The sequence below is a fragment of the Pimephales promelas genome, chromosome 3, assembly GCF_988280905.1.
Source record: "Pimephales promelas chromosome 3, fPimPro1.hap1.1, whole genome shotgun sequence".
In the NCBI taxonomy this organism is placed as follows: domain Eukaryota; kingdom Metazoa; phylum Chordata; class Actinopteri; order Cypriniformes; family Leuciscidae; genus Pimephales; species Pimephales promelas.
In genome coordinates this window covers 12,833,338-12,954,264 of record NC_142771.1, presented here as the reverse complement: position 1 = coordinate 12,954,264, position 120,927 = coordinate 12,833,338, and the positions used below count along the sequence as shown (strand labels likewise).

General features: G+C 38.1%; 6 protein-coding genes and 1 long non-coding RNA gene across 9 annotated transcripts; 2 read left to right on the top strand and 5 right to left on the bottom strand.

Annotated features, from left to right (window-relative positions):
* Positions 1–346: 346 nt before the first annotated feature.
* On the bottom strand, positions 347–5,772 carry gipc1 (GIPC PDZ domain containing family, member 1). The gene is made up of 7 exons (XM_039685648.2): positions 5,598–5,772; positions 4,014–4,463; positions 3,700–3,885; positions 2,028–2,208; positions 1,840–1,946; positions 934–1,015; positions 347–860 (listed from the first exon to the last, which is right to left on the bottom strand). The coding sequence occupies exons 2-7, from the start codon at positions 4,311–4,313 to the stop codon at positions 709–711; spliced, it is 1,008 nt and encodes a 335-aa protein (XP_039541582.1). The 5' UTR covers positions 4,314–4,463; positions 5,598–5,772; the 3' UTR covers positions 347–708.
* A 950-nt stretch (positions 5,773–6,722) lies between these two features.
* On the bottom strand, positions 6,723–14,454 carry dnajb1a (DnaJ heat shock protein family (Hsp40) member B1a). Its single transcript, XM_039685649.2, has 3 exons — positions 13,895–14,454; positions 10,166–10,731; positions 6,723–9,686 (listed from the first exon to the last, which is right to left on the bottom strand). The coding sequence occupies exons 1-3, from the start codon at positions 14,103–14,105 to the stop codon at positions 9,456–9,458; spliced, it is 1,008 nt and encodes a 335-aa protein (XP_039541583.1). The 5' UTR covers positions 14,106–14,454; the 3' UTR covers positions 6,723–9,455.
* Positions 14,455–16,540: 2,086 nt separating this feature from the next.
* tecra (trans-2,3-enoyl-CoA reductase a) lies at positions 16,541–64,371 on the top strand. The gene is made up of 11 exons (XM_039685647.2): positions 16,541–19,585; positions 20,322–20,373; positions 20,506–20,550; positions 21,079–21,182; positions 25,231–25,346; positions 25,571–25,676; positions 27,186–27,258; positions 27,339–27,382; positions 27,475–27,532; positions 27,638–27,726; positions 64,132–64,371. The coding sequence occupies exons 1-11, from the start codon at positions 19,418–19,420 to the stop codon at positions 64,303–64,305; spliced, it is 1,029 nt and encodes a 342-aa protein (XP_039541581.2). The 5' UTR covers positions 16,541–19,417; the 3' UTR covers positions 64,306–64,371.
* An 834-nt stretch (positions 64,372–65,205) lies between these two features.
* On the bottom strand, positions 65,206–76,302 carry samd1a (sterile alpha motif domain containing 1a). The gene is made up of 7 exons (XM_039688904.2): positions 75,818–76,302; positions 71,994–72,252; positions 70,703–70,812; positions 70,558–70,615; positions 68,477–68,552; positions 67,731–67,845; positions 65,206–65,787 (listed from the first exon to the last, which is right to left on the bottom strand). Exons 1-7 carry the CDS (start codon positions 76,157–76,159, stop codon positions 65,635–65,637), a joined length of 1,113 nt encoding a protein of 370 aa, XP_039544838.2. The 5' UTR covers positions 76,160–76,302; the 3' UTR covers positions 65,206–65,634.
* Positions 76,303–77,570: 1,268 nt separating this feature from the next.
* Positions 77,571–111,726, bottom strand: prkacaa (protein kinase, cAMP-dependent, catalytic, alpha, genome duplicate a). 3 transcript variants are annotated; one of them, XM_089128275.1, is made up of 10 exons: positions 110,792–111,726; positions 95,801–95,862; positions 94,994–95,122; positions 94,165–94,263; positions 93,355–93,437; positions 85,805–85,931; positions 85,568–85,663; positions 85,361–85,483; positions 83,539–83,703; positions 77,571–80,598 (listed from the first exon to the last, which is right to left on the bottom strand). In XM_089128275.1, the coding sequence occupies exons 1-10, from the start codon at positions 110,838–110,840 to the stop codon at positions 80,473–80,475; spliced, it is 1,059 nt and encodes a 352-aa protein (XP_088984401.1). In that variant the 5' UTR covers positions 110,841–111,726; the 3' UTR covers positions 77,571–80,472. The 3 variants fall into 3 exon arrangements, with proteins under 3 accessions (XP_088984401.1, XP_088984400.1, XP_088984399.1); XM_089128274.1 differs by lacking the exon at positions 110,792–111,726 and adding an exon at positions 101,650–101,788; XM_089128273.1 differs by lacking the exon at positions 110,792–111,726 and adding an exon at positions 97,649–98,088.
* LOC120491174 (uncharacterized) lies at positions 98,051–114,107 on the top strand. The gene is made up of 2 exons (XR_005625206.2): positions 98,051–98,700; positions 113,173–114,107. It is a non-coding gene; the product is annotated as an uncharacterized LOC120491174 (long non-coding RNA).
* Positions 112,714–120,397, bottom strand: asf1ba (anti-silencing function 1B histone chaperone a). The gene is made up of 5 exons (XM_039688818.2): positions 120,105–120,397; positions 119,901–120,016; positions 117,121–117,236; positions 115,372–115,548; positions 112,714–113,432 (listed from the first exon to the last, which is right to left on the bottom strand). Exons 2-5 carry the CDS (start codon positions 120,007–120,009, stop codon positions 113,241–113,243), a joined length of 594 nt encoding a protein of 197 aa, XP_039544752.1. The 5' UTR covers positions 120,010–120,016; positions 120,105–120,397; the 3' UTR covers positions 112,714–113,240.
* Between the last annotated feature and the right edge of the window lie 530 nt (positions 120,398–120,927).

The following is a 120,927-nucleotide window of genomic DNA, read 5'->3' as shown; positions in this document are numbered from 1 at the left end:
TGTGTTTGGCAATAGGTGGTAGCTGACCACATTACTAACATAAAACAAAACAAAAAAATCAAAGTTTTATTTCTTTCCCATTTCTCTTTTAAAATAAGAGCTAAGCCACAGAACTGGAAATGTAAAGCACTAGAGGTCATTTAGAAATAGTTCATTGCCACAACTTCTAAACCACTTGAAATCCTTAATATAAGAGAGGACAAGAGTACATAACAAGACAGCACATGCGTTAGGGAATCATTATAGTGTTGATAAGACAAATGGTCTGTAATACTGCCACGGGACAGGGCAGATCCACACAAGTGCAGACCAGCATTGCCTCGATCTCTGCACCGTGTGGTCTGTGACCCGTGCCATAGCGTGCAATTTATACAGCGTCGGGACACAGTGCAAGTGAAAGTCACAGTATGTAACAGAGAAACCTCTCAGGGATACGAGACATGGTCCCTGGAGCGAACACTTTGCAAATTCAATGAGTCTCTTTTGCTTGATATCCTACTAAATAAGACATTTCACGTAAGTGATTAGGCTCAGCCTGAATACAAGTTTAAATCTTTTAAAAATGCATTCAACATAGTGTCTTGATAACATCTGTTAGAGGCCTACATACAAGTGTTTCCAGCATCCCAGCGTATGCTCCCAAAAACAACAAAAATAAAATCCCATAGTGTTCCTAAAGCAGAATTGCCATTTTAGCCGTTTCTAGAATTACACGCGACCGACCTTAGCATCGCCTATGGCACCCCACACATCAAACACAAACTCATCTGGAAATGCGAAATCACCCAGAGTCTCGTCCAACGCTTCAGCGAACTCATCCGGGTTTTTCTTGTCCTTGCCGAGCTCAACCATCGTGGCAGCTGTGAATGAGTGTGGGAGTTAGAAAAACGCCACTTAAACAAAGAAAAACCGCTCAAAAACTGGAATACATACCAAGTTCACTGTCTCTAATACCCATGTAGCTCTCCAACAGATCATCCACTTTCTCAATAGCCTTTTCTTCAAATGCTGACGGCTGCAGAACAAATGAAAATATTACAGATTATCTTGCTTACCTAAATAAAATGACCATTTCAGTATCAATCCGCATCAAAATATCGACATTTTTGACAACACTATGGCATAACAGTAACACAGATGAAGTTCAGTTTGTACAAATTTTAAATAGTCTTGAAAACTACAAACCAATCTGTAATGTTTTGCATTAGTGGCTAATTTATTATACCTAGCATTTCCAGCTCGTTGCAAATTTTCTATTTGAAAAGAAAAATTTTGTCAAATAAAATTGTAATAATTTGATGACAAGAAATGTCTAATAAAAAAGTGAATCTAAAAATGCACCTCTATTTTTTTTTTTTCAATCTTTGACAAAATGTAATGCATAAATGTCAGTGTAAACTTCTCTACCTTGAATTTAAAATTTTGCATCTGTAGCCATTGTGCGTTGATTTAAGTACGTTTAGATATTAGTTTTGAAAAACAAGACCAAAATGCTTCAAGGCCTTAATTTCTGGTTTTAAAGATGTTTTTAAGACATCGTGTGGAAAAAGTCACCTAAATAAGTGCAAACTGTAAAATTGGAAGATTCAATCGAGGTCTTTCTCTTACTTAAATCAATCCAATTATAAATCAATCAATACAGCATTGATAAGTATATTATTGATTGACAACTATTGTTATGCCTTGCAATATATTAACGTGCGGGATATATATTGCGATGTGTATCGTATTGCAAGACGGCAAGAGACGCCTAGACCTTTCCAAGCACACAAATGCTACCTCATATTTGCTGACGGAGTTTAGTGACCCGTGAAACGGAGATAATTATAGGCATCTCACCAGTTCCTCTACGGTGGCCGGTCCTTTAGATCTCAGGCGCAGGGTTCCTCTGCCTGTTCCTACCTGTGCAGAGCCTGACCTGCTTCCCGACCGCTGACTGATCATGTCTAAAAACAATACAAAAGGTCAAAATAATCATATCAAATTGACTGTGGCCATCAATGTACAGTGTGTTCATAAACTCTTACCAAATGCTTTCATAGGCTCCACCATCTTCAGGACAAAGGTTTTCCCTTTGGGCAGTTCCTTCAGCATCTTGGCAACCTCATAATGGCGACAGCCGATGAGTATCTGTCCATTGATCGACTCGATCATGTCGCCCACGTTGATGACCTGGATCTGATGTATAATACTGCCTTCTCTTATTCTCTGCAAAGGAAACATGATCATCAGATGATTTCAGAAGGTTGGGTGGTATGATTGCTCAAGGTGAGGATAAGGTTATTATTATTAAGAGGTATTTGTTTGGTACAATGTGAAGTTTACTTGACACACTTTTTTGCACTGATGTAGCATCTAATTGATGTGCAATGAATCACAGGTGTGCTTCAACAGCTTCAAATCTGACTCATCCCATGAGAATAATAGACTTTAAGAATTATAACAATGAACATTACAAAAAACCCTGACGGCATCCGACTAGAGCCAAGCCAAACTCTAACCTAAGTCAAAATGTTTACATTAATTTTTCATCGGAATGGTACAAAACTTGGTAAAGGCTTTGGCACTTGCTATGTTAACACAAAAAAATCATGGACATGATTTGAACAGATTAAATGATCCTGAAAAAAATAGTGACCTCGTGTTCCTTGTGGTCAAAAAATGGCCGCATTGGAAATTAATGGGAAACGAATTTCATCTAGTGGAAACAAAATCTTACTGAAACATTTAATTTTTTTGACATATCAAGCTAAAATTTTGAACACGACTTAAGATTTATTGCTTTATTTTCTCACAGTTTTAGAGTAAAACACGTTTTTGAAAATAAATATTTAATAAAAAAAATTAAATGGTATTTTTGCACATTTTTCATAACAATAAACATAAAATTCTGTTCCTTTTTTTAAGTTCACTTTTTAAAACTTAACACTTCAGCAATAGTCTGCCAAGTGTCGTCTTTGAAAAGAGATCAAACTGAAGTCTGTCCACTAAAAGCATTCAAGATTTACCACAGTTTAAAGGGTTAGTTCACCCCGAAATGAAAATTCTGTCAGTAATTACTCATCCTCATGTTGTTCCAACCCTGTATGACTTTCGTTCATCTTCGGAACATGTCAACATTAATTAAGATATTTTTGATTTTGTGCACAAAAAAAAACAACAAAAAAAAAAACAAACAACTTTATTCAACTATTCATTTCCTTCTCTGTGGGTGCACACAAAGTATTCTCGTCGCTTGATAAACTTAAGATTGAGCCACTGTAGTCACTCGGACTATTTTAACGATGTCTAACTTTTCTGGGTTGGCCAGTTTCGATCCTTTAGGAAGCCTATGGAGGAGTGATCCAGCTCTCAGATTTCATCAAAAATATCTTAATTTGTGTTCCGAAGATGAGCGAAAGTCTTACTGGGTTGGAACAACATGAGGGTGAGTAATTATTGACAGTATTTTTATTTTGGGGTGAAAAAGTTGGAAATTTAATTTTCGGGTATATGCTCAAAGAGTGCATAAATGGATTATAAATACAACGTAAATATAATTTAGTACAATTTTTCAATCCAAATATAATACAAAAAAATATCAAAAAATGATTGAACTAAAATATAGTACATTAATTTAATTCAATTGAAAAACAAAACAAAAAAAACATTACAGTCATTTCTGACAGACACATGAAGAGCCCAGATAATTTCTCTCACCTTAATGAAAGCATAGCCAGCTCCATTATCTGTGATTGTAAGCCCCAGTGCATCCTCTCCTTTAAACACCTCCACTTCTTTCCTCTGACCCTTCACATGAGCGAATATAAAGTCCTCCAGCCCAATCTGGCCACCCAAAAGTTTGTCCATATCCACTTTGTGAGTATTCAGTGTGCAAAACATCACCTGAGAAAGGATGTAGGCATTTAGTCTAGGGATTGGCATTTCAAGCCAAAATCTTCAAAGAAAAAGATTTCATCTATGTTGATTATATGAAAAGTGAACAGCATAAAGCAAAGAGAAACGCCCCTCACCTCTGTTGGAAGAATCCCAAAGGCCTCTCCTATCTTGGCGTAAAGCTCACGCACATTGCTGAAGCCCTCAATGCGTCCCGTGGGGCTGCCGTGAGCCAGCTGGGTGTGGAAGATCAGGCGGGGTCGCAGGCCGGTGGGTGGAGGTGGTAAACCCTCATGGGCAGCTCCTTCACCCAGGCCGACCCTGCCACCATCCAGGCCATCCAACCCTGGGACGTTCAGTCCGGCCCGGATCGGCTCGGCCTCCTCGTTCTCCACCAGCGGAGACGCCTTCTTTCTGCGTCCCAATCCAAGTGGCATTGTGGGTGCTGCTGTCTTTGTTTATTGCACAGGCACAATGTTTTAACACAAAGGGGTCTGCGAACCACCTTTAATGCCGTTCTTTATGAGCCCGAATCAAAAGTAAAAAAAGTCTCATGAGTTCAACCCATTCAAAGGAAATCTCCAGACCTGTGATACAAAGAGAAACAAATGGAAATGGAGAAACAATATTGTAGTAGGGCTGCGCAATATATATCAAAACCATTGAAATATCACAAATGTACGTAGCGCAACAGCTTCCGAAAACTGAATGATTTTAATACGTCAAAAACGTGAAAAGTCGAAGTTTTATGTCACCGCATGACATAGCAAAAAAATAAATAAAAAATAGACTGGGCACGTGACTGATGCTCACATGAGTAACATGACTTGCTTTAAATTAAAAAGAGTTATTAAGCACAAATAGCTGTGGAAAACAACAAAATTTATCATATATTATTTTTTCTTAAATATTGTACAGCCATAATAGGTAGCAAATGTTATATACAAGCAAAGGAAAAAAAGGAAAAGGTTTTACTTATTATTTGAGGAATAAATTTCAATGTGGTTTATTTTTCTTCTTTCTTTTCATGCCTTTAATTTAGAATTCCTATATCAAGACTGATACACACAATACAATGCATACGTTCAAATCATACAGTACTGTTCACAAGTCTTATGAATGTTAGTATTTTATTTTGACTTATATTTTATATATAATTATAGATATAACGTTAATGTGTATAGCTTCTAAATTCCCTGATATTTCCTGGTATTTTCTATGACTGTGGGAACTCAAGGTTGCACCGGGACAATCACACACCAAGACACAATATTTTACGTCACATTTTGTTTTCATGTGCATTCATATTTCCAACAATTCAAGTAATGAAAAAGTCATAGATATGGGCGTTTCTGTGAGATTTAGGTCTTTTTTTCAAACAATAATCACAACTGAGGTGGAAAAAAAATACATTTAAAGCAAATGTAACATAGAAACGAAATTTTTATTAGGGATGAAATCATACTTCTATAAGTTACTAGACTGTTTTCATTCAACCAAAAGAAAGAATGGTTCTGCCTTATTTACTTGAACCGCTATCTGACTAACTCAAAGGATGAACTAAACTCAATTAATTAAACCGACCACTGAAAAAACACTTCATGCGTTTATGTTTCAGGATTAATGCAGTCTGACATGTTTCTATTCATAGTCTGAAGCTAAAGCAGCTAACAATAATGTGAGTTAGCATGTTAGCATCGTCTAGACATCACGACACTTACCAAACTAACTCTGACAGTGAAGCAACCATGAGCCGCTGGGACGTCGGACTTATAAAGTGTTCATTACAAAATCTGATTGTTGAGGAGGGTTACAGCGGGTGTTTAGGGAGTAACGTTATGTTCTGGTATGTGAGAGGAAGGCGGATATCATATCACTCATCAACAGAACCAGCAGTTCTTCCTCTGTGTCGAGACCGTTACAGCAACACAGCTCAAACACACGCGCGCTGCTGTCACCTACAGGCGGGATGTGGTCTGAACATTAATTTTCTGAAATAAGAACGTATAAGTTTTCTGCACAGATAAATTAATAATAATAAAAAAAGTGGGACTATTGTCCCCAAACTACATCATACAGATTGAGAAGTGGATAAAACTGCACATCAGGGTGTTATAGGCCTACTATTCATTTTTATGTTTAATGTTACCGTGAAATCAAACTGGGCCACCCTTATTTTGATGCAATATTTTAGTTATTATTATAAGCCTAAATAATTTATCCGTGCACATCATTATTTATTTTTAATTCTGTTTCAAGTAACCTATTCTACCTACACTATTAAAGTTTTAAACAAATTTTCAAGCTCTCTTGTATCTCTAACTATGAATTTTGAAGGAAATATATATATATATATATATGAAGAGTTCAGATGCAAAAGCCTCTAAATGCCATTTGAAATTTTCTTCTTTAATGATGATTTTTATCAAACTTGTATATTTAAGTTCAGTAATTTCACTTAAATAACAATTAATAGGTAATTATCATTGCCATTTAAGTGAAATCACTGAACTTAAATATACAAGCTTGATAAAAATCATCATTCTAGAAGAAAATTTCAAATGGCACTTAGAGGCTTTTGCATCTGAACTCTTCATATATATATATATATATATATATATATATATATGTGTGTGTATATAATGATGATTTTTGTGCGTTAGAATGGATGATAATAGTCATCGTCATTGGTGTAAACGAGTCTTTTAAATAATTTAGAGCAGCAATTTTTTAGAGCATAAAAAAATTATAATAAATATTCCAAAAATCTTAACATTTTTACTCGTATTCTTTCTAGAGCTAACAACAATACGTATACAGTCCAGTAACAGACGTATTACAAGACAGCACTTGCAAGACAGCCTTTAATTGCATGAAATAAAAACAATGATAAACGCACATGATAAAGGGTTGTCAGGCATGCCACTAAAAACAGCTACATAAAGTAGTTGTTTTTTAAACAGAAAAACATATATTCCTTAACTTTATCGTGAATTTTAAATTGCATGCTGATGATGCAGGAATCGTGTGCGAGGTAGCCTACTTTGAACTGTGCATATGTGCTCGCGTCTTGGCACAATACTTATTTCTTTAAAAAATGTACTTGTGGTAATGGCAGTTCTAAGATGCGATATCCAATTTGATCTATTAAACCACCATCTCATCACTGTACATAATCTCAAAAAGAATTTTAAAGCTACATTTGAAGAGTTCAGATACAAAAGCCTCTAAATGCCATTTGAAATTTTCTTCTAAAATGACCATTTTTATCAAGCTTGTATATTTAAGTTCAGTAATTTCACTTAAATGACAATTAATAGGTAATCTTCATTGCCATTTAAGTGAAATTACTGAACTTAAATATACAAGCTTGATAAAAATGACCATTCTAGAAGAAAATTTCAAATGGCACTTAGAGGCTTTTGCATCTGAACTCTTCATTTATAGCGAGCAACAGGTGGTTTCAATTGTAAATGTTTTATGGTGTTTTATAACTGTTAATTCACACAAATGAATACCGGTTAGCAAATAAAAATATAGAGAGCTAGAGGGTGTTATTTTTGCACCACTAGCTGCAATAATTACAATTTACCCATACTCAATTAAAATATTACCCATTCGTACATAATTATGGCTACATTCAGGCATTTTAAGCCTGAAAAAAAAAAAAACAGCAACAAAACAAATAGCTAGAGAAGGTATTGTTTCTAAGGAACAATTAAGTGCTCAAGTTCACAGTGGTGACATGAAGATCACAGTAACCCATCATGGGTCACTCCTAGCAGGAGAAGGTAAATGTTATCTGCAGTGTAAAGGTGCGGTCACAGCCACCCAAAAAATCCGAGGCATTCCAATATAAATCAACACAATTGGCTTTATGCACAGCTTCTCTACTTCCTGAATTTCAGCAAGCTCCTTGTTTCCTGTCTGCCATTATTGGCCAAGCTTGATTAATTCAGGTGTGCTTGACCTCAGTAGTCACGGCAACAATAATCAGACACACCTGAATTAATCAATTTTGCCCAATAATGGCAGACAGGAAACAAGGAGCTGGCTGAAGTTCAGGAAGTAGTGCAGCTGTGCATAAAGCCCATTGTGATTTCCCCACAGGTTCAACTTGGTCATGGAAATTCGCTGCCTTGAACAAGAGTGTAGCAAACGTCCTGGAGCCAAAACATTTATATCGCCCCCTGGTGGCTGGTAGTATAGGTCCTAAACCCCGCCATCTCCATGTAATCGAATGGGACATGAGCCAAACTAAAAAAAAAAAAATTTAAAAAAAAGTTTAGATAATGTTAGGAAGTTCTTAGGTAATGCCAATGTATGTTCAAGATGAAATGTCATTGACAGCTGTGCTTGCGATTGAGTCTTCACCTCACTATCACTACTATGCAGACACTGGCTCTAAATTATGTTATCAGTGCAAGATGTCAACTGTCTTTTCTGGGACATTTTGACAAGGTGTCCATCTTTATTTACGGTCTTTGGCATTGACCATACGTCACTATTGACAATGCAGCTTTCCGCCCACAAAAGTACACCTAAGTTTGGTAAATGTGACTACAGAGTCACATTAGTGAAATTTCACGTGAAAAATATTCATTGACCAAACATGAACATGAGCGAAATCTGCTTGGGGAACTTTTTTGCACAAATGCGAAACTCCCAATCGCACAGACTCTTATTGGAATGACTGGATTTTCAACCTTGAAATTTGTGCCAAGCGCTGGTAAACGTGACCGCACCTTAACATGCTCTAGAAGCACAATGCTTGAGAGCCAAATGTAAATGTAACGGGCCTACTAAATTCAAAACTCCCAGAAGCCCCATCATTGGAATTTTACTACCACAATCACACTATCACACACACACGTCTGGTTTCCTATCTTTGTGAGGACTCTCCATAGACGTAATGGTTTTTATACTGTACAAATTATATATTCTATCCCCTTACATTGCCCCTATCCCTAAACCTACCCATCACAGGAAACATCCTGCATTTTTACATTTAAAAAAAAAAAAAAAATCATTATGTATGATTTATAGGCGTGTTTACCCATGGGGACCTCAATTTAGGTTCCCACAGTGAGACGAGTGCCCATGAGTCTGTGTGCATTCAGGTTTAAGTCCCCACCGGAATAGACAAACATGTACACACACATAGTTTTAGAATTACTATTTGAGGTCCTTAAAAATATATAAAACCCTAATGTTCAGAGGTGATGTTTACTACTCAGAGTCTAAAACTGGAATACATTTTTAATAAAAGAAAATATAAACAAATTCAAGGGGAAAGAAACCAGTAAACAGGAGGATGAAGGAGCATTTACTCTTAGGTTACTGCAAATTGTGCGAAAATGACTAAATTGCTTCAGAAACGGTTCACTGTGTTTTGTAAAAGTGCATTGCGATACAAGGAGATATAAATAATACACTGGAACTCTATTGTGTTTCTCTGAACTTGACTTGTTTGTACATGTATCACTGATGCTTTCAGGTGCAATAATCTATATGAAATTAAAAGGTCCCGATCACAGGATCTGATCAGGGAGTCTCTCTCCACGCAGAGGTCGCAACGATCAAGCTGGTAGGATCTGAACCAGAGCTTCACGAGCACTCTGTCCCAACTTGTCTGGAAATTTTACTAAGAACTCGAGCACCATGTCTCCTTTCTTGTCAGGACATTTGGACAGAGGCAGTCCTTCTCCCACTATCCTCTTCTTCATACCAGGCTTGATGACATCACGTGACGTCACTGTGACAGTTCTGCCGTCCAAGGTGGGAGCGCTGATGGTGCAGCCGCATAGAGCCTGGAAAGAAAGAGAAATGAACATTAACCTAGATGAATAAATGCTGTCATAGCTCTTTCTTTATTCATGATGGCTAACGTATAAACTAATGTTAATAATTTGAACCTTATTTATCCCAAAGCTCCATAATGAATGAAAATAAAACCAAATCATCATGTTTCAGAGTGAAGCGCGGCACTGTGTGTGTTTATACGTGAGCAGCTCGCGATCTGGTATTTTCAGTGTCTCAGAGAGGCTCGATTCAAAGTAAATGCTACTCCACACACACACACACACACACACAAAAAAAAGTTTCAAAAAAAAAATTGCAAACAAATATCGCAACTAGACCCCTCCCCCCATCATTCTGCGTTTAAAAGTTTGGTTAATAAATCTCTCAACTGTACTCAAACACTTTTAATAAGCTTAACAGAAGTTCACTGGTGTATATTACAGGCTGTTAAGTAACTTTATCTGAGCAGCAGACACTAGACACTCACCTCTCGGAGGGATATCTTTGCAGGGTAGACGATGTCAGAGCCATCCCTCCGAAAAACAGGGTGAATCTTGTCCTTAACCACAAACACTATGTCGGCGGGAATGTTGGTTGGCGTCTCGTCTCCCTCTTTGGGAAAGGTTATCTTGGTCCCCTCCTTCCAGCCCCGTTTGATGTCCACGGTGAGGATCTTGTCTTCGGTGCGCGTGGTGCGCCCGTCCGGGTTCAGCCTCTTGCGAGAGATCTTCATCTTCTTGGTGCAACCAGAGAACACTTCTTCCAGGCTCACCTTGAGCTCGTGCACCACTGGCGGATCTTTCTTCTTTTCTCGGGCCCTGTGCGGACCGCCTGCCCGAGACTTGAAGGATCTGGGAAATCCGCCCATTCCTCCCATTCCGAAGGCTGCAAAGGGGTCGTCAATGTCCATGTCATCATCTACACCGCCAGCGGATGCAAAAAACTGATCGAACGGGCTACGGCCACCAAAGAACTCTGCAAACATGGCGTGAGGATCACCATGGAAAGTATAGCTGGGGCCGTTGGGGCCACTTCCGGCATGTCCTTTGAGCCCTGCGGGAAAAAAACAAAAGATGTTTGAGGAAAACGCCAAGTCAATATTGAGGGAAATATAAAAACAGCATACTGTGTATAGAAAGAGCAGAACCAGCTCACAGGAATGATCCAGTCACACTGTACAGTTTGAATTCTTAATCTGGAGATCAGAGCCGGTTTCATAAAGTCCCACGTCGATTCCACAATATAAGCTCCTGTGTTTGCAACATTCAGAGAAAACTCAAACCGTCACCAAAGGTCATCAGGTTTCACTCAGAGAAGCTAAAACTTAAGTGTATGCGCTAGCCTACTGAGGGTGCTCACTGAGTCCATCCATGCCGCACTTAAGGCCCCGATATACTTCCAGTGAAATCAAAGAACCAATGTGTGTGACGTCAGTTCAAACTAAATTTGGCCAAAACAAGCGCTGCACGATACAGGGGGATTTTTTTTTTACTCGAAGGGGGAGTTGTGAGTGTGTGTGAGCATATTTTAGACATTTATCTCACCTAAATGTTTGCTCACTCACTGTATGTGTGTTTTACAGTGAGGTAATGTTGTTGCTTAAGAGTTTACATAACATTAGGAAGCTTGATTTCAATCCTTGAATAGAATTTAAAAAGTAGCACAAATAAATCCAGTAGAATAAAGATTCAAATAAAATAAAGAGAGATGTTTTTGGGTAGGTGTAACAAGTATTCAGGTAAAGAAATACAACAGAAACTGAATAAAGCAATTAAAGCTACCGTCGGCAATTTTTTTTTTTATCATATTCAGTGAAATCGACGCTATAATCCGACAGAACAACATAAATAAAGTGGTTTTAGACAAAAACCCAAGCTTATAAAATATATAATATAATTATAATTATTATAATTGGCTTTATGCACAGCTTCACTACTTCCTGAATTTCAGCCAGCTCCTTGCTTGACCTCAGTAGTCATGGCAACAATAATCAGACACACCTGAATTAATCAATTTTGCCCAATAATGGCAGACAGGAAACAAGGAGCTGGCTGAAGTTCAGGAAGTAGTGCAGCTGTGCATAAAGCCCATAGGATCGGCATTTAGAAAGGTGGAGATTTACGTGATTTAATTGGGTCCAAGCTGGATCCAGGGCTTGCAACGTTTCTTCTAGACAGGTAATTGTACTTTATCAATGAATATTGTGCTTTATTTCTAAGTGTTACGTTAGTAATCTAAGTAGCCTATGTTTGCCCAAATGTGTTGGTATGGATAGCTTACATTAACACTTGTTGAGCATGTTCGTTAGCTTTGTTTGCACTGAAATCTGTGTGAACGTAACGTTAGGTGAATAAACATGTCCAGATGAAGAAATAAAGTTCGGCTTTTTGGAAGAATGTTGCTAGATGCTGATGAGACGGGCGCGTTCACATTCAAAAAAGCTGGTGCACACGCACTGACAAGCACGAACTCTGTGGGAGGGTATTCATTGTGGGGAGGGTCATGAGAGTTGTAAACATTTCAAATTTTGCCTAAGTCCACTCAATCTGCCAGACTTGCCGACTGCAGCTTTAAATGTAAAATAACACTGAATTGTCTTGTAGTCCTGTATAAAATAACTACATTAGCTATTAATCCTGAATCCTTACAATTCAAGCATTCTTTTGTTGTTTTATCAACATTAATGACAGACACATAATAGGCTGCTGTCACTTTAAGAGCTGGTGCACGGATCCATTATCCGACGTCAACCGACTGTGTTTACGCCAATAAACCGCAAAAAAGAACTCAGTTTTGCTATTCGCGGGCTGTTTGTGATGCGGCATGTACGTGTGCAGAGAAAACTAACTCTCAAAAAGTGCTGAATAGTTTAAAATCGTTTAAAGTCTAGCAGTGTTTCCCTTACCATTGTTTTGTGGGAGCGGCCCACACCCCCAAAACGCCAATCAAAAAATAACAATCATGAATAAAACGTTTAGACACATTAAAAATAATTTTGCACGAAACTTAAATTTATGTTCATGTTTTTCGTTTTTCTTTCCGTTTTCTGCGCTTGCTCTTCCAAATTTTGCAGTTCGAGTTTCTTGTAAATTAGGGCGGGCTTAAGCGTCACCATTGGTCCACTAGTTCTAGATTGACAGCTCCTCCTCTAGCCAATCAATCGAAGAGGGAAGTGCGGCTAATTTCTAGTGTTCTGGTGTTCACCTTGGTCAAACACCAATGAAAACGGGCAGTTTTTTGGAAATCTGCTTTATAGGTTATCCGTATTAAAGCACTTCATAAATAAATGAGACTTGATTTCAGAGCTAGTTGAAACATATTCACATCCTTTATGATGCTTTTACTAACTGCAGTGCACACATATTTATTTAAATATTGATTTAAACCCCAGTCCTAGAAAGTGAGTGTATGCAAAGTCATACAGTGTACTGTTTCTCCATGTTTTCAAACTTCTTTTCACCCTCGAGTGACAACAAAGAACTTCGGTGTGAGTATATCGGGCCTTTAGAGTACCAAAAAAAGCAGAAACAAAAGCAGTGTCTGTACTTCTTTATGTCAATTTAACTTAGATAAATAACTAAAAGCTGTACTATGGAACCATCACAGCACATGTTTTAAGGAATATCTATCAATCTATCTGTCAACTTGTCTGTGTGTCTGTCTATCTCTATTGATCATTTTTATATCTGTCTATCAATGTGTCTTTCTATCTGTCAATTTATCTATCTATTTATCCATCTATCTGTCAATTTGTCTGTTTATCTAATATCAATCATCTGTCTGTCTGTCTCTCCATCATCTATCTGTCAATTTGTCTGTTTATCTATTTATCAATCACCTGTCTGTCTGTCTCTCCATCATCTATCTGTATATCAATTTGTCTATCTGTCAATTTTTCTGTGTATCTGTCTACTTATCTGTCTGACAATTGTTCTATCAGTCTGTCAATTTGTCTTTCTATCTGTCCATTTATCTATCTATCCATCTTTCTACCTGTCAATTTGTCTATGTATCTATCTCTATATGTGTATATATCTGTCTATCCATCCATCTATTCATCCGTCCGTCCGTCTGCCTATCTATCTATCTATCTAGTAATAATTCAGTACAAAATATATCAAAGAAACACATAATTACTATCGTAACTGTTACTTTGTAAGGACTATCTGATTAATTACTACATATCAATATATAGTGGGACAATGACAGCTCTTACCATCCTCTCCATATCTGTCATAGATGTCTTTCTTCTTGGAATCGCTCAGGACATCATAAGCCTCGGCGATCTCTTTGAATTTATCTTCTGCTCCCGCTGCTTTGTTTTTGTCGGGATGAAATCTTAAAGCTTGTTTTCTGTAGGCTTTCTTGATCTCTTCATCAGAGGCGCCCTTCTCTATGCCCAGGACCCTGTAATAATCTTTACCCATCACAACACTGGACTAAAACTCCTCTAACATTCAACTACCTGTTTCCATATGAAGAAATCCTCCAAATGTTGAAAGATTTGACTAATTTTAAATGATCCTCCTCCTGTCCTATCGAACATGAAGAAGCGCGCGGATGGAGTTCATCAAACTGTCTGCAAGTTATTTATCCAAATCCTCATTTATAGCACACAGCCGCTGCCGCATCCCCGAAATATGTGCCCATTTTACCGAGACTGTCCTAACTTGAGTCGATATAAAACTTTAATATCACACGGTGTTCCCTGCTCACACACCGTATAGTGAAGTTGTCAACGTACCCGTCCGCAGAAAGTCCGAGAAAACGACTTGCTCGCTGGTGCTGCAGATGCAGATGTTGCGACTGAACGAGCGCCTCGTGTGGAGAGGAGTGTTCACTGCACTATTGTACTTTACACACGATACTGTAGTTATTGTTTTTAAACACAATAGCAAGTAAAAAAAAATGTTATGGAAAGCTGATTTGAGTTTTAATGATTTAATTTATTTTATATTAATTACATTTTCCCATTATGATCCCAATTAAAATTCTTGAAGAATTCATTCTTGATATCAGGTTACATTTCCACTAGTACAAACAGATTATTGATATGAACAATGTGGAAATGTCATTTTTTTATTTTTTATCAAGAACTGGATTTCTGTGAGTGATGATGTTATGATATGAAGATTAGGCTATTAGTGGAAATGTAATTCATGTTATCAAGAATATACTGAACTAGTGAAAGACGAACTTTTATAAAAAATCGTATCCTGCATGGGAGTGATTAAAAGTAATAATAAAAAAGCTTCCCATACAAAAAGAAGTAGGCCTACTTGGTACAATTACTACATTTCAAATAGCCTATTTTAAGTAGCCTATAGTATCAATGCACCAAAGCATAGTTGTAGGCTATAAGTGTACGATTTCCATACTACTTGGGAGTAAATTTGCCCACTTTTTAGTCTATATAAATATACTTTTAAATATAGGCTACTTTAAGTTTAACAGTATATAGCCTAAAACTTTGAATGCACAACTAGTTTGCAAATATAGGTTTTTCGGTTGTACAAGTATACTACAAGTGATAGCTAGGCTATTAGTCAAATATTTGTAGCACATTTTTTTAGTTTATGAAAGTAGCCTACACTTTATCTTTGAAGTATCTCAGTATAACTACTAGTTTAGTTTTATACTGCAAGTATGTAAGTTTTATTTAAGTGAACATAACATTATAGATGTTCAACATCAACAACATCAAACTTCATCTATTTATATAATATTTTTTAACTTTAGGCTACTTCTATGTTTCTATCTAGGCATTAATATTTATACTTGAAATAAGTGAAGCTTACTCTTAGTCGAATTGAAGTAAATTTCTAAGTACACTACCAGTGGACTACACAATAATCCACACACTCAGAATTAGGAACATATAATAAATGTCAAACAATATAATTGTATTAGATACTATGTGGAAAAAAGTATTTGAAATAATGTTGACATCTAGCGGTTAAAATGGGTACTGCAGTCCAAATGGGGTTGCCAGTTGAGTTAAGAAGTTACGCAACAGGAACGAGCGCAATGGACAATGACTTAACGTTACACACTGTAAGTTGATGAGTTGATCTATCCGTGTTTTGATATTCCTCTGCTCTAGTCTGGACATAGAGCTGTTTAGATAGATTCAGGGGATTGTTAGGTACAGCCTATTGTAGAGTATGCGATCTCTGACATGGTTTTATGGTTTCCATTGCCACAATTTTTCTGCCAACTGGCAACCAAGAGTGTCGAAACACTATTGGGTAAATTGCCAGTGGACGGTCACACACAGACCAAAACAAAAACAGACAACTGACACGGAAAGCACATTTCAAACGGCTGCAGCATTGTTTTTCAGAGAAACGAGAATGTGAGCATGTTTCCTAAATCTCTGCGAACAGATAATATTTTTATGCTTTAGTAAGCTACAGTAAAAAATAAGTACATACAAACAAGTAAACACAACTACAAACAAAGTATACTTAGAATACTTAATTACTTATAAGTAGCCTATGTCTCGAGTACAAGTATAGGCCAAATATACTTATGTACAAGTCAAGTATACTTTAAGTAGGCTCTATACTGTATTTCTGAAAAGTACAGTGCTTAAAGGGATACTCCACCATTTTTTTCATATTAATCTATGTTATTCCCTTAACAAAAACAAGTTTATACCTCTTTCGACTCAGTGCGTGTAGCACTTAGCTTAGCCTAGTTCATGCATTACATCCACGTTTTCCCTATTTAAATACAGTTACACGAGTAGTAACTCGACCAAATGGTGACACAAAATGAAATGTTGCGCTTTTCTAAGCATGTAAAGTGGATAATATATATATATACTGTATATATATATATATATATATATCACATGGATATTAGCTTTTGTACAACGAAAACACAGTACATACATATAGGCTACTACAGAAATAGTATATTGGTTTATTAGCATGCTATTCCAAACATAGCTGGAACTCAGACTTGCAATCCTTAAAAAAGGAGCAATTTAGCGAAGTTATCAAATAGTATAGGCTTGGCTTATACTAGAGAATGGCATTCCAAGGAATGTCAAAAAATATCAGGATATACTACTATGACTGATTTCACACCACTGAAGAGCTCGCACGGCATGACAGATGCCGCGTTAGACTAAACACTGAAATGAGGTGTCATGATAACATGTTGTTCTGAAACTTCGAAATGTGGAAACAGATCAAGAGTGGTGTACAATTTTTCTCATCTCATGTCTGACAAGTACACATAAAACTGCAAAGCAAAATGTTGTAGTCAGACGTAATCTGAGCTCTTGTTTGATTCCATGTGTGCGCGGTCAGCACACCATGATCATCCAAGCTGCAGTTAAAGTAGGCAAACAAATATAGGCTTTCTGGACACATGGCTAAACTTATCTGAGAGAGACATCATTTAATTTCATTTGAGCAGAGCATGTGTACAGTGCCTTGCAAATTGATTTCAGAGCTTTATAAAGAAATTATTACTAAAATTACTTTTCTTTGCATTTTAATTTTTGTGATTTCACATTTCACTGAATGCAACTCAAAATCAGAGGTTTAAAAACATTACACATTGTCGAATTTTTCAACTAATGCATGCGTAACAGAGTCTACAGGCGTGTTGTGTTTATTTACAATGTGAAGTCGCCAACTACTGGCCCAGGCCATGATTAATACAGCGTTTTTAGTTGTTTTCGTGGATCCGTGTGAATGGGGATCGTTTCGAACTTTCGACAATGTTGTTGTCTATGCGGAAAAAGCAAAGGAAGAAATTTCCCGTTTTAGGACATCGTTGTCATGTAAAAATACCCTTTTTTCCTCATTGAAATAAACTCTTTCATGTTTTGAATTTATATTCTGTGATTAAAAATTCAGAATATAAAACAAACTAAATATAATCTGCTGTTCTGTACCATATGGACATAAAAACAGTGTTATTAGAATAATAAAATAAATAATAATAAAATAAAACTGAAATAAAATAAAAGTTAAAGCTGCAGTCAGGCGCTTTTCCTCTTTGTCGCCATCTCTGTTCGAAATCTGCAATTGCAGTCATTCGCGGAATTATCAACTTTACGCGAGTTGTACTTCGGCATGGCACAGCGTGGATGAACACGATGTTTGAGGAGAATGTGCGGCTGTCAATCACCGCGCCGGTGTGGATACTGGGATTCAGAATCACAGATTATTATTTTTGAAGTATGACCAACAGAATAATTTTCATTGGAAAATGTCATCTGAACTAAGTAACATACACTTTTGTTCTGGTTCTGAAATTGCAGTAAATCGCACTGATTAAATCTAACAATCGCTTCTCATCACGCAAAACCGTGCAAATTATACTTTGTTCTCAAATTGTTAATGTTAACACCATCAGCATGGCGTGGCTACATGTAATGCCCTTCCGATATGCATCCTTGTTTTCGCATGGGTCTGGTTGCGGTTGCAGTCTCTTTTTTTTCTGTAGCCACTCCGAAGCATGAACGAAAATTTTTGCATTTTACATCGGGTGAGTCTCCAGTTACAGCGGGTGATTGTCTTTTTAACTTTTCTAGATCTGCCATCAAATTGATAAGTTTAATTATATCAATTGCTATGAAAAAAGGCTATAAATCTCCACCCCCAACATCCTCACACTCATAGCCTACTAGCCGAGACTCTTCTTTAGGTGTACAGATCTGACGTAATGACGCAAAGACACATTCTCGAATCTCCTGTGGAAATCCACCAGTACCACTGGAATTAAAAACATCATAACAAGCTTACTGTTTTGAACCGAGCTACGGCAAGCAGATAGCGTTGAACACTGGCTGGTTATGTATTTTTTCAAATATGTATTTTGGATCATTTTTAACCCAAAAAAAAGTAACGGACTGCAGCTTCAAAAAACTTTTATTTAATTTCAGCTATTTCCCATTTTAACTAATAAAAAAACCCCTACTAAAACCAAAAACAAAAATAAAAACCTTATTCAAAACATTAATATAAACCATAATAGTATCTCAATAATACTAAGATAACACTGTTCTGTACAATCCTGTATATTCCCCAAAGCCCGAGAACAGGTGATGGAAACTAACTAACTGCCCTTGTAAATATACCGGATAACTCAAGACACTTTGCCTCTCAGTATGTTTGTCTGATCAGCTTACGGCTGACACACACAAATGAGTTGTGTACGGCAGTGACTTGCCCAAACCTAAACTACTAGGGACCAGAGAAGTAGCTTATTTATTGAAGCCAAGTCCAATCTCTGGTGTGGCCATGGACAAACTCAAATAGATTCATTGCATGACACTGCTTGCAATGCAAATGTATTAATATCCCCAGCTGTAGAGATGCACACTAACCCAACCTAGTAGGCACTGTGTAGGTACGAGCCACGTCCTACTGAACTGGCCTGAGTCCCACAAGGTCACGGGGCTTCCTGCTGTCAAATTTAGCTTCATGAAAAGCCATGGATTATGTCTTGGGACTCTCATATTTCGTCTTCAGAGGAGTGGTTGTGATGGCCACCCCTCAGGTGTTAAGAGGTGGAAGATATTTCAATCACACTGCACTCGTTCTGTCGCTCCTCTCTGTCTGCACTGCATTCATTCAGCGGAGAGGAACTTGAGTTGGGTTTTGGATTTATTATGAAGAACTTGAGGACTTATGAGTGATATGTGGGATGTGACAGACCTTTGAACTACGCACTAAACACAGGATTCAGCGTGCAGAAAGTTTGAGGAGGTGTCATCATGGATACGTTAGCTTTAGAGGCAAAAGCAGGAAAGGCCGATGGCGCAGCAGCTCCTGCTCCCTCTAAACCCAGGCCAAAACCTCCTAAAAAAGCCAGACGAATTGTTTACTTTGAGGTGGAGATACTACATGTCAAAACCCGTGAAAAACTACTGCTCCTGGATAAGGTATGTGCTTTTTAGTGGGTTTTTTAAAAGCTTAGATACCATACAAAGGACAGACAGTTACTTGCAAACAGTGTCATGGCTGTTGTGTCGTTGTTGCATTTATTTAAAAATAGGATTGTGTTTAGATTGGGACTCTCCGGATGAACATAATACAGTCAGAGAAGTAAAGAAATCTTCTGCAATCATCAGCTGTTATTAATGACAGATCCCCACAGCCAACGATAATTAGAGCACAACTAATGCTCATGCTGTAACTTTGTAGTAATAAGGTGGTCACTATCGGTCAGATTTTGCATTAGTCATGTTGCTTTTGGAACATGATCATGTCCTCCGAGCTTCCAGAGATTCCTATGTGAGATCCATTGCTTAGACATGCATGTCGAGAATAGAGTAAACCTGATTTATGATATATATATATATATATATATGAAGAGTTCAGATGCAAAAGCCTCTAAGTGCCATTTGAAATTTTCTTCAAGAATGATCATTTTTATCAAGCTTTTATATTTAAGTTCAGTGATTTCACTTAAATGGCAATGATAATTACCTATTAATTGTTATTTAAGTGAAATTACTGAACTTAAATATACAAGTTTGATAAAAAATCATCATTAAAGAAGAAAATTTCAAATGGCATTTAGAGGCTTTTGCATCTGAACTCTTCATATGCTCGATAATTGAAAAACAGAATGTTATTATGTCCTATATATTAAGCAGCATGTCTTTCTTTCTGCAGGTAGAGCCAACAGCCACTATTTTGGACATTAAGTCTCTGTTCCACAAATCAAGTAAGTTGTGCTCAGTTCTAAAGAAGCTATGAAAATGCAAAGCCTTTTTTTAAATAGCTTTCTACTGATGAGTTGATGACATTGAAATAATGGTTTAGCAAAGTCTTACATGTCAGGTTTCAATTTCCACAGATCCACAATGGTATCCTGCCAGACAGTCTTTAAGCCTGGACCCAAGTGAGTACATCTGCTTTATAACGGTTCTTTAAAATGTATTTGGGCATTTTTCAAATTAGGCCAACAACTAAAATTAGCCTACAACTAAAATTGCTAGCAAATTATGGTTTCATTATATAACAATATCAAAACAAGTGGCATGCATCGTAACATTTATTATTTTATTTAAAAATATTTAAAAATATTTTAAATTCATTAGTGTTCAAAATGAACATAAAAAAGTAGTGTTTATAATGAAAATAAAAAGTGTAATAAAGTACAGTTAAATACATCTGATAAACATCATAAAATACGGACATAAAATAGATGTCTTTAAGACGTCTCGGAGTCTGTTTGTGTGCTATCAGAATACAGGATCATGTTCACAGTTAATGGGATGAACTACGTAAGTGTGAAGAGGACAACTGACTACATATAAGATGCTCCTTTCAGTTGTGTATCTTTGCAAAGTCCATATTTATTGATATGTTCAAATATAATTTAATTGTTGATCTCTTAAAGAAAGCAATGTGCTATATTGATTTTTAGAAGGAAAACCCTTAAGAGATGAGGATATCCTGCAGGAGCTCCCTGTGGGAACCACTGCAACTTTCTACTTTAAAGACCTGGGATCCCAGATGACCTGGGGAACTGTGAGTGTTCTGACGTACACACAAACATCAAAATACAATCATATACAGCATTGTTTCTCATTCTCAACCTGTGTGGACTCCAAGACAATATTCAAAGGCCCCAGAAAATATTTAGGTATTTCTGCTGTGATGACAATGGTGCTGTCAGGTTGAGTTAGGCAGATGAAGAGGGAGAGGTACATCCTAATAACAGCCATTTAAAGTTACAAAACAAATTAATCCAAAACAGGTATCACAGGAGTACAAAAACATAACAGCTTTGGCTCAACTCAAAGGCCCTGTCTACACGAGAATGCTCGTGGGTGAAAACGTAAAAATATTTTATCGGATGTGCCTTTCGTTTACACGGCGACGGCGTTTTTGAGGCTTAAAAACTGTAAAAATGCAAAAGTTTGCTTGACAGTGAAGGTTGTACACAGGCGCGTGGACTTGGTGTTGTTGTAGTATGCACTCCTAGCCGCCTGAAGTGCATACTACATTGAATTTCCCACACAAAACGCTCGTCTAAACGCAGAATAAAAAGTGATGACGCAACGCCACTTTTGCGTTTTCTCTTCAGAATCGTTTCCTTGTAAACATGGCCACAGACAATACAGGACAATTGACAGAACTAAACTCAGGGCTTTAAACAATAATCACAAACTCAACAAGAAACAGGTGTGCAACATAATTGGTATGCAACAATGCAGGCAAAAAATTAAGTCTGATGCTGTGTTCACATGCTATGGAAAGTAGGATATTTTCCACTTGTGAACTGGTATTTACCAGTGAGTTGCGTTCAAGTGCTTTTGTTGTCGTAATGTGGTAAAAAGATGGAGATCCAGACCTGTTATTTAGCTAAAACTATTTTAGATTGCTTACGTCATCTGCAACAGCAAGAAAATGATTTATCAAAACTCAAAAGGTAAATAATATGCTATATATTTCTTTCTAGATCATGAATAATATATATTTTTACCATTCACGACTCTTGCGGTGCTCTCCGCCATTTTGAAAAGTTCGTCCAACTCGCAACTCGTCCATCAAAATATTCTACGATTTGCCCAGTGGAAAACACCACATGAGGGGGTGTTCATGTGCATTTTCCACCTCGGCTTTTGGTATTTACCATAATTACCATAGCACATGAACGCAGCATGAGACCATGGGGAAGAAAGGAAACAGGAACAGAAAACAGGAAAACAAGGTGGACTAAAGGCGCTTTTCCACTGCATAGTACGGTACGGTTCAGTTCGGTACGTCTCACTTGTGGTGCTTTTCCACTGCATGGTACGGTACAGTACGGTTCGCTTCAGGTCGCTTTAAATGGTACCTGGTCTGTTGAGGTTCCAAGCGTACCGTACCGGTACTAAAATGTGACGTGAAACACTGCAGATCACTGATTGGTCAGACAGAATCGTCACTACTAGCGTCGTTGGATTTGCGACACGAGACACTTTTTTAGCAGTATTTTTGTTTTGCTGCCATCAGCCTCATTTTAAACACATTTTTAAGTCTAGCAGTTAAAAACAACCACATACCGAGAATCAGGAACACCATCCCCTCGATAGTCTCCATTGTTCCTGAGTTGTGGGTTTGAAAATGTGGCGCTTTTAAGATGATGTCATGGCAGTAGAGGCGCGCGCAAATAGCGATCAGTCCCACACACTTTGAAGGGGTACTACTGCAGTGGAAACGAAAAGCGATCCGAACTGTTCCGCGCCGAGTCGAAGCGTACTGAGCCGAACCGTACCGTACTATGCAGTGGAAAAGCGCCATAAAAGTCCATAAAACAGAACAAAGCTGAGGTGACTCCCACCTCCTGTAAGGCGCCCCTTGGCACCATAAACAGAAACTACACTGTAGTGGTTGGAGGGAGAGAAAAATAGAAAAAAAGGTCTTGAGAAGGGAGCGGGAGAAAGAGTCCAAGGGTGGAATTGGTAGAGGGAGGAGCTATGGAGAATATGGAGGGAGAAACCAGGGAGCGACCTATGACAGAGCCATGAGGACAAAGCCAGGGATCGACCCAGATCCAAGGAGAAATGCTCAGAAAGCAACTGATGGAATGAGAGCAAAAAAAACAAAAAACACTATACATTAAAAAGCTGAAGTAGCTGAAATACACTTAAAGCTGAAGTGCATGTGCGGTTGAATATCAACCAATAAGATTCAACCAATGTACGATGTCGTGTTTTCATTGGTCAGTCCTGAAGCCTTTTCTAATTGGTTGTTGCCATTTTGACAGCGTTTATGCCAAGAGCAAAGAGAAAGAAATCGAGAAATCGACGCACAGGACACAGTTTAAGCACATAGATGAGAGATTTGCGATTGCAATGAACACGTTTTAAGTGCAGCCATATTCTCTGAGTGAGCCCAGAGAAAATTACAAGAGCAGCGTGTATCTGAGAACAGTTCCCGCGCGAGCAGAGAGATTCGTGCTCGGCACATTATATTCCACGCGCGAGCTGAGAGATTCTATGTTCCAAAACTTAGAATCTGTGATTCCGAATGCCAGTATCCACCCCGATGTGGCGACTGACAGCGGTACATTTTCCTCAAAAACATTGGATTCATCCGCCGAGGTACATCTCGCGTAAAGTTTATAATTCCGCGAAAAAAAAAAAAAAAAAGCAGTGACAATATTAACCCTGTAAATCCTGGCATATGAAAATTACATGAAACAGTTTAATAAACCCTTAGTCAAAATATTACAAAAAAGTCTTGTTTTGTTGAGTGTCATATTTGACACATCAGGCTTCTTTGGCTCATGTAATATGTTATAGCTATGGGAGAATACGGAGCTCATACTCGAAGAGGAAAACAATTAAATTTTAATCGAAAATAGAAACTTTTAACCAAATTTCTATTTTCAATTTCGAACCAAAAACAAACGTTTATTTGAATGGTCCCTTTAACACATTCAGTTGATTATAAGTAACGTTGCACCTACATCTCTACTAACTCTCTCTAGAGTGTCAGTAGAGTAATAGTAGACTGGTAGGGTTAGGGATAGAATAAGTTGACATGTAGTTGCAAAGTTACTTATGGTCAGTCTGTTGGAGGAGCGTCGCAATAAAGAGTTAGCAGATATTAAGCAGACAGTCTACTGATACTCTAATGAGAGTTAGTTGAAAGTAAAGTGTTACCAAGTTCTTCTTTGCAACAAAATTATTCATTGTGTGAGGGACTGAATTTCTGAAAATCTTCAAGCAGCTTGAACATTCTGCTTAATGACTTATTTTGTGTACCACAGAGTCATAGAGGCTTTAAAACATGAGAGTGAGTAAATAATGACAACAGAAGAGGAACAATAATAATGTGCGTTCGCAGCTGTGCAATTAGCATTGCAATCAGAGTTCAGATTCAGTATTATGATCTTTGTCTAATCTTTAACCGGCATGTTAGAAGGCGAAAGGTTTGTTTCTCTCTGTCCAGCTCATGTAAAAGTCAGCTCAGTGGTTTAGTCCCCTGGTTCATTTTTCTCTCACCTCCCTAGTAATCCATCCTATTTCTTAGAACATGTAATCTCTCTGGCACCGTTTCCCTGCAGGTGTTGATCCTGTTCGCCTCCCGTTCACCTTCTAGCCTACTATTACCCCTGTCCTGACTCATACGGGGCAGGATTATGTCAGCACATGGGAGGGTCGATACTGTAATAGATCTAATGGGATCTATTTTATTGTAAACAACTTTTAAATGTAATTATATATACAACTTATTATAATTTACAGTAAAACACATACATTTACATTCCCAGAATTCTCTGCGATACGGTCTCGCTCACATGGTTTTTCATTGATTCTTAGTTTTGTTCTTATCTTGTATTTAATTTCAACAAGTACATGTTCCTGGATCCACATCTTTGTTGATTTTGAAACAATATATCATTCAGATTTAAGGGACAAGTTTAAAGTGTATGTCAAGCTTAGTCTTGGTTGTATTTATAAATATAAATATAAAAATATGGATTTATATATTGTAAAAATATAGTGGACAAAAACTAAATATCGTCTGAATATCATTTCACAGAATTAAAATAGGTGTCTGTTTTATGATTGTGTGTTTGCAGGTGTTCCTAATCGAGTGCATTGGACCACTTGTCATATACCTGCTGTTTTATTTTCGACTCCCTCTAATCTACGCTCCCAAGTATGATTTCACCGCCAGTAAGCATTTGGTTGTGCAGTAAGTATCATGAAGCCCACTGCCCTCAGATGTGATTTTACTGCTGGATTCAGGCCACGGACAGTGGGAACAGTATCTTCTAACAGCTGACCTACTGGTCAACCATACTGAACCACAAGTGTATTTTGGGAATTAGGTTAAGAAGCATTTGACTGATGTCTCTCAAGAATAAACTTTTATTTGATAACCTGATATTAAACCGAATTTCTGTCTGTTTTTCACAGTATAGCCTCTATGTGTCACTCCTTCCACTATGGGAAGCGAATCTTGGAGACGTTGTTCGTCCACCGCTTCTCCCATGGCACCATGCCGATGCGCAACATTTTCAAAGTGAGGATGCATCACAGTTGTGTGTGTATGTGTTTCAGTGTTATTTACATTTACACTCACCTAAAGGATTATTAGGAACACCATACTAATACTGTGTTTGACCCACTTTCGCCTTCAGAACTGCCTTAATTCGACGTGGCATTGATTCAACAAGGTGCTGAAAGCATTCTTTAGAAATATTGGCCCATATTGATAGGATAGCAACTTGAGTTGATGGAGATTTGTGGGATGCACATCTAGGGCACGAAGCTCCTGTTCCACCACATCCCAAAGATGCTCTATTGGGTTGAGATCTGGTGACTGTGTGGGCCATTTTAGTACAGTGAACTCATTGTCATGTTCAAGAAACCAATTTGAAATGATTCGAGCTTTGTGACAGTGCATTATCCTGCTGGAAGTAGCCATCAGAGGATGGGGACATGGTGGCCATAAAGGGATGGACATGGTCAGAAACAATGCTCCGGTAGGCCATGGCATTTAAACGATGCCCAATTGGCACTAAGGGGCCTAAAGTGTGCCAAGACAACATCCCCCACACCATTACACCACCACCACCAGCTGCACAGTGGCAACAAGGCATGATGGGTCCATGTTCTCATTCTGTTTACGACAAATTCTGACTCTACCATCTGAATGTCTCAACAGAAATCGAGACTCATCAGACCAGGCAACATTTTTCCCGTCTTCAATTGGCCAATTTTGGTGAGCTCTTGCAAATTGTAGCCTCTTTTTCCTATTTGTAGTGTAGATGAGTGGTACCCGGTGGGGTCTTCTGCTGTTGTAGCCCATCCGCCTCAAGGTTGTGCGTGTTGTGGCTTCACAAATGCTTTGCTGCATACCTCGGTTGTAACGAGTGGTTATTTCAGTCAAAGTTGCTCTTCTATCAGCTTGAATCAGTCGGCCCATTCTCCTCTGACCTCTAGCATCAACAAGGCATTTTCGCCCACAGGACTGCCGCATACTGGATGTTTTTCCCTTTTCACACCATTCTTTATAAACCCTAGAAATGGTTGTGCGTGAAAATCCCAGTAACTGAGCAGATTGTGAAATATTCAGACCGGCCCGTCTGGCATCAACAACCATGCCACGCTCAAAAATGCTTAAATCACCTTTCTTTCCCATTTTTGGATTGTGTTGACCAGGACCACACCCCTAAATGCATTGAAGCAACTGCCATGTGATTGGTTGAGTAGATAATTGCATTAATGAGAAATTGAACAGGTGTTAAGCAACTTTAAGCAGACATACACAGACCTTCACTTCAAGGAAAACAAACCAAGAATATTGATGACTCATCCTGCAGACCTGCACTTGTAGCTAAATCAAATGCAAATCATGCTGGTCAACCCCCCAACTACCTCTTTATTTAGAAAATGCACCAGCACAGGGAAGAAAAATGCACTCAACAAACAGTTTTCTGGGGTCTAAGGTACACATGGATTCCCGGCCCTCCAGGAGCAGAGTAAAATAAAAAAAGGAATCCCAGTAATTCGATTGTTTCTTCAACAGAACGGCTCCTATTACTGGTGCTCTGCTGCATGGATGGCTTACTACATCAATCACCCTCTCTACACGCCGCCATGTATGTAATACATCACTCAACTCTGCTCTTTGTCATTCAGATTATTACTGTACTCTGAACTGCTGTCTGTTTACATGCAGATTATGGGGAGAAGCAGGTGAAGGCAGCGCTGGGAATCTTTCTAGTAAGCACTTTCCACTGCACCTCCTCCTCCTGCAATGTGTCGTGTATCTGTCTTATCAGCGTTCTTCAGTTACTGATTTGTGCTTTTTGCAGTTTTGTCAACTGGGCAGCTTGTCGATTCACATGGCTCTTCGTAATCTCAAACTATCTGGTAAAAGCTACAGAATAAATCCCAAATCCCAAGTCAGCCACTATGGTTTTGTTAATATAATGCATTCAATTGTTTTTTTTTTTTTTTTTTTTTTTTTTTATAAAGGCACGAAGGTTAAGAAGATTCCTTATCCAACCAAGAATCCTTTTACGTGGATATTTGCACTTGTTTCATGCCCAAACTACACATATGAGGTGAGACCCATGAGTGACTGCGGTGTGAGTGAGTCCATGTATTAGCGAATGCCGGCAGTGATGATCTGTTTCTGTAGATCAACCTGTAAGTTAAGCATCTCCCTGGTTCCCTCGACAAAATCCCAATTTTTCCATTTGCTTTTGAAAATAAGTTTATGATCCTAACTTGTTTCAGTCATCATGATAATATTCACAACTGAACACAACTTTTATGAATTTTGAAGCCTAAATGCAGTCGCCAGAAGTAAAAAGAGAAACGTAGGCTTGAGTGCATTAGTGCCCGCCCACTTTTCCAGCTGTGTATTTTTCCCATTTTTTTCCCCCATTTGTTAAAGCATTGTGAGCCATGAACCACGACAATCAGCTATGAGGTGACACTACAAACTTTGATTTGACGCAAAAACGTATTTGAAAATCAGACTGTGTACTTAACGGCTTCCCATGAAGCATTGCAAATGACGTAATTAAATTGAAAATTATTAATACTCATTTAATTACAAATGTTGATTAAATGTATAAAAACAATATATTTTACATTTATTGCAAAATATGATGGCTGACGTCTTCAACAGAAGCAAATATCTTTGGTTAACAACCTTATTGCTCACAGTAAGCCTGTATTTAACGATTTACAAATTATTATCGTTAAAAATATATATTCGAGTTTTCACTTCCAGAAACTCACTGTTGCACTATAAACAAACTACACCATGGTCACATGACTTCAACATCACCATCCCTAAGCTTCGAAAACTCTTTCAGTCTTTATTTTAAAACGTTTTCCCTGAAAGTGTGAATTAGAGTAGTTTGCAATGTGTGATTATAAACACAATGAGGCTTGTAAAAGCACACTACACTGTAAAAAAATATATGATCACATATGAAAGTTGAAATAACATGAAATCACATATGAAAATTATGACAACATGTTTTTACTAGGGTCATGGGACTTAGACCTGAGTGCCAAAATGGAGGCTCTAGACCCTTCCACAGCTGAGATATTGAGATCCCACGTAGCATTTTGGCCATTATAAATATCTCAATATCTCAGCTCTGAAAAGGTCTAGAGCCTCCTTTTTTGCACTCAGGTCAAAGTTTAATGGCCCTCTATCAGAATCCAGAGTTTCAAGAAGATTGGAGAAACTTATTTTTTCACACAAAAAAAAAAAAAAATGAAAGGGGTACCACTGTCGTTTTTTTCGGGTCGAAATTTTGAGTTGCTCTGATCTTCTTGAAACTCTGAATTCTGATAGAGGGCCATGAGACTTTCACCTGAGTGCAAAAATGGAGGCTCTAGACCCTTCCAGAGCTGAAATATCAAAATTAAAAATTTCAACCCGAAAAAAAAACCGACAGTGTTACCCCTTTCGTTTTTTTTTTCGTTTTCGTGTGAAAAATTAAGTTTCTCCAATCTTCTCAAAACTCTGGATTCTGATAGAGGGCCACGAGACTTTCGCCTGAGTGCAAAAATGGAGGCTCTAGACCCTTCCAGAGCTGAGATATCAAAATTCAAAATTTCGACCCGAAAAAAAAACGACAGTGTTACCCCTTTCGTTTGTTTTTTCGGGCGAACATTAAGTTTCTCCAATCTTCTCAAAACTCTGGATTCTGATAGAGGGCAGTGAGACTTTCACCTGAGTGCAAAAATGGAGGCTCTAGACCCTTCCAGAGCTGAGATATCGAAATTAAAAATTTCGACCCGAAATAAAAACGACAGTGACATACCCCTTTCATTTTTTTTTGTTTTCGGGCGAAAAATTAAGTTTCTCCAATCTTCTCAAAACTCTGGATTATGATAGAGGGCTGTGAGACTTTGACCTGAGTGCAAAAATGGAGGCTCTAGACCCTTCCAGAGCTGAGATATCGAAATTCAAAATTTCGACCCGAAAAAAAAACGACAGTGTTACCCCTTTCGTTTTTTTTCATTTTTGGGCGAAAAATTGAGTTTCTCCAATCTTCTCAAAACTCTGGATTATGATAGAGGGCTGTGAGACTTAGACCTGAGTGCAAAAATGGATGATCTAGACCCTTCCAGAGCTGAGATATCAAAATTCAAAATTTCGACCCGAAAAAAAAAACGACAGTGTTACCCCTTTCGTTTTTTTTCATTTTTGGGCGAAAAATTAAGTTTCTCCAATCTTCTCAAAACTCTGGATTATTATAGAGGGCTGTGAGACTTAGACCTGAGTGCAAAAATGGATGATCTAGACCCTTCCAGAGCTGAGATATCAAAATTCAAAATTTCGACCCGAAAAAAAAACGACAGTGTTACCCCTTTCGTTTTTTTTTTTCATTTTTGGGCAAAAAATTAAGTTTCTCCAATCTTCTCAAAACTCTGGATTATGATAGAGGGCTGTGAGACTTAGACCTGAGTGCAAAAATGGAGGCTCTAGACCCTTCCAGAGCTGAGATATCGAAATTCAAAATTTCGACCCGAAAAAAAAACGACAGTGTTACCCCTTTCGTTTTTTTTCATTTTTGGGCGAAAAATTAAGTTTCTCCAATCTTCTCAAAACTCTGGATTATGATCGAGGGCTGTGAGACTTTGACCTGAGTGCAAAAATGGAGGCTCTAGACCCTTCCAGAGCTGAGATATCAAAATTCAAAATTTCCACCGGAAAAAAAAACGACAGTGTTACCCCTTTCGTTTTTTTCCGTTTTCGGACGAAAAATTAAGTTTCTCCAATCTTCTCAAAACTCTGGATTATGATAGAGGGCCACGAAACTTTGACCTGAGTGCAAAAATGGATGATCTAGACCCTTCCAGAGCTGAGATATCAAAATTCAAAATTTCGACCCAAAAAAAAAACGACAGTGTTACCCCTTTCGTTTTTTTTCATTTTTTGGCGAAAAATTAAGTTTCTCCAATCTTCTCAAAACTCTGGATTATTATAGAGGGCTGTGAGACTTAGACCTGAGTGCAAAAATGGATGATCTAGACCCTTCCAGAGTTGAGATATCAAAATTCAAAATTTCGACCCGAAAAAAAAACGACAGTGTTACCCCTTTCGTTTTTTTTTTTCATTTTTGGGCGAAAAATTAAGTTTCTCCAATCTTCTCAAAACTCTGGATTATGATAGAGGGCTGTGAGACTTAGACCTGAGTGCAAAAATGGATGATCTAGACCCTTCCAGAGCTGAGATATCAAAATTCAAAATTTCGACCCGAAAAAAAAAACGACAGTGTTACCCCTTTCGTTTTTTTTTTTCATTTTTGGGCGAAAAATTAAGTTTCTCCAATCTTCTCAAAACTCTGGATTATGATAGAGGGCTGTGAGACTTAGACCTGAGTGCAAAAATGAATGATCTAGACCCTTCCAGAGCTGAGATATCAAAATTCAAAATTTCGACCGGAAAAAAAAACGACAGTGTTACCCCTTTCGTTTTTTTCCATTTTCGGGCGAAAAATTAAGTTTCTCCAATCTTCTCAAAACTCTGGATTCTGAAAGAAGACCACGAGACTCTGACCTGAGTGCAAAAATGGAGGCTCTAGACCCTTCCAGAGCTGAGATATCGAAGTTCAAAATTTCCACCGGAAAAAAAAAACGACAGTGTTACCCCTTTTGTTTTTTTCCATTTTCGGGCGAAAAATTAAGTTTCTCCAATCTTCTCAAAACTCTGGATTATGATAGAGGGCCACGAAACTTTGACCTGAGTGCAAAAATGGATGATCTAGACCCTTCCAGAGCTGAGATATCGAAATTCAAAATTTCGACCCGAAAAAAAAACGACAGTGTTACCCCTTTCGTTTTTTTTTTCATTTTTGGGCGAAAAATTAAGTTTCTCCAATCTTCTCAAAACTCTGGATTATGATCGAGGGCTGTGAGACTTTGACCTGAGTGCAAAAATGGAGGCTCTAGACCCTTCCAGAGCTGAGATATCAAAATTCAAAATTTCCACCGGAAAAAAAAACGACAGTGTTACCCCTTTCGTTTTTTTCCATTTTCGGGCGAAAAATTAAGTTTCTCCAATCTTCTCAAAACTCTGGATTATGATAGAGGGCCACAAAACTTTGACCTGAGTGCAAAAATGGATGATCTAGACCCTTCCAGAGCTGAGATATCGAAATTCTAAATTTCGACCCGAAAAAAAAACGACAGTGTTACCCCTTTCGTTTTTTTTCATTTTTGGGCGAAAAATTACGTTTCTCCAATCTTCTCAAAACTCTGGATTATGATCGAGGGCTGTGAGACTTTGACCTGAGTGCAAAAATGGAGGCTCTAGACCCTTCCAGAGCTGAGATATCAAAATTCAAAATTTCCACCGGAAAAAAAAACGACAGTGTTACCCCTTTCGTTTTTTTCCATTTTCGGGCGAAAAATTAAGTTTCTCCAATCTTCTCAAAACTCTGGATTATGATAGAGGGCTGTGAGACTTAGACCTGAGTGCAAAAATGGATGATCTAGACCCTTCCAGAGCTGAGATATCAAAATTCAAAATTTCGACCGGAAAAAAAAACCACAGTGTTACCCCTTTCGTTTTTTTCCATTTTCGGGCGAAAAATTAAGTTTCTCCAATCTTCTCAAAACTCTGTATTCTGAAAGAAGACCACGAGATTTTGACCTGAGTGCAAAAATGGAGGCTCTAGACCCTTCCAGAGCTGAGATATCGAAATTCAAAATTTCGACCCGAAAAAAAAAACGACAGTGTTACCCCTTTCGTTTTTTTCCGTTTTCGGGCGAAAAATTAAGTTTCTCCAATCTTCTCAAAACTCTGGATTCTGATAGAGGGCCATGAGACTTTGACCTGAGTGCAAAAATGGAGGCTCTAGACCCTTCCAGAGCTGAGATATCGAAATTCAAAATTTCGACCCGAAAAAAACCCGACAGTGTTACCCCTTTCGTTTTTTTTCGTTTTCGGGCGAAAAATTAAGTTTCTCCAATCTTCTCAAAACTCTGGATTATGATAGAGGGCTGTGAGACTTTGACGTGAGTGCAAAAATGGAGGCTCTAGACCCTTCCAGAGCTGAGATATCGAAATTCAAAATTTCGACCCGAAAAAAAAAACGACAGTGTTACCCCTTTCGGTTATTTTTTCGGGTGAAAAATTAAGTTTCTCCAATCTTCTCAAAACTCTGGATTATGATAGAGGGCTGTGAGACTTTGACCTGAGTGCAAAAATGGAGGATCTAGACCCTTCCAGAGCTGAGATATCAAAATTCAAAAATTCGACTCGAAAAAAAACGACAGCGTTACCCATTTCGTTTTTTTCGTTTTCGGGCGAAAAATTAAGTTTCTCCAATCTTCTCAAAACTCTGCATTCTGATAGAGGGCCATGAGACTTTGACCTGAGTGCAAAAATGGAGGCTCTAGACCCTTCCAGAGCTGAGATATCGAAATTCAAAATTTCGACCCGAAAAAAACCCGACAGTGTTACCCCTTTCGTTTTTTTTCGTTTTCGGGCGAAAAATTAAGTTTCTCCAATCTTCTCAAAACTCTGGATTACGATAGAGGGCTGTGAGACTTTGACGTGAGTGCAAAAATGGAGGCTCTAGACCCTTCCAGAGCTAAGATATCGAAATTCAAAATTTAGACTCAAAAAAAAAAACGCGAGCGTTACCCCTTTCGTTTTTTTTTCGTTTTCGGGCGAAAAATTAAGTTTCTCCAATCTTCTCAAAACTCTGGATTCTGATAGAGGGCCATGAGACTCTGATCTGAGTGCAAAAATGGAGGCTCTAGGTCCTTCCAGAGCTGAGATATGAAAATTCAAAATTTCGACCCGAAAAAAAAACGACAGTGTTACCCCTTTCGTTTTTTTTTCATTTTCGGGCGAAAAATTAAGTTTCTCCAAATCTTCTCAAAACTCTGGATTCTGATAGAGGGCCACGAGACTTTGACCTGAGTGCAAAAATGGAGGCTCTAGACCCTTCTAGAGCTGAGATATCGAAATTCAAAATTTTGACCCGAAAAAAAAATGACAGTGTTACCCCTTTCGTTTTTTTTCGTTTTTCGAGCGAAAAATTAAGTTTCTCCAATCTTCTCAAAACTCTGGATTATGATAGAGGGCCACGAAACTTTGACCTGAGTGCAAAAATGGATGATCTAGACCCTTCCAGAGCTGAGATATCAAAATTCAAAATTTCGACCCGAAAAAATAAAAACGACAGTGTTACCCCTTTCGTTTTTTTTTTTTCATTTTTGGGCGAAAAAGTAAGTTTCTCCAATCTTCTCAAAACTCTGGATTATGATAGAGGGCTGTGAGACTTTGACCTGAGTGCAAAAATGGAGGCTCTAGACCCTTCCAGAGCTGAGATATAAAAATTCAAAATTTCGACCCGAAAAAAAAAACGACAGTGTTACCCCTTTCGTTTTTTTTTCATTTTTGGGCGAAAAATTAAGTTTCTCCAATCTTCTCAAAACTCTGGATTATGATAGAGGGCTGTGAGACTTAGACCTGAGTGCAAAAATGGATGATCTAGACCCTTTCAGAGCTGAGATATCAAAATTCAAAATTTCGACCCGAAAAAAAAAAACGACAGTGTTACCCCTTTCGTTTTTTTCCATTTTCAGGGCGAAAATTTAAGTTTCTCCAATCTTCTCAAAACTCTGGATTATGATAGAGGGCTGTGAGACTTAGACCTGAGTGCAAAAATGGATAATCTAGACCCTTCCAGAGCTGAGATATCAAAATTCAAAATTTCGACCCCAAAAAAAAAACGACAGTGTTACCCCTTTCGTTTTTTTCCATTTTCGGGGGAAAAATTAAGTTTCTCCAATCTTCTCAAAACTCTGGATTATGATCGAGGGCTGTGAGACTTTGACCTGAGTGCAAAAATGGAGGCTCTAGACCCTTCCAGAGCTGAGATATCAAAATTCAAAATTTCCACCGGAAAAAAAAACGACAGTGTTACCCCTTTCGTTTTTTTCCATTTTCGGGCGAAAAAGTAAGTTTCTTCAATCTTCTCAAAACTCTGGATTATGATTGAGGGCCACGAAACTTTGACCTGAGTGCAAAAATGGATGATCTAGACCCTTCCAGAGCTGAGATATCGAAATTCAAAATTTCGACCCGAAAAAAAAAACGACAGTGTTACCCCTTTCGTTTTTTTCCGTTTTCGGGCGAAAAAATTAAGTTTCTCCAATCTTCTCAAAACTCGGGATTATGATAGAGAGCCACGAAACTTTGACCTGAGTGCAAAAATGGAGGCTCTAGACCCTTCCAGAGCTGAGATATCAAAATTCAAAATTTCGACCTGAAAAAAAAAACGACAGTGTTACCCCTTTCGTTTTTTTTCATTTTTGGGCGAAAAATTAAGTTTCTCCAATCTTCTCAAAACTCTGGATTATTATAGAGGGCTGTGAGACTTAGACCTGAGTGCAAAAATGGATGATCTAGACCCTTCCAGAGCTGAGATATCAAAATTCAAAATTTCGACCGGAAAAAAAAAACGACAGTGTTACCCCTTTCGTTTTTTTTTCCATTTTCGGGCGAAAAATTAAGTTTCTCTAATCTTCTCAAAACTCTGGATTCTGAAAGAAGACCACGAGACTTTGACCTGAGTGCAAAAATGGAGGCTCTAGACCCTTCCAGAGCTGAGATATCAAAATTCAAAATTTCGACCTGAAAAAAAAACGACAGTGTTACCCCTTTCGTTTTTTTTTCATTTTTGGGCGAAAAATTAAGTTTCTCCAATCTTCTCAAAACTCTGGATTATTATAGAGGGCTGTGAGACTTAGACCTGAGTGCAAAAATGGATGATCTAGACCCTTCCAGAGCTGAGATATCAAAATTCAAAATTTCGACCGGAAAAAAAAACGACAGTGTTACCCCTTTCATTTTTTTTTTCATTTTCGGGCGAAAAATTAAGTTTCTCCAATCTTCTCAAAACTCTGGATTCTGAAAGAAGACCACGAGACTTTGACCTGAGTGCAAAAATGGAGGCTCTAGACCCTTCCAGAGCTGAGATATCGAAATTCAAAATTTCCACCGGAAAAAAAACGACAGTGTTACCCCTTTCGTTTTTTTCCATTTTCGGGCGAAAAATTAAGTTTCTCCAATCTTCTCAAAACTCTGGATTATGATAGAGGGCCACGAAACTTTGACCTGAGTGCAAAAATGGATGATCTAGACCCTTCCAGAGCTGAGATATCGAAATTCAAAATTTCGACCCGAAAAAAAAACGACAGTGTTACTTACCCCTTTCGTTTTTTTCCGTTTTCGGGCGAAAAATTAAGTTTCTCCAATCTTCTCAAAACTCTGGATTATGATAGAGGGCCACGAAACTTTGACCTGAGTGCAAAAATGGAGGCTCTAGACCCTTCCAGAGCTGAGATATCAAAATTCAAAATTTCGACCCGAAAAAAAAACGACGGTGTTACCCCTTTCGTTTTTTTTCATTTTTGGGCGAAAAATTAAGTTTCTCCAATCTTCTCAAAACTCTGGATTATGATAGAGGGCTGTGAGACTTAGACCTGAGTGCAAAAATGGATGATCTAGACCCTTCCAGAGCTGAGATATCAAAATTCAAAATTTCGACCGGAAAAAAAAAACGACAGTGTCACCCCTTTCGTTTTTTTCCATTTTCGGGCGAAAAATTAAGTTTCTCCAATCTTCTCAAAACTCTGGATTCTGAAAGAAGACCACGAGACTTTGACCTGAGTGCAAAAATGGAGGCTCTAGACCCTTCCAGAGCTGAGATATCAAAATTCAAAATTTCGACCCGAAAAAAAACGACAGTGTTACCCCTTTCGTTTTTTTCCATTTTCGGGCGAAAAATTAAGTTTCTCCAATCTTCTCAAAACTCTGGATTATGATAGAGGGCCACGAAACTTTGACCTGAGTGCAAAAATGGATGATCTAGACCCTTCCAGAGCTGAGATATCAAAATTCAAAATTTCGACCCGAAAAAAACGACAGTGTTACCCCTTTCGTTTTTTTTTTCATTTTTGGGCAAAAAATTAAGTTTCTCCAATCTTCTCAAAACTCTGGATTATTATAGAGGGCTGTGAGACTTAGACATGAGTGCAAAAATGGATGATCTAGACCCTTCCAGAGCTGAGATATCAAAATTCAAAATTTCGACCCGAAAAAAAAACGACAGTGTTACCCCTTTCGTTTTTTTTTTTTTCATTTTTGGGCGAAAAATTAAGTTTCTCCAATCTTCTCAAAACTCTGGATTATGATAGAGGGCTGTGAGACTTAGACCTGAGTGCAAAAATGGATGATCTAGACCCTTCCAGAGCTGAGATATCAAAATTCAAAATTTCGACCGGAAAAAAAAACGACAGTGTTACCCCTTTCGTTTTTTTTTCATTTTTGGGCAAAAAAATTAAGTTTCTCCAATCTTCTCAAAACTCTGGATTATGATAGAGGGCTGTGAGACTTAGACCTGAGTGCAAAAATGGATGATCTAGACCCTTCCAGAGCTGAGATATCAAAATTCTAAATTTCGACCGGAAAAAAAAACGACAGTGTTACCCCTTTCGTTTTTTTTCCATTTTCGGGCGAAAAATTAAGTTTCTCCAATCTTCTCAAAACTCTGGATTCTGAAAGAAGACCACGAGACTTTGACCTGAGTGCAAAAATGGAGGCTCTAGACCCTTCCAGAGCTGAGATATCGAAATTCAAAATTTCGACCCGAAAAAAAAACGACAGTGTTACCCCTTTCGGTTTTTTTCGTTTTCGGGCGAAAAATTAAGTTTCTCCAATCTTCTCAAAACTCTGGATTATGATAGAGGGCCACAAAACTTTGACCTGAGTGCAAAAATGGATGATCTAGACCCTTCCAGAGCTGAGATATCAAAATTCAAAATTTCGACCGGAAAAAAAAACGACAGTGTTACCCCTTTCGTTTTTTTCCATTTTCGGGCGAAAAATTAACTTTCTCCAATCTTCTCAAAACTCTGGATTCTGAAAGAAGACCACGAGACTTTGACCTGAGTGCAAAAATGGAGGCTCTAGACCCTTCCAGAGCTGAGATATCGAAATTCAAAATTTCCACCGGAAAAAAAAACGACAGTGTTACCCCTTTTGTTTTTTTCCATTTTCGGGCGAAAAATTAAGTTTCTCCAATCTTCTCAAAACTCTGGATTATGATAGAGGGCCACGAAACTTTGACCTGAGTGCAAAAATGGATGATCTAGACCCTTCCAGAGCTGAGATATCGAAATTAAAAATTTCGACCCGAAAAAAAAACGACAGTGTTACCCCTTTCGTTTTTTTTCATTTTTGGGCGAAAAATTAAGTTTCTCCAATCTTCTCAAAACTCTGGATTATGATCGAGGGCTGTGAGACTTTGACCTGAGTGCAAAAATGGAGGCTCTAGACCCTTCCAGAGCTGAGATATCAAAATTCAAAATTTCCACCGGAAAAAAAAACGACAGTGTTACCCCTTTCGTTTTTTTCCATTTTCGGGCGAAAAATTAAGTTTCTCCAATCTTCTCAAAACTCTGGATTATGATAGAGGGCCACGAAACTTTGACCTGAGTGCAAAAATGGATGATCTAGACCCTTCCAGAGCTGAGATATCGAAATTCTAAATTTCGACCCGAAAAAAAAACGACAGTGTTACCCCTTTCGTTTTTTTCCGTTTTCGGGCGAAAAATTAAGTTTCTCCAATCTTCTCAAAACTCTGGATTATGATAGAGGGCCACGAAACTTTGACCTGAGTGCAAAAATGGATGATCTAGACCCTTCCAGAGCTGAGATATCGAAATTCAAAATTTCGACCCGAAAAAAAAACGACAGTGTTACCCCTTTCGTTTTTTTTCATTTTTGGGCGAAAAATTACGTTTTTCCAATCTTCTCAAAACTCTGGATTATGATCGAGGGCTGTGAGACTTTGACCTGAGTGCAAAAATGGAGGCTCTAGACCCTTCCAGAGCTGAGATATCAAAATTCAAAATTTCCACCGGAAAAAAAAACGACAGTGTTACCCCTTTCGTTTTTTTCCATTTTCGGGCGAAAAATTAAGTTTCTCCAATCTTCTCAAAACTCTGGATTATCATAGAGGGCTGTGAGACTTAGACCTGAGTGCAAAAATGGATGATCTAGACCCTTCCAGAGCTGAGATATCAAAATTCAAAATTTCGACCCGAAAAAAAACCGACAGTGTTACCCCTTTCGTTTTTTTTTTCATTTTTGGGCGAAAAATTAAGTTTCTCCAATCTTCTCAAAACTCTGGATTATGATAGAGGGCTGAGAGACTTAGACCTGAGTGCAAAAATGGAGGCTCTAGACCCTTCCAGAGCTGAGATATCAAAATTCAAAATTTCGACCCGAAAAAAAAAACGACAGTGTTACCCCTTTCGTTTTTTTTTTCATTTTTGGGCGAAAAATTAAGTTTCTCCAATCTTCTCAAAACTCTGGATTCTGATAGAGGGCAATGAGACTTTCACCTGAGTGCAAAAATGGAGGCTCTAGACCCTTCCAGAGCTGAGATATCGAAATTCAAAATTTCGACCCGAAAAAAAAACGACAGTGTTACCCCTTTCGTTTTTTTCCATTTTCGGGCGAAAAATTAAGTTTCTCCAATCTTCTCAAAACTCTGGATTATGATAGAGGGCCACGAAACTTTGACCTGAGTGCAAAAATGGATGATCTAGACCCTTCCAGAGCTGAGATATCGAAATTCAAAATTTCGACCCGAAAAAAAAACGACAGTGTTACCCCTTTCGTTTTTTTCCGTTTTCGGGCGAAAAATTAAGTTTCTCCAATCTTCTCAAAACTCTGGATTATGATAGAGGGCCACGAAACTTTGACCTGAGTGCAAAAATGGATGATCTAGACCCTTCCAGAGCTGAGATATCAAAATTCAAAATTTCGACCCGAAAAAAAAACGACAGTGTTACCCCTTTCGTTTTTTTTTCATTTTTGGGCGAAAAATTAAGTTTCTCCAATCTTCTCAAAACTCTGGATTATTATAGAGGGCTGTGAGACTTAGACCTGAGTGCAAAAATGGATGATCTAGACCCTTCCAGAGCTGAGATATCAAAATTCAAAATTTCGACCCGAAAAAAAAACGACAGTGTTACCCCTTTCGTTTTTTTTTTCATTTTTGGGCGAAAAATTAAGTTTCTCCAATCTTCTCAAAACTCTGGATTATGATAGAGGGCTGTGAGACTTAGACCTGAGTGCAAAAATGGATGATCTAGACCCTTCCAGAGCTGAGATATCAAAATTCAAAATTTCGACCCGAAAAAAAAAAACGACAGTGTTACCACTTTCGTTTTTTTTTTCATTTTTGGGCGAAAAATTAAGTTTCTCCAATCTTCTCAAAACTCTGGATTATGATAGAGGGCTGTGAGACTTAGACCTGAGTGCAAAAATGGATGATCTAGACCCTTCCAGAGCTGAGATATCAAAATTCAAAATTTCGACCGGAAAAAAAAACGACAGTGTTACCCCTTTCGTTTTTTTCCATTTTCGGGCGAAAAATTAAGTTTCTCCAATCTTCTCAAAACTTTGGATTCTGAAAGAAGACCACGAGACTTTGACCTGAGTGCAAAAATGGAGGCTCTAGACCCTTCCAGAGCTGAGATATCGAAATTCAAAATTTCCACCGGAAAAAAAAACGACAGTGTTACCCCTTTCGTTTTTTTCCATTTTCGGGCGAAAAATTAAGTTTCTCCAATCTTCTCAAAACTCTGGATTATGATAGAGGGCCACGAAACTTTGACCTGAGTGCAAAAATGGATGATCTAGACCCTTCCAGAGCTGAGATATCGAAATTCAAAATTTCGACCCGAAAAAAAAACGACAGTGTTACCCCTTTCGTTTTTTTCCGTTTTCGGGCGAAAAATTAAGTTTCTCCAATCTTCTCAAAACTCTGGATTATGATAGAGGGCCACGAAACTTTGACCTGAGTGCAAAAATGGATGATCTAGACCCTTCCAGAGCTGAGATATCAAAATTCAAAATTTCGACCCGAAAAAAAAAACGACAGTGTTACCCCTTTCGTTTTTTTTTTTTCATTTTTGGGCGAAAAATTAAGTTTCTCCAATCTTCTCAAAACTCTGGATTATGATAGAGGGCTGTGAGACTTAGACCTGAGTGCAAAAATGAATGATCTAGACCCTTCCAGAGCTGAGATATCAAAATTCAAAATTTCGACCGGAAAAAAAAACGACAGTGTTACCCCTTTCGTTTTTTTCCATTTTCGGGCGAAAAATTAAGTTTCTCCAATCTTCTCAAAACTCTGGATTCTGAAAGAAGACCACGAGACTTTGACCTGAGTGCAAAAATGGAGGCTCTAGACCCTTCCAGAGCTGAGATATCGAAATTCAAAATTTCCACCGGAAAAAAAAAACGACAGTGTTACCCCTTTTGTTTTTTTCCATTTTCGGGCGAAAAATTAAGTTTCTCCAATCTTCTCAAAACTCTGGATTATGATAGAGGGCTGTGAGACTTAGACCTGAGTGCAAAAATGGATGATCTAGACCCTTCCAGAGCTGAGATATCGAAATTCAAAATTTCGACCCGAAAAAAAAACGACAGTGTTACCCCTTTCGTTTTTTTTTCATTTTTGGGCGAAAAATTACGTTTCTCCAATCTTCTCAAAACTCTGGATTATGATCGAGGGCTGTGAGACTTTGACCTGAGTGCAAAAATGGAGGCTCTAGACCCTTCCAGAGCTGAGATATCAAAATTCAAAATTTCCACCGGAAAAAAAAACGACAGTGTTACCCCTTTCGTTTTTTTCCATTTTCGGGCGAAAAATTAAGTTTCTCCAATCTTCTCAAAACTCTGGATTATTATAGAGGGCTGTGAGACTTAGATCTGAGTGCAAAAATGGATGATCTAGACCCTTCCAGAGCTGAGATATCAAAATTCAAAATTTCGACCCGAAAAAAAACCGACAGTGTTACCCCTTTCGTTTTTTTTTCATTTTTGGGCGAAAAATTAAGTTTCTCCAATCTTCTCAAAACTCTGGATTATGATAGAGGGCTGAGAGACTTAGACCTGAGTGCAAAAATGGAGGCTCTAGACCCTTCCAGAGCTGAGATATCAAAATTCAAAATTTCGACCCGAAAAAAAAACGACAGTGTTACCCCTTTCGTTTTTTTTTCATTTTTGGGCGAAAAATTAAGTTTCTCCAATCTTCTCAAAACTCTGGATTCTGATAGAGGGCAATGAGACTTTCACCTGAGTGCAAAAATGGAGGCTCTAGACCCTTCCAGAGCTGAGATATCGAAATTCAAAATTTCGACCCGAAAAAAAAACGACAGTGTTACCCCTTTCGTTTTTTTCCGTTTTCGGGCGAAAAATTAAGTTTCTCCAATCTTCTCAAAACTCTGGATTATGATAGAGGGCCACGAAACTTTGACCTGAGTGCAAAAATGGATGATCTAGACCCTTCCAGAGCTGAGATATCAAAATTCAAAATTTCGACCCGAAAAAAAAACGACAGTGTTACCCCTTTCGTTTTTTTTCATTTTTGGGCGAAAAATTAAGTTTCTCCAATCTTCTCAAAACTCTGGATTATTATAGAGGGCTGTGAGACTTAGACCTGAGTGCAAAAATGGATGATCTAGACCCTTCCAGAGCTGAGATATCAAAATTCAAAATTTCGACCCGAAAAAAAAACGACAGTGTTACCCCTTTCGTTTTTTTTTTCATTTTTGGGCGAAAAATTAAGTTTCTCCAATCTTCTCAAAACTCTGGATTATGATAGAGGGCTGTGAGACTTAGACCTGAGTGCAAAAATGGATGATCTAGACCCTTCCAGAGCTGAGATATCAAAATTCAAAATTTCGACCCGAAAAAAAAAACGACAGTGTTACCACTTTCGTTTTTTTTTTCATTTTTGGGCGAAAAATTAAGTTTCTCCAATCTTCTCAAAACTCTGGATTATGATAGAGGGCTGTGAGACTTAGACCTGAGTGCAAAAATGGAGGCTCTAGACCCTTCCAGAGCTGAGATATCAAAATTCAAAATTTCGACCCGAAAAAAAAACGACAGTGTTACCCCTTTCGTTTTTTTTTTCATTTTTGGGCGAAAAATTAAGTTTCTCCAATCTTCTCAAAACTCTGGATTCTGATAGAGGGCAATGAGACTTTCACCTGAGTGCAAAAATGGAGGCTCTAGACCCTTCCAGAGCTGAGATATCGAAATTCAAAATTTCGACCCGAAAAAAAAACGACAGTGTTACCCCTTTCGTTTTTTTCCATTTTTGGGCGAAAAATTAAGTTTCTCCAATCTTCTCAAAACTCTGGATTATGATAGAGGGCCACGAAACTTTGACCTGAGTGCAAAAATGGATGATCTAGACCCTTCCAGAGCTGAGATATCGAAATTCAAAATTTCGACCCGAAAAAAAAACGACAGTGTTACCCCTTTCGTTTTTTTCCGTTTTCGGGCGAAAAATTAAGTTTCTCCAATCTTCTCAAAACTCTGGATTATGATAGAGGGCCACGAAACTTTGACCTGAGTGCAAAAATGGATGATCTAGACCCTTCCAGAGCTGAGATATCAAAATTCAAAATTTCGACCCGAAAAAAAAACGACAGTGTTACCCCTTTCGTTTTTTTTTTTCATTTTTGGGCGAAAAATTAAGTTTCTCCAATCTTCTCAAAACTCTGGATTATGATAGAGGGCTGTGAGACTTAGACCTGAGTGCAAAAATGGATGATCTAGACCCTTCCAGAGCTGAGATATCAAAATTCAAAATTTCGACCCGAAAAAAAAACGACAGTGTTACCCCTTTCGTTTTTTTCCATTTTTGGGCGAAAAATTAAGTTTCTCCAATCTTCTCAAAACTCTGGATTATGATAGAGGGCCACGAAACTTTGACCTCAGTGCAAAAATGGATGATCTAGACCCTTCCAGAGCTGAGATATCGAAATTCAAAATTTCGACCCGAAAAAAAAACGACAGTGTTACCCCTTTCGTTTTTTTCCGTTTTCGGGCGAAAAATTAAGTTTCTCCAATCTTCTCAAAACTCTGGATTATGATAGAGGGCCACGAAACTTTGACCTGAGTGCAAAAATGGATGATCTAGACCCTTCCAGAGCTGAGATATCAAAATTCAAAATTTCGACCCGAAAAAAAAACGACAGTGTTACCCCTTTCGTTTTTTTTTTTCATTTTTGGGCGAAAAATTAAGTTTCTCCAATCTTCTCAAAACTCTGGATTATGATAGAGGGCTGTGAGACTTAGACCTGAGTGCAAAAATGGATGATCTAGACCCTTCCAGAGCTGAGATATCAAAATTCAAAATTTCGACCCGAAAAAAAAAAACGACAGTGTTACCACTTTCGTTTTTTTTTTCATTTTTGGGCGAAAAATTAAGTTTCTCCAATCTTCTCAAAACTCTGGATTATGATAGAGGGCTGTGAGACTTAGACCTGAGTGCAAAAATGGATGATCTAGACCCTTCCAGAGCTGAGATATCAAAATTCAAAATTTCGACCGGAAAAAAAAACGACAGTGTTACCCCTTTCGTTTTTTTCCATTTTCGGGCGAAAAATTAAGTTTCTCCAATCTTCTCAAAACTCTGGATTCTGAAAGAAGACCACGAGACTTTGACCTGAGTGCAAAAATGGAGGCTCTAGACCCTTCCAGAGCTGAGATATCGAAATTCAAAATTTCCACCAGAAAAAAAAACGACAGTGTTACCCCTTTCGTTTTTTTCCATTTTCGGGCGAAAAATTAAGTTTCTCCAATCTTCTCAAAACTCTGGATTATGATAGAGGGCCACGAAACTTTGACCTGAGTGCAAAAATGGATGATCTAGACCCTTCCAGAGCTGAGATATCGAAATTCAAAATTTCGACCCGAAAAAAAAACGACAGTGTTACCCCTTTCGTTTTTTTTCATTTTTGGGCGAAAAATTAAGTTTCTCCAATCTTCTCAAAACTCTGGATTATAATCGAGGGCTGTGAGACTTTGACCTGAGTGCAAAAATGGAGGCTCTAGACCCTTCCAGAGCTGAGATATCAAAATTCAAAATTTCCACCGGAAAAAAAAACGACAGTGTTACCCCTTTCGTTTTTTTCCATTTTCGGGCGAAAAATTAAGTTTCTCCAATCTTCTAAAAACTCTGGATTATGATAGAGGGCCACGAAACTTTGACCTGAGTGCAAAAATGGATGATCTAGACCCTTCCAGAGCTGAGATATCGAAATTCAAAATTTCGACCCGAAAAAAAACGACAGTGTTACCCCTTTCGTTTTTTTCTGTTTTCGGGCGAAAAATTAAGTTTCTCCAATCTTCTCAAAACTCTGGATTATGATAGAGGGCCACGAAACTTTGACCTGAGTGCAAAAATGGATGATCTAGACCCTTCCAGAGCTGAGATATCAAAATTCAAAATTTCGACCCGAAAAAAAAACGACAGTGTTACCCCTTTCGTTTTTTTTTCATTTTTGGGCGAAAAATTAAGTTTCTCCAATCTTCTCAAAACTCTGGATTATTATAGAGGGCTGTGAGACTTAGACCTGAGTGCAAAAATGGATGATCTAGACCCTTCCAGAGCTGAGATATCAAAATTCAAAATTTCGACCCGAAAAAAAAACGACAGTGTTACCCCTTTCGTTTTTTTTCATTTTTGGGCGAAAAATTAAGTTTCTCCAATCTTCTCAAAACTCTGGATTATTATAGAGGGCTGTGAGACTTAGACCTGAGTGCAAAAATGGATGATCTAGACCCTTCCAGAGCTGAGATATCAAAATTCAAAATTTCGACCCGAAAAAAAAAACGACAGTGTTACCCCTTTCGTTTTTTTTTTTTCATTTTTGGGCGAAAAATTAAGTTTCTCCAATCTTCTCAAAACTCTGGATTATGATAGAGGGCTGTGAGACTTAGACCTGAGTGCAAAAATGGATGATCTAGACCCTTCCAGAGCTGAGATATCAAAATTCAAAATTTCGACCCGAAAAAAAAACGACAGTGTTACCCCTTTCGTTTTTTTTTTTTTTGGGCGAAAAATTAAGTTTCTCCAATCTTCTCAAAACTCTGGATTATGATAGAGGGCTGTGAGACTTAGACCTGAGTGCAAAAATGGATGATCTAGACCCTTCCAGAGCTGAGATATCAAAATTCAAAATTTCGACCCGAAAAAAAAACGACAGTGTTACCCCTTTCGTTTTTTTTCATTTTTGGGCGAAAAATTAAGTTTCTCCAATCTTCTCAAAACTCTGGATTATTATAGAGGGCTGTGAGACTTAGACCTGAGTGCAAAAATGGATGATCTAGACCCTTCCAGAGCTGAGATATCAAAATTTCGACCCGAAAAAAAAACGACAGTGTTACCCCTTTCGTTTTTTTTTTCATTTTTGGGCGAAAAATTAAGTTTCTCCAATCTTCTCAAAACTCTGGATTATGATAGAGGGCTGTGAGACTTAGACCTGAGTGCAAAAATGGAGGCTCTAGACCCTTCCAGAGCTGAGATATCGAAATTCAAAATTTCGACCCGAAAAAAAAACGACAGTGTTACCCCTTTCGTTTTTTTTTTCATTTTTGGGCGAAAAATTAAGTTTCTCCAATCTTCTCAAAACTCTGGATTATGATCGAGGGCTGTGAGACTTTGACCTGAGTGCAAAAATGGATGATCTAGACCCTTCCAGAGCTGAGATATCAAAATTCAAAATTTCGACCCGAAAAAAAAACGACAGTGTTACCCCTTTCGTTTTTTTTCATTTTTTGGCGAAAAATTAAGTTTCTCCAATCTTCTCAAAACTCTGGATTATTATAGAGGGCTGTGAGACTTAGACCTGAGTGCAAAAATGGATGATCTAGACCCTTCCAGAGCTGAGATATCAAAATTCAAAATTTCGACCCGAAAAAAAAACGACAGTGTTACCCCTTTCGTTTTTTTTTTTTCATTTTTGGGCGAAAAATTAAGTTTCTCCAATCTTCTCAAAACTCTGGATTATGATAGAGGGCTGTGAGACTTAGACCTGAGTGCAAAAATGGATGATCTAGACCCTTCCAGAGCTGAGATATCAAAATTCAAAATTTCGACCGGAAAAAAAAACGACAGTGTTACCCCTTTCGTTTTTTTCCATTTTCGGGCGAAAAATTAAGTTTCTCCAATCTTCTCAAAACTTTGGATTCTGAAAGAAGACCACGAGACTTTGACCTGAGTGCAAAAATGGAGGCTCTAGACCCTTCCAGAGCTGAGATATCGAAATTCAAAATTTCCACCGGAAAAAAAAACGACAGTGTTACCCCTTTCGTTTTTTTCCATTTTCGGGCGAAAAATTAAGTTTCTCCAATCTTCTCAAAACTCTGGATTATGATAGAGGGCCACGAAACTTTGACCTGAGTGCAAAAATGGATGATCTAGACCCTTCCAGAGCTGAGATATCGAAATTCAAAATTTCGACCCGAAAAAAAAACGACAGTGTTACCCCTTTCGTTTTTTTCCGTTTTCGGGCGAAAAATTAAGTTTCTCCAATCTTCTCAAAACTCTGGATTATGATAGAGGGCCACGAAACTTTGACCTGAGTGCAAAAATGGATGATCTAGACCCTTCCAGAGCTGAGATATCAAAATTCAAAATTTCGACCCGAAAAAAAAAACGACAGTGTTACCCCTTTCGTTTTTTTTTTTTCATTTTTGGGCGAAAAATTAAGTTTCTCCAATCTTCTCAAAACTCTGGATTATGATAGAGGGCTGTGAGACTTAGACCTGAGTGCAAAAATGAATGATCTAGACCCTTCCAGAGCTGAGATATCAAAATTCAAAATTTCGACCGGAAAAAAAAACGACAGTGTTACCCCTTTCGTTTTTTTCCATTTTCGGGCGAAAAATTAAGTTTCTCCAATCTTCTCAAAACTCTGGATTCTGAAAGAAGACCACGAGACTTTGACCTGAGTGCAAAAATGGAGGCTCTAGACCCTTCCAGAGCTGAGATATCGAAATTCAAAATTTCCACCGGAAAAAAAAAACGACAGTGTTACCCCTTTTGTTTTTTTCCATTTTCGGGCGAAAAATTAAGTTTCTCCAATCTTCTCAAAACTCTGGATTATGATAGAGGGCTGTGAGACTTAGACCTGAGTGCAAAAATGGATGATCTAGACCCTTCCAGAGCTGAGATATCGAAATTCAAAATTTCGACCCGAAAAAAAAACGACAGTGTTACCCCTTTCGTTTTTTTTTCATTTTTGGGCGAAAAATTACGTTTCTCCAATCTTCTCAAAACTCTGGATTATGATCGAGGGCTGTGAGACTTTGACCTGAGTGCAAAAATGGAGGCTCTAGACCCTTCCAGAGCTGAGATATCAAAATTCAAAATTTCCACCGGAAAAAAAAACGACAGTGTTACCCCTTTCGTTTTTTTCCATTTTCGGGCGAAAAATTAAGTTTCTCCAATCTTCTCAAAACTCTGGATTATTATAGAGGGCTGTGAGACTTAGATCTGAGTGCAAAAATGGATGATCTAGACCCTTCCAGAGCTGAGATATCAAAATTCAAAATTTCGACCCGAAAAAAAACCGACAGTGTTACCCCTTTCGTTTTTTTTTCATTTTTGGGCGAAAAATTAAGTTTCTCCAATCTTCTCAAAACTCTGGATTATGATAGAGGGCTGAGAGACTTAGACCTGAGTGCAAAAATGGAGGCTCTAGACCCTTCCAGAGCTGAGATATCAAAATTCAAAATTTCGACCCGAAAAAAAAACGACAGTGTTACCCCTTTCGTTTTTTTTTCATTTTTGGGCGAAAAATTAAGTTTCTCCAATCTTCTCAAAACTCTGGATTCTGATAGAGGGCAATGAGACTTTCACCTGAGTGCAAAAATGGAGGCTCTAGACCCTTCCAGAGCTGAGATATCGAAATTCAAAATTTCGACCCGAAAAAAAAACGACAGTGTTACCCCTTTCGTTTTTTTCCATTTTCGGGCGAAAAATTAAGTTTCTCCAATCTTCTCAAAACTCTGGATTATGATAGAGGGCCACGAAACTTTGACCTGAGTGCAAAAATGGATGATCTAGACCCTTCCAGAGCTGAGATATCGAAATTCAAAATTTCGACCCGAAAAAAAAACGACAGTGTTACCCCTTTCGTTTTTTTCCGTTTTCGGGCGAAAAATTAAGTTTCTCCAATCTTCTCAAAACTCTGGATTATGATAGAGGGCCACGAAACTTTGACCTGAGTGCAAAAATGGATGATCTAGACCCTTCCAGAGCTGAGATATCAAAATTCAAAATTTCGACCCGAAAAAAAAACGACAGTGTTACCCCTTTCGTTTTTTTTTTCATTTTTGGGCGAAAAATTAAGTTTCTCCAATCTTCTCAAAACTCTGGATTATGATAGAGGGCTGTGAGACTTAGACCTGAGTGCAAAAATGGATGATCTAGACCCTTCCAGAGCTGAGATATCAAAATTCAAAATTTCGACCCGAAAAAAAAAAACGACAGTGTTACCACTTTCGTTTTTTTTCATTTTTGGGCGAAAAATTAAGTTTCTCCAATCTTCTCAAAACTCTGGATTATTATAGAGGGCTGTGAGACTTAGACCTGAGTGCAAAAATGGATGATCTAGACCCTTCCAGAGCTGAGATATCAAAATTCAAAATTTCGACCCGAAAAAAAAACGACAGTGTTACCCCTTTCGTTTTTTTTTTCATTTTTGGGCGAAAAATTAAGTTTCTCCAATCTTCTCAAAACTCTGGATTATGATAGAGGGCTGTGAGACTTAGACCTGAGTGCAAAAATGGATGATCTAGACCCTTCCAGAGCTGAGATATCAAAATTCAAAATTTCGACCCGAAAAAAAAAAACGACAGTGTTACCACTTTCGTTTTTTTTTCATTTTTGGGCGAAAAATTAAGTTTCTCCAATCTTCTCAAAACTCTGGATTATGATAGAGGGCTGTGAGACTTAGACCTGAGTGCAAAAATGGAGGCTCTAGACCCTTCCAGAGCTGAGATATCAAAATTCAAAATTTCGACCCGAAAAAAAAACGACAGTGTTACCCCTTTCGTTTTTTTTTTCATTTTTGGGCGAAAAATTAAGTTTCTCCAATCTTCTCAAAACTCTGGATTCTGATAGAGGGCAATGAGACTTTCACCTGAGTGCAAAAATGGAGGCTCTAGACCCTTCCAGAGCTGAGATATCGAAATTCAAAATTTCGACCCGAAAAAAAAACGACAGTGTTACCCCTTTCGTTTTTTTCCATTTTTGGGCGAAAAATTAAGTTTCTCCAATCTTCTCAAAACTCTGGATTATGATAGAGGGCCACGAAACTTTGACCTGAGTGCAAAAATGGATGATCTAGACCCTTCCAGAGCTGAGATATCGAAATTCAAAATTTCGACCCGAAAAAAAAACGACAGTGTTACCCCTTTCGTTTTTTTCCGTTTTCGGGCGAAAAATTAAGTTTCTCCAATCTTCTCAAAACTCTGGATTATGATAGAGGGCCACGAAACTTTGACCTGAGTGCAAAAATGGATGATCTAGACCCTTCCAGAGCTGAGATATCAAAATTCAAAATTTCGACCCGAAAAAAAAACGACAGTGTTACCCCTTTCGTTTTTTTTTTTCATTTTTGGGCGAAAAATTAAGTTTCTCCAATCTTCTCAAAACTCTGGATTATGATAGAGGGCTGTGAGACTTAGACCTGAGTGCAAAAATGGATGATCTAGACCCTTCCAGAGCTGAGATATCAAAATTCAAAATTTCGACCCGAAAAAAAAACGACAGTGTTACCCCTTTCGTTTTTTTCCATTTTTGGGCGAAAAATTAAGTTTCTCCAATCTTCTCAAAACTCTGGATTATGATAGAGGGCCACGAAACTTTGACCTCAGTGCAAAAATGGATGATCTAGACCCTTCCAGAGCTGAGATATCGAAATTCAAAATTTCGACCCGAAAAAAAAACGACAGTGTTACCCCTTTCGTTTTTTTCCGTTTTCGGGCGAAAAATTAAGTTTCTCCAATCTTCTCAAAACTCTGGATTATGATAGAGGGCCACGAAACTTTGACCTGAGTGCAAAAATGGATGATCTAGACCCTTCCAGAGCTGAGATATCAAAATTCAAAATTTCGACCCGAAAAAAAAACGACAGTGTTACCCCTTTCGTTTTTTTTTTTCATTTTTGGGCGAAAAATTAAGTTTCTCCAATCTTCTCAAAACTCTGGATTATGATAGAGGGCTGTGAGACTTAGACCTGAGTGCAAAAATGGATGATCTAGACCCTTCCAGAGCTGAGATATCAAAATTCAAAATTTCGACCCGAAAAAAAAAAACGACAGTGTTACCACTTTCGTTTTTTTTTTCATTTTTGGGCGAAAAATTAAGTTTCTCCAATCTTCTCAAAACTCTGGATTATGATAGAGGGCTGTGAGACTTAGACCTGAGTGCAAAAATGGATGATCTAGACCCTTCCAGAGCTGAGATATCAAAATTCAAAATTTCGACCGGAAAAAAAAACGACAGTGTTACCCCTTTCGTTTTTTTCCATTTTCGGGCGAAAAATTAAGTTTCTCCAATCTTCTCAAAACTCTGGATTCTGAAAGAAGACCACGAGACTTTGACCTGAGTGCAAAAATGGAGGCTCTAGACCCTTCCAGAGCTGAGATATCGAAATTCAAAATTTCCACCAGAAAAAAAAACGACAGTGTTACCCCTTTCGTTTTTTTCCATTTTCGGGCGAAAAATTAAGTTTCTCCAATCTTCTCAAAACTCTGGATTATGATAGAGGGCCACGAAACTTTGACCTGAGTGCAAAAATGGATGATCTAGACCCTTCCAGAGCTGAGATATCGAAATTCAAAATTTCGACCCGAAAAAAAAACGACAGTGTTACCCCTTTCGTTTTTTTTCATTTTTGGGCGAAAAATTAAGTTTCTCCAATCTTCTCAAAACTCTGGATTATAATCGAGGGCTGTGAGACTTTGACCTGAGTGCAAAAATGGAGGCTCTAGACCCTTCCAGAGCTGAGATATCAAAATTCAAAATTTCCACCGGAAAAAAAAACGACAGTGTTACCCCTTTCGTTTTTTTCCATTTTCGGGCGAAAAATTAAGTTTCTCCAATCTTCTAAAAACTCTGGATTATGATAGAGGGCCACGAAACTTTGACCTGAGTGCAAAAATGGATGATCTAGACCCTTCCAGAGCTGAGATATCGAAATTCAAAATTTCGACCCGAAAAAAAACGACAGTGTTACCCCTTTCGTTTTTTTCTGTTTTCGGGCGAAAAATTAAGTTTCTCCAATCTTCTCAAAACTCTGGATTATGATAGAGGGCCACGAAACTTTGACCTGAGTGCAAAAATGGATGATCTAGACCCTTCCAGAGCTGAGATATCAAAATTCAAAATTTCGACCCGAAAAAAAAACGACAGTGTTACCCCTTTCGTTTTTTTTTCATTTTTGGGCGAAAAATTAAGTTTCTCCAATCTTCTCAAAACTCTGGATTATTATAGAGGGCTGTGAGACTTAGACCTGAGTGCAAAAATGGATGATCTAGACCCTTCCAGAGCTGAGATATCAAAATTCAAAATTTCGACCCGAAAAAAAAACGACAGTGTTACCCCTTTCGTTTTTTTTCATTTTTGGGCGAAAAATTAAGTTTCTCCAATCTTCTCAAAACTCTGGATTATTATAGAGGGCTGTGAGACTTAGACCTGAGTGCAAAAATGGATGATCTAGACCCTTCCAGAGCTGAGATATCAAAATTCAAAATTTCGACCCGAAAAAAAAAACGACAGTGTTACCCCTTTCGTTTTTTTTTTTCATTTTTGGGCGAAAAATTAAGTTTCTCCAATCTTCTCAAAACTCTGGATTATGATAGAGGGCTGTGAGACTTAGACCTGAGTGCAAAAATGGATGATCTAGACCCTTCCAGAGCTGAGATATCAAAATTCAAAATTTCGACCCGAAAAAAAAACGACAGTGTTACCCCTTTCGTTTTTTTTTTTTTTGGGCGAAAAATTAAGTTTCTCCAATCTTCTCAAAACTCTGGATTATGATAGAGGGCTGTGAGACTTAGACCTGAGTGCAAAAATGGATGATCTAGACCCTTCCAGAGCTGAGATATCAAAATTCAAAATTTCGACCCGAAAAAAAAACGACAGTGTTACCCCTTTCGTTTTTTTTCATTTTTGGGCGAAAAATTAAGTTTCTCCAATCTTCTCAAAACTCTGGATTATTATAGAGGGCTGTGAGACTTAGACCTGAGTGCAAAAATGGATGATCTAGACCCTTCCAGAGCTGAGATATCAAAATTTCGACCCGAAAAAAAAACGACAGTGTTACCCCTTTCGTTTTTTTTTTCATTTTTGGGCGAAAAATTAAGTTTCTCCAATCTTCTCAAAACTCTGGATTATGATAGAGGGCTGTGAGACTTAGACCTGAGTGCAAAAATGGAGGCTCTAGACCCTTCCAGAGCTGAGATATCGAAATTCAAAATTTCGACCCGAAAAAAAAAACGACAGTGTTACCCCTTTCGTTTTTTTTTCATTTTTGGGCGAAAAATTAAGTTTCTCCAATCTTCTCAAAACTCTGGATTATGATCGAGGGCTGTGAGACTTTGACCTGAGTGCAAAAATGGATGATCTAGACCCTTCCAGAGCTGAGATATCAAAATTCAAAATTTCGACCCGAAAAAAAAACGACAGTGTTACCCCTTTCGTTTTTTTTTCATTTTTGGGCGAAAAATTAAGTTTCTCCAATCTTCTCAAAACTCTGGATTCTGATAGAGGGCAATGAGACTTTCACCTGAGTGCAAAAATGGAGGCTCTAGACCCTTCCAGAGCTGAGATATCGAAATTCAAAATTTCGACCCGAAAAAAAAACGACAGTGTTACCCCTTTCGTTTTTTTCCATTTTCGGGCGAAAAATTAAGTTTCTCCAATCTTCTCAAAACTCTGGATTATGATAGAGGGCCACGAAACTTTGACCTGAGTGCAAAAATGGATGATCTAGACCCTTCCAGAGCTGAGATATCGAAATTCAAAATTTCGACCCGAAAAAAAAACGACAGTGTTACCCCTTTCGTTTTTTTCCGTTTTCGGGCGAAAAATTAAGTTTCTCCAATCTTCTCAAAACTCTGGATTATGATAGAGGGCCACGAAACTTTGACCTGAGTGCAAAAATGGATGATCTAGACCCTTCCAGAGCTGAGATATCAAAATTCAAAATTTCGACCCGAAAAAAAAACGACAGTGTTACCCCTTTCGTTTTTTTTTTCATTTTTGGGCGAAAAATTAAGTTTCTCCAATCTTCTCAAAACTCTGGATTATGATAGAGGGCTGTGAGACTTAGACCTGAGTGCAAAAATGGATGATCTAGACCCTTCCAGAGCTGAGATATCAAAATTCAAAATTTCGACCCGAAAAAAAAAAACGACAGTGTTACCACTTTCGTTTTTTTTCATTTTTGGGCGAAAAATTAAGTTTCTCCAATCTTCTCAAAACTCTGGATTATTATAGAGGGCTGTGAGACTTAGACCTGAGTGCAAAAATGGATGATCTAGACCCTTCCAGAGCTGAGATATCAAAATTCAAAATTTCGACCCGAAAAAAAAACGACAGTGTTACCCCTTTCGTTTTTTTTTTCATTTTTGGGCGAAAAATTAAGTTTCTCCAATCTTCTCAAAACTCTGGATTATGATAGAGGGCTGTGAGACTTAGACCTGAGTGCAAAAATGGATGATCTAGACCCTTCCAGAGCTGAGATATCAAAATTCAAAATTTCGACCCGAAAAAAAAAAACGACAGTGTTACCACTTTCGTTTTTTTTTCATTTTTGGGCGAAAAATTAAGTTTCTCCAATCTTCTCAAAACTCTGGATTATGATAGAGGGCTGTGAGACTTAGACCTGAGTGCAAAAATGGAGGCTCTAGACCCTTCCAGAGCTGAGATATCAAAATTCAAAATTTCGACCCGAAAAAAAAACGACAGTGTTACCCCTTTCGTTTTTTTTTTCATTTTTGGGCGAAAAATTAAGTTTCTCCAATCTTCTCAAAACTCTGGATTCTGATAGAGGGCAATGAGACTTTCACCTGAGTGCAAAAATGGAGGCTCTAGACCCTTCCAGAGCTGAGATATCGAAATTCAAAATTTCGACCCGAAAAAAAAACGACAGTGTTACCCCTTTCGTTTTTTTCCATTTTTGGGCGAAAAATTAAGTTTCTCCAATCTTCTCAAAACTCTGGATTATGATAGAGGGCCACGAAACTTTGACCTGAGTGCAAAAATGGATGATCTAGACCCTTCCAGAGCTGAGATATCGAAATTCAAAATTTCGACCCGAAAAAAAAACGACAGTGTTACCCCTTTCGTTTTTTTCCGTTTTCGGGCGAAAAATTAAGTTTCTCCAATCTTCTCAAAACTCTGGATTATGATAGAGGGCCACGAAACTTTGACCTGAGTGCAAAAATGGATGATCTAGACCCTTCCAGAGCTGAGATATCAAAATTCAAAATTTCGACCCGAAAAAAAAACGACAGTGTTACCCCTTTCGTTTTTTTTTTTCATTTTTGGGCGAAAAATTAAGTTTCTCCAATCTTCTCAAAACTCTGGATTATGATAGAGGGCTGTGAGACTTAGACCTGAGTGCAAAAATGGATGATCTAGACCCTTCCAGAGCTGAGATATCAAAATTCAAAATTTCGACCCGAAAAAAAAACGACAGTGTTACCCCTTTCGTTTTTTTCCATTTTTGGGCGAAAAATTAAGTTTCTCCAATCTTCTCAAAACTCTGGATTATGATAGAGGGCCACGAAACTTTGACCTCAGTGCAAAAATGGATGATCTAGACCCTTCCAGAGCTGAGATATCGAAATTCAAAATTTCGACCCGAAAAAAAAACGACAGTGTTACCCCTTTCGTTTTTTTCCGTTTTCGGGCGAAAAATTAAGTTTCTCCAATCTTCTCAAAACTCTGGATTATGATAGAGGGCCACGAAACTTTGACCTGAGTGCAAAAATGGATGATCTAGACCCTTCCAGAGCTGAGATATCAAAATTCAAAATTTCGACCCGAAAAAAAAACGACAGTGTTACCCCTTTCGTTTTTTTTTTTCATTTTTGGGCGAAAAATTAAGTTTCTCCAATCTTCTCAAAACTCTGGATTATGATAGAGGGCTGTGAGACTTAGACCTGAGTGCAAAAATGGATGATCTAGACCCTTCCAGAGCTGAGATATCAAAATTCAAAATTTCGACCCGAAAAAAAAAAACGACAGTGTTACCACTTTCGTTTTTTTTTTCATTTTTGGGCGAAAAATTAAGTTTCTCCAATCTTCTCAAAACTCTGGATTATGATAGAGGGCTGTGAGACTTAGACCTGAGTGCAAAAATGGATGATCTAGACCCTTCCAGAGCTGAGATATCAAAATTCAAAATTTCGACCGGAAAAAAAAACGACAGTGTTACCCCTTTCGTTTTTTTCCATTTTCGGGCGAAAAATTAAGTTTCTCCAATCTTCTCAAAACTCTGGATTCTGAAAGAAGACCACGAGACTTTGACCTGAGTGCAAAAATGGAGGCTCTAGACCCTTCCAGAGCTGAGATATCGAAATTCAAAATTTCCACCAGAAAAAAAAACGACAGTGTTACCCCTTTCGTTTTTTTCCATTTTCGGGCGAAAAATTAAGTTTCTCCAATCTTCTCAAAACTCTGGATTATGATAGAGGGCCACGAAACTTTGACCTGAGTGCAAAAATGGATGATCTAGACCCTTCCAGAGCTGAGATATCGAAATTCAAAATTTCGACCCGAAAAAAAAACGACAGTGTTACCCCTTTCGTTTTTTTTCATTTTTGGGCGAAAAATTAAGTTTCTCCAATCTTCTCAAAACTCTGGATTATAATCGAGGGCTGTGAGACTTTGACCTGAGTGCAAAAATGGAGGCTCTAGACCCTTCCAGAGCTGAGATATCAAAATTCAAAATTTCCACCGGAAAAAAAAACGACAGTGTTACCCCTTTCGTTTTTTTCCATTTTCGGGCGAAAAATTAAGTTTCTCCAATCTTCTAAAAACTCTGGATTATGATAGAGGGCCACGAAACTTTGACCTGAGTGCAAAAATGGATGATCTAGACCCTTCCAGAGCTGAGATATCGAAATTCAAAATTTCGACCCGAAAAAAAACGACAGTGTTACCCCTTTCGTTTTTTTCTGTTTTCGGGCGAAAAATTAAGTTTCTCCAATCTTCTCAAAACTCTGGATTATGATAGAGGGCCACGAAACTTTGACCTGAGTGCAAAAATGGATGATCTAGACCCTTCCAGAGCTGAGATATCAAAATTCAAAATTTCGACCCGAAAAAAAAACGACAGTGTTACCCCTTTCGTTTTTTTTTCATTTTTGGGCGAAAAATTAAGTTTCTCCAATCTTCTCAAAACTCTGGATTATTATAGAGGGCTGTGAGACTTAGACCTGAGTGCAAAAATGGATGATCTAGACCCTTCCAGAGCTGAGATATCAAAATTCAAAATTTCGACCCGAAAAAAAAACGACAGTGTTACCCCTTTCGTTTTTTTTCATTTTTGGGCGAAAAATTAAGTTTCTCCAATCTTCTCAAAACTCTGGATTATTATAGAGGGCTGTGAGACTTAGACCTGAGTGCAAAAATGGATGATCTAGACCCTTCCAGAGCTGAGATATCAAAATTCAAAATTTCGACCCGAAAAAAAAAACGACAGTGTTACCCCTTTCGTTTTTTTTTTTCATTTTTGGGCGAAAAATTAAGTTTCTCCAATCTTCTCAAAACTCTGGATTATGATAGAGGGCTGTGAGACTTAGACCTGAGTGCAAAAATGGATGATCTAGACCCTTCCAGAGCTGAGATATCAAAATTCAAAATTTCGACCCGAAAAAAAAACGACAGTGTTACCCCTTTCGTTTTTTTTTTTTTTGGGCGAAAAATTAAGTTTCTCCAATCTTCTCAAAACTCTGGATTATGATAGAGGGCTGTGAGACTTAGACCTGAGTGCAAAAATGGATGATCTAGACCCTTCCAGAGCTGAGATATCAAAATTCAAAATTTCGACCCGAAAAAAAAACGACAGTGTTACCCCTTTCGTTTTTTTTCATTTTTGGGCGAAAAATTAAGTTTCTCCAATCTTCTCAAAACTCTGGATTATTATAGAGGGCTGTGAGACTTAGACCTGAGTGCAAAAATGGATGATCTAGACCCTTCCAGAGCTGAGATATCAAAATTTCGACCCGAAAAAAAAACGACAGTGTTACCCCTTTCGTTTTTTTTTTCATTTTTGGGCGAAAAATTAAGTTTCTCCAATCTTCTCAAAACTCTGGATTATGATAGAGGGCTGTGAGACTTAGACCTGAGTGCAAAAATGGAGGCTCTAGACCCTTCCAGAGCTGAGATATCGAAATTCAAAATTTCGACCCGAAAAAAAAAACGACAGTGTTACCCCTTTCGTTTTTTTTTCATTTTTGGGCGAAAAATTAAGTTTCTCCAATCTTCTCAAAACTCTGGATTATGATCGAGGGCTGTGAGACTTTGACCTGAGTGCAAAAATGGATGATCTAGACCCTTCCAGAGCTGAGATATCAAAATTCAAAATTTCGACCCGAAAAAAAAACGACAGTGTTACCCCTTTCGTTTTTTTTCATTTTTTGGCGAAAAATTAAGTTTCTCCAATCTTCTCAAAACTCTGGATTATTATAGAGGGCTGTGAGACTTAGACCTGAGTGCAAAAATGGATGATCTAGACCCTTCCAGAGCTGAGATATCAAAATTCAAAATTTCGACCCGAAAAAAAAACGACAGTGTTACCCCTTTCGTTTTTTTTTTTTCATTTTTGGGCGAAAAATTAAGTTTCTCCAATCTTCTCAAAACTCTGGATTATGATAGAGGGCTGTGAGACTTAGACCTGAGTGCAAAAATGGATGATCTAGACCCTTCCAGAGCTGAGATATCAAAATTCAAAATTTCGACCGGAAAAAAAAACGACAGTGTTACCCCTTTCGTTTTTTTCCATTTTCGGGCGAAAAATTAAGTTTCTCCAATCTTCTCAAAACTCTGGATTCTGAAAGAAGACCACGAGACTTTGACCTGAGTGCAAAAATGGAGGCTCTAGACCCTTCCAGAGCTGAGATATCGAAATTCAAAATTTCGACCCGAAAAAAAAACGACAGTGTTACCCCTTTCGTTTTTTTTCGTTTTCGGGCGAAAAATTAAGTTTCTCCAATCTTCTCAAAACTCTGGATTATGATAGAGGGCCACAAAACTTTGACCTGAGTGCAAAAATGGATGATCTAGACCCTTCCAGAGCTGAGATATCGAAATTCAAAATTTCGACCCGAAATAAAAAAAACGACAGTGTTACCCCTTTCGTTTTTTTTCGTTTTCGGGCGAAAAATTAAGTTTCTCCAATCTTCTCAAAACTCTGGATTATGATAGAGGGCTGTGAGACTTTGACCTGAGTGCAAAAATGGATGATCTAGACCCTTCCAGAGCTGAGATATCAAAATTCAAAATTTCGACCCGAAAAAAAAACGACAGTGTTACCCCTTTCGTTTTTTTTTTCATTTTTGGGCGAAAAATTAAGTTTCTCCAATCTTCTCAAAACTCTGGATTATGATCGAGGGCTGTGAGACTTTGACCTGAATGCAAAAATGGAGGCTCTAGACCCTTCCAGAGCTGAGATATCAAAATTCAAAATTTCCACCGGAAAAAAAAACGACAGTGTTACCCCTTTCGTTTTTTTTTTCATTTTTGGGCGAAAAATTAAGTTTCTCCAATCTTCTCAAAACTCTGGATTATGATCGAGGGCTGTGAGACTTTGACCTGAATGCAAAAATGGAGGCTCTAGACCCTTCCAGAGCTGAGATATCAAAATTAAAAATTTCCACCGGAAAAAAAAACGACAGTGTTACCCCTTTCGTTTTTTTCCATTTTCGGGCGAAAAATTAAGTTTCTCCAATCTTCTCAAAACTCTGGATTATGATAGAGGGCCACGAAACTTTGACCTGAGTGCAAAAATGGATGATCTAGACCCTTCCAGAGCTGAGATATCGAAATTCAAAATTTCGACCGGAAAAAAAAAACGACAGTGTTACCCCTTTCGTTTTTTTCCGTTTTCGGGCGAAAAATTAAGTTTCTCCAATCTTCTCAAAACTCTGGATTATGATAGAGGGCCACAAAACTTTGACCTGAGTGCAAAAATGGATGATCTAGACCCTTCCAGAGCTGAGATATCAAAATTCAAAATTTCGACCCGAAAAAAAAACGACAGTGTTACCCCTTTCGTTTTTTTTCATTTTTGGGCGAAAAATTAAGTTTCTCCAATCTTCTCAAAACTCTGGATTATTATAGAGGGCTGTGAGACTTAGACCTGAGTGCAAAAATGGATGATCTAGACCCTTCCAGAGCTGAGATATCAAAATTCAAAATTTCGACCCGAAAAAAAAACGACAGTGTTACCCCTTTCGTTTTTTTTCATTTTTGGGCGAAAAATTAAGTTTCTCCAATCTTCTCAAAACTCTGGATTATGATAGAGGGCCACGAAACTTTGACCTGAGTGCAAAAATGGAGGCTCTAGACCCTTCCAGAGCTGAGATATCAAAATTCAAAATTTCCACCGGAAAAAAAAACGACAGTGTTACCCCTTTCCTTTTTTCCGTTTTCGGGCGAAAAATTAAGTTTCTCCAATCTTCTAAAAACTCTGGATTATGATAGAGGGCCACGAAACTTTGACCTGAGTGCAAAAATGGATGATCTAGACCCTTCCAGAGCTGAGATATCGAAATTCAAAATTTCGACCCGAAAAAAAAACGACAGTGTTACCCCTTTCCTTTTTTCCGTTTTCGGGCGAAAAATTAAGTTTCTCCAATCTTCTCAAAACTCTGGATTATGATAGAGGGCCACGAAACTTTGACCTGAGTGCAAAAATGGATGATCTAGACCCTTCCAGAGCTGAGATATCGAAATTCAAAATTTCGACCCGAAAAAAAACGACAGTGTTACCCCTTTCGTTTTTTTCTGTTTTCGGGCGAAAAATTAAGTTTCTCCAATCTTCTCAAAACTCTGGATTATGATAGAGGGCCACGAAACTTTGACCTGAGTGCAAAAATGGATGATCTAGACCCTTCCAGAGCTGAGATATCAAAATTCAAAATTTCGACCCGAAAAAAAAACGACAGTGTTACCCCTTTCGTTTTTTTTTCATTTTTGGGCGAAAAATTAAGTTTCTCCAATCTTCTCAAAACTCTGGATTATTATAGAGGGCTGTGAGACTTAGACCTGAGTGCAAAAATGGATGATCTAGACCCTTCCAGAGCTGAGATATCAAAATTCAAAATTTCGACCCGAAAAAAAAACGACAGTGTTACCCCTTTCGTTTTTTTTCATTTTTGGGCGAAAAATTAAGTTTCTCCAATCTTCTCAAAACTCTGGATTATTATAGAGGGCTGTGAGACTTAGACCTGAGTGCAAAAATGGATGATCTAGACCCTTCCAGAGCTGAGATATCAAAATTAAAAATTTCGACCCGAAAAAAAAAACGACAGTGTTACCCCTTTCGTTTTTTTTTTTTCATTTTTGGGCGAAAAATTAAGTTTCTCCAATCTTCTCAAAACTCTGGATTATGATAGAGGGCTGTGAGACTTAGACCTGAGTGCAAAAATGGATGATCTAGACCCTTCCAGAGCTGAGATATCAAAATTCAAAATTTCGACCCGAAAAAAAAACGACAGTGTTACCCCTTTCGTTTTTTTTTTTTTTTGGGCGAAAAATTAAGTTTCTCCAATCTTCTCAAAACTCTGGATTATGATAGAGGGCTGTGAAACTTAGACCTGAGTGCAAAAATGGATGATCTAGACCCTTCCAGAGCTGAGATATCAAAATTCAAAATTTCGACCCGAAAAAAAAACGACAGTGTTACCCCTTTCGTTTTTTTTCATTTTTGGGCGAAAAATTAAGTTTCTCCAATCTTCTCAAAACTCTGGATTATTATAGAGGGCTGTGAGACTTAGACCTGAGTGCAAAAATGGATGATCTAGACCCTTCCAGAGCTGAGATATCAAAATTTCGACCCGAAAAAAAAACGACAGTGTTACCCCTTTCGTTTTTTTTTTCATTTTTGGGCGAAAAATTAACTTTCTCCAATCTTCTCAAAACTCTGGATTATGATAGAGGGCTGTGAGACTTAGACCTGAGTGCAAAAATGGAGGCTCTAGACCCTTCCAGAGCTGAGATATCGAAATTCAAAATTTCGACCCGAAAAAAAAACGACAGTGTTACCCCTTTCGTTTTTTTTCATTTTTGGGCGAAAAATTAAGTTTCTCCAATCTTCTCAAAACTCTGGATTATGATCGAGGGCTGTGAGACTTTGACCTGAGTGCAAAAATGGATGATCTAGACCCTTCCAGAGCTGAGATATCAAAATTCAAAATTTCGACCCGAAAAAAAAACGACAGTGTTACCCCTTTCGTTTTTTTTCATTTTTTGGCGAAAAATTAAGTTTCTCCAATCTTCTCAAAACTCTGGATTATTATAGAGGGCTGTGAGACTTAGACCTGAGTGCAAAAATGGATGATCTAGACCCTTCCAGAGCTGAGATATCAAAATTCAAAATTTCGACCCGAAAAAAAAACGACAGTGTTACCCCTTTCGTTTTTTTTTTTTCATTTTTGGGCGAAAAATTAAGTTTCTCCAATCTTCTCAAAACTCTGGATTATGATAGAGGGCTGTGAGACTTAGACCTGAGTGCAAAAATGGATGATCTAGACCCTTCCAGAGCTGAGATATCAAAATTCAAAATTTCGACCCGAAAAAAAAACGACAGTGTTACCCCTTTCGTTTTTTTTTTCCATTTTCGGGCGAAAAATTAAGTTTCTCCAATCTTCTCAAAACTCTGGATTCTGAAAGAAGACCACGAGACTTTGACCTGAGTGCAAAAATGGAGGCTCTAGACCCTTCCAGAGCTGAGATATCGAAATTCAAAATTTCGACCCGAAAAAAAAACGACAGTGTTACCCCTTTCGTTTTTTTTCGTTTTCGGGCAAAAAATTAAGTTTCTCCAATCTTCTCAAAACTCTGGATTCTGATAGAGGGCCACGAAACTTTGACTTGAGTGCAAAAATGGATGATCTAGACCCTTCCAGAGCTGAGATATCGAAATTCAAAATTTCGACCCGAAAAAAAAAAACGACAGTGTTACCCCTTTCGGTTTTTTTCGTTTTCGGGCGAAAAATTAAGTTTCTCCAATCTTCTCAAAACTCTGGATTATGATAGAGGGCCACGAAACTTTGACTTGAGTGCAAAAATGGATGATCTAGACCCTTCCAGAGCTGAGATATCAAAATTCAAAATTTCGACCCGAAAAAAAAACGACAGTGTTACCCCTTTCGTTTTTTTTTTCATTTTTGGGCGAAAAATTAAGTTTCTCCAATCTTCTCAAAACTCTGGATTCTGATAGAAGGCCACGAGACTTTGACCTGAGTGCAAAAATGGAGGCTCTAGACCCTTCCAGAGCTGAGATATCAAAATTCAAAATTTCGACCAAAAAAAAAAAAAAACGACAGTTACCCCTTTTGTTTTTTTCGGGTCGAAATTTTGAGTTGCTCTGATCTTCTTGAAACTCTGGATTCTGATAGAGGGTCGTGAGACTTAGACCTGAGTGCAAAAATGGAGGCTCTAGACCCTCCCAGAGCTAAGATATTGAGATATTTATAATGGCATAAATGCTAAGTGGGATCTCAATATCTCAGCTCTGGAAGGGTCTAGAGCCTCCATTTTTGCACTCAGGTCAAAGTCTCATGGCCCTCTATCAGAATCCAGAGTTTCAAGAAGATTGGAGAAACTTTTTTTTTTTAAATATTATTTATATATAAAATATTTATATTTATATATAATATAAATTATATTTAAATCTATATACAGTATATACATGAAAATATTTCATATATATATATATATATATATATATATAAAATAATTATACACAGTGCACCCACATATATTATGTAAACATAAACTTTTATTTTGGATGCGATTAATCGCGATTAATCCTTTGATAGCCCTAGTTTTTACTATGCTTTAACACATCAAAATAAGTTGGTTTGAATAAAAAAAGTCAGTTTAATGTAAATTTAAGTTAATTAAATTAAAAAGAAATATAAAGAAATGACTTAAATATCTAAGTGTAGCGAGTAGATGAATTTGTCATTCGCTTGACGTTTAATGGCCTCTGTAAAGACCTTATGCACTAGAAAAACAAGCACGCAGCCATCTTTAGATGGCAAGCCCAGAGCTGGACAAAAGGCGGGAAAACTGTGAAAAATCACCACAGACGTTATTTCATGCATCTCACCCAAAAAACAATTAAAAAAAAAACCCATTAATTTCAGATCGATCCAACCGGAAGTGCTAAAATACAACTCTTTTAGGTTTTGTCTGACAAAAATACATCATCCCTGCCACTCTCTAGAGTAGACCACCTTAACAAGAACCTGTTAATATGAACGGCTCTTTACACATAATGAAATGCTGACCTCTACTGGTCATATAGAGTTAATTACAGTCCCTGAAGGTGTGGTTTCTGTACTTCTGTAGCTGGGCTCCTGGATTGGATTCACACTGATGACCCAGTGTGTGCCCGTGTTGTTCTTCACTGTGGTGGGATTTATACAGATGACGATTTGGGCCAAAGGAAAGCATCGCAGCTACCTGAAGGAGTTCAAAGAGTATCCCACACTGCGCTCCCCAATCCTACCTTTCATCCTATAGCAGGAAAACACACCACTAAAAAAAAAACAAGATTTTCTTTTTCTTTCTTTCTTTCTTTACAAACATTTTGCTAGTTTATACATATACAGAAAGTCTTAATATATATTATTGTATGAAATAACTGCAGTAAGTAATGAGACACTGTAATGTTGTATTTATATCAGGTAAAGTTGCTCTATTTTAATAATCATAAATTAAAAAAAACATTTTACTTTTCATATACACGATTTGCAGAAAATTGTGCAAATGTGTAGGAACACAAACAATTAGCAGACAAAGTACTACAACCTAGAAATCCAAAGAGACTCTTTTTGTCTGTGGTGAGAAGCCATGATGTGAATTAAAGACTGCCTTTATCTTGAGGCAAATATAAGACTTCGATTCATTCTTCAGAAATGACTTCATTTGCATGTAGCAGAAATAATGTATTTCCAAGCAATACATCTGACGTGGCAACAATTTTATGCTATTGCTTTTTTTGATTGTGTGAATTTATGGTAATCTTTTATCAGATTGGCTTACTTTACCTGGGTTAATTTGATGAACATGTCAAGGGTATATTTCAAAGAAATGCATATTTAGCCTCTTTTTTAAGACCATTAAAGATCTTAAGGGGTGCTTAAAGGGGTACTCGACTCGGCGCATATACATCTATGAAGTCGGTGCAGTAATAATACATTCTGCCATACATTATAGTAATCCATTTCTTTTACACACTTATTAAAGAGCAATGTTTTATTTTGTGTCACCATTCTTTTACACCATTCGAGTTACACTACTCGTGTAACTGTATTTAAATAGGGAAACATAATAATAGGTGGTTGGAGACATAGCTAGTAACTCGCTCCATGTCTCTTCTTGGCAGGCGCGATGCACAACAGAAAAGATTAACGCCACAACTGCAATTTCAGATTCTGAAACTGGAATTTATTTCCTAACTTTGCATGTCCATTTAAAGACTGCAGTAAAACGTCGCTTAACATCGTACATTTAATGGGACAGGAACACAATGTTTATACAATATTGCTACTCTGTAAATTATATCTGACAATAAACACTGGTGAATGAAAAGCTCCACCATTGAAACAAATAACACTTCTACTAAGATGAATGGTCCCATCAGCCCTGTGAGGGACGAACAGACGGACGCCGACACAGGACAGAACAGAAGACAGGGCTGAATCATGCGGCATGTCCTCACCAGGAAGAAGAGAAGATCGGCTGAGGAGGATTGTGCAAATCAAGTCTTAAAGAGTTAAAGTTTCCCCTCATTTCATGGCCGGCTCTCTGAACCAGGAGCATTTCAGTCCGTTTGGCTGAAAACCAGCACTATGAGAAGAGGCGGCTGTCCTCCTGAAACTGGCTTCTCTGCAGTACCTTCACATGATTCTCATAGATTTTGAGAGCGGGGCCGAGTCTGATCGATAGACCAGTCAACACGTCACTGCGCTGCATCAGCAGTAAGGACTTCCCATCTATTTCCTGTCGGAAGATACAAAGGTTACTGGAGATCTGCGGCACCGATCCAAGACATTTAACACATTCTGAGACATTCTGAATATAAAAAGAGATGGTCTACAATAGCGTTCAAGGGTTGTTTTTTCTCTCGTTTTTGTTTTAAAGAAATCACTACTTTTATTCAGCAAGGACACATTAAAACAATCAAAAGTGAGAGTAAAGACTTTTTTTAAAACTTTATTCATCAAAAATTCTGAAAAAAATGAGCAGCATAACTGTTTTTCAATACTAATAATCATCAGAAATGTTTCTTGAGCATCAAATCATCATTTTAGAATGATTTCTGAAGGATCAAGACTGGAGTGATGATGATCACAGGAATAAATTACAATTTATATTATATTCAAGTAGAAACTAATTTTAAACTAATAATATTTCACAATATTACAGTTTTTACTGTATTTTTTATCAAATAAATGCAGCCTTGGTAAACCTAAGAGTGTAGTCTATTGCTTATACTGTAGCATGTTTTTCTTGGCTAATATCATCGTATGGTCATATGATTGTAATATCGATTGATAAAAGTATTAAACACATTTAAAGTCCCCGTGAAATCAAAATTGAACCTATTTACTTTGTTAGCGCATATTACTAGTCTTGTGGTGAACAATTAATCCGTGCAAGTAAAAATATATTAAAAAAATGTTTTACCTTGGTAATCTTTAATCAAAATCTGAAAAGTTACTTCCGGTCTGGAACGGTTTCTTTTTCTGATGACGTAGGTTTCACAGTTTGGGTGGGGAAACGCTTAACCACTCCCCTCAAACCGTTAGTTTACTATGAGCGAGAGATGGAGAGGAGGAGCGCTAGAGTAAAACCCTGCCCTCTGTTCAATATTCCGTTTCACTTGGAAATACGTCACAGCACTGGAGAAAAATCGTTTGCGACTTCCGGTTCACGGGGACTTTAACTCCTATTGATCCTACTACTTTCAAAAAGAAAGAAAAAAAATTGCAGTGAATCTTTTAGTCAAACTAGTTTTTGAACATCTATAAGTTGAATTTTAATGGCACTGTTTATTGGAGTGACAAACTTTGGTAAAAATAGTAAAATTATCTGAAAAAAAAAAAGTCAAATATTCATTGGGGTGGTCAAAAGTTTGTTACCAAGTCGATACTGAAGTTTTTAAAACGTAACAATATCTGCCGTACTGGTAGTATTGAGTATCGTGTCAGTCCGGTACCCGCGGACTTTCCATATTTGTGTGAACACACCGTGAAAAATGTCAAAGGTTTTTATTTTATTTACAATTCTTTTTACAGCGCTGAACATGGTAGCCAATCACAGACATATCTGTTGAGAAACTGAATGCAATGGCCAATCAGAGGTGTTTAAATTAGTCAGAATCCATTCCGTTGAGTGGTGAAGGAATGATGTCACAACCTGCGCTCAGTGCTTGTTCTGTAACCGTATGTAAATAAAATAGTTACCATACTTTGTGCTATGGTACCAAAATAACAATAATACAGATAAATACAGAAATTGGTACGGACTAGAGAATTTATCACAATGTGTACAAAAAGGATGTTTGACTTAAGGTTTTGTTTTGTAATAACTATTATTGTATTGCCAGTGTTGTTTTCCAATGATAACTCTGATTAAAGAAATAATGTAAAACAGTTTGTTTTTTTCACTCCTGCACCTTTTCATCATTTAAAATCTGGACAAAGCACTTAAAAAGGTAGTAAAATATTTTAGAGCTAGAAACTGGAAATAGCAATTTAAAAACATCCTAATAATTGTCTTTCCAAGGCCGTGGCAAGTCTAAAATCAGCATAAATAAATTTAAAAAAAAAACACAATTTTTCTGGCATTTATTTTTCTGGCACTTTTTTCTTTCTTTAGATTTTTGGGTTAACTATAACTAGCACATATTCTTGACCGGTTTGTTTGACTACAGCACTAACCTGTGTCCTGAAAGCCAGCGCCTGCTCAGGGAAACCCACGGACGTGAAGTAACGGGCCACATCGGCCACGCTCCAAAGCAGAGGGTCCTGCACAACTTCTTCCTTCACCGCTTCACTGAGAATGGACAAAAACAGCTTCAAACCTCAAAGTTCATGAGCAATGCAGACTAGGCTACTCCATATCACAACAATAATATATTAACCAATGGTGTGAGTTTGAGGTGGTACTACCTGACAAATGGCACGTCCTAAAATACGTTCTAAGAATGTTTTGATAAAGTTATAGAAACGTTATTTCTGAATGTTCACAGAACGTTCAAAACATCCAGTTTTTAAATGTTTTATTTGTGTTTATGTGAAGATTAGCAAAGAAGAGTAAGCGAACGTTCCATTTGATGATTTAATAAACATCATAGGACTGTTACTTTTTGAATTTTGAATGCTTTGAAACAAATAGAAATGCATTAAAAAAAAAGTAATGAAAAAAAAAATAATGTTCTGAGAGCATTATTAAAGACCAGGTAACTGGAAGAAGGTTTTTTGTCATAACTTTGAGAGAAGCTTTCCAGAATGTTAGCCAATGTTCTGCGAAGGTTCCCTGTTAGCTGGGATGATGACGTGTTTGAAATCATTTATTATTTGTCCAATTGTGCTTGATGCCACAGAAATGCCACTCTAGAACTTTAGGTCTTGATATTTCAGTGTTTATTGCCAAAGATACAAAGAAAATGTTAACTTTCACTCACTTTTCATTATTCATCTCTCCATTGTTAATCGTTTCTTCCTCTATCGTGCTCTTGGGCTCCTTATTGCACATTTCACCTGTGAAAGCACAATTTGAAAAAAATATATGTACAATGAGTTGATAGATTTGGTGCTGGTTCAGAAATGAATGGGGACTTGGGGCAAAAATGCCACTACAATGTCCCCCAAATTCAAGATGCACAAATAAACGAAACCTATCATGACTGTTGCGATTGAAGTGAAGTGTGAACATGATTGAATAGTGTTGATTTTGGTCATACATTTAGATTTCGCATTTAGATTTTTTTTTTTTTTTTGCAGCATTGAGCATTACAACCAATCACTCGCATTTCTGTTGAGCACATGAAAGCATTGGCCAATCAGTGACGTTTACATTAGTCACAGGTGAAAGAACAAACGCTCACTAACTCACTTTATTCCTAATTTGAATAAACGTTTGTTTTTCTAAAAAAAAAACAACCAATGTGAAGTCTTGATTTTCTAATGCAAAACTAATTCACAAACAGTTTTTGTTTTGTTTTGTCTGTGCAGACTACAGGAATATGACATGCTGTTTCCCCAAACACAAACTTTTTTTTGTATTCTATTAATTGACAATAATTATCATTATTACAATATCAAGAGTAATAAATTGACAGTAATCTTTGTAATAAAACTGCAACCATACTCTGTAATGTTATTTTTTTAATTTTATAATGTAGTATATTCTTAATGTAGGCTATTCATTATGCATTTATATTGTAAATACACACATGAGCAGCAATAAACAGTCTGAGTAAATAAACATAAATGCTATTTCATAAGCAGCTTCCATTCCAACTTTGAAATTATATGATAGTTTTCATTGATGTTTATTATTTTTAACAGTCTATTATTCTCATTAGTTGTAGAAATTGGTTAAATGTAAGTATTTGACATAAACAAGATACACATAAAAAACGACAACACAGATACATAAACATAAAAATTACCCTGACAAAGGTAAAAAAATAAAAAATAAAAAATAAAAAAGCCTCTGGAAATTACTTCCAGGGGCAAAAATTGGTCCTTAAAGGTGCAGTAAGTGATTTATGAGAAACACTGTTGATATTTGAAATTGCTTCATTGCTCCGCCCCCAAAATGCATGAACACGCAATGCAAGAGTGGATATTTATCATAGCTGAAGAGGAGCAAAATAATGCTTGGTATAATAATAATCTTGGTTCTGTGACTTTCCATGCATGTTACAGCACCGAGTGCCAGCAAACCAATGTTACTCAAGTATGTCTGTTTTCAGGCCTCAGCCTGATTCAGTCTCTCCAGCGCAGGAAAGAAACTCTGGTTATCTGATATTAACATGGAGCTCTTTCCTGATCATAACCCTACATTTTCCAGTGATATTCCTCTGAGCTTTTATCTTTTGTAATGTCTCTCAGCCATCTCTCTTTCTACAATCTTTCTTCAAATCTCTTTCTTGCTCACTCTCTCTCCCCCATCATAAGTGACACACCCCCTGCAACTGATTGGCTCACTCTCTCTCCTCCCCATCATGAGTGACACGCTCCTCCTGCTGATTGGCTCACTATCTTTCCTCCCCCATCATGAGTAGACACACCCCCTACTGCTCAATTGCTCACTCTCTCCTCCCCCATCATGATTGGACACGCCCTCTACTGCTGATTGGTTCACACTTCCTCCTCCCCCATCATGATTGGACACGCCCTCTACTGCTGATTGGTTCACACTTCCTCCTCCCCCATCATGAGTGGACACGCCCCCTTGCTGATTGGCTCACTATTCCTCCTCCCCATCATGCATGGACACGCCCCCTACTGCTGATTGACTATCTCTCCTTCTCATATTGAGTAGACACGCCTCCTACAGCTGATTTGCTCACTCTCTCCTCCCCATCATGAGTGGACACGCCCCCTCCTGCTGATTGGCAACAAGTGTGTTATGCTGCTTGGTCACATCCACTTTCAACAGTGTTTCTCAGAAATTGCTTACTGCACCTTTAATGGAAAACGTAATTTCTGACCCTGATACGTTATGGAAGTTAAGGAGAACAGGTACAATCCTCACCCTCCTCAGCATGATTAGAGACAGCGTGAGGCCCTCCGTCTGCCATCACCGCCTCGTCCTGAAGACAGACACGCACAATATGACACAGAGACGCAGAGGAACATGACAGATGTGCTGTGACTGGAAGCAGGACGGATGTGCTCACCGGCGTGACTGGATCAGGGGTGGCCACGCTCTCCTCCACCCTCGGCTCCTCCTCGGCTTTAAGAGCGGAGAGACAGATGGCCGCTGCCTCTTGCAAGGACTCCACGGACCCTGTGGGCCACAATGACAAATACCGTCAGCTGAAATCTCTTCATGTCGAACATTTACGCCGTCAAAATGTGTGATTGAATGTTTTTGTCTTTGGACTTTTACTTCAAATTTTCTTCAAAGTTTTAAAACAAAAGCTGCTGCTCTCTCTATGTTTTTCCGTCATCATAGATCGTGTTCATGTGTAAATAGCGCAAGCTTATTTCATCTATTAGTTCAAAAGATCTGAAAAAGCCCATAGATTAACTGACCCATAGGACAAAAGTCAGGACAAAAGTGGTTGAAAGTGGACAAAAGATACAGATTAAAACACCAGGTGTAAACGGGAATGTGTTTCTCTAGTCTACTTGTGATGCAATCGACCAAAAAGCATCATAATACCAGCTATAAACAGGGCCTCTGATTCTCAAACAATTCTATTAATGAAGTTTACCGACTAACATTCGGCTATACTAGTAGGATGCCAGCTTTAACTGAGGGTGCATGAAATGGAAGATCTTATATTTTCTGTTCCGATGTACTGTATATCCAAATGAAACGACTTCTCGAACAAGAAAAAATGTGGGGCGGGGCTTGGTTTTGTCCATAAGTAGTTGATTAGAGAGTTGATTATCTCATTTGAGTGACACGTCGCTCCGCCCTCACACCAGTAAACACATTATCAGAGAAGAGCAGAGATGGAGGGGAAGTTATTCTGATTAGATATTATAAGGAAAACCATAACGTTAAAGTCCCCATGAAATCAAAATGGACAATTTTATTTTTTATGTATGTTTTTATATCGCAGTTTATTGTAAATGATTCATCTGTGAACATCATTATTTTTCTAATTAATTTCCCTATAATATCTAATCAGAATAACTTCCGCTCCATCTCTTCTCTGATAATGTGTTTACAGGGGTGAGGGCGGAGCAACCTGTCAATCACATGAGATCCAACAATAGCAAACTACAACTATCTAATCAACTACTGATGGACAAAACCAAGCCCCGCCCCACATTTTGTCTTGTTTGAGAAGTCGTTCTCAACAGGAGAGAGAAGATCTTGCATTCCATGCAGACTTTATCATGTTAATTTGCAGTATGGTTTCAAAAGATTGATTCTGTATTTTAACTAATGCATGTAAATTAGCATCTCAGTTTAAATGCTGGTTAGTTTGGTGTTTTATCTTCAGTAGTACGTACCCGTGTCCTGTTGGGCTGCTGGTTGTATGTGCTCAGGCAGAGTGTAAGCGCTGTCGGCGTCCTGCCTCAGAGCATCATGGGTAGGAGAGTTCTTTGAGGAAGTGGGTGAAGGAACAGGAAGACTGGTGTTACTGCTGGTGACGGGACTCATGCTGATGCCCGAGTCAGCGGTGCTCTGAGCGCACATGGCGTCCAGACTGCTCTCATCGCCCTCCTCATCCATACTGCTGTCCATTCCTGCCGTCATCGACATCTCGTCCTAAAAAGATTGCAGGATTTTATTTTACTTGATCAGTCTGCCTACAATCCAGTGCAACATGAGGCTTCAACAGAACGCATCACGTGTGCCATCTGAAACTGTTTTTAACAGTTTTCATAACTTATATATAGATAAATACATAACATTTTTTCAAGATGAATCATATGAAGCAGCACAGCGGTTTTCAACACTGATAATAATAGCAATGTTTCTTAAGCATCAAATCAGCATATTTTTACAGGGGTTTTCAAGGTGCAGAGTAGGGTTGGGCGACATGACGATCGATAAGAGATTTTTCTATATAGTTTATCTGTATAAATACATCCATGCACTATTGGACTGCTTAAACACGATAGAGCAGCAAAGAAACATGGATGAATAAGAAGAAAGTGCGGGTCATGCTTGATGAGGAGTTATTAAAAGAACAATAAACCTTCACTGAGAACAGAATTTAGTACCGGCTTTCTGTGGTGCACATCTGAAGTGCATGAGTGCTGAATTATTGCGTTTGAAAGGGAAAAATACACACATTTATGTGTCAAAATGCCGGTCTTGGCGAATATTCATGTAAACACAGTCAGTTATGTCTAAAGGGAAAATAAACAGTTGGGCCAAATAGATTCTAAATAATTATCAATACATTGAATAAGTGCATAAGATCTTAAATTGACTGAAGTCTTATAGGCCGCATCTACTTTATATGGTTCAAGTGACCCAATTACTGATTTTTTTCCTCCCATGGGGCACAGATATGACCAGGGCTTGACATTAACACAGCGATATACACACACAAACCCATCTCTCCTCACTCACTCGCTTCATTTGCTCCAGATGAATATTGTTACTGTTACAGGGCTTGAATTTTGGCATGAGATTGTGTATAATTTTAGCCATTCCGGCAAATTTTCTGCTCACATCCAAAGGTGCGGCACATTAAGAAGCCTCTCAGTACTAAATAGTGTTCTTTTTTGCTCCTTATTGCGCTTAAACAGTCAAATATACAAAATAATGACAAAATGCCAGTCTTGGCCGGTCACATAAACACAGTCAGTTATATTTGAAGTGAACGTAAACAGTTGAGAAAGAATACACATTTGTAACAGTATAAAGGATCCATGGGTCAGGTCTTAAAGTGACATCAGCCTAATATACCTGCTGCCAAATTATGAGATAATATTAAAAAGAAAAAAATATGGCAGTTTTTCCCCCGTAGTATCGATGCCAAAATTGTGTCCAGTGAAAATGCTGAGTTGCTGGTAACTTAGGAAAACCACAAGCCACAGTTGCAGGTGAGCAAAAAAGTTAATGTCAAGCCCTGGATATGACCCACGAACGAGCAAGCCTGAAAAAGGCACATGGATTTCGATATTCTCCAATTGGTCATTCATGTGGAAATAAATCTTGCAAGAGGACAGATCAGATATCCTCCTGTCAAAATGAATTGTACGCCATTGAAAAACCGACAGTGCTGAACGAACTATGATCACATTACTGTTTTTTTTTTAATGGCGGCTAAACCCAACGTTTTGCTGACCTATAATGATGTTGTGGAAAGCAAATGCTTGCATTATTATCATTGTGTCTTTGTCCAATGCAAATCAAGCTATTTTTACTTCCTTTTTGGCATAAGCTCTTCCAGATCTGTACGTCTACCTGGGGTTGTTTCGCCAAGTTTATAGTGTAAATGCAGATCTCCAATATGGGTCACTTTTAAAAGATGTAATCTGGATGTCAAAATAATTCGATAAATCGAAATTGGGAATCAAGAGCTGCAGCGTAAATGCAGCCATATAGGCCTACCTGCTGCATAAAAAAAAATTCACTACTTTTCATCGAATATGTTTTATATCTTATGTATATGTAATTCATAGTGCAGTTCATACTATGCTGTTTCATTGGGGGGATTTGCCGTTTGCGTTGTTTTTGTTTCTTTCATTATTTTGTTTTTAATAATTGTGTAAAAAAAAATGTCTGAAACGCCTATAATTTAATGGCAGTCTCCCATTATGTCAACTTAACCCATATAATGTGCCAACATGTCTTGTTAAGGGTTCAGTGAACCGTCCTGGGCAATAACAGAGGAATGTTCAATAGCCCAGAAATATTTTCACTAAAAATCATAAGCAGCCAGGCAGGAGGAATAAAGAAAACATCTATTAGCATTCACTCAGTGGCTGAAAACAGGACTGCATGCAGCTTAGCAATACATTTAAACGAATATATTTCGATTATCGCACTTTGTGATTATGCTCAAAAACCGCCCCACTGCAAAACTGGATTACCGTCGAATCGAGCTTTAGTGTCTGGTGTCTGAAGGCCGCGCGCACTGTTTATTCAGACAGAAATTCCTCGTCGCCCGTCTTTTCCTACACTTTGAACCCCAGGTTTTGGCGATGATTGACGCTATGATATTACTACCAAAGCAGGAAGCATAGCGAAATAACTTAGTAATACAGTATGAGGCGAACATTAGAGAGTGAGATTTCTGAACGGAGGCGCCCTGCCTGAACTCGCGCGAGTCGCGGTTCTCCTCCGCGCGCCCTCAGAGTGAAATGGGGCGGGCTCATGAATATTAATTAGCGTAACCTTCTCCAACAGCATATCAGAACGAAGCGAGCGGGCTCATGAATATTAAGTTACGTAACGCTCTCTAGTCGCATAGAACGAACCGAAAGGGCTCATGAATATTAAGTGCGCGGGCGGTTCTTCAGCGGCTTGACAGAGAGAAGCGTGGCGAGTTTATGAATATTAATTGAAAACGCCACAGGCGAACTTCACGCAGCCTAGTTAATATTCATGAACCCGCCCCGCTTCGCTCTGAGGCGCGCTGCCTGTCTGAGAGAAGCGCGTCCCAAAGCAAGCCAATGTTAAACGTGGCTATAGCCGACATTTTCCTCCTTTAAAACACATCCAAAACTAACGTTCCCCGTAGTGCACATGATTAATGAGTAGCGCAAGTTCACGAGCAGCAATGACGACTTGGTTCGCACTTCGCGTGCACACACATAAAGGATCGTCTAGATCAGCCCGTGCAATGACTTGCGCTTCAATGATCTCTATAAATTATCGTATTTACTTTGCCACGACCCCTACAAGTGGACAAATGCGGTCTCCCGGTAGTAAATATTCGCTATGGCAAGTGCCTCCAGTGTCGCTCCTTGTGCGAAATGCGTCAGTCGGCTGATCAGTGATGTTTTGGTGACTTTTCCACCGCTAGTTTGGATCAACGGACAACGATTTTATCGCTAAAGTTGAGTTATGGGACTGTCTGCGCTCGAACGAAAACTCGCTCCGAAAGATCTCGACCTCGCAGAATCAGATCAAGCGCTTCCATTGTTGGCGATTTTCCGACGCTCATGAAGGTTCGTGCCGCTCCCCGTCTGCGCCAGTCCGCGCGCGCGTGTGTGTGTTTGTGCGTGCGTGCGTGCACTTGCTTTCATGTTTCATGCGCCAGAACAGTTAAACTAGTGACAAAACACCAATGATTGCCATTGCGGCTCTGTGGTTTTAGCCGGAGCGCAGCCGCTCTTTTCAGTGCGCCAGCGCTCGGTTAAGGTTTACTTACTTCCATATCCTCCATGTGATCCTCATCCACGGGACCCAGAGCGCTGTCGCCGGCGCTCCAGTCCGCGAGAGAAGGCTGTTTCACCGCACACTTGCTCTGCTCGGTTTTTCTCCTGCCTCTTAGCACCTTTGCCGCGTTGCGATAGGACACCGAGCCTTTATAGTTGACTTTCAGCACCGTTTGCTCCTCTATCAGTTTCTCTAGTTCTGAACGGGTTTGGTCCCAGTCCGAGCCGTATCGTCTTTTAACCATTCTGCAAATTCTGTCCAGGTCCGGTCGCGCTTTTCTCGACCGCAGCGAGTCTATGGAGCCCAGGATCCATTCTCTGTACGGCTTGGACATTATTCCTAATGGGCTTCAAGCTTGATAGAGTGGATGAAGTGCGTCAGTGTTGCCTTCGACGTGACGCTCGCAGTCTTTCGAGTCGCGGCGCGAGCGCGCTGGAGAAAAAGAAAAAAAAAAACGGAAACATACTGTACGCGTGCGTTGATCACATTGAGCGCTTAAGGTGGAATGCGCGAGATGCGCGTCCCGCCACTAGGAGATTTAAGGAGGATTTGCTCTGTTCTGTTGTTCTACGTGCAGCAAGTTCTGTTTGGAATGCGACTACTAGCATGTTGCACGTTTTGTTAATAATACGCATTATTCGTCGATAAAAACCCGTTTTATTTTCACACCCATCGTTAAATTAAGCCAGTTGTCTTAGAAATAAATAAAAAACCTTGGAATTTTAAATGTTATTCAGTAAAAATCTGTTAATGTTTGGCAATCCAATAAAACAGCTAGCTACTAGAAGTTAGCAAAACAAGGCATTTTGTAACAATAAAGATCTCAAACAGTCTTATGCTATTGTTGTCAGATTAGCTTATTGCGCTTCATGTTTAAAATCACCATTAAATCAAGGACAATTCTTATTGTATTTCTGGAATGTTGCATTTACGATTTATCCATACATTATTTCGGTCTTATTCATGTGTCCTCAAAATGTTAAATCAAAATAACTTCAGCTTCCTCTTGCAGCGACATTTCTTTAGCGTGAGGGCGGGGGAACCTGTCACTCACATGAGATCAACCAATAGCAAACCACAGTCGTCCAATTAATTCTCCATAAACAAAACCGAACGTTTTTTCTCCTTCAACAATCCTTTTTATACGCCGCAATGAGGGAGAAAAGACTAAATTGCAAGTTCTGTTTCACACTGACTTTTAATCAGGCAACAAACATAATCGCAGAATCGTTTGGCGGTTTCATTAAATAACTTTAAAAGTAGCTTTTTATGACTTAAACATCTTAAAATTCTGGAAATCCAATCAATTATAAAAGATTGGAATTGAAATTCCAGGTTATGATGACACTAGAAATGGAAGGTCAAATAATGTGCATTGCATTGTGGGATAGAGCATTATGCAGTGTGCTCCGTTGCAGCTAAAGCAGATTTATATTTCCTGTCAGCATTTCCATGCATCTCAAAAGCAACTAGTCTGGTGCAAGAGCACCTGAAATTCATAAGTGATCCGCCATCTTTTCTCATGGGTGCTGCCAGTTCATTTTGAGACATAATGTCATGTGACTAATGACTAGACTCACAAGAAAATGATGTCATCTATAGGGGGAAAATACAATCCAATTCTTGCTACACATACAAATGGTAAAACATTTGCTATGATAAAATATGATGCATTCTGTGCTACGCTGAATGTCTTTAAACAGCCTTGAATCTAACTGATAAATATGAAGAAATTTCAGACAGCATTTTAATTTTAACAATTAAAACTTTATTGGAATGATACATGTTGCAAAATATTATTCTGTGTATTTTTTATTTTTAAACATACTCGATGTGTCCTACGGGTATCCGTCAACTTCTCCAGAAGGTAAAATAATTAAGACTGTTAAAGGCAGAGAATATACAGTATTGTTTCCCGAAAAAGGTACAATAGACTACACCATCACCATACCCATGTCGGGAGGAAAGAGACTCCTGTTATTGAAAATACACTTAGAAAATATGCAAAAGTAAATCAAATGTTTTCTTCATGATTTCTTTTTTTTAAAAAGCAAATAGAAGAGTGTAGGAAACTGGATGTGTAGAAAGGCAAACTGTATCATGGACTGATGCACGCACGCACGCGCACACACACACACTCACACAAAGATGATTGACAATGTAAATGAACAGATGAGTGAGAGACTGGAGGATGTGCGACACCCATGTATTTGAAAGTGAGGGACAGGGCCCCAAGAATCAGGCAGACATGGAGGGATGACATGAATACCACCAAGAATGTCATGCTCTGACAATAAAGAAAAAAAAAAGTGAGCCATAATTTCACCAATTTAAACCGCTGTTGCTTAAAACAGAAGCCTTCCATATCACGATCAAGCTCAAAGTTGAGGAGGATAAAGCTAATAAGAAAGCCAACCTGTACATTAGAACTCAGTGCACCAGTTAAAGATAGTCTTACGTTGCTTCTAACATCACAAAACCAGTGCAGAATAGCCTGCTGGCAAATCCAATCATACAGAAGCATCATTTGAACACTGATTGTTTTGTTTTTCAGCTATTGAAACCCAAAAGGTGGTGTCCTGTTTGTACACCCATTTTATGAAGTCTCCAGAAATGGGGCGAGTAAATGTCCCAGCAGTAGCTAGGCATGCAGGGAAAAGAAATCTAAACCTATCCAAAAGCTTTGTGAAATACAAACATCTGCCTTTTACTTCCGTCTCCGTTTCTAAAAGCACGAATGATCAAAACGGACCCAATCTGATCCGTTTTGTCGGTGCACCTTGCAGCTTACAGTGACATCATTTCCAGAGCGGGAAATGTAAATGAACAGGTATTTGATCTTAAACTGTAAAATCAAATGGCATCATCCTGTAGCGTCCAATTGATGCTACCATTATTAAAAGACACAGGGAGAGTTGCTTACCAATACCATTTTTAACCTGTAACATTCAGCAAAATTAAGTTACACTACTCGTCATAAAAAAACAAGCCAAAAAACAAATTTGCATCTAGCGCGGCACCTAATGAGCAGACGACTCCTGAAGAACAAGCGATAATTGGCGTCTCACATTTAAATGTGAAGCGTTTAAATTTTGCGCCACTAGGGGCAGCAAATAAACATACAAAAACGCAAAAATAATGACTTATCAATCCATTCAAGCTAATATATTATGTCCTTTTCATTTGGTTACTCAACAGACTGCAGTTCAGTTTCATCTACATCTAATTAAATCTTCATTGACGAGAAGCTTTCCGAGCATAACGAAATAAAATCTTTGCGACACACTACGCACTATTGCACGTTTCTGCAAACTAAACAAAACAAATATGGGGATGTTTGCATTTAGATTCTCTTGCATCCCAGAGTTTAAAAGAGCAAGAGAGAAAGTTGATCAATTCGTCGGACGATATTTCGAAAGGTCGAATGGAGCTTCACTAACTGGTCTTAATAACGCACGATAAAGTCTACACGAACAACAAGCTTATTTGAAGCAGAAACAGAGTTGATTAGTGAAGCCGTAGAGAGTTAAAACGTATTGAATGTCCGTCTTCTGTAAGGATAAAAGAAGAAATGCCAGAAAGGGTTTGGCTACTGGCAGGTGACACGGCAGAAATTAATAATAACGAAAAAAACATCATCATCATCGTCAGCTTCCACCAGAAACCGGGTGTAACCACAGAAAACGTTAACGTTTCCCTTTAAAAGCGTCATTCTAAAAACAAGAAGCATTTGTGCTCGGCCAATTCACTGCATTCCTTCACTTTCCCATTTCCTGTTGATTTACTCCTGGAAAATTTAGCCATCTAGGAAAAAGTCATGGATTTGGAGATTTAAGCATGTTTGTTCATGTTATATAAAGTGGTGTAACGGTCTTATCGGTGGCCATTTTAAAGCCAGCACGTTCTATTCGTATGACAAGCTGGGCTTTTAGGACACGTAGAGCGCCACAACATGATCTAGAGAATGATGATCCAAATCAGTGTCTGATTCTGCCTGATCTTGGGAAATTGTACCCAACCAATATGTGATGATAAATTTGAAGGATGGCGGCGCGATGCTTGAAATTCAAATGGCAAATGTGTGATTTCTAAAACAAAAAGCCAAAACTTGTGGGATTGATTTGGTATTGGGTGCCAATAGGTGCACAGGAAGTAAACAAGATGTGACAGAGTGGAGAACTACAGAGCAAGGACACCTTCGCTGATAAAAAAAAAAAGGGGGGGGGGAGGGTAATGTTCTCTGGAGAAGCCAAAATTCAGTACCAGAAAGTAACCTCTATATCGCTGAAAAAAGAAAAAGAAACAAAAAAGAAAGAAAGAAGAAGTCACAAATATCCCCATGCCAGCCAGTCACAGAGAAGTGACTGAATCTCCGCCCAATGGACCCTGGCTACCAAACAAGAGGGAAAACATGAAAATGGACAAGTAACAAGTGACGAAGGATCTGAAAAGGCAACACTGCTGGCGTCTCTCTCAGGACTTTCTGATCTTCTTCTCCCTCCATCAGTGCGCGAGGGCTCTACTTTGTTGTTGTTACCAGATACAGGCTCAGTCCGGTTCATCATCTCACCCTGGAAAACGTTTTCTTCTCACTGTTGCCCCACATCTAATTTCTCTCCATCCCTCTCTCCTCCACTCCTGCTGCTTCTAGAATTCAGCAAACTCCTTTCCACATTTCTCTGTGAAAGACACCCGGATTTCTTCCTCCTCGTAGTCGTCAAAGTTGCTGGTGTCCCCGGGGCCTTTGCACTTAGGGATGAAGGGGGCCTCCACCTGAAACATACAAATATACACAGATGAGTCCGTGGAAAAGCTTGTTACTTTTTGATTAAATATTAACATAAAGGCAACGATATTCTTCAAGCGAACATGAAGAACGAACGTCATTAAAGGTACAATATGCAGGATTTTTGCAGTAAAATAACCAAAAACCACTAGGCCAATGTTATACATTTTGTTTAGTTGATTACGTACAATATCCCAAATGTTTCCAACTATTTGTAAATCGTGAGAAAATTGCGATTTTTAACCAAGGAAACGGGGCGTGTGAGCAGGGGTGAGGAGTCGCCAGTCAATGACGTCATATCCGCGTTACCCCCGGTTTCCGCCAGGTTTGACCTCGTACTGCAATAGTAACCGTGGCGACAAACGTGGACAACTGGGTCGGTTATGCCCGTTATGCGTGTTCAACAGCGTGAGCGTCCCTAGCAGGGTTTTGTTCAAACATTATGGACCATGGCAAGACTAAAACGAAGATCAACATCTTTCGAGATGCCGAGAGCTCCACGTGCGCGACTAACTTCGACTTGACAGAGACGCGAGTGTTGCATGTTACTTGAGCAAACAGGTGAGGAAATCAATGTATATAAAACTAACCAATGTTATGTAGTTCAACATGATGAAAAGTTAGAATATGATCTACATGTTAATCTAGCTTAGTCTTATACAGCCAACAAACAACCTAACTAACAACAATCAACACACTCAAATGCCGTTTAGTGTGATAGTGAAACTGTTAGAGCAAGTGAAGCAGTGCTGCGTTACCTCAAGTTTAATTCCTCTAATAAACTGACCTCACCTGTGTGAGTAATTTAGCGTGTAGTTCGTTAGAATTAATTGTCCTTATTCCTTTATATCCGCGGGACTCGCGTCGTGCGTGATGCTGGTATACGTCTAGCAATCGCGCCCTGCTTCATACTACAGTCAAGTTTAAAAACATAAATCTATTCACTCATCCATAAAAGACCCATCAGCTTGACAAGAGCCATAATTCCGCTTACGGAATATACGTCATTAATATACGCCTTTGTAATCGTAAGAGGTTAGTGACCCCTTAAAGGATTAGTTCACTTTTGAAAAAACTTTTGCTGATAATTTACTCACCCCCATGTCATCCAAGATGTCCATGTCTTTCTTTCCTCAGTCGAAAAGAAATTTAGGTTTTTGATGAAAACATTCCAGGATTTTTCTCCATATAATGGACTTCAATGGGAACCGGATGGTTCAAGGTCCGAAAGATAGTGTTAATAACTGTTTCAGATGCAGCTTCAAATGTCTTTAAACGACACCAGACGATGAATAAGGGTCTTATCATGCGAAACGATCAGTTATTTCAAAGCTTATTCCAAAAATGTAACTTTTCTAAGGACAAATGCTAGCCTTGCTTTATTCTGTGAGGCGCGTTTGTAACGTCGCGTAATACGTAATTACGTTCAAAAGGTCACGGGCGACGTAGCGGGAAGTACAGAATCAAAATCGTCCGACATCGTTGTTTTACCTTTTAATTCCTTTTTTGTAAACGGCGTTTGAGTTAGTTTTCACGTTCAACCTATGCGTTCAACTTGTAAACACTGAATCTGTACTTCTGGCTACGTCGCCCGTGACCCTTTGAACGTAATTACGTACTACGTGACGTTGCAAACGCGCCTCACAGAATGGAGAAAGGCTAGCATTTGTCCTTAGAAAAGTTACATTTTTGGAATAAGCTTTGAAATAACCGATCGTTTCGCATGATAAGACCCTTATTCATATCCCTTATTCATCGTCTGGTGTCGTTTAAAGACATTTGAAGCTGCATCTGAAACTGTTATTAACACTATCTTTTGGACCTGAACCATCCGGTTCCCATTGAAGTCCATTATATGGAGAAAAATCCTGGAATGTTTTCATCAAAAACCTAAATTTCTTTTCGACTGAGGAAAGAAAGACATGGACATCTTGGATGACATGGGGGTGAGTAAATTATCAGCAAAAGTTTTTTCAAAAGTGAACTAATCCTTTAAAGTGGTATGGGGTGCGTTTGCATCTGGGTTTTCCCCGAGTACATGAGCACATTATTGGACCGACACCCGAGTACTGGTATCGGTGAATCCCTAAGTAAAAGTATAGCATCTGCCATGTGATTGATGCTCAATGTCACTAGCAGAGCAGAAATACATAATCATCCATCACTTGGTCCCTTCAAAGTCACGTTGGATTTCCTCCTTAACATAAAGGTTGACAAGTGTCTGGACTTCTGCGTCGGTCTATCTATCGGAGTAAATATGAAGAGTTCAGATGCAAAAGCCTCTAAATACCATTTGAAATTTTCTTCTTTAATGATGATTTTTATCAAACTTGTATATTTAAGTTCAGTAATTTCACTTAAATAACAATTAATAGGTAATTATCATTGCCATTTAAGTGAAATCACTGAACTTAAATATACAAGCTTGATAAAAATGATCATTCTAGAAGAAAATTTCAAATGGCACTTAGAGGCTTTTCCATCTGAACTCTTCATATATAGGCTATAAACTCTTGAGAAGCTCACTGAGAAGCTTCAGCCACGTGGGTGAGATTAATCTCCCGAGTGCTGTCACTGTGTTTGCACAGCTTTTTAACAATTATCGCATGCGTTCAGGCAATTGACTTACAATTACGTCACCGGTAGTTCCAATTGTGCTGGGTTAGACACTACTCTGAAGTAGAAGCTAATTTTGTCCCCACAAAAGGCGTTCCTAGAACTGAAATCATTCCCAGTTCCAGTGATAATACTGTACACCCAAAGAACTTAACAATCATATCATGGGATCTCTACTCAACCACTACCAGTGTGCAGCATCCACATGTACTGATGATTGTTCACAAAATGGTCCCAATTTTGATATCGGGTTGACTTAAAGAATGAGGAAAAGGTGAGAACATTGAAAGAACCCAGTCTGATTCAGGTACCTTCTTCTGGTAGATTGCGATCCAGTCGGTGGTTGCAAACCATTTGTGGCCCTTGATGTCGTTGACGCCGTTCTTGAGGTTCCCGAAGCGCTTCGTGAGGTCTACCTGCAGCAGGTTCCTCAGCAGGTCCTTCAGGTCAGAGCTAAAATGCGAGGGGAAGCGGACCTACAGGGAGATCGTGACACACCGTCAGTGCTTGGGATTCATGATGCATTGACTTGCGAAACACCAGAAAGTCTCATCACGATTGATACAAATGATGATTAATAAACGAGAAAAAAAGCAACATTTCAGTTTATCTGTCAAATCCTAATGAACTGACAGCGACTGAATACTTAAATTTAGAGCGCAGCATCTCACACTCAAATCATAAAACCAATGGAAACTGACAAAAAACCTAGATGACACAGTTCAAGCAGTCAAATCGATTAATTGAAACTGACAGAAGTTCGTACAAACAGACAGATAGACACGAGATGGCTTTTCTTTTCAGTTACGTGTTCTGTAAGGGTTGACCTGCCCTTTTCTTTGAAATCAAGTTCATTATGTTTTTTATCAGTTTTGGATAATTAGCTGGATTTTGATTTGGAAACTTCGAGGGAAGTTAGTTTGATATTTTGTTTATTTTCCGTTTTATTTATTTTGGGCCTTGGGTGTTCCCAAGGCCCAAAACACACTGTATGTATGTATATATATATATATATATATATATACTGTATATACACATACACACACACACACACACGTTTTTAAACATGCGTCACATATATAATTATACAAACAAACGTATTTTACATGCGATTAATCGATTTGACACAACTAATACAGAGTTCTTTTTATTTAATTTTTTTCATTAATTTTAAATAAAAGTTTTTTTTTAAATATTACTAAGGTTTAATTTATTTTTATTTCAGCTTTAGTTTTTATTTTCATTTAGTAATTTTAAAACTTATTTCAGTAGTTGCCTAATTTTAGTTGTTTTTTCCACTAGTATTTAGATTTCATTTTAGCTTTATTTCAACCATTTTTAAGATGTTTTACTTAACTTTGGTCTTCGTTACCAATTATTTCAGAATTATTTATATAATATTGTAGTATTTATTAATACTATTTTTAAGCTTTTAGCTTTTATTTTTATATTTTCAGATTTCATTTCAGTTTTAGTAATTTACCTACTTGCTTTGACCATTTTTATTAGTTTTTTTTTTTTCAATTTAGCTTTAATTTATTTTTATTTCGGTTTTACTTTTAGTCATTTCAGCACGTGAACTTAAACGGAAATTAGATATTTTAAAAAACTTTTATTTTAAAACTTAAAAAACTTTTTATTTTAAAACTTTTATTTATTTAATTTTAAAAAACAAAAACGTGACAGAAAATACAATCCATATACCTTCTTCTCTAAGGTGAATATATCCGTTTAACAAAAAGTTATCACGTTCATATCTGTCAGCAGTCATTCTGACTGTCATCAGACAAACAGATGTCCAGTCCAGAGATATAAATCCCAGGTAAGAAAGTACATGGACACGTTTTGGGGATTTCTAGGAGTTTTGCTCATTATCATTTAAAGAGACATGCACCGAAACGGGTTGCTGTGAACAGAGCTGTTTTTGAGGAGGTAAAAAGGGTGTTGTTTTACACAACCCTTTAGGAATTTTAAAAGTATTTAACAAACTTTACATTAAGATCCTAAAGAATCGTACGAACTTGGGCATCCGATGACCCAAAGACTTTAAATAATCCATACAATTTTGGTTCGTTTTTAAACGAAACCCTAGTGCAGTGCAGAGTGAGTGAAATCCTGATATTCTGTGCTCACCTTCCCAGAGACAATCTTCTCGTAGATCTGAATGGGCTGGTCAGCAAAGAACGGAGGGTAACCAGCAGCCATCTCGTAGATCAGCACTCCCAGAGCCCACCAGTCCACTGCCTTATTATAACCCTAAGAGACAAGAGCAAGAGGAGGCAAGGTTATGCTGGAATGGACTAGCCAATGATCAACAAGTAAAACAGCTTTGTCACTAACTTTACTGAGGATGATTTCTGGCGCCAGGTACTCAGGCGTGCCGCACAGTGTCCAGGTCCTGCCCTTTACACGTTTAGCAAAACCAAAATCTGTTACCTAAGGGGGAAAAAGCAAGAAGAATTACAATAAAAATTGTATATGAACAGAATCCGACATGAAAAAAACAACCTGTATGGTCTCAAACACATTTGCAGTCTTGTAGGTGCTATCATTACATAAGGCCATCTGCATGTTTACCTGTATGTATCCCTGCTGGTCTATGAGCAGGTTTTCAGGCTTCAGATCTCGGTAGATAAGATCAAGCGAGTGAAGGTATTCAAAGGTCAGAACTATCTGGGCGGCGTAGAATCGGGCATGAGGCTCACTGCACCGGACACAGACAGACAGACAGACACAACGTAAACAAAAAGAGGTCATGAGATCTGCATGCATAGTAACTATTCAAGAAGGTGAAAAACATCATTTTGAATGGTTTTCAGATGAAACGGGGCAAACAGCGTGTCAGGACACGGTTGCCACTGTTTGACACATCATGTCAACTACCCTAAAATATTTCATTACCTGGACTGCACATTGTTTTTGTTCTTTTTGAAAAATAACAGTAATATACAGCTATAATATACTATGTTGTGTGCCTGGTTAACGTAGACACAACCAACATGTCAGGCAGAAATTTTGCTCATAACATACAATCTATCTAGGTCTTTTGACTATCAACGTTTTCTGGTCTAGAACCATGTACTTAGACAGAAAACTATCAAGATAGATCTTTTAAGTTAACTACAAGCGTTTTAATGGATGTGCACCAAAAAAACCCAGAAGAAATTAGCCAGAAAGATTGGCAGTATGCAAAAGAATCCACTTGCGTGCTCCAGTCACAATGACTGTTTTTCAATGTGACAAGTTATTATGTAATAATAATAATAGTAGGGATGTACTGATGTATTAGTTAATAACCGATATCATTATTGGAATATTGATTTTCACTATTGGCCACTATTATTCACTAACAAAACACGTGTTGAATTTAGGGCTGTCAAAATTAAATCAGGCTCTTTTTGACCCTATGAATCATCCATAGTTCAATCCAGGGTTGCCAGGTCTGCGGTTTTCCCTATACCAAAAATATTTTTTTAATCACACTTCCTATCCAATAATCAGAAAGAGCTTTGTGTTTTGTTATTTCTGATAACAAAAAGTGTCAGCTTTCAAATTCTGTCCATTTTATCTCGAAATCCAAACAATAAATGGCGTTTTGACGCTCTTAAATGAAGACGTGACAGATTGCTGTAGATACTCAATAATACACTTTAATACAAGTTACAGCATGAAAAAACATGCATGAACATCAAAAGGTATGTTGAAAGATACAGTGCAACTTACTGAAATGTATCTCGACTCATCAATCAGTATTTAAACCGCAGAAACACGTCATTAAAACAGCTTGTGAACACTGTCACCTAAAGTTGCATTTACCTCAAGTTCTCCGATATTCACAGTTCGTTCGTTAGTTAGTAATAAAAACACTTGCGGGGAGCTTTTTTACTGTTAATATGTAATTTTGAACAAATTTGTTACGAAAGCTACCTACTCTGCAAAAGTGCGGAGGCACGTTTCAAAGAAAACGTAGGAAAGTAAGAAAAAAATATAGCTGCGAGCAGCGATGAAGGGCCCAAGCCGGTGGCACCGCAACCCCGGTTCCTTAGTTACCTAAAAGCACCAGGGTGGCCATGCCACTGGCTTTGGCCCTTCATCGCGGATCACAGCTATATATATATATATATATATATATATATATATATATATATATATATACTGTATATATATATATATATATATATATATATATATATACTGTATATATACATATATATATGAAGCCGGTGGCACCGCCACCCTGGTGCCTTTAGGTTTATTGTGCACGACATGCAAAATGTAACCCTGCTTTGACTGATGCAAGCTCTACAGCACAGTTTATAGTAAGAAAGAATATAGTAAGAAAGAAAAGTAAGCTGTTACTCAGATGGTTTGGGAAACAAACATTCATCATGTCGCATTGGTTTTAGTTACTTGTCCTCGAACAGAGCCCTAATCTGTTTATATTTCAGTTACACATTCTACATTGATTAAAAAAGAAAAATCAAATGTGTTTTTAATTCATACAGAAATAAAATATTTATAATTCAGCTGAGAATAAAGTTAGTTCAAATTTTAAGAAAAACAAATATATGATCTGAAATATAGCACATTCATTTTTAAATTCATTCAGGTTCAATTACCAAAAATACAATATTAATTTAATTTAAAACAAATAATAAATCTAAAATATATGGGTTATATGCATATTTTGTAAAAAAAAGAAAAAAAAAAGAAAGAAAGATATATATCCAAAAACACAAGGCCTTAAACTTTAACAAGGATGCAACTCTTATCACTACAACAAACATAGTCACACACACAAGTCAAGTCACTTACATTTTAGATGCAATATTGACTTTTTAGATGCAATATTGACTTTTTTCTGTTTCAGCAGAGAAAATAGTTAAAGATCACAGCGACCCATCGCGCATCTCAAAGCAATGTGTTTTCTCATTACTGAATGATTCAGCATTTTGAATCCATGACTCGTTCATTAAGACGGTCATCTGGCGACACCTTATGGTGATTTAGGGTTATGTTTAAAAGTATCGTTCTTTACAGCGATTTTTAATTGACTCCTGTTAAACCAATTTCGTAACATTATTGTGTAACCGATTTAATTTGATCAGCCTTACCTAGGGTAACAGCCCTATAGTGTCTTATTATTCTAAATTATTGAATTTATTGATCAAATTTACTAATGAAAAATGAAGCATACATTTATTAAGACTAGGCTGCCCTGCAGATATTAGGCTACAATATGGAGATTTAAATATATCATTTATCAAATAATCTGTTTATTTTTAGGTTACACATTACATTGTTTAAAAAATAAAAATCAAATGTGACCCGCTCTGGCGAAATGAGTCGGAAGTTGCAACCTTCCATTTTAAGATATGGGCCGATTATGTGGAAAAACCATGAAATAACAAAAAAAAAAAAAAATTTTTTTTTTGCTAATTTCAAAGAACAGACATTCAAAAATAATCTCACAGGGTTTCGTAGTCGAGATAATTGAGTAAAGGTATTTAAATAACGATTAAAGTTGTCAAAGCTTTAAATTCGCTGAAATAAACATTGCTCTTCTCAACTCCCCTCGTCACCTCTGAGCATTTCCCGGGTATCCCCTGAAACGTTGAACTCACTGGAGGCTTCTAACCTAAACTGCGTGAGTATATTTATCTGCAAGAAGAATATAGCCTATGTAAGGCTGTAACGATCGCGACACTCAGATCCACGAACCTGTGTCGCGGTGTGAGAAGACAGAATCACGACACCGACACGTCCCTTCAACTCCCGAAGTTATCCTTCACGTCCAGACCCAATGCTAGCTACAACATCTTTAAATTACTATTAGTATTATTTGAAGTTAACATTAGCCTATAAAATACGTAGACTTACACCACAAAACTTAAATTATTACTAATTTTTTTTTAAATTGGGCAATTTCAGCATCCAATTCCCAGATAATTAAATATTTTAATAAATTGGCCTATGTGAACCACACTGCACAAACCAAAAGTAATACTCACCGGATGAAGAAGGGTTGACTCTCTCCAGAACATAAAATCTTTATTTTATTTTCCGTGTTCGCATTTATGAGGAAAAACAATCCGAACGTGACCGTTCTCTGGAAGCAGCACTAAAACTTTCACATAGCTTAAACATGCAAGCAAAAAGCCTTTCTTTAAAGTAAATTTCGTTTTAAAATAATTATCTTAATTTAAATCAATGTTTCATCAACCAATTACTAGGATTTAATAATAAGAAATAAATTGCAGACAATAGGCTAGGCCTAATCACGACGCGGAGACGCGCGGCACGTGAACTGAAGCTTGTCTCATGAACCGAAAGTCAGCGTATAAGGTATCCTCACAGACATATATATTGAAATGTCTACTTTTAAACACAACCATTCAAAATGAAAGAAAACAGACTGCTCTCTGCTTATGTGGGCTAATCCGTATGAAAACTGAATTTCTCTCTGACTCCTCTTTAATCTTTCTGATTTTAGAACATTTTTGTAAAAGTGACTTTTTAATTATTTATTTCAAAAAAATTAAAAATAAGTTGAGTTTCAGCCTCGTTAAATTGCATTTATATGTTAATCTATTTGGTCAAATTAAGCTATATAAAATAAATAGTTTATCCCTTAAAATGCTATGGATTTTGAAAGATATCAAAAAAAAAAAAAAAAAAAACGGGCAAAAAAACTTTAAAAGCGATTTTCTTAGGTTTTCAATTGGAAAAAAAGGGCAGACGACCAGAATTCAAATCTGTATATCGTTACAACCATTCAAGGTATGACCAAGGTATCATTTGAAAGCTTACAGTGTCCTCTTTCCATTAATATCAAAATCTCAATTTTTAAATTTGGGTCACTGTGACTAATTTTGCTGGATCAGTTCGGTCACAAATGTGTTTTTTATTGTAGTATTATTTTATACAGAAATACATTATAATTATATATAATATACAAAATATAACCGTGGGCGCGATTAAACAGTGTTACAATAAAACTCAACATTGTGTTTTTTAAAAATAAATTCAAATAATACAAATCCCGAAATTGCGCTAATTTTAAAATTAAACTAAAACTCATGGCTGCACAAGCATTCATAACTGTGCGCGCCAACAGCGAGGAACCAGCAGAACAGAGTGAACGTTCATTCTGTTTAGTTCAATCCTACTTAATAGGAATTTATTTAAAATGCTTGCTCTACTCCACAACATTAATGTCTTGTGCGGATATCTGTAGTTTGACTTTCGGTTTTAAGTAAGCGATTTAAAAGTTCCCGAGTCCCAGCGGAGTCACACGTTGATTAACCGGTGGGAATATACACAATAGGCCTACCTGATATTGAACACAAGAGGGCAGTATAGCACTACGTATGACTCAGATTATTTTTTCTTCTTCTGAATTTTAAAACCATTCTGGCTGTTTTTGAACGTAAACATAATTCTTAAATGAAAAAAGGGAAAAACTGGTTTAATTATAATATTTGTATAATTTAATTTAGAAACAAATGATGTATAATTACATTTTTAGAAGATATGAGGCTTTTAGTGTTTACTGTTTACTTTTTTGACATTACTTTAATCTTTTGCCAAAGTTGCACATGCCTACTGGCTAATAAATGTGATGTATCTGTCGAGCTATCTGTATCTATCTGTTTCAAGCAATTTCAAGCATGCTAAGAGTCCCAAAAGTATCAAAAAAGAATGTTAAAGTTTGATTTGTTGCCACAGCAACAGTATCAAAGATATCAAGAATCCATTCACAGGTCTACATCTGCTGTATTTTTACATTATACAGATGAAGTTTGAAGCAAATCGGTTAAAAATAAGAGGGTGATATCAAAGCAGTTTGAAATTGACACACTTCCTGCTGCCAGTTGGTGGCGCTATAACTCTGACTCACAATAGTCACATCCACGTGATCGTCCTCTTACAGCGAACACACTGCTGAAGTTTCATCAAGATCAGTTAATCTATGCTGAAGTTATAACACACTTCCTGTTTCACGTTTCTCGCCATAATTTTGTTTCCTCGCCACGGCCAAACCGTTCGAGATATCAAAAATCCCCTCGCAAACTTTCATCCTCAATGCCTTGACTTCATGCTGACCGAGTTTCGTGCCGTGTGTTTGAATTCTCTAGGAGGAGTATTGCACATTCCATTGCGAGCGTTTTACAAACAAACCTCAATAGCCGACTTCCTGTTTGGCTGGGGTAAAAAGTAAGAGCGTGAGGTATAGATGAAACGATGAGATCAACATGTGTACCGAGTTTCATATTATTACATGCAAGCGTGTTTGAGTTATGGACCAAGTGTTCGGACCCCGTTCCAGGGGGCGCTGTCTAGCCCCCCTGCCACACCCAGGTACCATCTTCAGCCCGGCTCTGATGGCTGTGGGATCTGACCTGTGTGCAAAGTTTCAAGAGTTTTCAAACCCGTTAAGGGCCCCAAAAGCCGCTAAGAGTCTCAAAATCATAAAAAAAAAGAATTTTAAAGTTTGATGCGTTGCCACGGCAACAGTATCAAAGATATCAAGAATCCATTCACAGGTCTTCTTCTGCTATGTATTTACATTATACAGATTAAGTTTGAAGCACATCGGGTAAAAATAAAAGGGTGAGTTCAAAGCATTTTGAAAGTGACACACTTCCTGCTACCAGTTGGTGGCGCTATAACTCTGACTCACAATAGTCACATCCATGTGATCGTCCTCTTACAGCGAACATACTGCTGAAGTTTCATCAAGATCAGTTAATGTATGCTGAAGTTATAACACACTTCCTGTTTCACGTTTCTCGCCATAATTTCGTTTCCTCGCCATGGCCAAACCGTTCGAGATATCAAAAATCCCCTCGCAAACTTTCATCCTCAATGCCTTGACTTCATGCTGACCGAGTTTCGTGCCGTGTGTTTGAATTCTCTAGGAGTAGTACTTCAAATTCCATTGCGAGTGTTTTATGAACAACCCTAAGTAACCGACTTCCTGTTGGGCTGGGGTAAAAAGTAATAGTATGAGGTATATATGAACGATGAGATCTATATGTGCACCGAGTTTCATATTATTACATGCAAGCGTGTTTGATTTATGGACCAAGTTTTCGGACCCCGTTCCAGGGGGCGCTGTCTAGCCCCCCTGCCACGCCCGGGTACCATCTTCAGCCCGGCCCTGATGGCCGCGGGTTCTGACCCGTGTGCTAAGTTTCAAGAGTTTTTGAGCATGTTAAGGGCCCCAAAAGTGCCCGAATAGTCGTATAAATAATAATAATAATAATAATAATAATCCTAAGGAAAACAATAGGGCCTTCGCCCTTTCAGGGCTTGGGCCCTAAAAAGAAAGACTAATGCAATGTGACTGCAATTAATTTATTATATATTAAGACAATGTTTCATACTTAATAGACTATTCATAAACGCATGCCATCTATGCCTTTCCACGCATTCCATCTCTTCAACCAGAATCGCGACCGAAATCACACTCACGTCCGAAAACAAAAACAGCATTCAATCTTTGCCATCCTCAGCAAGCATCTTGGACAGCAAAATGACCAGGCATTGAGAGCAAAGAAATAAATGTAAGAAAACAGGGAATAGATTAAGGGGTTTAATAGGAATTAGTATTGGCAGAGAAATTTAGTCGTAAAAAAATATCCAATATCACAGTTTCTGAGCAAGGTTGTACTTACAAAAATTTAGGAATGAGAATCAGTTTAAGTATAGTTACGACAAAATGCCTCCAGAAAGAAACTCTGAATACATTTCAAAGGTTTAACAAGTTAACCTCGACCACCTGAGACTGACAGTGGATCAACTCAGTCTGTAGTTACGCAAGATTTACTGCAAAATGTAGCAACACATTTCACCATCGGCACTGCACATTTGACCAATAAATCTTTGAACTTTGCAGATAATCCAGTAGTATTCTAAATATGATACAGTTTTGAGTGTCAACACAAAGATGACGTGGAACAATTTGTAGTACATCACTGAAAACAGTAGAAAACAACAAGTAGCTATAATAAAAGAAAGCAATATGTAGTAATTAGTAGTACGTATGTAGTAATACACCCAAAATAAAGGTTGGATAGAGTAATCTTATGCAGCTAGTGTGAAATGCATAAAGAAAAACACACCTGAACCGGCCGATTCTGCGTAAGTGGGAGAACATCTCTCCTCCAGGAACATACTCCATTACCATATACAGGTTAGTATTATCCTAAATGCATAAAACACATAAGAAAAAGTACAAAAACATTTAGAAACACACACAAAGATTTTTGATTGTTGTTCAAGTCTCTTCTGCTCATGTAATATTGTGAAATATCCTTTTCTATTTTAATATATTGTAAAATGTAAATCATTTATGATCCAAAGCTGGATTTTCAGCATGATTACACCAGTTTTCAGTGTCACATGCTCCTTCAGGAATCTTTCTAATATGCTGATTTGACGCTCCAGTAATATTTCTGATTATTTTTACATTTTTACACCATACAGGTGAAACTCGAAAAATTAGATTATTGTGCAAAAGGTTTTCATAGCCATTAGCATCCCAATTATCACAAATAAAGGCTTGAAATATCTCACTTTGCATGTAATGAGTCTATATAATATATTTTTCAAGTTTCACCTGTATATTGTAGAATTAAAACACCTTAAACCCAATTTTTTTTTTTTTAAATTACTTGAATCAATGAACAGCATTAATAAAGCCTCAGTCTTCCAGATCATTAGCTAAAAAAAAGTTGTTTCAGGGGTTTAGTTACTCTTTAATGTTGAAAACAGTTGTGCTGCTTATTTTTGTGAAAACGTAGATTTTTTTTTCAGGATTCTTAGATAAATTGAGATGTATTAGAAATGTAATTATTTAAAACTTTTAACTGACTATCCCACGATTCTCCAAATCCTAACCGTCCTCACACACACACACAGACAGCAAATACCTTGAACGAGTGCTCCAATCGCACCAGGAATGGGAAGCTGACAGCCTGCAGGATGCGTTTCTCATTCAGTGTGTGTTCTATCTGTTTCAGTTTAACCACCTGAAAGACACAAGAAAATTAGCTCAAACACACACACACTTCACTATATTAGTAAGGCCATTCCATAGACTTCCATTGATTTCATATCATGTTGATATATGGCCTAAAAGCAACCCCTAACCTATAAACATACCCATCACTGAAACCTGTGCAGAACACTAGATATAAATAGTAAATACAAACATGTTTTGGCCTATTATATAAGCCTTTTTAACTAGTGAGGACCTACAAACTGTCAGTTGTCATAATCAGTGTTGGGGAAAGTTACTTTTAAATGTAATGTGACACAATATGCCTTTACTCCCTACAAAAAGTAACTAATTATGTTATGAAAAAAATGTATAGTTATATTTTAGGCAAATGTAAAAGTGCAAAGTGATTAGTAAATGCCTGCTCACATTTAGTCTAGAACTACAATAACCATCATGTTCACACGGCGCAAAATAACTAACTCCCAATTTCTCTCAACAGAGGAGCTGTCATTCAATAAATGGGAAAACAAAGTAACTTGTGTTACTTATTTGAAAAAGTAACTATTTTGTTTTAAATTTAAAATGTAATGTGTTACTTCACTAGTTACTTGAAAAAGTAATCCGATTACATTACTCGGGTTACTTGTAACACTGGTCATAATGTTTCACTACATAAGTGAGGACATTTGGCAAGTATAGCCAAACCTGTAAACACACACATACACCTTTTAGTGATGATTTCGGTTAGACTGCCTTACCTTCTGTTTGTCAAGGATCTTCATGGCAAAATGCTGGCCTGATTCTTTGTGCTTGACTAGCATGACTCGCCCAAACGAGCCAGTGCCCAGAGTCTTCAACCTCTCAAAATGGTCCAGAGATGCAGTATTCTGGTAATTGAAAGAAATAAAGAAGATGGTAATTTAGGTAAATACATTTTGTTTGTACAAAGACACATTTAAAGGGATACTCCACTTTTTTTTTGGAAATAGGCTCATTTTAACACTCCCCCAGAGTTAAACAGTTAAGTTTTACCGTTTTCAAATCCATTCAGACGATTTCCTGATATTTAGAAGAATATCAGTAACCAGACTGTTTCTGGTCTCATTGACTTCCATAGTAGGAAAAAAATGTACTATGGAAGTCAATGAGACCAGAAACTGTCTGGTTACTGATATTCTTCTAAATATCAAAAAATTGGCTGAATACATTCGAAAACGGTAAAACTCAACTTTTTAACTCTGGGGGAGTGATAAAAATGAGCCTATTTCCCAAAAAAGTGGAGTATCCCTTTAACACTGAATGTTCTTGTGTGGTCAAACACATACTGATTATTTATGACTTGTTATATCATTTGAATGTTCACTAACAATAAGATCTACATTTCAAAGTAGGACTTTCAGAAATGTAATGAAATACAGCACACGACTTGTGAACTAAAGACTTAAAAGGACAAACGAACAGCTGGTCAGTGCACCTTGTGTCCAGAAGGAGGCGCACGCCTTCTCACATTCGCTCACTGGCTGACAAAGTGAGTGTGTGCAGTGCAGAAAAAGGGATTAACTGACCTGTGCTGGGTTCTCCCATTTCTTTAGGAAATCTTCTTTGGCTTTAGCGAGAAACTCCTTAACTGTACAAGGAGAAAGGGGGAAATGATGGTGTGAGATTATGTGCACAACAGTTCAACATGTACCATGTTGCACTCAGGGACATGCTTATGTCCTAAGCAAATGTCTAAAGGGGGCATTGCATTTTGAATTTGTTAAAATGTCAACACAAGTAGGACATGTAAAAACAGTAGAGGTGACCAGAGCAGTATGGCTGCCAACATTACCCTTTTACAGCCTCTAAAGCACATTAAAGTCCAGAGTTACTGGTCTACCCTTATTTATGACAGTAACTTGCAGCATTTGAGCCAGCTGTGCTGTCTGTGAAGACTGCTGAGAAGTAGTACTTCTGCAACACGTCACGCTGCATGTACACAAAGCGAATCTTGTGAAAACATGTCACATTTCACTGTGGAAAAATAAAATGATTCCCATTATTCTCAAAAGTGATGCGTACTTTACACATAAGCAGATTATCAAATATACCACAATGTTTACATTTTTACTCCGCAATAGGCATTCCAGCACGCTTTTCATTATGTTTTAATGTTGATTAAAGGTATAAAAATCAGTGGAATTTCGCATATCTGGAGCTTTACAGAGACGTCATGCAGACACAAATGCTGGCGAGTTGTCCAGATTGGTTTAACTTTCAGAGCAAAGCAACACTACCATCTCCATTATAAGGAAATTGGCTTTCTGAACTTTGGTCCCCGTATTGGCCACTTCTGTTTTTCATCATGTTTGTTGTGTGTTCAGAGCCTGTGGAAATCACTTTCATTGCCTGTCTGTGGTAAGGCCTGTTCTAATTTCCACTGTTGTTAAAACCACATCGACTGAGCTCATGTTATCTAATACTTCCTGAGCCCATCATGACAGAACAAGAGCTCAGACCAGAATCAATATCTACAGACTCTTTCTCGCTTCATGCATGTAAAAAAACTAATCACAGAACCATAATTTCTGCTTCAGAAACAGTGAGAAAGAATCAAGTCAGACATCTGATAAGTGCACCAATGAAGTTACACTAATGCACGTTTCTCTCTTCTTATGGGGCTGTGTGGGAACGTTAAGATTACAGGCTCTTCCTCATTCCACACCACCAGCGCTTTCTCTTGGGAAATGCAAGCTGTTACTGCCACTGAGAAGATCCAACTGTTGCAACTGCACGCCTGCCATTGAGGACCCTACCGTACGACACACCCTCATGAAGCTTTTCAATGCTTTTAAATCCAAAGTAGGGGCATTAAACGATCTCTCAGTGGTGAAAGAGTCAGACGGTGTTTGGCGAGGTTACCGCCATTATCTTCGATCCACATGCCCTAGGCAGAACCATCGAGAGAGAGAGAGAGAGAGCCTCACCCCACAACTTCCCGTCAATTCCCCTGCCTTATTATCTCTGAGAGAGATTCAGGAGTTTTCTTTCTCACAAACACAGTGGTTGTTGGGACCGCACACGCTCCAGGGTCATATTTCAACTTCATTTAGATAATATGTAGAGGAACTACAGTAGAAGATAGAGAGGCCGGGGAGAGGACAGCGTCCAAAGTTCACCTAAACTCGATGTTGATCCAACACTCAATAAAACAACTATAGGTGCTTGAAACGGACTCAAAACAAAGGTCAGGCCTCAACCTGAAAGAAAAATCCAAGAATTACATCAACCGCACATAAAAATAGCCCAGCTGCAATTTCATAAATGGCTCAGGATATGATCCTTGCCTTTGTGCTGGTTTCCCTGACAAACGGGTGCTATGACTACGTAGAGGAAAATAACCGATTCCCACACAAAGTTAGCCGTGCCCTTACCGTCCACTAGGAGCGTGGGACCCTCCACTCCTCCACCACCACCACCACCCCCTCCTCCCTCCACCGATCCTCCAGAAGAACGAGATTCTCCTGAAGAACGAGATTCCCGCTTCCCACCATGCCTTCTGGAGCTTTTTCGGTCACACATGGGCCCTGCCGAGACTGTTCCTCCGTTCTCCTCTTCCTCACAGCATCAGGCTCATAGCCCTACACCTCTTTCTAAGAGGTCCCAGCACACCTGGCCGTCGCATCCACTTTAGCACAAAGCTACGGGTGTGTGTGTGTTCGACGCCGCTTTTGTCTGATGATTCAGTCTGCTGTTCCTGCTCTTCCTCGAGCGCCGAATGCTGAACTGAAGCCCTCGCTTTCTCTGCGGACATCACCCTGGTAAATCAATCGGCCTCATGCTTCGTTTGTATCAATATTTATTCTGTACACAGTGCCATTCCACTCACCCTCAAGTGGAACACACACTCCTAAAATGCAAGCACATACACAAACACACGCACCAGATTGATCCAAATAGGGACCTGGTCGCAAAGGGGAGGGACAAACCTATAACAGCAAAGTTGCATCTAATGAGTTGAACATGGACATTAAACAGATAGGGTGGCGGTTCCCATCAACTTAAAGAAGCAAAGGAATGGTAGACTTATTTCTCTAGCGTGTGGAGAAATAAAGTGGACGTAAAGGGTATGGCATAAAGTGCCTTCCGTTGGTCCCCTTAAACATTGGCATTGTCCTCTAGTGGACAGAGTCCACAATTGATTAGTCAGATCAATCAGTGTGGCCCTGGGCTGCTGTTGCTCGCTCTGACGCATACCAAAGGGGGTCGGCTAGTGGTGCATCGACTGCAAGAGTGCCGCTGGTCCACAAAAACACACACACTCATTTGAGAACAGCACCCATTTGCACACCATGCAGCCCAAGGCCTGGTATTTCAGACTCTACACGCAGAGGCACAGGAAGAGTCAGGGACAGATGGATTTAAAGACTGAGCCAGATCCAGCCACCCTGGCCAGGTGGAGACTCAAGGGACAGTGACACCGTTGGTAAGTCTCTTACATGACCTCATTTCTCAAGACTATAGGTGCTGCTCTACTCTAGGTATAATCTCATTTCAGCTCTCAGATATTTGGCATGCTTCCACAGGCTGACTTTGTGGATACAAAGTTAGTAAAAGTAGGAGGTATTTTAGGTAAATGGCAATGTTCTCTAGTGTTTTTATTTTATTTTATTTATTTTTAAGTTGAGCCTTTTAAAGTGTCAGGGAGCAGAGAACAGTCACCCAAAGAAAATAGAAAAGTTGAGCAAAAGAATTCCTGATTTAACAGAAGCTACGAAGACTCTACCTGTTAAACATGTCAGACCACAAATTGAGTGCTTGTAGTGCAATCGGCAGACTTTCAAAAAGACTCACCCAACAGTCCTTTGAGAGTGGGTAAGCGCTAGGTGTGTAACTGTTCAAATTAGTCATGGTTCGGTTTTTATCACGGTTTTAGGGTCCCGGTTTTGGTACAGTTCAGCATGTGCTATGTTTAAGGAAAACACCCGCCCCCCCAAAAAAAGTGCTTTTCAGGTATCTCGCAGTAGTTTCTAGATACAGAAACCAAATAAAGCAATCAAATGTAAAATAAGGGCCCAATCAGACAGAACACGTTTTTCAGGTTTGAAAACGCGAGGCACACCGCACTGCCTTTTTTTTGTTTGACTTTTTTTAATTTAGAAAAGAGCAGTGCGCTGCATTTTTTTGTATGTTGCTAGGCAACCACCGAATCAGCTGCCCTGTCAGTCTAATCAAGGATTATAGCACGAGCGCTCCAGAATCTTTTGTTTGCTGTTAAGTAAACGGTCATATTAGCAGAAACCTAAAAAAATGGAAAACCAGAGTGCTTGCTCTGACCTTGATCGAGGGTGAGGTGTGTACAAACAAATAAACTGTAAACTTCCGTCACCACAATGGAAGGCCGGCCTCTCCATTCATTTGATTGGACAATGGGAAAAAAAATTCCCCACAAATTACGTCGAGCGCTTTTCTGCTCAGAGTTGATTTTTTTTCAACTTCAGGCACTCCTACAAAAACGCGAGGCGCAACAGGTGGCTAAAACGCGACGTGGCCAGGGTGCAGAAACAGCGCGCAAAACGCTCACTGCCAATAGAAAACAATTAAATTAGCCACCTCTCATTTCAAAAAACGGATTCTGTCTGATCAGGGCCTAACACTCATATAATTTTCACTGTATAAAATTAAATAAAGATTCATCGTTATTAAAGTTACAAAAGCTATTCAGTCAAAAGCAGAGAGGGATTTACTTATCTTTTGTTATTTGATTAACATCCAAAAGCCCAGTCAGCAGGAATAGTAGGCTGCTGTCACTTTAATAATAATGCACGGATCCAGTACGCTGATACACACGCGTTGTTTTTCTCAACGGTTTCCATACACTCAAGAAATAACCTACTATGTTTGCTAGGACACTCGATAAAACGGGCATGTTGACATCATTTTCACAATTTATTTGTCCATTCAAGCACAAGACTTAAAAGAACTCAATATCTGAGATGTGTCTCTCTCCCTGTGCGCCCTTTAGATGAGGGACGTGCGAGCTCTCCGTCGTGTCTTCTTGCGCTTGAATGTTTAAATTGGCAAGGCTTAAAGGGACACTTCACCCATTTGCATTAAGCTTTGTATCTTTAGAAACCCAGTCATATTTTTGAATGGTCATGGTTTATTCCCTTATTACATCCCTGGCCGTCGATCGATCGTCCTGCTCGCCACAGCCAACTAACTAGACAATTTTTGTGAAATGATTTTTAAATGAACTCTGGTGACAGCTAATGTTAGCCTTGTAGACGGAAGAGTGATTTCTCTGTTTGCGCTGTTCCGGATTAGTGGGTGTGGCTTGCGGAGCTGTGCAATGCGGTGCATTGTGGGACTTGCAGTTCTTCAAACAAATGCACCCCTTGGTTATTTTCTGTCTTTTCTCGGTCAAGAGGGCACCAAATTAAAAAATTATTTTACATTTCAACTACATATATGATCCACTTTCAATAAAGATTAATGTTGCAATGGGTGAAATGCTCCTCTAAATGAGTTTAGTTTAAACACAGATAGCAACATGTGCTGTTCAGGTCTCACCTGCGCTCGCTCACCTGACGGCGTAAATGACTGGTCATAATCATATTAGAGCATACAGCACTCCTAAAGGAAAAAGTTCAACAAAGATTCGATTTTTAACCAAGAACCATTACACCCCTGTAAGCATTGCATGAATGGATAAAGCATTAGTTCATAATTCAGACTGGCAGGAACGAACAGCAGAACACTGGGAGCCCAAAAAACCGGGATTCACTAACAGGTTTCCAGGAGACAAACACAAGAACAAGCTTCCCTGGAACTCCGGCATGACGCAGCCAACGCCAGGCAACAGCACAAACATTAGGAGATGAATTAAAAAAGGCTTTGTACCCAGAATATCTGTGTCGGCAGTCCCACATCAATCCAGAGAGGTGCTTATTTAAACTCAATCTCCATATCACCCATGACTTAAGTTTACAACATCCCATTATGAAAAACATCTATGTTTATTAGTCAGTCAATATGGGTTTTCAAAGCGTAATATTAACATCCAGAGATAAGGGTAATCAGAACAATAACATTATATAATGGTTATGAAAGAAATTGTTTTAAACAGCACTTACTTAAATGTAAAAAGAAACCATTTATCCTCAATTAGACTTCAAATAGTCAAATAGCCAGGTTGATACCCCAGTCTAATATCACTACCCATTATAATCAAAGGCGAAATATTTAAAATGATTATCAGTTAATCTTACACACACACAGACACAGTCAGGCCGGCACTTCAGACGGCGAGTTAAGACCTTTAGACATGCAGGTTTCTCCGCCCCTTTGCCAAGCCCCACCTTCCACAGCTATATCTAAACCCTCACTGTGCCAGCCGCCTTAACTAGCATAAAGCCTCAGGTCAGTCACTCACTCCAGCAAGAGGCCTCTGACTCCTCCTGGGACTGGTAGTAGCCGCCCTCCCCGTGGCTAGAGTCTCCGAGACAGGGACCGGCTCGCTGGAACAGCCTCTCTGCCAACCTCTGGAGCACTGACATTGTAGACAGCCGTTAAAGCAAGTGTGGCGCATCCGACTTTATACAGCGGTGTTTCAAAGCGGTTTTTACAAAATAGAAGCTAGTGTCCCTACTTGTACGAGACTCTTCTGTCTTGACCTCTCGGATTCGGGACTCAGGGCTGAACCTTCTCCGTTTCCTTGCCTTCCTGTGCCGGGCTCACACACCCCGTTTCCTCCCGTGGGCTTCCTTGACTTCTGTTTCCACCACAGCCCACCTTAGCGTTAACCCTTACTGTTGTACCTTGATCTGATCCACAGCGTTGTCTGCCATGTCGTCCTCTGTTGTCCGTCCAGACAGTAAAATATGGACCTCCCCAGCTCATGGCCCCGGATGGCAGCCAGCACCAGTCTCTGGGGATCAAGGCAGTCCACCGGCGATGGTGCAGACAGGGATGTGAGGCACGGCGTGAGCAAAGTCCCCCATTTCAACCAGGGGAGGGAGAGCAAAAGCCCACCGCAGGAAAAAAAAAAAAAAACTCCACTCCATTTTTGCAACTGAATGTATCAAGCATATTCAAATGACATGCAGTCACATGCAAATAGAAATCTAGTCTTCACACATAGATTCTAGCAGCAGCATGCCACTGAGATCCATTTCACACATATCTGTTTCACCGACGACACTAACTACGCCTGTTGCATGCTAGGCTCGAAAGGCTCTTTGACTTTGGATGAAACTGTGCATCAAATATATGGCAGAGAAATTGTACACCGTGTAGTAGACCAATAATAACATGTACACTTTTTCCAGACATCAAACTTTAGGTTTAAAAAAAAGATATGAATAATGCATTAAACAGCAAATAATAATTATAAATAGACAGGTAACTGGCCCCGTCCCAAATGCCGTCATGCTACTCTTTTCCACACATGTGATGAACAGGTCAAAATTGTTTACGTTTAGCATATACAACCTTCACTTTCTTTGAAGAGGAAAAAAAATTAGAAAAATAAGAAAAATTCCCTTTGAGCTCCACAGAAATTGTATTTTTGTGAATACAATTCCATTAATGTATAACGTACAGATTTTAGATGCTGTAACTGAACATCAAAGTTTTTCACCATTTTGAATCCCCTTTTTTCAAGGCATCACGACAAATTCATCATAAAAGTACTCATAATTAATAGTTCATAAAAGCTCCATGCACAATAATAATAACAACATTGCTAAAATATAACAAAAAAAAAATCTGTTTTTGAATAGTTTTAGGTGAAGTACAGCATATCCCACTAAACCACCAAATTATACTCCTTTAATTAGGTACTTCTTTATAGAGATTCATATTATTCTAAGAAAACATTTAAGCAGATAATGCCTATTATTGGATAATACATGCAGTGTGAAGTCAAGTCAAGCGATTATTCATAGAATAATAAATTAGCATAAGAGAAAACAGAGTCAAACTAATATGATAAAAGACTAAACTAATATCATAAAACAGAAAAAAATCAGACTAAATTCTGATTGGATGAATCGTGATCAAAAACGAATTGAACTAGGTGACATCAGATGAATTTTACATTGATGCTGCAAATTGATATTATAAAAAAAAAATCAACAGCCATAAACAACTAAATAGTTACATCCAACAAATAACCCTTAAAGGGTTAGTTCTCCCAATAATGAAAATTAAGTCATTAATTACTCACCCCCATGCTGTACCAACCCCCGTAAGACCTTCGTTCATCTTTGGAACACAAATGAAGATGTTTTTAATAATAATAATAATAATAACGCATTGACGGCCCAGAAAGTCAAAAAGAAAATGTTTAAATATGCCATGTGACTACAGTGGCTCAACTATACATTTTCAAGCGACAAGAATACTTTTTGTGCGGAAAAACCCCCCCCAAAATAACGACTTTATTCGACTTTTCGTTTTCTTCCTTGTGGGCCTGAGGCGAGAGTTCAAGAGATTTCCACAACGCATGCGCGAGAACTGAACAAGAAGTAGTAGAAAAATAACGTAGTTCTCGCGCATGCGTCGTGGAAATCTCTTGAACTCTCGCTTCAGGCCCACAGGGAAGAAAAGGAAAAGTCACATCTCACATGGAATATTTAAACATTTTCTTCATTGACTTTCTGGGCCGTCAAGTTTCAATCCGTTATGGTGCCTATGAGGTAGTGATCCAGCTCTCAAATTTAATCAAAAATATCTTCATTTGTGTTCCAAAGACGAACGAAGGTCTTACGGGGTTGGTACAGCATGGGGGTGAGTAATTAATGACTTAATTTTCATTTTTGGGTGAACTAACCCTTTAAGTAATTCCTCACGTAACAGTGTGTATTTTAGGATTACTTCATGTTACCCTATTATTCTAACACGTGACTTGATATGTGGTCAGTACCGGGGTAAACTGCATAGGAGATTCTCTACCAGGTAACACAGGTCTACTGTCACAGTGTACAAATATAATCATACCACCCATCCCTAGCAGGCAAAAAGCACTTATAAAATAAAGGAATATCTTGGAGACATCTGATTTCCAATACGTTTTCCAACAAGAAAAAGACAAAGCGGAGAGATTACATCGCCTGAAGATGCAGACAGAAGGCCACACACAAAGTGGTCTTGTTCATGACAGTGGTCATCACATGATGTTCAAGAGACTATCAACACTCCAGGCTGGCTAGATCACACAGACTGCATCATATGACCCCGCCTCCACGACTTCACCAGCCCAGACCTCCTCCTCGCAACAGTTCCCAAGTTCTCTCTGAAGACTCGTGGCAGGCCTGTGTTTATGTTTCGGGTCCTCTTCACTCACATCCCCCTCATAAAAACAATTATTGCTGCTTTGACCCTTGAGGTCAGAGATTCCTTTCTCATGAAATCCAGTGCGGCTGCTGAATTAGGGCCCCTTTCCTCGGCTGTTCCTGGAACAAGCTTCCATTTACGATGACATGAAGCTATGAAGTTAAAATGGGCGAGGACACTTAGAGATAAATTCAATTTATTGAGGGATGTGTTCAACTGATATGCAAGAAGACACCTGAAGACTGCCTGTGACTTTATTATAGTTTAATCATTGTTTCAACTGCCAAATAAACTAACACCAAGTTCCAAGAGATACACTGCGAGCCTTACTGCTCAACTCTCATTTATTGCATTGATTTATTTTTTTGCACAGCTGCTCACGTTGTTTTAAACGTGGCCAATACCAGGTTCCAGTCTGAACAGATCATGGTCCTGAACTGGCCCACATGCGCTAAAGATAAAAAGACGTCACGCAGTACACTGTCATACAGAAGTAAACACGGATTTTAAACACGGCGTTTATTTATAGTGTGATCCGCCGCGCAAGCCAACGCATTTATGCAAAAAAAGACGAGGATGCGAAAAAGAGAGAGTTTTTAAATATTTATGATATGTGTGATTGTGTTTGGCTTGTACATGTTGCTGTAATACATGTGAGTTCTGACACATCACTTTTCTTCACTGACTGCCTTCCGCAACGGTCTTGATAACATCGAGTATGTAACATCTTTGAAGTGACTCCAATGAGCGCAGAATTGTGATGAATGTTGCTAGACGAGTGACGTAAAAGGCGCATTAATTCTGATTTGACCGTTTAGACTGCAGTCGCATTGCAAAACATCTGACCTGTGTCGGATTTAATGCCACATATGGAAGTGGCTATTTAATCAGAATTGTCAAGATCGGATTTCATGTGGTTTGTGCAGTTCACACGGTCATGACAAAAACAGATTTGCAGGTGAAATCCAGTCATTCTAATAAGTTTTATGAATTGACCAACAGAAAGCTTCTTGCTTTGAAATTGACTTCTCATACATCTTTGCTAATGTGACCACACCTTCACAGCTATTGCTCTATATAAATAGGACATGGTAAACATACAATTTACAGATAAACAATACACAAAATCGTCTTGCAGATTTCCATTCACGATACTTTCCCAAAGAACAGCACGAACATGATCTTCTTGTAGACTAAGAAAAAAGACCAGTCAACAAACTCACCTCAGTTTTGTTTTGAAACGGTTTAACTTGTGTCTTTAGTGGAAGACGCACACACACAAAAACTTTTCAAGACTATGTTTTCAATACAGTGAAAGATGAATCCAAAAAAAGCACAATCAAATAGATTTGTGCACAACGGTCCAAGTATTTTGAAGCCATAGGGTAGCTTTGTATGATAAACAGACACAAATTTAAGTGATTATTAGCACAAAATCTTTCCTAATGCCTTGGCGCCATAATGCGACAAGTAAACCAATAGTGCTTGGCGTGATGCACAGTGTCTTCGTGTGGTATATTTGAAGTAGACCCCAACCAATAAAGGATTTTGAAGGATTTTTAAAATCCGATATATCGGCCGATATTATTCTTTTTTTTTTTCAGAAACGCGCAACAAAATATTAACAGATTTCCCTAACATTAGTTATTTGTAGTTTAGGGCTGGGCGATATATCGAGTTTGTACGATGTATCGTTATATTTTTTGAAACGATATGGAATAAGGCAATACCGTTTATATCGATACAGTAGTTTGATATGAGCACATCCGAAAAATAGCGGAGGTTGCAGTGTGAGCTGCTGCAGTGAAAGTAGCTAGGCTAACGTACGTAGGTTAGTACAATTTGTCCTAAACATGACACAAGCTTATATTAATTGCGTCAAAATCACTTTGATATAGTTTACAAGTTTAAGGCAGCTTGCCGCCCTGTCAAATGCTCTGACAGACACTGTTGCTGACTGACAGATATACTTGCGCTGTTTAATGCGTTTGAGATGTGGTGCTTTCCTCAGTGCTCAACTTACATTTCACAGGTATATTCTCCATCTGTAAATGTTAGAAAGTAAAGCAAATATGTCCATTTCACAACAAATATGTCCATGTCAGAAGAGGACGAGTTTCTGCAAGTGAATCTCCGCTAAAATTCATGCTTCCTTGAACGAGCGCCGGCTCGGCTTAAACGAGCGCCGGCTGAATAGTACTACGTAGTACGCAATAATTCTGACTAAAATAAACATATTGCTAAAATATTTGTTGTTGGAGAAAATAAATGTGCCATATGTGGAATTTTAAATCTAAAAGTATATATTTTTAATGAAAGTGAAAGTAATTATAATGGGGTAATCAAATGCAGGCTAATATAATAGTTTGTGCTTTTGTTTTTATTTTCATTTTTAGTTTAGCCTTTAGTCAATATAAAAACAAAAGCTTTTTGCACATAATATATTGCATAGCCTATATTATATTTGTTTCCATATCCTTCAATATCAACATTGTTTGTAGGATATCATTGGGCCGAATGTGAATATATATATATATATATATATATATATTAGGGGTGCAACGGTACAGATAGCCCACGGTACGGTCCGTACCTCGGTTTTTGGGCCACGGTCTCGGTTCGGTTTCGGTACATGTTTTGTGCAGAAAGAGACTGCTATTTCATCCCAAAACTATGTTTTATTTTTCTTATATGCATTAACATAATGTCACAGTAGGAAGAACATCAATGTGTATGAAATAAATTAACACTCTAGTCTGTACTGAACAGAAGTAATACAACCTCTTCAACTACCACTTATAAAATACAAAATGTAAACAAACACACTTTAGAATATTCAAGTGGGTCCCAATTCCAAACCTTGATAACTGGTAAAGTGATCAATGTGAAAGAAAAAGTGCACTTTTACCTTTAACAAACATAAATTAGCTTGTGGTTTGAATAAAAAGAGCCGAGCAAAATAATATAATTAAAAAAAACTTCATTCAGGATACAAAGTGCAATGTTATTTACTCATCCACTATTGAGAGATTCTTGTGCAAAAAGATACTGCAGTCAAACGTTTGACTGGGTTTGCGTTATGCATCCACTAGATGTGCTGGGAATGTAGCGAGTGCGCGGAGCCGGAGGTGAGGCGTTTATTTAGTAAGCGTGAGCGCGCTGGGGCGGGCACAACGTACATTCGCAGCCTGACTCATATATTCAATGTGCGGCGGCTCGCTGCAGCAACGGCTCGCTGTTTTGAATTAGACGACCCGGTACTGTGAACGGGGAGCGGTTTTTTGAACATCTGTGACGCGCGAGCAGCGCCGTGTGACAATTTAAAGCGGGCATATGCTGGACACGAGCGCGAGTTCGCGGGCGAATTTAATAACGCGGAGCGTTGTTAACTAATTCCATAAGGCGATCCGGATTATAAGGCACACTGTCGTTTTTTGAGAAGATTAAAGGCTTTTAAGTGCACCTTATAGTGCGGAAAATACGGGAAAAGGATCAGCACGAACTCTATTGCAAAACCGAAGTCCCGCGGGACACGAGGGTAGATTGTCCCGTGCAGGGCTGACCGAAAGGTCCGGGATTTTACCGTGTACCGTTGCATCCCTAATATATATATATATATATATATATATATATATATATATATATATATAAAAAAAAATTTTCACGTTAAGCGTTTTAGAATGTCCCAATATAAAGATTTTCTTTATCTAAATAGAAAACGTAGAAAGTACCGAGATATATATCGTATATCGCCATTTGACCAAAAAATATCGAGATATGATTTTTTGGCCATATCGCCCAGCCCTATTGTAGTTAATTATGAGTTTTAACTAAAATAATATGATAATGCATAACTGGTTCTCTCTGCCCGACTCTGGCTGGGTCAGCCAACCCGATCTCACGACCAAGTCGTACGAATTCGACGAATGATTAAAAAGTGGCTAATTCGTAACAATTCATACGACCTCACTCGTACGAATTAATACGATTTTGCTAAATCGTACATATTTTACGAATTGGCCAATTCGTATGAATTCGTACGAATGACCTACCCCTTACCCCGCCCCTAAACTTAACCATCACGTGGGTTAAGACAAATCGTACGAATTAGTACGAGTGAGGTCGTACGAATTAGTACGAATTAGCCACTTTTTAATCATGCGTCGAATTCGTACGAATTGGTCGTGAGATAGTGTTGGGTCAGCAGGTTGCAGGATGTGTGGCGCGTTATACACGAGTGTTGCCAACAGGGACGATGTAGAGTACCCTCTGGTGGACAAACTATACAACTCAAACACTCATGACATGGTTGAAGCGTGATTCGTCCGTTTTTATTTTATTTTTGAAATATTCATTTATTATAACTGCCGATACCGATATTTTAAAAAAATACCTAATATCGGCCTGCCGATATATCGGTCTGGCTCTAATTTGAAGACAAGCCCATGTGAAATGAGATCTGTGACAGAAGGGAAGATTATCCATGAATAAAGAGGCCCACAAATCTTATGGACTAGATTAATGTTTCTTTTTGACATTTATTGAGATCAACAATCCTAGTCATTTCATGGTATGGAAAAGTGCCGCTTGGATATACTTTAAAATGTATATTTTGTTGCGTTCAAGAAAGAAACAGGTTCAGAATAACATGAGAGTGAGTAAATTATGGCAAAACTGAAAATTATTTGGGTGAACTAAAGATATAAACCAACAGCTTTAACATTTCTAGACAAATAGCATAATATAGCATTTGCCAAGCATTGCAACCAACAAATGTGTCCTAAAGGGTTCTTGGCTTGTGCAACATTACAACAAGAGGCTGGCCAGAGAGTTTCAACAAAACTTCCTGACAATCTCAAGTGTTTACACAAAGAATCCTTGAAAATACTTCCCTAGAAGCGCTCTTACAAGCCATTTCTCAGGCAGAAAATGCAAATCCATTATTATATTTCTACAGTATCAAATGTAATGCTAAACTGAGTGAAAATCTTGAGCACTACAATAAACGGTAGCACCAATAAATCCAAAGGTAGTGATGTTTATCAAGAAGTTATTAAATGGTTATGACTAGATGCAAAGGAAGTGCACTATCTTAATATGAAAAATAGCCAGTGTTTTGTAATTTGTTTATTTTTTTAGACACTCTATGTGTCATAATCAAGGACAAGCCGGGTTTAACAATCACACTTGACTGTAACATCTCAAAGCAGTCAGTGAAAGTGACTTTATTAGAAGATCATAAAAGGATCCTCCTAGCTAAGTCAAATTTAACAATTCTTGTTTTTATGAAACATTACAGTATAAACTCTCAGTGCACAGTCTCCACACACACACACACACACACACACACATATATATACATATATAAATATCCTTGCAATCTTTAAGTCAAAATAACTTAACCTCCCTCTTGCAGTGACTTCTCTGATGATGCGTTTACTGGCGTGAGGGCGGGATCAACCTGTCACTCACATGAGATCAACCAATAGCAAACCACAACCATCTAATCAATTCCAAATGGCCAAAATCAAGCCCCGCCCCACATTTATTCTTGTTCAAGCAGCCATTTCACTAGGATGTACATTACAATAGAGAAGAATAGACTATCGTAACATCTGTTTCATGACTTTAATGGTAAAAATAGTCCCAGTTTACATGGGGAATATGTATATTTTTTTACATTGTTTACATGTTTTTACCCTTATATTTGAAAAACGCCTGCATGTAATTACAGCTGTGATGAATCATCTACAATTACTCTTTACTTTACCTACCCACCAAACCTGTCCCTAACTTTTACCATACCCATACCCCACTTCAATAGCAGCACAAGTGTTTGCAATACACATCAACACAATAAATCTATTTTATATGTAGGCAGGCACACAGTAGTTAAAGACACTTAATGTAAAGTAAGTGTGGTCAAAAACATACCATAACTTATTAACTATTATGTTGCTCTCAACCCAAAGATATGTTATGATCTGACAGCCTCGGTCATATATTTTTTTTTATTTAGCCTACTTTAAAAGTGAATGCAACTCTCATTTTGTGCTCCACACAAGAAAGAAAGAACATGAGGAGAGATTGGTCATTTATGGGTGAACTATCCCTTTAACCAAGATGTCAGTCAGTCATTCATTAAATGGAAATGAATGGAAAAGATGAGTCCAGGAACACTATGCTTTGAAACACAACCCGAGTGCGACTGATTCAAGTAAACACACACAAGCACTCACCGCTCTCCATCTCATTGCCCTTGTTCTTGGCGGTGGGCGCGTTGCCCATGATTGCAGGCCAGGTATAGCAGATCTAAATCGACTTTTCTTTACGCCAACTGTCTTCAGACTCCGTCCCCTTTATGATCATACGATTTCTGCGGCCGTTGCACTAGTTATGTCTGGTCATAACTCACTGGATCACAGTATGCTGTCAGATCACATAAAGTCTGGAGGTTGATAGTGGCTGGTTAGTTGGTTAGCTAGCTAGCGAGCGCTAGCTAGCTAACAGTAATTAGCCGTCCGATTGCTGTGCTTCGGGTTCGGTAATGTCTCTCAGTTGTTCTGGGTCGGGTCCAGTCCGTTGAAATAGTACTAAGAGCCCGTCTTCGTCTCCTTCTCTCGCTCCTCTTCCTTGCTCTGCTAACCCCCAGCGAGGCCCTCGACTTGAGCGACACAAGCCCTTGTTTTCACCGTCCGTGCGCGATTCCTGTCGCAGCACGCCCACTTCTCCGTACCTTTTCGGTAGCGTGAACGTTTGCTTGTTTATGTTGATAAAGCAATTCGGTCTTGTGCACTATGTAGTTCGCATAATTCGACAGTCAGACCCCCTCCATTAATCCTCTATCCACAGCTAGAGGGAACTCCTGCTTCTATGAGACCCGCCCCAACGCGAAGCCTATTGGTCGCTATGCTTATGACGCGCTAGCTGAATCAGAAGCTGATTGGGCGAGAGGTCATCAATCCAGCGCAGGGAGAGCGATGATTGGCCAACTTATATCTATCTGTAGAATTTTATCCCACCCCCGCAAACTGACAAATAACGTCATCTATTTTCATTCTAATAACATAAGTTTCTCTGTTCGCTTTTCGTCTTTGTTAGCGGCTGCGGTATTTTGCCCTCTCAATACGGATTCGGTTTCATTCACAATCCTTTGATGATCCTCTGCGGTTGCGTGTTTGTTAGCGAAATGGCCGCGCAGACCCCTCCCGCTAGACTAATCCGTGATAGGCTGCATGACGTCAAGATGGTCTATTTTTAGAAAGTTGGTCAGAATTTGAGGCACGCGCGAACACCCTACGTCTACGGAATATTAAAACGAGGTCTGTCTTCTGCAAAACAACCACACTGAGGTCATTTACGCAGGTATTGCATTTCGGCAACAAATTTGCGCGATCAGTTGCAAGGAAGGGATTCGCCATGCAAGAGATGGAAACCTGTGCGAGCTTTAACAGGCATAGCAACTGCATTAATAATGCTGTGCAATAAAGGAGTAAACTCCATGTGGGGACACTGATATTATTGAAGACCGATGAAAAAAATGATGACACTTTGAGTTGGATGCATAATATATCGGCCACCATATTATCGGTCAAAATATTTTACTTTTTAATGTTATCGCCCCAATAAGAAATTTTGGCCGATATATTAAAGCCGATAAATATTGTATTTCCTTCACGTTTGCCATGATGGTTTTAAATAGCTTGAAATCTGATTGAAATCACTTTAAAAATAAAAACAGTTAAGTGCAGCGCAAGTCTGTTATACTCACCACATAAAATTATGAGAAGCTTATAATTCTGTGCTTGGGACATGGCTTTTAATGGTGAGACTTTTGTTTTTGTTTTTCAGGCTCTCAAATTATATATATATATAATTGGGATTTCTATTTATCGGGCAATATATCGGTTATCAACATTGAAATATAAAGAATAATCGGTTATCGGTATTGAACAAAATGTCAAATATATCAGTGCATCCCCAAACTCCGAGGTCTTGTCACAGATGCTGCAATAATCCATGTTGCCAAGCAACAACAAGCAAGCTTCTGTCACTCCTGCATAATGCAACACAACAGCTTTTTTATGAATGAAAAGACTGCACAGTTGCATCCACTCTCAGCACATCTCAAATCAAAGTAAAACGGCTTCAATGAGCATCGTAACGTATCAAAACATTTATTTCGAGGTGAACTGGCATACAAAAAGACAGATATATATATTTATACACAATATAATACAGTCCCACCAACAAAAAAGCATCATCCAGAGTAGCTGCAACCTTTAGGTATTGCTGATTGTGTCTGTTAAATGAATTATGCATCTGACATCTTATCAACTAAGCTGATCTTCCATCGCCTTTCAGTTTGAGAATCGGGTTTGGATCAAACGGCATTAGATGCAGCACATCCTAATACCTAAATCATGTCTCAGACACATGACTCACCAGCTCTCCATTCAGGTTTCAAACTGAAAAGCAAATATGTTTATTGCGTACCGGAGGATATTGTGCAGAGTCACACCACTGATTTCTTTCTTTTCTGTTTCAAACAGGCGTGACAACTGTAACAAAATGATATAACCCCCCTCTGATGTGTTTTTTTCCCGCCTCTCCTCCACAGTGTCCAGATTGACCTGAGCTCATGGATGAGCCTTGAGATGTGAGGATTATTCACAGGAGCCTGCGTCACTACAAACAGTCCATGGAGTTGTCTGGCACCAGGCCAAGCGGAGGGGCTTTTCCTGGGGCGCAGGACGGCGGCAGCATGGCGTTGGGTGCGGGGTCCACGTTCTCCGAATCCTCCATTTTCTCAGCACATCCCTCCCAGTTGATGTGAAATCTGGTTACACGAGGGTTGGAAGCCAGAATGTTCCTCTGGAGCTGAGAGAAATGCACAAGAAGAAAGACACTTTAATTTGACCCATTTCGAGTTTTGAGTTGACTGAAATGCCTGTTTTTGTCCCCTTGACATTGTGACTTTCTCAAACATGTACGCAAACTTTCAACACGCTGACGCACACACATCATTTCTATTACGTTTTTGAGTTAATGCACAGCCCCAAAATAACTTTTCTGGTTATATTTTGTTATGTATAAAAAGCAGCTTTTCCCCACTTATTTCAATACTGAAAGATATTGTTTTAGCCACAGATAAGAATAAGCGATAATTTATGTTGTTCAAGCTGTCTGAAATACTATTAAACCCATGTTGTTTTTCTTGAAATGTTGTGCCTTTCTCATTTAGGGTCCTGAACATGCATGCAAAGTTTCAACAAGCTGATGTGTTGTGAAATCTGGATATAAGATTTTTATATGATCTTGAGCTGTTAAAATGCAACTGGACAAACCCCAAAATACAAAACATTTCTTTGTTGTATGTCAGAGCTCTTCAACTCAAGTCCTCCTGAAGCACCAGTCTCTTGCTGACTTTAAAAAACACATTTTTTTCGAAGTTTGTGAAAATAGTTGTTTAACCCATTAGATGTATGTCCTGCTTTTTGAGCATTAAATTTTCCAAATATAATTTGATATAAATCTTAAAAATTTTGGACCACAGAGATACGTTTTGTGTCTTTTTTTAAAGGGGACATGTGGCAGATTATTGTAGAAGTAATTTTTATAAATATATAATAGTAACATTTTATTTTTTATAGAAGTTTAAATGTATAAAAATATTTTATATTTTACAAAACATGTTCAACTAAAATTTTTTTTTTAAAACAAAGCCAAACATCTGAACAGTTGTGTTGACAATTTTAGATTGATATCTTTAAAAAACATATATAAATAAAATAAAATAAAAATAAAAGTTTAATAAAAATGTTTTTGCGCACTACCAAACTTTTCCACTAGATGACATTCAGGCTCCACTGGTGACCATATAAGGACACATCCATTTCCATATATGGTTAAATCGTATTTTCATATATATATATATATATATATATATATATGAGGTTGAATCCAAATAAAATGTTAACATTACTACTGATTAATGTCTACTTTTTTAATAAAAATAATGTATATATATATATATATATAAATAAATAAATATATATATATACATACATATATATACTGATATATATATATATATATATATATATATATATATATATATCAAGGTGTATTTTAACAAAACTATTAAAGACCTAATAAAACTACTAGTACAGGTGTTCTTGCCTGTGGTGTCGTAGTTCCTGTGAAACAGAAAAGATGGGGCCGGACATATTGAAGGGCTCAATTTTAAAACAGTGAAAAAAAGTGATAGCCATAAATTAAGGTTTGCTACTCGGATATTGCTGGTCCAAGACAGACTTATTCCCTTTTGTGACGTAGCGAAACTGCTAAACAAACAAAATAAAAAAAGAAGAACGGGACTTCATTTTGTCCATTAGGAATTGACTGGATCGTAGAAAAGTGGGCATTGTAAACTAAACAGAGGCAGATCACAACTGTTTTCAGTCAGCTGTGGAGTGACAGGTTGCTGAAGAAAAGGAACATTTGAACCTTACTTAAAATTACAAGGGCACATGAATAATAAAAAAAGGATGTGCACAGAGGAATCCTTTTAAATACATATATGTGTCCATTTTTATTTTATGGTGACTTTAGGGGGAGGACATTGTTATTCTAGAGAGCACTTTATTGGAAAACAATTTGTATTAAACATGTGAGTGCAAGATGAGTCAACAATTTTTTTCTCAATTTGTTTCTCCACAAGACAAACTGTAAATTTTCTATAGACAGACCTAGAACACACATGGACTGAAAGCTGCAGTTTTAATTTCACAGGGTCTGTAAGAAATAAATCTCTCACCTGTCCATAGTTGGGTTTAACGGGTGGGTTCTCACGAAGCTCCGTGTCCGTATACTCATTGTTAACATAGTAGCCGATGCGAATGAACTCCTGTCCTCTGTATGTGCATGTGATCAGCGCGACAGTAACACCCACAGCATCACTCTCAGGTATGAGGTTAGGGTTTGGAGCTTCTGCCTGTAGCAAAAAAAAAAAAAAGACAAATATTACTTAGAACAATAGCATGACTCAAACTGGGTGTAACTACAGGATAACTGCACTAATCGTACATTTTATAATACAGAACAACATTACATAAACAGTTTACCCTTTAAAACACCTCATGTAGTTTAAAATGCACAACACAAAATGCACTCATGCTCTGCTAAATCTCTGCGTTCCAGTGAAGAAAGTTGACATTTACATGCGTGACTACATTTAAAGCCTTTCAGATATCCATTCTTGTTTTCGCATGGGCCGGTTGCAGTCTCTTTATCCAAACTCTCAGTCGTGAGTCTTATGCATTTTACAGCGGGTGAATCTCTAGTTGTCACTGGTGATTGTCGCTTGAACCTTCCTAGATCCGCCATCAAATTGATAAGTTTAATTATATCACGTGCTGTGAGAAAAGGCTATAAAAATATCTCCACCTCCAACATCCTCACACACAATATATTGCTTATACTAATTTTTAGCTCATTGCGCCCTCTTGTGGCCTAAAAGGAGACAAGCCAAAAGCTTCTTTTCCCCCTACCTGAAATTATGCCTCTTAAATTCAAATATAATTTGAATAATTAGTAATATTTAAGTAAAAAAAAAAAAACTAATTTAGCTTTCAGCCATTTTGTAAGCCCTACTTTGCCAAGTGACAGCCCTTACAGGAAATACGTATCCATATTTATTTGGTAGAGTAACAAAATATTTCGCATTTACAGAAGAAGAAAAATATTTGTCCCTCTATTGACAGTTCACACGACTACAACTTTGACACTACATAAAGGCCATAAAGATATTGTAAAACTAATCCATATTTAATTTTGGTTTAGTGGTGTTATTTTCTTTGTATTTGTTTATAAATACTAAAATATTACATTTCATTTTTTATAAGGAGCTGTTTTTGTTTTATATGCTGCTAAGACAGGTCAAGTATAGATCCATCATTGTTCAAACTCAAAAGTAAAAAAGGTCAGACTTTATGATGTTAGTTTAAAAAAACAAACAAAAAAAACAAGTTGTATTTCTGTGTTGTATCGAAAATGTACCGAACCGTGACCGCACTGTGTAGTATCGAACCGAACCATGAATTTTGTGAACCGTTACACCCCTAATTGCTTCTCAGCTGAGCCTTGTAAAGTGGCACTCAAAGTTAAAATAATTTCAACTCCGTGTTTCATTACATCTATCTTTGAATTAATCTCCATTTTTGAACGTGTTAGTTTAAAAAAAGGTTTAATGACTCACTCAAAGACCTCAAAATTTAAGCAGCATCAAAATGAGGCACTGAAATCTGCACTCTGATTCTGTCCGGTACATATCGGTAATATATGTTTTGGTACCCAACCCAACCCTACCAATGAGGTTCATATTTGCATGTTACGCAGCATGTATGGTCTTTTCGTTAATAATTTGTGTTTAGTAAGAAAAATGTTGTTAGAATACATTTGAATCTAATGCAAAAAAACCGATTAAATGAAATTGAGTTTTACAAAAATGGCTGTTAAACTTCTAAAAGATTATTTGTGGTTCATAATGACAATGTTATCAACTCACCTGAAAAACAAACATGTGTCGGCCTGCAGGAACTGGACCAACCAGGACTGAGTCAAGGGTCTGATCATACTCCTCACTTTCTGCGGAGCCAACGTAAATAATCTTCCATTCGAGATCTAGAACACAGAAACACAATTGATTACATGTTAATGCTCAATTAATTAACTCTTCAGAAAAAAAGAACTATAACACACTACCGTTAATATGCTTGGAATGATTAAGTATTGCATTTTTCTTTATGCTTTTGAGGCTGCATTTATTTAATTAAATACAATAAAAACAATAAGCCAATGGTTCAATATTTTGAGATTACAAAGCTGAATTTTCAGCAGCCATTCCTCCAGTCTTCAGCATCACATGCTTTACATTTTTGAGGAAACTATGATACACCAGCATTCAAAAGAGATTTCTATTTAAACAAATGCTGTTCTTTTAAACTTCTTGAGTCATCAAAAGAATCTTGAAAATGAATCTGTTTTCGACATTGATATTAATCAGATATGTTTATTGAGCAGCAAATATTCATATTAGAATTAGGGATGCACCGATCCACATTTTTTCACTTCCGATCCGATCCCGATACCTGACTTTGGATATCGGCCGATACCGATACTTTTCCGATACCAGAGCTGTGTTTGCTTTAACATTATTTATCATTATTGTTGATTTTATATGATGCTGAAATAAACTCCTCTCTACAAGCAAGGATGATATGTACGTATGTATGTCAATATATATATATATATATATATATATATATATATATATTAAACAATAGATATAAACAATAGATAGACAATTAAACAAAGATACACATTATACAGGCCTACACAGTGCTTTAATTTCAGGAAGGAACATTATTCAGGTATGGTCTAAAAAGAATAATAATAAAGTAATCAAAAGTTAAATAGCACTGCAAAGTTTATCATAGATAGATTTATGCTTATTAAAGCTGAAGTTATTCATTCAAGAGCTGTGAGTGATTTTCTCTTTGCCTTTTGTTGTTTGATTCTCAGTAATGTCGCAATTGTCACATGTTTATACTGCTGCCCCTTTAAGAACGAGTTCAGATTTCATAGTCTACTGATGCACCATATTTTCTCCCAACTATTTCCATAACTACGTTCATTTTAGACATAAACGGTGGTTTAAGTGTTAATCTCCAAGTCGGTCGGTTTGACATTTTTGTGCAGGCTACATTTGATCGTTTAGACGCGCATATGAAGCCCAGAGTATAATTTGCTTGTCTCGTTGCGGTCTGTTACGGAGCGCTCGCCGCATTGGGAACAGAATCTCTTGCGCAAATTTTGTGCTTTTAATAGCTCTTTTTATTATTAAAAGCGTCCCGCAATTTAGCAACAGCAGAGACTACATTTTACAACAATCACCGATCGTGCTGATACTGTCTTAAAGTTTTAGTTTTAAGGAGAAATGACAGAGCACCGCCGCGATGGGAAGTTGGCTAGACAGAATGCGGCTATTGTTTTTAATGTTTTTTTTTTACCTCAATACATTCTTTAATGTTTGGAAATCAGACTAATATCACAGATCTAAAGTGTAACCAGGCTACGTTTCCTCTGTCGTCACGCATTAAGCAGGGCTGTCGTGTTGTGCGTGCTGTGGCACCGCGTGAGAGATCTCTCTCTTTCTCTTCTCTGGAGTGCGAATTGCAAACATGCATCACAGACAAATAGTTTAATTTATACGGCTTTGCATTTTGCTGTCTTGCTCTGCTGCGGTGTTTCCAGTGTGAAGTATTTCCACCATAGGATTTCCACACAGCGAACATGTTGATAGTTCAATGCTATCCTGCTAGATGGCTGCAAACTGCGGAATGGATTTCCTGAGCGGGGGATTTCCTCATTGAGCCCTATTTTTTACAGTCATTGAGCTGCACCTCCGTTCAGGATATCCATTCCACAGTTTGCAACCAGCTAGCAGACAAGCAGGCCCGGGGAATCCCTTTTGGAGTCATTTCAGAAGCCAACGTTAAAGCGCAGACATGGATCATAAATATCGGATTTCTCCGCAGGTTGGATCGGAAAAATCCGATACGTGAATTACGCTGGTATCGGGTCCCGATACCGATACTGGATCGGATCGGCCCCATCCCTAATTAGAATTATTTCTGAAAGATCATGTGACACTTAAGACTGGAATAATGATGCTGAAAATTCAGTTTTGCATCACAGGGTTAAATAATATTTTAAATATAAAATAGTAATTTTAAATAGCAATAATTTTTCACAATCTTAATAATTTTTTTTGTATTTTTCATCAAATAAATGCAGAACAAAATAGACATGCAAAAATCAATGTTTATAAAATGAAAAATATTTCAAACTTTTGACCGGTAATGTGATATGGTATTATTGGAATTAAAAGAGCAAAAAAAAAAAAAAAAAAAGAAAAAATGTTATTTTCAAACTACTGACATTTGGATTGGATTAAATTTGGGTAACTTGCATATTTTAGCTATTTAAGGAATTTGGAAAGGTTTATTTATCATAACATAATTACATCCACGCATCCTATCACGGTGTTTTTCTTAAAAGTACACAGAGCTTTCTTCTATCGACATGGCAAGACGCAGAATCAGATGAAGAGTGATGCTGAACTTGTCTTTAATTGAGATGAGTAGAATTAAGGAAAAGTTACAGCATCATCTTCCTCGCACGCTTCAATCACCCGCCATTCTGAATGACGTCATCAGGGGGAGTTAGCGCGTTAGCTAGCCATCGAGAAAATGCATCAAAATTAAAATAAACTTAAACACTCACCCTCAGGAAGGTCCTCCATGCACTCAAACGTTATTTCGAATTGAAACGGGTTTCCAAATGGACTAGGGTTGTCCAGCACAGCTACATTTAGCACTTGCACTTTTGCCATTGCTCTACTGTAGTAGTAAAAAGAAAATTGTCACAATTTACCCCAAAACCAAAAGAACTCAATAAAACGAAAACCAACTTAAACTCTCAACAGACGTTTTAAAGTAAACGCTCAAATCCTTGGCTTCACTTTTTTTTTTAGCTTGCGAGCTACTTTATGTTGTGAAAGTCCAATACGGGTAGACTATACTGTTAAAGCAGGAGAATAGAGAAGTCTATGGGGTCTCTCCTCCCAAATTAAAAGAAAACAGAACGCAAGATTTGATCTAGAGTAACGTGTTGATGTAAAAACAAATATTATTTCACGAACACCGTTCATAAACTGACGGACAACACGAGCCGGGCTCTCTCCCGCCAGACTGTTCAGACAGCGCTAGTGACGCGACGCGTCGGGGGAAGCGGATTGGTTTGTCAGTACACCAAAGGTTCCGGGATTTGCGGACGCTGATTGGTCGACAGTGACAGCTGTTACAGTTTTTCTCGATTGTTTACACACATTTTCTGAAAGAATGCCTCATATTCTCAGAACTCTACACACAAATCTAAAAACACTCACACAGTTGGCAAAACTCCTCAATTCTCCTGCAAAATGAAACTTTACATTCAAAACAATGTTATTTCTTCTCAAAATGGTATTTTGTTTTCAAATGACACACAAACCATCATATGAATAGACATTTATAAGAACCAGTTGAACACTGATGTGCTCAATGTAAAACACTATGATCAATGGAAAACACTTCTTCTCCATTCATCATGACCTATAAGGCCTTTTTTGTTCAGTATTACACTTACTACAGACATTACATACATAAGTGTGTTGTAAAATATTTGAGAATATTGTTTTTTATACCCAGAACACACAAATACACGGTAACAAATATATTTTATTTTTCCCACAAAATCAATGGGAGATAGA

Bases quoted from the DNA above. Each gene is read 5' to 3' on its own strand.
- samd1a (XM_039688904.2), bottom strand. From the start codon at position 76,159: ATGTCCAAGCCGTACAGAGAATGGATCCTGGGCTCCATAGACTCGCTG. The intron at 70,616-70,702 runs GTGAGCACATCC...GTCTGTCTTCAG, and splicing joins CCCCTGATCCAGTCACGCCG to GACGAGGCGGTGATGGCAGA. The intron at 67,846-68,476 runs GTGAGTGAAAGT...GTCCATTCTCAG, and splicing joins GGAGAGATGAATAATGAAAA to TGAAGCGGTGAAGGAAGAAG.
- prkacaa (XM_089128273.1), bottom strand. From the start codon at position 97,796: ATGTGTGACCGAAAAAGCTCCAGAAGGCATGGTGGGAAGCGGGAATCT. The intron at 95,123-95,800 runs GTCAGTTAATCC...TTCAATTACCAG, and splicing joins AATGGGAGAACCCAGCACAG to AATACTGCATCTCTGGACCA. The intron at 93,438-94,164 runs GTATTTGCTGTC...TTATGCATTTAG, and splicing joins GATTGGAGCACTCGTTCAAG to GATAATACTAACCTGTATAT.
- asf1ba (XM_039688818.2), bottom strand. From the start codon at position 120,009: ATGGCAAAAGTGCAAGTGCTAAATGTAGCTGTGCTGGACAACCCTAGT. The intron at 117,237-119,900 runs GTGAGTGTTTAA...TCTGTGTTCTAG, and splicing joins CATGGAGGACCTTCCTGAGG to ATCTCGAATGGAAGATTATT. The intron at 113,433-115,371 runs GTGAGAGATTTA...CATTTCTCTCAG, and splicing joins TTAAACCCAACTATGGACAG to CTCCAGAGGAACATTCTGGC.
- gipc1 (XM_039685648.2), bottom strand. From the start codon at position 4,313: ATGCCACTTGGATTGGGACGCAGAAAGAAGGCGTCTCCGCTGGTGGAG. The intron at 3,886-4,013 runs GTGAGGGGCGTT...ATCCTTTCTCAG, and splicing joins TTGGGATTCTTCCAACAGAG to GTGATGTTTTGCACACTGAA. The intron at 861-933 runs GTATGTATTCCA...ACTCATTCACAG, and splicing joins TATTAGAGACAGTGAACTTG to CTGCCACGATGGTTGAGCTC.
- dnajb1a (XM_039685649.2), bottom strand. From the start codon at position 14,105: ATGGGTAAAGATTATTACAGGGTCCTGGGCATAGAGAAGGGCGCCTCT. The intron at 10,732-13,894 runs GTAAGAGCTGTC...TTTTTCCCGCAG, and splicing joins TGACAGATATGGAGAGGATG to GGCTCAAAGGACATGCCGGA. The intron at 9,687-10,165 runs GTGAGTGTCTAG...CTTTCTTTCCAG, and splicing joins CAAAGATATCCCTCCGAGAG to GCTCTATGCGGCTGCACCAT.
- tecra (XM_039685647.2), top strand. From the start codon at position 19,418: ATGGATACGTTAGCTTTAGAGGCAAAAGCAGGAAAGGCCGATGGCGCA. The intron at 20,374-20,505 runs GTAAGTTGTGCT...CAATTTCCACAG, and splicing joins GTCTCTGTTCCACAAATCAA to ATCCACAATGGTATCCTGCC. The intron at 21,183-25,230 runs GTGAGTGTTCTG...GTGTGTTTGCAG, and splicing joins CCCAGATGACCTGGGGAACT to GTGTTCCTAATCGAGTGCAT.